Source organism: Artibeus jamaicensis, unplaced genomic scaffold, assembly GCF_021234435.1.
Source record: "Artibeus jamaicensis isolate MK-2021 breed Jamaican fruit bat unplaced genomic scaffold, CSHL_Jam_final contig_1016, whole genome shotgun sequence".
Taxonomy (NCBI): domain Eukaryota; kingdom Metazoa; phylum Chordata; class Mammalia; order Chiroptera; family Phyllostomidae; genus Artibeus; species Artibeus jamaicensis.
Window position 1 is genome coordinate 871,161 of NW_026521195.1, and position 141,407 is coordinate 1,012,567.

The following is a 141,407-nucleotide window of genomic DNA, read 5'->3' on the forward strand; positions in this document are numbered from 1 at the left end:
GTCAGCCAGAGGGAGAAGTCGTGCTGGGTGAGGAGGAACGACGCACACTGCTGATACGTCTCTGGGCTGGCACGTCGCCTCCGGGGGGTGCCGAAACGCAAAGGCAGCGACAGGCTGGTGCCCCCCAGAACCTGTCAGCCCACAGGTTTTGCTGGGAGGGTGCAGCACGATTGCCGCAGGGTGTCCCCATAAACCCATGGAACCGAACGGAGATCCAAACTCGGACTCCACGACCAACAGAACTTTCAAAACCTCTGACAATTGTTTTAACAAGGATGCTGGAAAAGCCAGGGTTCTCTGTAATGACACAGTGACCTTTCATTTGGGATAAACCATAAAATTACCTTGAACTCACAAAACTAAACACAGAGGCTAAAACTATAAAGCATCAGCAAGAAAGTGTGGAAAAAACTGTTCTCACCTTGGAGTTAGTACAGATGCCTTAGAAAGTACATACAAAAAAGAGCACTCATGGATAAAACAGAAATTTATTAAGTTGGAATTTATGAAAAACATAAAATTACTGCTTTTCAAGAGACTGTTTAAAAATGAAAATATGGACTTAGAAATCTTTGTTTTCATCTCATTGTTAAAAATTTAAAAAACAAGCTTTTGAAATTTTTTGAAAAGAATGAAAATGGGAGAAAATAGTCACAATTCCTATATGGAAAGAATTCTAGGAAAAAAAAGGGTATAAACTCCAGAAACAACAAGAAAAGATAAACAACCAATTAAAAAAGGGTAATTGAAAACAGACTCCCAAACATAAGGTAGACCAAAGGCCAAAAGCACACGAAAACAGGCCCAACCTTGTCAAGTTAGGAGGGCGAACGCAGATTAAACCCACACTGAGCTCCACTTCACAGCTGCTAGGGTGGCTGAAATTGAAAAAACAAAATGACGATCCCATTCGTGTTGACAAGGACACAGGACGGCAGGAAGTTCACACATCGCCAGTAGAAGGGAAAACATTTACAACCATTTTGGAAAGTGATGTCTTATGAAGTTATATGGGCACTTACCATAGACTCAGAAATGCTACTTCTCGAAACCACACAAACCAATATCCACAAAAAGCCTTGTATATATAGAAATGCTCTGATCAGCTTTCATTCTGAGAGCCAGAAACAGCCCCATGAATGAAGTCACATGATGGAGCCCTACTCCGCCGGTCAGAATGAGCGGCTTCCAGGGTGCAGAGTGCAGGTGGGCATCTCAGAAACAGCGCTGTGCAGCAGGGCTTGGACACTAAGGGTCCCGGGCAGGGCGTGAAGAAGCCAAGTGCCGAAAGCCCTAAACCAGTGGGAGAAAAAAGCTTCCAGGGACCGTGTGTGAGGGGCAGTGTGGCAGGCAGGTGAGGAATCCACCAGAAGAGTGGATTAGGAACTTTCTGAAACAGAACAACGTGTGTACCTTGACCTATGTGTTGGTGACACATGCATAGACGTTTGTCAAGATTCATCAAAGTCTATAAAATCTGTGCAATCTATTGTCAGTAAAGTAAAGTTGGTTAGGATTGACACAAGCGTGCTCCAGACCCTCGGATGACCACCATGGGGGACCACAGAGCGACTGCGTTTCCTCTGGCTGATGTTGGTCAGCGGGATGCGGACCCCACCCCTAGCACCAGGTCAACCCTCACAGACCTGATAGGAAATGACAGTGAGTCTTCATGAATAAATGCCGCGGCTATGTCGGGAGGGAGCCAAGCTGAGGAATCATAGAAGTGCTTGAAACAAAGTACCGGCGAATCCAGATGCCACCAGACACAAATCTTATCCTGATGGGGAGCTCGCGCCCCGGAGTACAGACCCGGGCCTCCCAGGCCGCGAGCTGCACGGTCTCCTGAAAGTCACAGGGTTAACTCCAGTGCCATCGGTTTTGTGGTTTCTCTTTTATCTGATCTGTAAATGTCTTTTATAGTTGTCTGAAAGTATTTATGCTGTGTCATGTTTGCGCACATTTAAATAAAAGTCCAATAAAAAGGATTTAAGTAAACATCGTGGGTCTGCGAGGCGGTTTCCTTCTTTCACAGGGATCAGTGCGCACGCAGGGCGGGGCGGGGCTGAGTGTTTCTAAATGGTGCGACAGCTGGAAGGGGCCCAGAAGTCTGGACTGGGTGCTGGGGCTGCCAGAAGCACGTAGCTGAGCTGGCAGCGGAGGCTCTTCCCACAATGCAGGAGCGGTTCTGCCTCCGGGCGCCCGGGCGGATTTGCTGGGGCGGCATGAAAGGAATTCTTGTGCAGAGAAGGCAGTGGCTTCAGTCCCCAGTGAGGGAGTACTCCGGAGGACAGTGACTGTGAGACAAAAGCCACTTACAGTCTGACCATTATGGCGCGGTTGTGGTGTCTGCAGATATATTCGGGGCCACCGCTGGAACTGTGACGTCACTGGAGTCCATCAATGAATTGTTTTGTTTGTCAGGGCTTTTGAATCTGCAAGTAACAGAAATCTCCCATTCAAATCAGCTTGACCAAAAGCGGCTATAAAGATCCAGGTTTGCTCTGGCGACTGAAGACACCATTGAGAGCCTTCTTGGATGCTGCCACCGTGTTTTCTGGAGTTTGTCCTCATTTCTTGCTTGTGTTTTCATCTGTGCTGTTGCCACAGCAGGTAGAATCTGCAGATCTCGATGCCCCTGGTAGGTCCAGCCTTCATACGCTTACACCACACAAACCCAAAGGAGAAAACTCTTGTTCTCAGGTGGTTCACGCAGAAGCCCTAGGTCTGACTCACTGTGCCGCACGATCCCTCGAGAGTCCCTGACCCTCCGCTGCGGCCAAGCAACTGTGGTGCTGGCTGGGCTGGGCACACTGACTCTCTCCACTCTGCCCGGGGAGCAGGTGGCTGAGAACGGACCAGGATTTGGTTCTCTGGTTAGTGTCTGTTAGCCGAAGAAAGAGAATGGATATTGGGTGGCAAGCCTTTATGTATAGCCAGAGCTATCTACACGCAGTACCTGCACCAACCCCCACTGAAATCAGGACGGCCGCCTAAGATCCGTGGGAGATTGCTTCCAGAACACCACTGAGCCCGCAAACACCGCACGTGTGGGTGCACAGGTCCCTCGCACAGAAGAATGCAGTGTGTGCAGACAGTTCACACCCTCCTGCGTACTTCAGGTATCCCGAGATTCCTATAATACCTGAGACAGTGTCGACTCCATGTCAGTAGTTGTCACATCACATCGTTTAGAGAATCATGACAAGAAGAAATGTCTGCACCTGCACCGTTGTGAACATGCTAGGCCGAATTCCAAAGCACAGAGCAGCAGCAATGTCAACATTCTTTCTGAATGTTTTCCATCCGGGTTTGGTGGACTCCATGTGGATGCAGACCCCTTGGGTATGGAGGGCCAACTGTACACATGTAAATGAGAAAAACCTTGAATGGATGAAGAGAAACAACATCTTTGGGGCAGAAGGAAGAAACGTGACCTGAATGCAAATCTAGAAGGCGGCCTTGGTAGGTTTGAAGAACGCCCTGATGGCTTCAACCTGGGTCACAGAGCACTGTGTGCCGCGACAGGTTCCACTTGGCCGTGGAACCTGGATGCTGTTTGTTCCATCGTTAAATCTCTAGATAAAACAAACTTTGGCTGGCAGTTTAATTTACACTGGAAAGTGCAATGAAGATAACCCAAAAAAGGGCCAAATTGAATAGCTGGATGTAAAGAATAAAATAAAGGCTGTTACAAGGTAGCTGAGACCAGCTCTGCAGGTTCCGGTGGGGAGGCCTCACCCACAGCCACACTCTGTGGGCCGAGTCACGGATTCTCTGACAGCCCTGGGGGCCTGATGCTGAGTCCCTCAGTGGAACCTTGCGAGGGTATTTTTCTGGGAGATGGCAGGAGAGTGGGGGTGACTTGGATGTAGCAGGCACAGGCAGAGCAATAGAACAGGAATTGTTCTGGGCCCATGACAACATAGAAATTCCAGGATGCCTTATACCTGGTGCTGAAGAAAGGAGTTTCTCATTTGCTGGAGAGAACTAAGTGTGCATGTTCTTGGGTGAGAGGAGGAAGAGTAAGCACCTGGGAGACCCTGGAGAGGGGCAGAGGGAGAGAGAGAGAGCTCAGTGCCTTTGCAGGATCTCCCTCTGAGATGAGCAGGCCTGGAGGTGGGGAGGGAAGGGAGATGGCCACAGAGGCAGGAGCGGAGAAAGCACGCTGTGCCCTGCGGCTTGTGTTTCTTCTTTGCATCATCTGATAAGCACTGGCTGTGGCCTGGCTGCAGGCTAGGAGGGCACGGGAGCCACAGGCTGTGTATAGAAGTGACTTTAGGAAGGGGGTTGGGGCACAGAAGACCAGAGAGACTTAAACAAGTGCAGCGCTGTCTTACAAATTCTCCGGCGTATGGGTTCCTGAGGAGGGGTACCAGGGGAAGAAGCCGTTGCAGGCTCCTCAGGCAGTTTGCTGGTGCCCACCAGTAGCCTCATGTGGAGCAGAGCCTTACCTGGTGAGAGCCAGGCCTGCTCCGTGTGCATCCACAAACCGCCACCCAAGCACTGAAGGAGACTTCTTCACTTGTTAGGTTGAGCTATTGATCCACCTTCTGCATGAACCACCAAAGTCCTTCTGAGCCTTGATTTCAGGTGGAAATGGCTTTGACTTCCTTGACCCCCAAAAGATGAAGCTTTCACAGCTCTTCTTTTTCCATGGACCGAGTTCAGAATTCAAGTCGAAGGTGGCTTTCCCAGAGGGAGGAACTAAGTGAAAGCAATGCCCATGGGTCTGCAGGGTGCAGAGAGAGGCTCTGCGTTTTCTGCCGGCACCGCTGCAGACAGCACCTGGGACACAGGACCCTGGAAGTCTCCCTTCCCCAGCGGCTCCTCGCCCATCCATCGCCTATTCAGGCAGCCCCACCCCCAGCCCAGTCCTCCAAGTCCGCAGGCAGAAAAGGCACAGGGTGCTGGTTGCCTCCACACATCTGCTTTCCAGGCTCCACGAGGCCCCATTTCTCGTTTTAGTCACCCTAACCTCATTCTGCAGCTTATTTCCGTCTCCTTTCTACTCATGCTCAAGCCACAGACTCACCCTCTGCCAACAGCCTGGTGTCACTCTTCCAGCAGCAGATCCACGGGTCCCTTCTGCTCCCTCCAACCTGATCCTCCCAGGTGCCTCCCGCCCCAGTGTGTCTTGTCTTACTTAGGTCTCCCTCCAAGGAGAACCTGCCCCTCCTCCTCCTTCCAGGTCTGGGGCACCTTCCATCTGGGGACCCTCCCTCCTTCACACAAGTGTGCACGTGTCCTCCATCCCCTGTCATAGGTTGTGCTGGTACAGGCACGTGGACACCATGAAGTCCCAGGAACCGACCTGCAGGGTGCACAGCCTGCCTGTCCAGTCACCTTGAGCCCCCGCTGCTTCGTGTCCTCAGGAGTGAAGTCATGTGGGGTCTGGAGAACGGGGAAGCTGGGGAGACGTAGGTTAAACACAGTAGGGTAAGCGGGCCTGTCTCTTGCCTTGGGGTGACAGGAAGAAAGAGCAAGGACTGGAAGGCAGAGGGACACAAATGGAATAGAAACCCTGCACCCAGCTCTGGTGTCCTCTCTCCCTCTCTCTCTCTGTCTCCTGTTTATTTGATGCATGGGCGGGGGGGGGGGGGGGTAGCGCAGCTTCTCCCCCAGGCTCCCTGTGGCCTCCCTGTCCTTTCTAGCACCTTCCTGAAATCTGGTTTACTCATTATGAGGTGGGTGGGGGAGAGGAATTTGTCTCAACACACCCCCACAATGTGGTGGCCTGAACATGTGCCATAAGATCTCCTAGTTTTCATGCATCTTAGCATTTCCAGTGATTCCAAGATGACAGCAGTAGGAACCAGGGACCCAGGGACAGATATCTCCATCAAAATTCCACATTAGGGGTTAACTCGAACTGTTACTTTTCCCCCCTTTATCCAAGAAAAGGAGCATATTTCCTGACCAAGATCAAAGAGTGACCAAATCTGAACACACAGGCCTCTGCTTAAGGTCCGGCATCTGAACAAAGTTACTCATTAACGCTTCCGTTGGCGGCAGAAAGGACGGTGAGCAGCAGGGGAGGCTGAAGGAGGCAGGAAAGCTGCACAGATTTCCAGAAAGGACGCTGTGGGGATTTTTTTATGAGTTTCTTACTCTTACACGTCCATCCCTCTGGGTTTGTGAAGGTAAAGAAGAGGAAGCTCCCCACAGTCTGCTTGGATGGCCCGGCCTTCGAATTCCAAATCGAGCTCACTGTGGTTCAGTTTCCCAGCAGTGGCAAAACCAGGATGTCCACAGGGTGGAGAGCCAGAGGGGCCCAATTAAAAAGGAAGAAATTAGAGAAAAATAAATAAATAAATAAATAAAAGAAAGGCGGGGGGGGGGCATGAAAGGTCCAGCGGAAAGTGAATGAGTGACAAGGAAGGAACGCAAATGGCAGCCTTAGTCAGGCTGGTGGCTGGCCGCGGAGTGGGGGACGCTGCTGCGCGCGAGCGTGACAGGTAGGTTGTGCCTCCAGGAAGGGGAGCAAGTGGGCGGGAAGTCCCCCGAAACCCAGGCAGCGCGACCTCAGTTGCGGAGGGAGCGGGGCGCGCGCCGGGCGGGAGGCGGCTGCGGCAGGCGAGACGGACGCGCAGTCTCCCAGGCCGGCCTCGGAGCCACTCTCCCGCCGCGCTCCGGGCATCTCCTCTGCCACGGACGCGCCGCCGCTGCCCGGCGTCCCCGCTGCCTGGTCTCGAGAGCCCCCCGCGCCTGCCGGAGGGGAGTAGCGAGGTCAAGCTGAGGCTGTCCCAGGGCGCGCTTCGTCGCGGAGACGCAGGGACCAGACCCGGGGATGAGCCGCGGAGGGCGGCGCGGGCTCTGACGCTGGTTGGGCAGCCACTGCTGGCCGCTGGCAGCGCGATGAACAAGCCGGCGGAGACGCCCTAGTCCGGTGCACGCGCCGGGCGGAGCGCGCAGGTGGGGCTGCGCTCTCCGTGGAGCACCCCGCGCGGGTCCCCAGCTTCGGGGAGGATGGGTGCCAGCGCCCCGGGGCCGCGCGCTCCACTGCTCCCTCCGCGTCCTCCGCGAACCCGGAGTCCGGCCGGCGCCCTGCGATCATGTACGTAGGCTGGGCGCCCAGCCCCAGGGGTGAGGGTGCACGCTGGGTGTCCGCTCCCGGGGCTCCGTTCGGGCTGCGTACAGCAGCTCCGGGCAAGCTTCTCCCTCCTCAAGTTAGTAAATATGGGTGATTCTCCCGGGGCTGAGGTCCACCGGGCCTGGCCTGGGAACGAGCAGGGGACACAGATGACCGGAACCGTACTGGAGACCCGGTGAGGGGGAGGGAGACACCGGAGCTCGCTGAATTTGGGGGGGGGGGTTGGAAGGGGAGGTTCAGAGTGGCTGGGTTGCCTGCACCCTGAGGCATCTTGGGACCCTTGGGCTGCAGAAACTTTGGGGTCTGGGGAGGCTTTGGGGACAGGGATAGTGAGTGGGGCTCGTCCCTGCCCTGCACCCCCATCCCCAGCCTCCCCCACCGCAAACTTTAGCGCCCCGACCCCCTCTCCTAGGTACAAAGCAATTAGGAGACAGAGCCTGCCGCCCTCGAGGAGCCTCTCCTCCCACCCCAGTGCCTGGGCAGCCTGCGGGCTGCTGCGGCCAGTGGGGAACCAAGTCTTAAATCCCCAACGCCCTCCTGGAAAGGGACCTGGGAGGAGGGCGGGAAGCACTTAGAAAGTTGTTGGAAATGACTCAGGGGGTCCTAGCAGCTTTGTTTGACCCCCTCCTCCAGTCCCTGAGGTGGAGTGGGGGTCCTGCTTAGCTCCCAGCATGGTGGTGCGTGTCCAGCTCCACGGTGGCATTCTCCACTTGGTAACTTTTGGGGATTGTGTCCAGAACCTAGGGAGGGGCACCCTGGGCGCCTGAGTTCTGTGATTCTACCCAAGATCGGTGGGTGGGGGCGAGCGGGGGGATGCGGCCGGGCTCGCGGCTTCCCCCCCAACTCCGCCACGCGTCCTAGGCCGTCTTCACAGCTCCTCACCACTACGGGAGAAACACAGCGGCGGGCGTTTTCCTGGAACTTCGCTTCCATGCCCGTCTCCACGAGTCGGGGACGTCTAAGAAAGGCCGGCTGGGCCCGGACGCCGGGCTTGCTTCCCTGCTGGGCTTGCGGCCCGGGCCCGCGCGGTCCCGCTCCTTCCTTAGGGCGCTGCGGGAGACGGGCGGCGCGGGCCGAGACGGGGCCGGGGCGCGCGCGGGCCCCGGGGCTCAGCTGTGCTGTTATTCTCTCGACAGGGACAGCGGCTCCCAACTGGCGGCGGCGCGCCCCCGGGCTGTGAATGCGACTCGCCCCTCGGCCGCGCTCCCCGCCCGCCCGCCCGCCGGGACGTGGTAGGGACGCCCGGCTCCACTGCGATGGCAGTTGGCGCGCTGTCCAGTTCCCTCCTGGTCACCTGCTGCCTGATGGTGGCTCTGTGCAGTCCGAGCATCCCGCTGGAGAAGCTGGCCCAGGCGCCGGAGCGGCCGGGCCAGGAGAAGCGCGAGCTCGGGCGCCCAGCGAGGGACGAGGGCGGCGGCAGCCGGGACTGGAAGAGCAAGGGCGGCCGCGGGCTCTCCAGCCGGGAGGCGTGGAGCAAGCAGAAGCAGGCCTGGGCCGCCCAGGGCGCGGGCTCCAAGGCCGGGGACCTGCAGGTCCGGCCCCGCGGGGACACCCCGCAGGAGGAGCCGCCGGCCTCAGCGGCCGCCGCCCAGGACGCGGTGGGCCCGGACCCCGCTCCCGCCACGGAGCCGCCGGAGGAGTACGCCTACCCGGACTACCGCGGCAAGGGCTGCGTGGACGAGAGCGGCTTCGTGTACGCCATCGGGGAGAAGTTCGCGCCCGGCCCGTCTGCCTGCCCGTGCCTGTGCACCGAGGAGGGGCCGCTGTGCGCGCAGCCCGAGTGCCCGCGGCTGCACCCGCGCTGCATCCACGTCGACACCAGCCAGTGCTGCCCGCAGTGCAAGGAGAGGAAGAACTACTGCGAGTTCCGAGGCAAGACCTACCAGACTCTGGAGGAGTTCGTGGTAAGAGGCGAGAGCCTGGGGCGACTGGGTACATCCGGGGGTCGCGGGGGGTGGTGGCGAGGCCGCCCGGAGCGCTATGCACCCTCACGGTGGAGAAGAGGCGCTCTCGGCCCCCCAAGGGATGGGCAGCGCTGTGCCCTGTCCTCCCGACACCGCCTCTCTTTTTCGGGCAGAGGCGATCTTCTAAAGCAACGCGGCCACTCGCCTTTATTCCTTCTGCCTTCTTGTAAAAGGGTTTCCTCAGAGGCCAGCCCAGCCGGCTCTGAAGGGGCAGGCCCGACCGCCTCTAAGCTGCACTTGCAACAGGAGTAGTGAACCGCTCCCCGTTCGGAAGTGTTGCCTTTGAAATGCCCGACCTGTCTTCAAACACGGGGTGACCGGCCATGCAGTCCGGGACATATTCTTAAGTCAATAGCCACTCAAAGGAGATGATTCACACAAATAAGCCATTTCCCTAGATTATATGTTGGGGTATCGTGCAAATATTCTACAAATTAGAAGAAAATGCTTGCTCGTTGGATGCCAAAACATAGTGGTCAGCAGAAACAAGAAGCCAGTTCATGGGTAAAAAGACGCTTTATTCTCTATGAGCAAAAATACTACCAGCAGCGGCCAGCTCCTGAACGCCTACTGCGTGTCAGGCTCCAAGCTGTTATTCGAACCTACGCTGACTTCCTTAAACCTCAAAGCATGCTATAGATTTTTATCTAGTATCTCCACTTCGTGGAGAAGAGGCAACTGAGACACAGAATACTTAAGTAGTGTGCTGAAGGCAATACAGCGATTCCGAAGTAGATTCGTGCGTCCCGCGCCGTGGTTCTACTCTAGGGCGCATGCGTTTTACCCCCTACGCTCTGCCGGAGCCCAAAGCCCAGACCCCAGCGCAGGGGCTGGGGTGGTGATGCAGCCCAACACGCAGGCGCTGGCCTGTGGGAACTCAGAGAGGCCTGACTCTCCACCCATGGGCCTGGGAGACACTGGAGTGCTGTCCATCCATTCCAATTGCCCGAGGCGGGTTCACCCACGGTGTGCCTGAACTTGGCCTTGGCCCAGTGACTTGGAATGCCAGAGATTTTCTGGGCTGCAGAAGGCATCCTGGGATCTAGAGCCCTGGGGAGGATCCCGCTGGAGTCCCCTAGGACACAGCCGCTGAGCAGTGGGGACTCAGGGTGTCCCCAGGATGAGAGTGCCTGCATGGAGTTTTAGAATTAGAGTCCCAAGGGCTCTGGAAACAGACAGCCAGGAAGGTGCAGCAATAGGTAATGCCCGAAGTGCAGGAAGAACTCCAGGAGTTAGAGTCAGGAAACGTGAGTCTCCATTCTGGCGTTGCCACTAGAGAGCTGTGCCCCCTCTGGGGTTCCTTTTCCCACCGGTAAGCTAAGGGGAGCCGATGCCATCGGTACCTGTTTACCCTCACGGTTCGTGGCTTTGGTCCTTGGAGAAACCAAGAAAACTCTGATGAGAAACTCGTGGGAACCAGGCCCTGGCCGTGAGTACGCCAGGACCCTGGCAATGCTGCCTGACTCCTGGGGAGTAGGGCAGGCGCCTCCCAGGTGTGTCGGGTGCTGGCTGGAAGCACAGAGGCAGGGGCGGCTGTGGGTGCCGGTGAAGCCCAGAGGAGGGACTTCCGGGGTGGCCTGGGACAGGGCTGTAGGCTCGGACCCAACAGAACAGTTCTCTTGAGACTGAGGTTCATAAGAAAATCGAAGTGTTTTAAGATCAAAGACAAGTGGTTGGTTTTAATTATTCACATGGATTGTTGCACTGTACAGAGCTGCAAGTGAGGGAGGCAGAGATGTTATCAGCATTTTGGTCTCAAACGTACAAACACATGGCAGAGCAGGTCCTGTCTCCCTGAGATCCCAGCGAGAAGGAACATCTCAAACTGCTATTTAGTAATTCGCTGCCAGGCGTGAGATGCCACGAGGCTGCCTTTGGGTGTGGGGAGGGGGCCTGTTTCCAAACCCTGGTCAACAAAGAGGGTGGGAATGCCCACCTGGAGATGGGAGACAACAGCAGCAAGAGAGGTTGGGAAGGTCACAGTCTTGGGAAGAAATAAAGTACCCACAAACCGATGGCTAGAGTATTACCTGCATCTTTCATCTTCAAGTGACTCTTCATTCTCAATGTCCATGCAGTCCTCATCAGGCACCAGGACACCCTCGGGCAGGGTGTCGGGCAGCAGGTACACCTTCCTAATTCTGCGGCTCCTCCTGCAGTTCACATGACTACGTGGTGATTCCATTTCTGTTTTGTATCGGGAGAACATCCATGCGTTTCCCTACCTTAATGCGGCTTTGGGTCAGTCCGTAAGTGTTGGTATTTTCCTTTTCTTCCATGTCAAGAGAGGATGCTTTCTTCGGGGCGTCAGAAGGACGGCGGTAGGAAGGGTGGGCACAGGTGGGCACAGGGGTGTCCAATCTGTGCCCCGAGGGCCGCATGCAGGCCAGGCTGGCTGTGACTGCCACCTGCCACAAAGTCGTAAATTTACTCGAAACTTGACGAGATTTTCTTGTGATGACATGTTGCAATGGATTTAATGTGTGGCCCAAGACGATTCTTTTTCTTTCAGTATGGCCCAGAGACTCCAAAAGGTTGGACACCCTGGTAAAGTCAGCTGGAAGCCCAGGGGTCTGTGGGATGCAAATATCCCACAGGGCGTGACCTGGGTGTGACCACTGTTCACACACCTGCTCCGGATCCTGGGCTTTGGAGGGAGGAATGGTAGCCTGTGTTTGCAGAGTGCATGGAAAATAGAGAGGGAACACATTTCCGGCCTGAAACACCAGCTGGGTTACAGTCAGGTCAAGCTGGGCTGTGGTACCCCCTGGCAGGGAAGGGGAGGAGAGGGAGGCACACAGGTGCTTGCACAGACAGTCTGTTCTCTGCTCCATGGGGCAGAAGCCCTGATGGATGTGGGGTGCTCACTGGGGGTCTGCAGGGAGAAGCAGACAGAACCCCGGGTCCTGCCCTGTGCCTGGGAGGCGCGCTTGGTCTCTGCCTTCCTGAGCTTCTCTGTCCTTGGGCAGGTGTCTGCTGCTGCCCTTTCTGTCCATTTTCTTCTGTGCTTCACACCTGTCTTCCCCTGTCTCTCGCCATCCCTCGCCCCACTGAAACTCATTTCTTATGTCTGGTTGAGCTCAGCCAGATGTGAGCAAGAGGACCTCACTCATTGCTTCAACAAAACATTATTCAGCTGCTAATAATAATTACAATAACATCCTCATTCATCCAGGATGTTTGCAATTTAGCTTGTTTATCTGAACAAGAACATAGTGACTAGTAGAATTTACTTCACTGCCTCTCAGATTAGACCAAGTGTCCTGTTCTTCAGCTCCTACCTGCAGGCACCCAACTGGGAATAGGTGAGTCTGTCTATTGTTTCTGTTGCATGTAAATGAAACGAGTCCATTTCGAGCAACAGAGGAAGTTGTTTCTCTCTCGGGCATCCTGACACCCTGGGGGGATGGCGATCGCGGACTTGGGGCCTGCAAGCTTGTCCTGCTGTCCTGTAGAACCTCACGGCGTTCACCATTCACGTGACTCCCTGACATGAGACGGCTCAGGAGAACTGAAACCGCACGCTGCTGCTGTGGGCTGGCTGGCGCTTGTTCAGCCCGTGTATCCACACTGGCTATCACGGCTGGTCAAGAGCTCTGACCAGCAACTGTTCAAGTCTTTGAAGAAGAAGGAAGAAGATGAATTGCAAGTAAGTGCTGCTCGCAAGACAGAGCTCCAGCGCTGTTGGCCGGGCTTGGCGAAAAGCGGCAGTGGCAGGTGGGATGCTTTGGGGCCACCGAGCCCAGCAACCCTCCGTGAGGGCTTCTGCGTCGGACTTCTCACTAACCCTGTTGCAAAAATTGCATTTCTAGAAGTTTAATAATGAAAAAAACTTATGTGAAATTTGGACTCGAAAGGTCCATCTAAACAGATCTCTACTGCAATTACGGTGCAGTGCCTCTGAAGAGGAAGATGCGATTCTGCGTGTTCTCAAAAAGTGATGAGTTCATACTCTGTTGGCTGACAGCTCTTCACATAGAGCAGCACCGTGATGACCGAGCTTTGCCGTGTCAAACGAATCCAGCTGTAAGAAGCTGACGTTCGTCTAGCGCAAGTGCCACTGTGGCTGCCCACGGGCTAGCTCATTCCCAGTGAGAGTCGGAAAGTTCCGGACTTCTTGGGCGGTTTCTCTGGAGCTTTCCCATGAGTCCCCCACTTGGTGAGGGGGACACAGCTCGCCTGACTGGTCGTGGGCATGCTCCGTGCAGCAGATATGGTGGAATCAACCCCATAAAAGTTTGATCATTCATAATGGGAGGAAGGAAACCAATGTCTACTCAGCGTCTGTATGCTTTCCACATCTTTTTGGTGATTTACACAACAGACTGAGGAGCTGGTGTTTTCTTTATTTTAAAGGAGAAAAAACTAAGGTTCAAATCAGTGAAGCAGTTGGACCGAAGTCGCCGAGCTAGTCAACAGTGGAGCCGAGATGGGAGTCCTGGCCTGTTGGACCCAGAAATCGTGCACTCCCAGCCACGATGCCTTATCTTTATGACCACACTGCAACAAAGTGGCATTCTGTGCGTGGCAAAGAGAATGTGTGGTTTACGGAGAAGGGGAAGCTCACTCAGGCTGGGAGCACTTGACCGCTTACACATCCAGGAAACACTGGATGAGTTTGGTGAAGCGTCAGTTTATAAAGCATCCAGGGTGAAACGAATACCCATGCTCTGCAAAGTGTGAAATCCTGAGTTGCAGTGAGAACAGAAGCTTTCGGTTCCAGGAGCTCCCTGGGGGCGCAGGGAGCACCTCCCATGGGCTGTGGACCCAAATACTCTATCTCCAGGCCTGGCCAGGACCTTGGAGATTAGCAGGCCTGTGGGAGGAAGGGGGACAGACTGGTGGACCGAGAGGCAGCTGCAGCCCAAGGAAGGGCTCCGCTTGGCTCCCCGCACAGAATGCAGCTGTTTGGCGAGTGAGTACAGGTGTTTGACAAATGCAGGGCTCGCACACACCCCAGATGGCCCGACTGTCGGGAGACTGAGATGATTCCCAAGTAGCTGGGCTCTGCCAGAGCTGAGCCAGGCTGCCCCATCAGAGAGGCATCTGCCCTCCAGCTGACCACACGCCTGTTTGGCACGGTTTACCTGTGGTCCTTCAGCCACACGGCTCTGTCGTGTCTCTCTTTCCACAGGTTGAGAGATGTCACCTTAAGAAACCGATGCTTTATTCAAAATCAGGCAGCCAGTTGGTGTCAGAGGAGGCCTGGGGCCCCAGGGCCCAGGCTGTCAAGCCCCACCCCTCCGGTCTGGGTGGAGAGCCTGCCACGAGAACTCCAAGGACATAGTGTCTGCCATCCAAAGCCATCGATCAGTGGGAAGCCCGGTTCCGTTTCATCCCCATGCCCGGGTGATTCTGAGCCTCCGTACTGCTTGGTGGCAAAACTTGGAGCGTACCCTGCTTATCTGTCACACCCTGAGGAGCAGGTGACACACATATAAAAGCCTGCAGAGCTCTGAGTGCACCTGCGGCCGGGCCAGCGTGCGGGGCGTTGCAGGTGCGTGTGCAGGTTGTGCCCCCGGCGTGGTTCCGGCCTCTGGGAAGACCGCCTTGTGCCGTCACTAGTGAGGGGCTCACGGGGGCCGTGTTCTCCTGTCACTATTTCCTTCTCAGGTGACATCTCTGAATCTGGGAAATTCCAAATGAAAAAAAAATCCTTGCATTTGTTTACTCGAAATATTGTTTGGATATTTACTTGCCCGGCACTGGCCTGGATGCTGGAGGTACGGTGTCAACCCATCTGGTGACTTACAGTGTGTGACATGTTCAGGGGGTGTCTGAGGGCCTCGGCAGGGACACAGTGGAAGCCAGGCATCCAGCCTCCCTGTGGTACTGTTAAGCAGCACAGGGACCCCGGGCAGATTTCTGGGGAGGAGACAGGTGTCCATCTCCAATGGCGCGAGCAGGCAATGGAGAGAAGGCCGACACCGCCATCTTTCAGGGCCCGGCCCTGGCCGTGTCGCTGGGAACCCTTGCTGCTGCCTGTCTTTTCCCGGGCTGACACGCTGCCAGCTGGACTTCACTGGGCATTCTATTTCTGTCGGGCACTGGGGTGCAGCCAGGACACACAGTGCCTTTCGAATCTGCAGGAAAGGATGGTGTCTGCGTCTGCCCCGGCCCCATGGCTCTCTCCAAAGCCTTTGGCCGGCCTGCAGACGGGCCGGGCGATGGGAAATCCAGGCGCCGGGCAGCTCTTCAGGTTTCCTCCTGCAGCCAAAATGACTGCTGTAAATGTGATGGGACCCCCCACCCCCCTTGCCTGGGAAGATGAAGTACAGAGTAATAGCCTAAAATTCTACCAAGTACGAAACTTAGGAAATCCTGAATATCATATACAACTCTTCTTTTTAAAAGCTAAAATGGCCAAAACAGTAAGAGAAATTCATCCCTAGAGGCGGAAGTCAGAATCCGGAGAAGAAACTCAGTCTTGCCGCGGCAGCTGTCTGGGAGCTTCTGCTGACACCCGGGGCCCGGACCCTCGGTATCCACGGCCGGGCTGGAGCCCATGGCCAGTCCAGGGCCCCACGCAGAGAGTCGATAGCTGGGTCAGACCAGAAGGGGTCTCACCAAGAGCCCTTCCTGCCATGGGGCGGGGCAGACACCCGCCCCCGACCGGGCCTGAGCCCTGTGCAGAGCTGGAGGGCTTTCCTTGACCAGTTGCCATCTGGAGTATGCATGCCCTCCCGTGGGTGTGAAGCCCAAATTCCTGCTTCTCTGAGTGGTTCAAACACCCATGTGGGATATTTCTGTTTAAAGGGGTCCCAGGCTGGTGCCTGACAAAGCACACACCCATGGTCATAAAGAATCCCCACAGATAGTGTTCCAAGAATGTGGTGTCCAAATAAATCACACATGAGAAGAAAGGGCTTCGTAAACAAGAGTCGGCTGAGACAAGCAGTCGAAATAGACCCAGATGCTGGGCATAGATGGGAATACTTAATATGCATAAGAAACCCATGCCAAAATAAAATGGATGGGTAAACAACCCAAGTGCATCCAAAGCCCTAGTCAACTTGGGTGGGAAAGGGAAGCAGACAGAACTTGTGTAAACAAACGAGACAAAAATCAGGTTCATATTCAGTGGGAGGGTTTGACAGTGTGTTAGGTGCAGATCATGAAGAATTTAGCGAACCTGCAGGTGTGTGAAGAAGAGGCCCAAACGAAACATGGGCACGTGGACGGGGGTGCGAGAGGTCTCAGTACATGGAGGAGAGCAGAGACCTGGGTGCGGTCAGACCGGAGTCTGAGAGAGGGGGCGGGGGCGTGGGAGACGTGGAGAGACAGTGTCCCCGACTCGGACAGGCCCCGAGTTTCTGATTCATAGTTACATGATCCAAGCATGGTGACGCAAACACATATCCCCATGCCACACCGTGTCACAGAGACACGGGATTGCACAAAGGCAAGAGCAGGGCGTTAACAGCAACTAGAGAGAAAAGGCTTTATCTACAAAACAATCATCAGCAGGTTGTCAGCTGACACCTCATCAACAGGAGAAAACCCCAAACCATAGAAGATCTTTAAGGAGTAAAGAGAGAAGAAGAGTTAATTCAATTTTTGTGTCCAGCAAAACTTCCTCTCAGGGCTGAGCCTGAACACAAATATCTGTCCAAACACGAGAGCATCCCACCAAAACCCCTTTACTCACAGAACTTAAACCTGTAACCGAAGGGTGAAACTGGGATGAGGGACAAGGTCCTGGAGGCGCAGTCCCGGAGCCAGGCAGGCACGGAACACAGCCTGTTGTTCAACAAACTGCAGAGCTGTGGCTCTCAGCCGTGCCCCGTTGGCCCGGCACGGGCTTTTGGTGAAGTGGGCAGGTGCCGATGCTTTTCGTCTTCGTTACTGGGGTGGGGGTGCTACTGACACCTGGTGGGTAGAGGCTGGACATGCTGCCGACATCCTGCAGGGCAAAGAGCGGCCCCCTGTGGCCGGTGTCAGGAGTGCAGGTATGGAAAGCCGACGTGGACCCAACGCAGGGGGCGGCCATGGTGGTGATGGCTGGCTGGAGGTGGACCTCACGCCTCTGTGCTGCCCATGGGCTGGTGTGTGTTGCACTGAATTTCGAGTTGGGAACTTAATCTTTAAACAAACAGGAACTACTATTACCTACGGCTTTTAAATGCTCTTGGGGGAAAAGTTATTCCTGAGGCCAGCTCCTCGTTAGGTTGATCATGGAACAGGAGAATGCCCTGGAGACCCCTCCTGGCATCCGGGCCGAGGTCACGGAAGCCTCCAAGCTCCTGTTGGCCCTGGGCAACGGCTCCAGTGCTGCCGGGGACAAAATGCAGAGCCCTCCACGGCGACATAACATGACAGCCTCCTCGCGCTCGCTTCTCGGCCCCCCTTGGTTTGCCAGGCAGCTCGGGGGGAACAGCAATGCCAGCTCCCCCGGGGGGCCGGTCCTTTTGAATGGCCCCCTCTAGGGCCTGCCCCCTCCCTGATACACTCCCCTTGCCCAGCTCTGAAACAGCTTGGCACTTGTGTTTCACTCTCCAGTTTCACATTCCTTTTGTAAAGGTAACCCGGTGTGTTTGCTCCGGGAGACTTGCAACAAACAACCTGCCAACCCAGTTGCAGGCAGGTCACAGCTCATGTTCACTGATTTCTGTTAAGGTGTCAGGAGCTAGAGCTCTGCTCCCGGTCACACAACTGACAGCTTTGTCTGGGGACACAGAGCCACCCCCAGCACCTTCGCCTCAGCTTGCCACTGGGTTCGTCACATGCACAGAAATGTCAGTGCTGGGCAGGTTGGAGAGGAAATGATTCTGACAAGGCCACTGCCTTTCCCAGGGCCTGTGAAGAGCAGGGGACACGGGGGGCCTGAGGCATAGGCTGTGCTCTGAGGTCAATCTCAGCTCCCTCAGGCCTGAGGTCAGGTCTCTCCAGGAAGCCAAGGAAATAAGCTCATCTTGCCCCTTGGTGACAGTCAGAGCCGATTGACATAGTGCATGGTCAGCTCTTGGGGACCAGGCCGCCTGCCTGTCTCAGTGCAGATGCCCCAGCTTAACGGCCCCTGGAAAGGGACTCCGTGACCTGGGAAAACTGCTGGTGGAGTCCTGTGGCGATTCCAGAAAGCGGGGGAGGAAGCTCAGCTTCCACAGGAAGCCGGGGACGAAGGCAGCAGCCAGCAGTGCGCGCCTCCTCCTCGGCCGAGGTCCAGCACCTGCCGGGTAACTGGCCGACTGTGGGCCCCTGAGAGCATCAACGAGAGGCCAGGCCCTGCCCTCGGCTGGCACCTGACCAGCACCCACGTGGCGGCTGGGTGGCCGGGAGTGTCAGCCCTGCTCCTGGGCCCCAGCCAGCTCTGGGCGAAGGCAGCGGACCCACGCCTTTGTCATCTCCCTGTGGCCTGCTCAGGGTGAGCGCAGTCACTGCTCCTGAGATGTAGAGTGCCTCGGGGTCGTCAGGCTGGTTTCTGCCAGGCGTGTGTGTGGGTTTGTGTCCCAGGAGTAGGCATGCATGCCAATTTCGACATGCCGTTCCCCTCATTCACCCAGGTCCTCACCCTCTCTGACAGTGCTCCCCTCTCCTTTTCCTGTTTGCTGAGTCCCTGGAAGAGTCTGAACTGGTGACCCCCGAGAGTTCCCATCTTCTTGTGACCCCCTCACACCTACCTTTTCAAATCCTGCTCTCGGGGAGGCGTTTCATTTCGATCACTAATATATTCAGTGGAACGCAAGTCTGTGTTCCTGTCTCCCAAATATGGCTTTTCTTTAATCCTCCACTCAAACTCCAGTAAAGCAAGTGGGTTTGGGTCTTCCCGTTGCTTTCACGGGAGCAGTGTGTCTTTTCCCTCCCCCCAAGGCTGCTCTAGATAGAAATGCTCAGTGGACATCCTACCCCTTCGGTTTAGGAATCTACGAATGAGAAAAGTATCCGGTAAAGGAGTCTGCCCCCTTCCCGAATCTCAACATCCCCCAGGTTCCCAAGGCAGAGCAGAGAGGCCCCACCCTGTGTGGGCCCAGGGTCCGTGGAGCCCTGAGTCTGGCTGCCTGTGGCCTGGGGTCCACGGGCCCCTCCCCTCCCTCTGTCCAGCTCTGCTTGCAGCAAGCGTGGGTGTGGAGGTCGGGGGCTGGCCCATCGTGGGCATGCGTCTCATGCTCACAGTTCCGGGGCCTGGAAGTCCAAGACCAAGGTGGCCTCAGTGGGTTCTGCGAAGGAGCCCTCCCCTCTCACTGTGTCTTCATGGGGTGGAAGGACAACAGAGTGGTCCCCAGTGTCTCCCTCTTCCCAGAATGGTCCCTGCAAGGGCCCTGCCACCCTCAGGACCTCATCGGGCTCTGAGCACCTCCCAAGGCCCACTTGTGAACACCATACCATTGGGAGTTGGGGCTCCGGCATGTGGTTCGGGGAAGGCTCGAACATTCAGGGCACAGCAGGAGGCCAGCATGCTGGTGCCGTGTGGGGTCCAAATGTTCTCCGTCCTCTGGGAGGTGGGCCAGCCTGGGTCTCTGACCCAGGACCGTCTTCCTCGCTCTCGTCCCAAACTGTGTGCCCCCTGGGACAGCCCGCCTGCATCCCCACCCCACCCCCCACAGCCCCCCACCAGATGAGCTCCTGCACAACCAACACGAACCTGAGGAAATCACCTCCAAGGGGATCTGTAGGCTTTCAGACACAGGCTCACCTTCATGTGGCCAAACCACGCAGGAGGAAAAGTCACTCTCCAGATAGAGAAGACAGCCTTGCAGGACGGATGTCAGGCTGTTACACGGTCCCCGGTTGTGTGGTGGGAGGACTTGTTTTCTTCCTGAGACTGGAAGCTGACAGCTTCTGGGGACAGTTCTTAATTAAGTCCCTTTGTGTGCAAACCCGTCCTCTGACAGACGATGAAAAGACAAAGAACAACAAAGAAATCTCTCTGAAGGGCCCAGGAGGCAGAGGCTCTGCTGGCAGCTTGGCGAGGGGGGCTGGGAGGTGCCTGCAGCCTGACTGCGTTAGGTGGGCATGTGAGGGGCACACAGGGGCTGGAGGGGGGCCCGGCCTGCCCTCAGGGGGTGGGGAACGTCACACCACACATGGAGCAGGCTGCTGGGCAGGTGTCTCCTGTCCCTGGGGAACTGGCTGCTGCTGTCGGTTTGGAGACAAAATCCTGAGATGCCTGGAGCCAGTTTGATGAGACAGTTTCGGGTCAGGAACTCGGAGCAGGGCTGGGGAAAGACTTGAGTTTGTGGTGGCTGATGGAAGGAAAGCTGTGACCTGCATAGAATCTTCCAGATTTCCTGCAGGTGCTCAGGGGGCATTGGCGAAAGTGGACGTACCCATAAAGACAGTACCTGAACAGCCAGTTGTTGGTCCGGACCACCCTGGGCTCGGGCGGCCGCCCCAGTTGGCTGTGGGGATCCTTGGCGGTCCTCCAGCCCCGCTGGGGGTTTGCTCCATGAAACAGCGGTGCCGAGGGCCTGGCTACCACTTTTCCCTCCAGCTCCCAAATCACACAGCCCCAGGTCATTGGAAGCCAGCGGCGGACACCAAAGGGGCTTGGTGACTTCCCTTCAAGTGCTTTCAGCTCAGCGTGGCACTGGGCACTTTCTGGAAGCCAGGCACAGCAGCTGGAAAGGACGCTTTCGCCATCTGGTGACAAAACCTAGACAATGACTTTGGGAGGCTGCTTGTTTTCCAGGGCCAAGCACGGGGCAGGGGGGGGCGTTTGGTTCAGGGTGTTTGTAGGCGTGGGGTCCCGGGAGCAGCAGCACAGCCGGGTGGAGGGTGCGGGGCCCGCCCCGGAGTGGGTCTCCCCCAGGTGCTACGTGAACCGCCCCCTGAGGGGATGTCATGTCATTCGTCACAACATGCTGTGCAGTTGACGTTTGGCCTCGAGTCTTCCTTGTCTCCCCGGTGCCCTGCTCAGTCCCTGGGACAGGGACAGGGCTCTGGCCCTTGCTGAAAAAGGGTGGAAGTGGGCACCACCATCTGGCCTCTGGACCGTGATGAACAGACAGCACAGAGGGTCTCACTCTCACGCCCCCTTCGGAGGAGCCACGTCCCCTTTACCCAAAGGGGTGCCTGACCCCGGCGCCCTGCGGGCGCCTGGAGGATGGAGCTTTCCCTCGAGCGCCACGTGCCCAGGTTCGATTGGTCCCGAACCTGGATTTGTGACTGGAAAACCACCAGGAATGATACTTCCGTGGTAAGGCGCGCTGTGTAAAAGGCAGGTTGCAATTGGCTGTCGAGAGGTACTGTTATCTTTAGGCTCACCCCCAGGTAATCTTCTTTGGGGGATATGGAAAGTTTGGAGGTGAGAAAAGGCTATTTCCCTGACTCCCTAGACCCTAGTGTGCTTTGGGAGCCCCTGCCACTGTGTCCAAGGACCCCGTGGCACCTGGGTGCGCTCCCCGAAGTGTCCGGAGGCCTTCTGCTCTTGAGCTGGGTGGTGAGGACTCCTCAGTGTGGGGTGTACTCAGACCTGGGGGCTATGGTGGGACCAGCCGTTTGGGATCTAAGCAGGTCATGGGGCAGGACCACCTTCTGCCCCAGCCCTAGCTGTGGGAGCCATCTGCCTGCACCTGGCACCTTGTGGGCGGGGCTCTAGCCATACCTGCGTGGAGGTGAAGGGAGCTGTAAGGAGGGCCCCTGTGACCCAGAATGCCAGACAGCTGCTCTGAGCCCTGTCGTGGCCAGAGCCCATGCCTGGGCCCCCCAGGGCTGCAGTGGCCCCTCTCCTTGGAGGCCCCTCCCATCTTGGGCAGTGAAGGCCCAGCCCTCCTGGGCAGCAGCCACTCCCATTGGCCCCCCACAGCTGCTGCCACACCCAGACCAGGCTCCAGAGCACAGCCCATGGGCGGATGAGGGCTGAGCTGGGGGGACTGGAAGCTGGAGGTGGGGTGGTCTGTGGCAGGGGTTTTCAGTTGAGCCACATGCACGACACCAGGGAGGCTGAGGTAGAAGGCACGTGGTGATTTAATTGAAAGGGAGCGACCAGCTCCCCTGTGCTGACACTGAAGATGACCTCCGGAGGGGGAGAGTTTGCGGTGGGTCTAACAGAGGCGGGAGCCTTCCCCGGAGTGTGTGCTGGGTTCTGCAGGCTGCTTCCCGGTGGAGGGCCGGCCTGGCAGTGATTCAGACCAGGCCCCCAGGGAGACAGCCCAGGAGGGCCCAGGAGAGGCTCTGCAGGTTGGGATTGGCACCACTCGGCAGCCCAGGACTAGAGGCCGGAGAGCCCTGCTCTGAGGCTTGGGCAGGGATCCCGGGACCCTAGTGATCAGATAGGAAGCTGTGACTCGGAACCACCTGCCCCAGTCCTGGCCCCAGCCGGGCTGAGCGTCCAGGGCCCGAGAAACAGGCTGTTACGTGCAAGTCGAACCACTGCTTCAGGAAGTAACCAGGCTGCTCGGGAGGGGCTGCACTTTTCGTTTCCTGGGTGGTGGGGACAGAGGAAGGCCTGTAAGGGCTGTGCATTTTCCTGTTCCAGGGCCGGGGTGTCACGGGCATGGGACCCAGGTCAACCAGGCTACGTACCTGGGAAAACTCAGCTCGACGTGCTCCCCATCTCCCTGTCTTCTCAGGCCTCCATGTCCCATTTCTGCCTCTGATTGCAGGGCCCCCATGTCCCATTTCTGCTTCGTCCTGGGTCAGCCCCCAGGAAGACGTACTCCCAGAGGTTTTCAGAAACAGCGGCCCCGCCCACTGCGTCCTGCCCGGGCTAAGGCAGGAGGGTCTGGCTGGCAGTGTGCTCTCGGCCTTTCCAGGAATGGCCTCGATGCCCGATTGGAATGATCCAGAGGTAGAATCGGGGCTGATGGCTGCCAAGGACGACAAGACGACATGAAGCCAGGGTCTGGAAGAGCAGGTTGCACTGGGCGAGAGAGGGACACGGCCCAGGGGAGGGCTCTGTGCAGGGCACTGCTGCCACCTCGGAGTCCCCCCCCGCCCGTCCTCGTCAACAAACTCAGCCAGAAATGGCCGTGGGTGCCTCCTAGTTGCCCTGATGGTTACCGGAGGCCGTGGTCAGGCAGCTCCTGGCCAGGGGCCGGGCTCGGAGAAGTATCTTGTTTCCCCGACGCTCCCCTCTCCCTGCTTTCCTGGTCCACTGTGTTCCTAAGTCAGGGGTGGCTGGGGGGCACCAGGCAGGTCTGAGAAAAGGGATTTGTCCGCCTGGTGAGTGGTTGGGCAAGAGCCCAGTGGGATGTGTTATTTCCTTACTATTTAAACAAAACCCTCGGTGTGTGAATCACTAAGGCAGCTGCCCACCTGGAGCTGAGAGGGGACTCCATGGCCCATTACCCGAGGGGGCTGCCACTCCCCAGGACCCTGTGTCCACACTTTGAATAGCACTGGGCTGGGTATTTTTTTATGTTCTTAGGACATTGGGACGCCTTCACCACACGGTGGGGGGTGGGGGGACGCGACTTTGCACGGTGAGGACAGGGACACGCTGCCTGACCGCGGGCTTCTGTTCCAGGTGTCCCCCTGCGAGAGGTGCCGCTGCGAGGCCAACGGGGAGGTGCTGTGCTCCGTGTCCGCGTGTCCCCAGACAGAGTGCGTGGACCCCGTGTACGAGCCCGACCAGTGCTGCCCCATCTGCAAAAATGGTACGTGGGACGACAGCCAGGCAGGGTGCGCCTCCCCCTCCCCCAGGACGAGCCCTCCAACTGCTGCGGGCACCTGAAAGATGAGTGGGTGTGTGAGCTGGGCTGTGGGCCTGCACACACCGTTGTGTGTGGGTGTGGCCGCAGGGCGCCCAACGACTGTGAGGCTGGTGTCCTCAGGTTGGTGTTTCTTGGGGAGGAAGTTCTCTGGGGAGAAATTCAGTTTCCACTGTTGAGGACTGTTGCTTATTTCAATTTAACTGTGTTTGTTCTTGCGAAGCAGCTCTTCTCTTTCCAAGACACATCAGCCGTGCGGGTTGGGTTCATTTACTTTTCATTACGAAGCAAATTAAAACTTGAAACGTAATTGAATATTCTTCATAAGCAAATGAGGCAGGAAGAGCGCCTCCTCCCACTTCCAGGGAGAGCCCGGGGTAGATCAAAGCTGCGTCTGCTTTGTGAGCAGGGCTGGCAGGATGTCCTTGACCACGATTTACAAAGGCGAGCCTTTCCACATCTGAATAATGAGAATTGCCCCTTTTATCTGAAGCGCAGAGTGCCTTCTGGGCTTCACACTTTAAGGGGATCTTTGACAAGCTTGGGTTCCCCGGGAGAATGGGCTCAGGAGCAAAGGTTTGGGAGGGCAGTTTGGGAAAGCCCTTGGGTGCACCTTCGGAAAGAGCTGACTTCAGGGACACCGACCAGGTCTTCAAGTAGGTGAGTGTCTTTCCTAGTGAGAGGGACGGGCTGGCTTTGTACGGCCCAGGGCCTGGTGCTGGGACTGGGCAGGAGCCACAGGTTGGCTCAGGGAGATGCAAGCAGTTGTGCAGCCTGAGCCTCTCAGAGACAGGGCAGGCTGACCTGCGGGCTCTGCGGCTCCTCATGGGCGGGGCTGCCAGCCCAGTGTGGGTGGCTCTGTGTTGTGAACTTTGGAAGTGGCAGATGGTCACCCAGGGCTGTTAGGAGTGTCCAAGACAATGCAGACGTTCTGCACTTGAGCCAATTAAACTGGCACAAGTGGTGGGCAGCACAGGTGCCTCTCCCGGGGTAGGGGGGCCAGGCGTCCCCACAGAAGCTGCCCAGAGCTCCTCTGGGGGCTGGCTGCTCCTCTGGGAGTGCCAGGGAGGGTAGGGACACCGGGAGGTGCGGCCCCGGTACGTCAGCATGGACCAGGCCCTTCAAAACAGCCACAGCCCTGGCTCAGCCTGGCCGGCCTCCAGGCACTTTGCACGGGTGTTGGGACGGACTGACGGCAGGAGAAGGACTTGGGTTCGGGAAGGAGATGCGTGCGGCGGCTGGCGGTGTCTCGCTGGGGCTGGGGTGGGCAAGCCCGCTGAGGAGCCCCGAGGTGCTGTGGCCTGTGCACAGCATACAGTGACAGCATATAGTGGGCGGAGCACCCTGCCAGTGCGGGTGGACAGAGGAGCTGTCAGTAAGTCCAAGGGCATTCAGTGAGTGGCTTCGCTACAGGATGATCCCTCGTAGGGCATCTTCAGGGTCCGGTCCACTGTGTGTCCTCCCATCCATCAGGGTGAGAAACTGCGCTTTGGCACTCGACAGGCAGGGAGTCCTCCTTCAGATGTTTACAAAGACCAGGCGACAGGACCTCACTCCCTGGGGGGGCGGTTTCAGCCCGAAATTCTACAGCAGTGTCAGGGCTGCGGAGGAGCTGAAGGAGCTGTTCCATGAACAGCTGAGTGCCCTTCACTGTGCTCGCCTGTGGCTGGCGTCCGCGTCACCTCTTTTGCTCTCTGTCCCCCGTGTCTCCCTGTGTCTCCCCGTCCCCGTCATAACTGGTACCACCTTTGTGCCCACTCATTGTCTCCCACAAATCTCGCCGTCTATGTACACCACCTGCACGACACCCGCCGAGAGAGTCTGAGACTTCTCCACACTCCCGTTTGCTCTTTGGATGGAGTCCTCTTAGGGTCTAGAGTCAGGAAGCTGTGTTCAGAAATTATTGGAATTCTTTCCTTTCCAAGATTTTATTTATTATTTTTAGAGATGGGAAGGGAGGGGAAAAGAGAGAAAGAGAAACATCAATGTGTGGTTGCCTCTCAAGCACCCCCTACTGGGGACCTAGCCCACCACCCAGGCATGTGCCCTGACTGGGAATCGAACCAGCGACCCTTTGGTTCACAGGCCAGTGCTCAATCCACTGAGCCACACCAGTCAAGGGCTGGAATTAATTCCTTATCATACGTGGTTAGGCTAACATTTTGTATGGACTTAAACTCATGTGTTTCCATTTGTGCTCAATTTATGTCATGAAGATGTAATTTTTTGAATAAGCAAAACACGTTGGAAAGTGCCATTTGTATGAATAAGGTCTACTCTGAAACTGGCAGGACTTTTACACCAGACAGTGCTGGTTTGGAGAGGGAGGAAGTAGTTGTTGCCCGGACAGCGAACTTCCAGAGGCTCTCCGGTGGCTGCTGTGCTTTGAAGACAAGCAGGGGGCGAAGGAAAGTAGGGTCGGGCAGCTTGTTGGGAGGATGGGGCCCCGGCGAGTTGGTTCAGTGGACTAAGTGCCAGCCTGAGAAATATAAGGTCGCCACTTCGATTCCCAGTCAGGGCTTGCAGGCCAGGCCCCCCAGTAGGGGGCGTGCGAGAGGTAACCACACGTTGATGTTTCTCTCCCTCTCTTTCTTCCTCCCTTCCTCTCTCTCTAGAAATAAACAAATAAAATTTTAAAGGAGAAGGATGGGTAGTTTGTTTTTTTTTAAACTGGATTCAAGAACTACAGATTACAGAAGGATTTGTATTATAAGGATTTGATCTGATGATATCAAAGTATCAATAACCTCCAATGTTCAGGACTACAACTGGGAACAAACCTCAGTGTGTCTAATCACGTCGGTCCTGTTAAGACTCCTGAGAACGTGCCCAGCAGAGAGCCTTCGGCTCCAGCCGCCTCGAGTTACCGACTATTCTGACCTTGAAGGGGCAAATGGCATTTGGAATTCTCAGTAAAATATCTGCTTGAAAAACAAAAACAGCTTCTGTCAGCATCAAATGCTCTGCAGTAATTGACCAAACAATTTATGGCAGTTCAACCATGCCCCTCACACACACACACACACACATGTTTTCATAAAAAAAATTACATGTTTGATAGATCACAGACTTTAAGACATCCAAAATGGTGGCTAGTATGAAATTAAATGCTCGGGCAGGCTGCACGTGGATGGACTGTGAAGGTTTTTAACTGCTGACCTCAGGGGACTGGCCCTGACCCCCACACTCGGAGCTCCTGACCTGCGGCGTTAAGTAGCCCCTGCTCCCGACAGGAGCAGAATTGCCGCTCGGTTGCAGGCTGCCAAAGTCACTTAGCTCAAAGCAGCCAAAGTTGGAGCCCAAGAATGCCTGGAATATAAATGAATTCACAAACAAAACACAACTTAATATATTCACTTCGTTGACTTGTACAGCTTGATCTCACCCCGATTCTCCTTTGATAAGAAGGATGTTGGGGGGCGCTGCCTTTGTTTTCTGTTATTTTTCTCAATTATAGGAACAGTGGGTATTATACTGACTTGCCAGGTTTCAGGTTCTCTCTGGTAATGGGCACAGCACAGAGGGGAACTTCGCCTCGGCCTCCCCCCCTCGCCCCTGCCCCCGCCCCTTCAGTGCCCTGCGAGCAGGAGAGGGCAAGTCTTCATTCTGCAAGAGTGCACGGTGCCGCTGGCTGTCTGCTTGTGGGGAAGGCGCCGGGGGCGGGGCGCGCTGCGGGACTGGACCTGGGCTGGGCTCAGATCCTCTACGGGGACCAGCAGGAGGAAATCGCTGAGGTTCACAGCGGTCCCCGGGCTCCCTGACGACAAACACTGTGCGTCCCCCTCCAGTACCAGTGCTGCTCAGTGGCCACTAGTCTCGGCTTCATTTCCATGGGAAATGAGCATGGCCGTGTTGTTGGAGGAGAGTGAAAAATATTCTCATGTTTTAGAGAAAAATACTGAGAACCCAAACATTAGAAGTAACTGTGCAGCCAGTGTGTGAGAAGTACCAGACAGGGTTGCTTATTTTTCTTTCAAAAAATAGGATAAGATGATAATTAAATCACAAGCAGTGGACAGAAAGGAGCGGGGCCTGTATATCTGTTTGAGTGTGTGTGTGTGTGCGCGCGCGCGTGCACATGTGTGGATAACACAGAGACCCTGTTCACTAGGGAAGGCCGACTCCTGTGGGGTCTTTCCGAAATCGGAGTTGCTGTTCATCAGGCCACACTGCTGAGCTGGTGCACAGCAGCCCATGTACTCGGATGACCTTCTTTCGGAGCCTGCAGATGAAGGAGGGATTCTGGGGGCCCCACCTGCTGTCAGCTAGAGGCTCAGGACACTTTCCGCTGCCAGCACTTCAACTTGTGATTCTGAAAAGTGATGCCCACTGGCAGGTGTCCTTTTCAGGAAGCCCTGAATTTGTACCACGCACACCACCGAGGTCTGCCCAGCTGTGGTCTGCTGATGGAGGCTGTGGCCACACTTGTCCTCGGGAAGACGACCTATCCATGCTCCTTGGCTGTCACCCGTCTGCTCGTGACAGCATGCAGCAGTGCAGAGGTCTGCAGTCTGGGTCCTGTCCTCAGCCACGGGGAAGGCAGTCATCACACAAAGCAATAGCTGCTCATCCCAGCTCGGGCAGATGTCTTCACCGCGTCCACACTGTGATCCATGGGGCCATTACCCAAGGTGCCTTGAGTTGCATCCAAAACCCTCAGAAAGGATGCCTTCCGGAGAAATGAGCTGTCAGCAGAAGACACCTGAAGAAAGATGCCTGTGCCCTTGACTCCCCCAATCTATCCCAATCCTGGGAGAACCAGCCAATGAATGTTCTTAGCCAGGACTTCCAGTGGCTGTGTCCCAGGAATGGAAAACGCCCTCTCTGCTGGTCTGAAGATGCATTCTGCTCACGGCAAACCCCAGACCTTGTGGTTGCCTTTCAGGAAGATGAACTGCAGGTAAAGAAGAGCCATCACCCCAGGAGGTGTCCACACAGCGCCACTTCTAGAAATTGCACCTCACCTTTTTTAAAAATATTTTATTTATTTATTTATCTTTAGAGGGGAAGGAGAGAGGGAGAGAAAAATCAGTGTATGGTTGCCTTTCATGCGCCCCCTGCTGGGAACTGGCCTGCAGGGAACTGGCCTGCAACCCAGGCATGTGCCCTGACTGGGAATCGAACTGCGATTGTCTGGTTCGCAGGCCTGTGCTCAATCCACTGAGCTACACCAGCCAGGGCTGCACCTCACCTTTTCGAAGAGTGATGTGTGCTGGGTGAGGCACACAGCTAGCTGCACACACCTGCTCAGACGTGCTCAGAGGCTGGGATCCGAGTTCACGAACAGGCACTTCTAGCCTGGACCAGCTGACTTGGAGAGCCATTCGGTGATACAGATCTGTGGCTCTTCGACCCGAAGGCATGGCCGTCTCAGACGGCTTTGCTCAGCGAGCCATTCTGGGTGCCCAGGAGGAGTGGTGTTCTCGTCTCTCGTTAAGTCCTAGGTTTTCCCATTTTCCTCCGTCTTAGTTGTATAAGTCAGTCATTCAGGGTATTGACAAAAGCAGCACTTAAAACAAGGTGGACACATACTCTCTGAGCATGCGCGGAGAGAACACCCATGTCACCTTCCCCTGATGTGGATGAAGAGGCAGAAAATCCAGGCAGGGCACCTGGGAATCCCCAAGCCGTCCTGGAGCTGGGGGCAGGGTGGCTGGCTCTGGTCCTACCCACTGCCCTTCCTACTGGGTCCCCAAGGGGACCAGCAGACACATCGGGGCCTCACTTCCCTCATCGGTAAAAAGGGTAGATGAAATGGAAGAGCATACATATGAGCCTGCCTTTAAAAAGGTGTGTGTGTGTGTGTGTATGTACACATGAAGTCTGTCCGGAAAAGCCCAGCCATTGTTAATTTAACAAGAACAGTTTGCACAGCATCAATGTCACCTGGCAGCCAAGGAGAGTAGACTGGAATACACAGGTGTGAACAATGATGACGTAACTGTACTAGTCAGTGGGGTCAGTAAATGCCCTTGAGTGAGCATGGGTACTGTGTGGTCATCACATTCAAAGTGACTGAGCGAGTAGAACAACAAACCTGCATCCAGTTTTGCGTTAAGCTTGAGCATCCTCCATGGAAACTGTTCAGATGATTCAGCCGGCCTCAGCTACAGGCAGCTGGTGATTGGCAGCTTCACCACAACAACGCACCACGCAAGCATCACATCTTATGCAGAGTGTTTGGTAAATATTAAATCGCTCAGGTGACTCACCTCCCCTACAGCCCAGATTTGGAGCCCTGGGACTTCTGGCTTTTCCCCAAACTCAAATTGCCTTTGAAGGGGAAGAGATTTCAGACCTTCGGTGAGATTCAGGAAAATATGGTGGGGCAGCTAATGGCAACTGGGAAAACTGTGTGAGGTCCCCAAGTGCCTACCTTAAAGGGGACTGAGGCATCATTGTCCTTTGTACAATATTTCTTGTATCTTGCGTCTTCTTCAATAAATGTCTCTATTTTTCATAATACATGGCTACCTTCTGGACAGACCTCATATATTTATTTATTTATCTTAAAGGAAATACCTTAGCAAATAAAAGAAATGTGACTAATATTCACAAAACGTGTCTCACATTTCCCCCTAAAAACTTGAAATTCATTTATCTCCTAAAATTAGGTTTCATGGGCCCCTTTGAAAGGCTCAGCACGCACTGCCTCCCGCCTGTCCCCAGAGTCTTCTGCTCCCCACCCCCAGTCTGTCCCCAGGAGGGCTCCTTGCTGAGCTGTGGTCACACCCTTCCCCTGGGCCCTGGAGGTGCCCTGGAACTCCACCTGTTTTCAGCCAGCGGTGCCAACGTCTGTCTCCTGCTTTATGGGTGAGGTGCTCCTTGCCTTCCTGTTCACGGGACACGCTGTCAGTGCCCCCACCCCTGTGGCCTATGCCCCCCATGTTGTCAACCATGTCGACCTGTTTCTCCAGGGACAGGAGCAGCCCCAAGGGCCGGGGCACAGGGCTTGCCCGTTTCATACCCGCCTCGCCCCTGGCACACCTACATGGGGGCTGTGGGGACTGCGAAGCAAACTAAAATCTTTCCAGAAGTATTTCCGAGGTTGCAATTTTTTCTAAATAAAATGAGCTGAGAGAGACCAAGCTTCCCGTCCTTTCCAGGACACTGCAGCCCAGCCGAGCTCCCCAAATCCCCGCAGGGAAGTCTGCCCTTTCAGCTCCTGTGAGGACCTTTTGACCCTTTGCCCCCCAGGCACCCTACGCTCTGACCCATCTGGAGCACCATCACCCGGGCGCCCATCACCGGAGTGCCCGGCGCTCAGTGTCCGAATTCGGTGTGAGGATAATGAAGATGCTCGGCTGGTTCCCACCGGCCCGGGGAGCGGTGGGAAGCCCGAAGCAAGGGCTCCAGCATTAGGATTTCGTGAGCAACGTGAGGATAAAAGGATATCAGTTTCGGCGAAATCAATTTTTATTCAGTCTAGGCTGACTTTAGAGGAACTTTGCACAGGAAGCAAATTTATCCTTAAAAAATTAAAATGAAATCCGGTGCCTGCCAGGGAGTCTTTTACTTGCTCAGGAAATGTCTCACTATTGATGTTTTGGCCACAATTTCTAATCCAGCTGATGCGAGTGTGGAGTTTGTCTTGTGTCCCGAAGGAGCACACACATGTTCAAACAGCACACACTCCTGTTCAAACGCAGGTGCTGGGAGCAGACAGGAGCACTCACCACACTGAACTCAGCCGTCCCCACCGTCCAGGTTTACCGTACCCCTCGCTCCTAACTCAACTGGCAAACACCTGTCGTTGGAAATTACTGAAAAGAGGAAAATTGACAATCACACTCCAGAGAAGCAGCCCGAGTCTGGGCTGGGACGTGGGGCAGGTCAGGGGTCCCGGGGAAGATCAGGGTGAGGACAGGGGGCCGCCGGCCTGAGCCTGGAGCTGGGTGCGGGGCCTCCCAGACAGGCTCTGAATAAAGATTTCTGTCTTGCAGCTAAACGCTTCATTAGCAATGTCTCCAAAACAAACAGAAAAAGGAATGAAATTAGGAGGAAGGTGAACATTTAGCAAACCTGTAGTATCGATTTTCTGTTTCACGGGGCTACTGATGCTGAACTTGGAATTTGCAGAGACTTTGTCCTGTCGTTGGCGGGGGAGGTGGTGAACAAATGAACTAGAAACACAGGTCTGCTCAAGGACCCTCGGCTTCCAGGCTTTGGGTCAGTCTCACTTTTAAGACTGTCTCGAGACAATGATGGAGCACGGGTGACCGTGGAAGAGGTGCTGGCCTATCCGTCACTCGGAGCCATGAATTCTCAGTGAGAGCCACTTACTCTCAATTAACTTCACTCTTGTTCAACTGCAGGGTTTTTGTGTTTGTACAAAAGTAAGGCAAGAGTCGTGAATTGTTGGCTATAGACGCAGAAGAAAGACATACCGAGAAATTAATGTTGGTTTTATATCAGCTTCTCATGTACTTCAGGTAGGAAATCAATTGAGTTATTTGCCAAAAACAAAGTCGGGTTACTTTTTTTTAAATTCAATGCCTGGAATCAAAACAAAGCTTTTGGAAATTAAGGTCATCAATGGTAGAATATCCATTGCTAGTGCTAATGCTGTTTCAGATGCGTTTTTGAAACTCCAGTGTTGGATGTAGAACTGCTCTATGCCTGAGGCTGTGAGTCAGCTTTGGTCAAAGCGGACCCTCCAACAAAGACACGACCTCACTGGCTTTGGGACACAGTGGAGGAGACATGATTTCAGGTGCATTGTGGGGCACGTAATCACCTCCAAATGAAGGTATCCTAGAAATAAATATCAAAGCAATAGTTGCCAAAAACTTTAAAATATTTTTACAAACATGTCTTTGTGTGAATAAAAAAGACATTTTCAACTTGCCCAGCCTCAGTGGCTCAATGAGTTGGAGCATCATCTTCTACCCCAAAAGGCTGTGGGTTCGATCCCTGGTCAGGGCATGTACAGGAGGCAAGCGATCGATGTTTCTCTCTCACATCAATGTTTTCTCTCACTCTCTCTCTCTCTCTCTCTCTCTACTTTTCACTCTAAAATCAATAAACATGTCCTGGATGAGGATTAAAAAAGTCCTCAGCTTCACAGCAGTGCCCCTTGTCCAGCTGGATTTTCTCCAGAAATGGTCAACACTTGGGAGGACTGGTTGGCATCAGCCTAGGTGCCGAACAAGGTGTTTTGACTCATTTTTTGTGTGTGTGTGAGTGGATTCTCTATATCTTGGCTGCCTGCTTCAAAATCAATGAGAAATCTTTAACACCAGTATTCAACAAATAGAAAAAAAAAAACCCTTCAGCTTTACAAGTTCTAGAAAGTTCCCGTGGTTGAGAGAAAAGTTCCAAACAGAGAGCGCCAAGCCCACACACAACCGGATTCCACAGGTGTTGAAGATTTAATTTCCAAGTTGTATTATTGTGTTTTGGAATGCACCAGTTTTGGAGAGGAAAATTCCGACTGGACTCATACTTGTAATTGGGTCTATAGGTATTCTTTTTGAAAAATAATTTTTATTGTTACTTCTTTAATGAATGACAGAGTTGGGAAGGTCTGTGACTTTTCCAACGTCTGAATTTAGCAAACAGAACTCAGAAACAGGGACCACTCACGTGGTAAACCTCGTCTTACGGTGTGTTCGTCAAGGCAGTTACTGTCCAGTGTCCTGGAGGTAGCAGGACCTCTGACCACCTTTGGCACGTCCACGCACCCAGCGGCTGAAAACAGGAAATGTCTTCCGTGAACAGACTTCCTGAGTGCACCAAATAATTGCATCTTTACAGAGAGGATTTTCTCAATTAAAAATGTACGCTTCAGAGGAGTCAATTTAATGGGCCCACGATTCCACATCGACAGCCCCAAAAACATTTGGATTCTGACTGTGACGGCACGGAGTTTGTGGATCGCCGCCGGGGGAACAGGCGCCTGGCCCAGACGTGGACGTGGCCTGTCCCCGCGAGCTTTTCAGTCGCTTTCCCGCCTCTCAGCGACGTCTCACAACTTCTGTTTCATAGGACCCACACAACTTCTGTCAGCTCAGTTCCTGGTATTATTTTTTGCTAATATTAGGTGGAAATGCTTTGCTCACTTCATTTGTCACTCTTTGTTGCTCCAGCATTGAAACACACTGGGTTTTTGCTGGTTAATCTTGCATCTTCCTAACCCCTGAGTAACCAAATTTATAAGACTTTCCGTCTTCATTTCCTCAATTATTTTCCTGCTTCTTTCGCTCTTTCTTACTCTTCTTGGATTCCTAATACCCGTGTGAAAATTTCTTGTGTTCTCACACACGCCTCTCCTTCATCTTGCTTCTTTCTGTTTATTAGATACTTTGTATTGCTATATGTTCGAGTTTACCGATTCTTTCTTCTGCCCTCTCTAAGCTGATGTTGAGTTCATCTAGTGATGTATTTTAAAATTCCAGTCTTTGGACTTTGCAGCTCCATTCCAATGGAGTGGAATGGAGTAGGAATTCCACTCTGTTTTTTAAGTAATTTTCAGATTCTTCTGTCTCTTATATGCTTGCTCATTCAGTTTCATTAAGACCATATTTTTTAAAAACCTTGATGCACACCTTACCAGCTGCCTTGATAAAGGGGAATCTAGCATCTAGACAGTGAGTTTGTTTCTTTGGTCTTTTTTCTTCAGCTCGGGGCAGGCGCATTATTGGTGTTTCTTTTTGTGGCTACTAATTTGTGTTTAAAGATGATACATTTTAGATACTGTGTTCCTCAAATCGGCATTTGGTTGTTTTTTTAGAGGATGATGGCTTTCTGCCCCAGTGGGCACCCGGCTCACGGGGATTCATGCTGTCAGCACGAACCCCAGGCCCCCACCGCCATGGGGTGCGGCTGCATCACCTGGCTCTTGGTACCTTCAGCTTCTCCGTTTTCAGCCCACACCCCTTGGGGTCTCACTGGGCCCGTGCACTTCACTGGCAGCCATGTGCTTGCACAGGTTATCCTAGAATCCAGGCCCAGCCTCCCTCTCTGTGTCCTTGCTCCCAAGCTCCTCTTCCTTCTTTGCATCCTCTCTGCCCATGGACCTGTGGCATCTGACACCTCCTGCCAGTGAGGCTTCAGCTTCCTCTGGCCCCAGCTGCACCCGTGCTGGGAAATCAGCGTGGTCCACAGAACAGCATCTTCCAAGATGCTGCTTGGTGGGCGCACTCGGGCTTTCACAGATGGACACCTCTCTCCTTCGCCCCAGTGTTTGGCTGGCAGCTGACCCTCCACTGCACAGGGACACAGGTGGGGCTTGTGGCTGGATTTTGTGTCTGGGCCTTTCTTGGCCCTCTCTCTTCAAGGAGTGTCTGCCTAAACTTCCTGGACCCCATCCCTGAGGTGGGAAGACTGACTCTGTCCTGGAGGCTGCAACTGTTCTGGGTTAGGACTCAAAACAGGGGGTTGGGAGCTCCCTTTGGAAAGAGCCACGAAGCCCTGATTTTTACCCTTTGTGGTCGGTGTCTGTTCAGAGTAGATGCTCCCAGGCTTCTGGCCTCTGTTTGTGGTGGTTCTCCATCGCCTTCCAGACATCATCATTTCTGTCTCGTCTTCACTGTGGCTGTCCGCCTGCACCACCACCATTGCCGGAAGTCTTCTACTTGTAGCTTGAAGTATGAAGCCATGATCCCCTTTTTTTTTTTAAATAAGCTCAATTCAATAGTCTTGCAAAATCTTGTAGCCAAAAAAAGAAAATAAATTGTGAAACTTTTGAAAATGGTGTATGTATTATGCGATCAGTGAATTGTCCGTGAGCTTTAAAAGGTGGGGCTCATCATAGCCCAGGATTCAGCAACGTTTGGTCCAACCAGGTGTTGCCGCGAGCACAGGACGTGCGGGCGGAGCAGCCCGGCTGCCATCCAGAGGGAGTGAGCACAGACCAAGCCTCACACGTCCCGGAGGAAAAAGCCTTCTCGGGGTTATTTTTGGCTGGAAGAAGAAATCATACTGAAATTATATGCTGTTTAGATATTAATGGAAATAAATATTACATGCCAGGACCAGTAATAATTATCAATATTTCATGCTTTACAAACCTGTTAGGAAACTGGAGCGGTTCTGCTTGAGAAGTCGTTAGTGCATTTCTAGGCCTCCGGACAGATTTGACGACTTACTGAAAGTCTGAAAAACTTTATAACAAAAGCTGACTTACAGAGCCTGAGACAGATTTGAATGCAAACACATATATGTGCATTTCTAAACAAGTACTACTGCCTGGTGGTAAAGTTAACGTTACATGGATTCTGTATGTTTTCCTAGGTAAAACTTCCATCTTTGTTTGGCGAGTCAGGAAAAATCGGATTATCCACAATTATGTTTATCTTGGTCTTATACACACTGTAGAGAGTATATACATGTCATCCTTTTAACCTTCCCAGGTTTTAATGTAACATTTAATGCATTTTTAAGTATTTTTACTATTTCTTGTTTAGCTTGCTATTTCATGCTCTCATAACGCAATTATGTGTCTCAGATTATGGGGGCGTTTTTCAGCAGGGCTAGCATTTCTGTGTGTTTAGATTTTATGTGCTTTACAATATCCTTGGGATTTTACAGCCCTTGCTGACACTTTGATACTCACGCGGTGGACGGGAGCTCCGTCCATTCCAGAACACTGGCATATGTAATCCGATTTGAAGGGGTTTTTTTATCATTGGCAAAGTTGTTTGACTGACTTTAAATGCACGTTCATTTGTCTCGAGTGCCCCAGGGTCTCCTTTTTCTTTGGAAGAGCCCAGCCCATTTCGGTTCCTCACTAACCCCGAGCTCTGAGTCCCCTCACATCCGGCACTGTCACCAGTGTTTGTTGTCCCGGTGTCGGTGTCCATCACTGCAGGATGGGTGACTTCACGTTTCCTCCCTGCGCGTGAGGAAATCACGGGACTAAATTTGTTTCCTAGGATGTTATCATGTTCAAAAGAAAGTTCCTTTGTTTTCCTGCCATTCTCACCATCATGCTGATGATTAGCAGGCGGCGTCACTCAGGAGGCCTGCCTGGCACGAGGGACAGTTCCGAGCCCTCTCTGTGCCATGGCCTGTGGTCCCCTGCCCTCCCCTTCACGCTGAGAGCCTTTTGCGGTGGGGCATTGTGACATCCGTCTGGACACCCCCTAACACTGTCACCCTTCGGTTTTCCGTGACAGAGTGCAGTCCTTCCCTCATTCTGTTCTCTGAATATGTTTTCACAGTGAGACTTGTTTGCAAAGTTTTCATCAAGCTTTTATTGCAGCATAATTTACATACAATAAAATGCACAGATCCTAATCACTGATTTACATTTTCATAATCACGAACATCCCATCACCCCAGTGTACATCTAACCGTCACCCCAGAAAAATGTCTTTGTGTCCATGATCACTTGATTCCTGCCCCACCCCACTCACCAGAGAAACTCGCTCTCCGATTCCCATCTCTGGAGGGAATTTGTGTGTCCCTAGACTTTATGTAAGTGGAGCTGTACGTGAGATGTTTGCATCCGGCTCCATTCATCCAACACGGTCATTCTGAGATTCAACAAGCCCATGGTGCTGGGCTTGTTGGCATTTGGTTTCCTTTCCTTGCCGAGTGCTCCAGTTTGTACATCCCTCCCTCCCCCTGCTGATGGGCTACGTTTGTGATGAACACAGTGCCATGCACATGTTTGTGCAGTCTGTCTGTGCACACGCACCTCTATGTCTCTTAGCTGAGTAACAGGGAGCAGGTCCAGAGTCACATGTCACGAGAAACTGACCATGACCGTAGAGTGTGCACCGCACCACACTCCCACCGACAACGTATGATGGTAACTCTCCTCACCAGCTCAGGGCAGCCTGGCAGTTCTTCAGCAGTGCTGCCCCTCCCCAAACATCCCCTCCACCCCCACACACTCGGTGAGCCCTGGGAAGGGTGGGTGTCAGGGTACACACTGCCTCCTGGCTGGCGCTCTCTCCAGCCTCACGCATCAGGCTCTCGGACGCACAGACATGAATGCTGGCGAGTGCAGGGCTGCCTCCTGGCCGGTCACTCTGCCAGCCCTGCGTGCATGTCCTCTCTCTCAGGAGGCAAGGCACCTGCTGGCTGTAGCCCACCTGGGCCCTCTGCACCCTTAGCTCTCTGGAGGTTAATGTGTTGCAGGAAGGATGGCACCAATCCCAGCTCTGCTTTTGGAGGCTGTCTGGCTGCTGTTCCAGGTCAGGGGGTGCAACTGCCCCTTGAGATGTCCTGTGCTCCCTGCAGCAGCGCCTGGTCATGCCTGACTCGGAGACCAGCAGCCAGCCCTCGGGCTATTGCTCTTCTGGTTCATCTGCTCTCAGATCTCCATAGCTGCTTGTGGTGGTTTTTACAGCTGTGGGTGGTGTGCACAGATTTCTCTGGTGGCCCCCAGCCACTGAGACTTTGCTCTTCTGACTCCAGACCACAGTCAGCCTTACGAGGGTGGGTGGGTAGGTGGGGATGGCATTGGCAGCAGTGATTTTCTTTTTCTTGTGATGGTTCTGCTCTGCTCTTCCCTCCTCCAGAACCTGCAGGAGGAAATCTGAGGCACTCTCCTGCTCTTTTGTCCTAGTGAGTCGTACAATATATGTATGTACTCTTACAGTTAAAAAGTATCTTCAGTAAGTAGGGTTCTCCGAACAGAAGAGAAGCTGTTTCCTGAGGAGTCACTCGCACGCAGGGCGCTGGTGCCACGTGGTGCTAGAATTCTCCCATGTCCCTGGTTTCTTGACTTCGTCACCTGTGGAATTGACTGGATGTGACTTCGAAATTTGCGCATTTGCCTTTTGTAACTGTCGGGATTCCTGTCCACTTGGCTGATGACACTTTTTCAGGGCTGGTGCGTATCTGGGGTGGCGCTTTCAGAGTGTCTCTCACTTTCTGGAAGGTTCGCCAGTCCCTAAGTGCCCGGGACTCCGCTGCTCATCACGCCTGGTGCAGTGTTGCACGCTGGGCGCTTCCTCCAGGGAGGCCTCTTCCTGCTTTTGCTTCGGAAGCCGCTCTGGCTCCGGGGCGCAGGGCTCCGCTCCGCGCTGTCTGCTCTGCCCGTTGTCCCAGCGGACATGTCTGACATGGGCGGTTTTGAGGTTTTAACCTCGAGTGCTCTTTGTCATTGTGGTCATTTGCCTTGCTGTGGATTTTTTCTTCTGAAGTGGCATGCTTTGTGCTTAGATTGTTGCCGTTTTAAATGATTAATTTTCTCAGTGGAGGTCCCAAAGAGGGCCGATCCATCCTGTCTGGACACTGGGATTTCGGGGGGACAGGACGAATGCAGTGCACGCATTCCTCCTGGAGAGGAGCTGTGCAGGTTTTCAGGGAGGGATGCGATGGTCCAGTGCTTGTTTGAGGCACAGGGTGGGATGGGTTCTGCCTGAGCACCCCCCCCCCAGGGTGGATATGCAGGCGGCAGGTTCATGCTCGGTGCAGGGGGAACTCCTAAAGAAGAGGGCTGCTCCCACAGAAATGGAGGCTGAGGAGGGGGACCCAGCAGGGTGGGAGCCATGCTTCCCCAACAGTGAGATCCATCATACCCACCCCACTCTATCCACGAGATGCTGTGCTGCTGGATAAAAAATCCTGAACAGGAAAGGAAGACTTGTATTCAAAGAGATTTTCACAAGCGGAAAGAGATCATTGCTGGGGGTCGGGGTGGGGCGACATTGTCCCCATGAGGCCTGCGAGCCCCTGCAGTTGGCCAACAGGTCCTGGGACAGAGGCAGGACAAGGCGGAGAGAACTGGGGCTGGACAGAGGGGCAATGGTGGGACAGCAGATCAGAGGACACTTCCCCGGGGCCCAGCCTGTTCCGGCCCGGGCCGAGCTGTGTGCTGCATGGGCTGAGGACGTCCCCGTGGTCAGGGGCCTGGAGAGAAGCCCCCACGCTTCATGTTCGCTTCTTGTTCTGGTTCACCAGGGAGGATGAGAACATCCCACTAAGTACTTACAAGGAGAAAATAGGAGTTGGAGGAGCTGTGTCTGGTCATGGAGGGGCCAGGAGGCATCTGGGAGCCTCTTCTGAGCCCTGCAGGAAAGGACAGTTCTTTGCCATCATTCGCTTTCCAGAACACAAAAGGGAGTGTGGGGAGGAGGTCCTTGACCCCCAGATAAAATTCTATATTGTTAAGATTTGCTCTGGTCTTGCTCGCTGCTGGACAAGGAGCTTCTCAATCATCACAGTTGTTAAGTTCTCCTCAGTCACTGATTGCGTGCCCACCAGATGCTCCGTGGAGCCCCAGGATTAAGCGTGACAGGCCGAGAATGGGGCCAGCCCCAAGGAGGCCACACTCTACGAGTGTTTCACGCAGACCAACATTTCCAGAATTGCGACCGTGGCCCATGCGTGTCTCCAGTGGGAAACGCACCAAGTCCAGGAACCAGGTGGCCGGACCCGGGGTGGCAATCGGAAGTGCAGCACGGTCCGGACAATGAGACCTACGGGCCGGTGGGGTTGGGGCAGGAGCAGTGCGCAGGCCAGTGGCGGGGAGGTCGGCCTGAGCAGCGGGGTGGACGGGCTGGGTGTTTGTTGGGAAGAACGTGGGCAGGTGCCGCGTGGTGGTGGGTGTGAGGAAGGGGTTCGGATATGGATGTGTTATGTTTTACAAACCCACTAGGGGTCCAAGCAACTTTGTCAAGTAGGTGGTGGGAGTTGGGGGTTCAGGAGTGGGCCAGACCAGAGAGGCACCTGTGGAGGTGACTTCTGGGTCATCGAGTTCAGGGGCCAGGTGTAGGCTTGGCACCTTGGGTGCAGTTATTGACTGGTTGGTGGGTAGGATTCAGCAGTGGGGGGGGGGGGCTTGTTATTTTCAGCACCTTCCCCTCTGATCCTTGAGCAGCAGGGTTCTCTCTGCTGAATGACACTTTACTGGCTCTGTGTGCTGTGGGGCGAACGTCCAGGCTGACCCGGCACAGTTGATTGGTGTGTCCCAGGGTCCTCTGTCTGTCCTCTCTCTCCCCAGGGGCCAATTCACTCCTGGGGAGGGGGCGGTCTGTGGGAACAAAACCGTTCAACGACGTGTCGAGTGGGTCTGGGCGGGTCTGGGCAGCACAGTGTTCATCACACACGGAGGACCCCGGGCTGAGACGAGACAGAGCTCCTGTCAGTACGCAGCTGGGCACCAGGGGTGCGAGAAAGCTGAGTATCCCACCGATCTGCAAGCCCTCCTAGGTGTCAGTGTCTGCACTACATACAGACGCGTCCCTAGAGAAGACGATGGGGCCGAGGTTCAGGAAACCCTTCCCACAGCAAATGCAAAATACTGAATAATTATACATAGTTTGTTTCATTTTTGAACACACTAAACAGAGTAAGCAAGTCCCTCGGGTCCTAGAAATGAAGAGAGAGGTCAAAACCAGAGTACTGCAGGACGGTCAGCACTGCAGGCCCTGGGCACCTGGGGCGGGCCACAGGCCCAGAGACCGGCACTGCGACCTCACGTGGGAACAGAAGTTTGGCCGTCAGCATGGGTGTCCGCGGGTCTAGAACACGTCCACCAAATCCAGTGTTTGGTCCAGGCTGTGCATGCTGACGGAGGGTCAGGGTGGGCAGAGACGCTTCAGCCTGTGACTGTGTGGGGTTGGGGTGCAGTTTTCCCACACACACTGTGGGGGTGCAGTGTGAAAAACAGGGTTAGAAATTGTCGGTGAACAGCTGCGCTGGACACTTGACCCAATCGTCCTCTGTTGACCGCTGCCGTGGGAGCTCCCAGTGCAGACGCAGCTGGACTCCGGCTCTGGCCAAGGGGAGGGTGCCTCTAAAGGAAGAAGCATGTGGGGGCCATGGGAGGTGAGCAGTGGGGACAGGAAGGGCACAAGCTACAGGGAAATGGAAAAGGACAGAAGAGTGTCGACGTGCTATCCCAGATGACAGTTTGGCTAGTCGGTTGGAACCAGGCAGCAAGAAGCAGTGTCATGCCTTCCCCAGCAGACTGGGCAGAGCTTCCTGGGGGCAGGCGGGCGGGGACGGGGCCCCTGGCGACAGCCTGGATCCCGGCAGTGGAGGGAGGCCCAGGCCCGTCTCCCACAATGGGGCTCCGGAAGCCCTCGGTGCCCGGTGGGAGGGCGTGCGGCGCAGGAGCACATTCAGTCTGTAGACTTCTGGGGGCAAGGGGCCCGAGCCGCCAGGTGGGGGCATTTCCACATGTCAGGAACCAAGAGCCCCAGAGAACATGACACTGTGGGCCGCCTGTAAGGTTGTAACTAAAAATAATAAAGAAACCCAAGATCGGGCGTGAAACAAGAGGGAAAGGTACAGGAAAGCGATATTTAGAAGAAAAAAAGACCTGAGGGCCAGCTATAATTGTAATCGAAATTCTATAAAACTGAGAAAAATAACACAGTGAATAATTTTGTGCAAGAAACATTGAAACTAAGTGAAATAAACACTTTTTGAGAACTAAAATTTTCCAAAATTGGCTCAAGAAAAAAAGGTAAAAATCTTATTAGATTTTGTTTTTTTTTTTTAATCTGCTCACAAAGAACAGGTCCAGATTGTACTACAGGTGGGTTTTGTTAAATCTCAAGAAGCAGGAGTCCTTCACATTTTTTTTGAATAAAGGATATAACTCTCCCAAGTCCTTATAGGCCAACAAAACAAAACAAAAACAAAAACCTTGCAGAAAGACAGTGTCTGTAACTTAGTGTTACATGCCTAAATACAACAGTTACCACTTAGAATACTGTCAACCAAATCCACGAACATGGACCGCACACACGTCGTGAGGAGACCATCAGTCACACAGACCTGTTAAAGAAGAAAGCGTGTGATTTTTCCCAAATGTTCAAAAGAAATAGCTGACAGTTTCCGTCCCCATTCGTGACTAGAAAGTAGAACAATCATAAATAAGAAGAAATGCAAAGTTTGGGGGCCTCAGTGGGCTATGCAAGCAAACAAAACCCTAAGCAAATCCACTTAAAGGAGAAGCTAAGTATTCTCTGCAAGGAAAAGAAAAGAATAACCATTCTCACCAATTTCTAAATTCAACACTTGATTAAATCTTAATAAATACGAGACACGTAGTTAACAGGAAAGCAATACAAAGTTGAAGATGGAGGAAGCAAGTTTTGTTCACAGGAGGGGGGATGCACAAAACCCAGAGTCTGTAGCGGAACCATCGGAACTCACCGGGGAGCTCACTGAACTGACACAGGACCACAGTCAGCAGGCCCGCAGGCCAGGAACCGCTAATTAGAAAACGGGATACAACAGCTACAACAGGCTTTTCCATTATTTATGGGCAGTGGAGGGATGGAGACAAACGGCTGTGGACTCTCTGTCCTAGAAAGTTATTCATACTTCAGTTCTTCTTTACATATTTACTTTAATTTGCTATAATGACCATTATTTTTTAAACAGAAGGAGCACTAAAAATGAAGCCTTCCCAGTGGCGTCACAACTGAATTTCTTATGCAGAAAACTGATGACAGTGTGAATTGCTTCCCGAAGAACATACAGCTGCCCGCTTATCCGCTCCTGGCTGTTAAGCAGTGGCTTGTCGATGACAGTGACCGGGACCTGGAGGGAGGGGCCGTACTAGGTCACACGTTTTCCTTCCGAGGTTAACCGGGAACGGGGGACACTCTTCCCCCATTGACCCGATATGGCATTACGCCATCAAACTCCACTGGGACAGAATATTTTGTACAGATATCTCAGGAACTGTATTAATATCTATAAAAGCAAAATGGTCAAAAAATTGAAGAAAAATAAATTGAGACATAAATGTGTGGGTTGATGGCTTTCATTAATATTTTGACACAGGTGTTGTTATCTGTGGCTTTTATGCAAACCACAGGGGTGCACAGAAGTTCTGTTACTCAGGGGTGCACAGAAGTTCTGTAAATTATCTGGAGGTCTGGCAAAACCATTCAGAATTTTAAGGCACAGAAGACGTGTGTGTGCACGCACCCTGGAAAGGAAAAGAAACCGTGTGTCCATACGCAGGAAGCGACCTTCTCACACAGAACCCAGGCCACAGGTTCACCCCACCTCAGTTCTGCCCCTTGAACAAAATTTCAAAAGACACGAGAAGGTGGCGTCGTTTGTTGCTAAAGAACATGGTCAATAATGACTTGGAATTTTACTTTTTGGACCCTACGTCTATTGCTTTGTGTGACATTAAAAGTTGGTTTACAGAGAACAGGAGGCAGCTACTGAAGTGAGTTGAGAACCTGAACGAAAGTGACCCACTTTCCAAACGTTTTTATTAAATGTATTCCGCAGAGATGCGAGGGCTTGAAATGAAGAACTGCAGCTGTGGTCTTCAAGGGGTGGGGCGTGGAAATACCCACTGCTCTGCGGGGCTCAGGGGGCCCGGCACACCGCCTTGGGTAATCAAATGTAATTACATGTGAACATTTTTGGATTAATTGCTGGAAATGTGTCTATCTTTTGCAAAAACTGTTATTAATGCCAGGAGACCAATCACAATGAGTAACCTCGCTGCGTTTTCTCTGTGCTGGGAGAGAACATGGTGTCCCCGGGGATGGGTAAAGGGTTTAGGGCCCCTCTTAGCAGCTAAAAATGTAGAATGACCCTTCCCCTGAAGTGCGGGGCATGGGGGTGGACAGTCCCGGATGAAGCTCCAGCTTGGCTGGCGGGGAGCTGGACTCTTGCTCGGGGAAGCCCCTGGCGTTCTGGGGCTGGGTTGGAGATCAAAGTCGACAAGTGTACATGAAAAATGAGTTGTACCAACTGCACCCTATGCCATTTCTGAAAGACTTAACAAGGCTCACGCCAGACAGAGGTGACAAAGACATTTAAAATTTAAATGGGAAGCAAGTTGAGAGGACAGAGAGGAAAAATAAATCCAGTGGCAAGGTTATGACCCTGAAGGTCACATCCGCTTATTAGAGATGAAATGCAAAAATTTTTTTTGCATTTTCTACTAACCAAGGGGAGAAATCTGATCCCTTCCACGATCCATGGTGCTAATAAATGAAGAAAATGCTCCGTAGAAGGAACCTAGTTACTTCCTTTTCTGAGGCCTGAGTGAGATGTTCCCTTCAGCCCTTATGATATAACACAATAAAAACACCTTTTCAGGTTACAAGCACAAAGGTCCTATGAACCCTGATGGGCTACGGCCCCTCACAGTGCGGTGGCATCCAGCCAAGGAGGTGTCAGAGTGCTCCCGTTGCGAAAGCAAGTCCCAGACACCCACGTGCTAAATGCACGGCAGCTACAGGGCGCAGGGCCGGAGACCCCGGGGTGCCCCCAGTCCTCCTACCAGGAGCTGGGAGGCAGGGCCGGAGGCAGGACACGGAGGGCTTCCTTCACCCACGCATTCGCAGCCGGCCAGGCACAGGGCCACGGCCGGCACCCTGCTCTTGGGCCCCCAGCCTCCACCCCCACGAGAAACATGTTTCTGTTGTCCCAGCCTCTCAGGTGGTGGCATTTTGCTCGTGTGAGTCACCCCTGAGGGCAGACACCCTGGCTCCTCTGAGGACGCAGCTTGTCATCTGCAAAGTGTTTTAGGAGAACAGTAGCCAGAAAGGTTGTCCTGGGGTGGAATCCCCTGCTCCCATGCTGCAGGGCTGCCAAGGTGGACACACAGGAAGTGTCCCCAGCCCCATATGTCCCCCCACTGTGTCCCCTGGTCCCCAGCCCCATGTGTCCCCCCCGTGACACCATGGCCACCCCACTGGCAGGTGGGCGCTTTGCAGTGTGGGTTCATGATTTCAGGAATGGCGGGGCCAATAGGCTGGAGACAATGACCATGGAGAAGGTCGCATGTCCTGCTCACCGTTCCTAGGACGAGGGCCCACCGCTGAAGCAGCAGGGTCAGTGGACAGGGAGGTTGGGGAGGACGTGGACAGAGCCACCCGTGGAGCTCCCGTGGGGCTCCCGTGAGGAGGTGTGGGCCGGGCAGGGCGAGCTGCTCCACCCAGCTGGTCAGGACTGCATCGGTGGCTGTCCCTGTCGTGTGGCCACACCGCTCAGGGATTGCATATCCCTGCCGCGGGCACCTCCCCCCAGAGCCTGGTCCAGCACAGCCGCTGGGGCCTGGGCCTCCCCCTGGGGGCCCTCACTGGACCCTCCTGTGTCCTGACTCCCAAGGAGCAGATGGGAGTGTGACCTGGATGGCAGTGCCCCCTGTGGGCAGTGTCCTTGAACTACAGGCTCTGGCTGGAACTGACCTTGGCGGATGACCTGCTGGTGGCCTGGGGGACTCAGGGGCATGTCCAGAGAGGTGGGCATCCCAGTGCGGTGCCAAGTGGACATGCCGGGTCTGCCAGATACCCACCTGAGCTGACAGCGGGCCCCGTTACGTGGACTGCCTTTAGGACGGCATTGGAGCTGAGGAGGGCAGAAGCAAGAGCCAAAGCAAAGCCTCGAAGCTTCCTGCCAACGTTGCACCTTCCCCGGCCTCTGTCCTGCTTTGGCTGCCCCAGCTCACTGCAAACGCCTGGCAGCCCCCCCAGGGCGCCCCCTGGCATCCCGTCAGCTCCCCCTTGTCCTCCGAGTCTCTGAGGGCCGACAGGAGCTTTGCGTTGCCGGCTCTGCTGCGTGGATGATGCCAATATTTATTTTTGCAGGACTTCCTTTGCGTTGTGAAAAATTGTAGAGACTACTTATGAAGTCCTGCTTCCTCACGCACACTGGTCATGTGGAAGTGTCATTGGCTTTGTGTGTTGATGTGATGGGAATGCGAAGTTCAGGTGGAGGGTAGGGATCCATCAGGGACTCCCCCCACCCCTCTTTGAGCTACCAGAGCCTCCAGCCCTGGATTTCCCAGCAGATAAACGAGATCCTGTGATCAGCGAGCCTTCGCCTCCGGCAGCCACTGCAGAGCTGGCGGCCTGCAATAAAGATTCTTTTACTTAGCTCAGGATCCTGTAACCCGCAGGGCTCCCCACGGCCCCACCTCCTTGGGTAGGCTGGCCCAGGTTTCTTAACAGGTGGTCTCTGGGCTCTGAACAGCAGCAGGAGCCCGCAGCCGCTGGCAGGCGCACATTTTCCCAGCCTCTGTCACTCACTGTGGCTCCACCTCCAAAGCCAGTTACAGGTTCAGCTGAGTCAGACCAATGGGAGACCACCTAGGGGTGTGGTTCAGGATGTGTGTGCAGGAACCTGGGGCAACGATCCCTTACCTCCGACATGCAGAACGCACCCCTGCCCCCCAGCTCCCCACAGTTCTCACCCAGCACCGCCCTGGTCCCCAGACCCAGGTGCCCATGACTGTGGGCAGCAACCCGTGGAGCTGTGGGGGACAGCGTCCTCGGGGTCTCAGCAGCCCTTTTGTGCAGCTGAAACTCTGTGAGGCACCCCCGATGCTTTCTTAGTTCTTGATAAAAGACCCTACAGCTGTACCTTGAGTTGACATTCCTTCTCCCTGGGCCATTTCTCCCTGAGGGCTGTCTTCCCATCAATGATGTGTGAAACGTGGAACAGCTTTATTTTTAAACCCAGAAAGTCCAGGCTTCCCAACATGCCTTCCAAAGTCTGCTAACAGGCTAAAGAGTTCCTTCTTTGGCTCATCCCTCTTCCCCCAGTAACACCCGGCCACGCAGCCTGGAGACCGACTCTCAGCCAGACCCTGCCATGAACGGGGCACAGCTTGGTCTTCCCAGTTACTCCAGGTGCCTGGCGTTTCACGGTCGGGCTCCGCTTGTCGCTTGTCCTGCCCAGACCAGCAGGTTCCTCACTCCTGTCCCACCCCCTGCCTGTGCCCAGCCCTGAGGCCCGTCAGGGGGGAAGGAGCAAAGCCCTGTTCTCTCTGAGGACGGAGAGATCCGGAAGCCCATCTGTGTCCCCGTATTGCTAAGAGACTCCTGATGGCCACTGGAAGCAGACACACAGGTGGCCGATGAAGTTTAAGCGGCCACACCCAGCGTTGCCCCCGGTCTGTCAGGCTGTCTCTCCAGTGTCCCGAGTGCACAGGGGAGCCTGTGAGGAGAGCCTTCCATTTTAGCCAACTTCCAGGAAGGGGTTTAGACAGAGTTTGCTCACTCACTATTAACAATCCCCTGGGAGATGATGGCACTGGCCGAAATGTCGCTAAAATAAATATTGAAAGATGAGTCACTCCTAAATGCTGCTGGAAAGAAAGATGTGAGAAAATGAGACAGGCCGTGTTCTCCTTTCACTTTGGGTCTGAATTTGGTACCAGCCTGGACGGCACCTACCGTGGAGCAAAGGAAGGGGGTACGGCGTCAGGCCACAGAGCACGAGGAGCTGCAGGCGCCACCAGGGAGCAGTGCAGCGGGCTCAGGGAACGTGCCCTGCGCTGGCATGTGCCACCCGTTTTCCAAATGAAGGAAGGCAAGGACCACTGAAGACCCTGGGGGAAGGGCCGGGTGCTGTGCCTGAGGGCATGGCAGGCCTGGGCACCTCAGTCTTCGAGTTCTGGACCCTGCGAAGGTGACCGGGGGTCCCAGGACGCACTGTCTGTTCACCAGAGCTGGGGGCAGTGGGGCTGTTACCAAGCGGATTGGGCCACCCACTGCCTGCAGCCACACCAGTTTGATTTTGGCCAAACTACACGAAAAATAAGAAAGAATTAATCCACTGCCTTCCCACCCCTGAACCTCTGCTCCCACACCTGTACAGAGGATGACTTCGGTCTCACACAGTCCTGAAAACAGGGCGACGGACGCCAGTGCTCCTTTAAGGCCGCACACGCCCATCGAAGGACCAGGTAGTTCCCAAGGGCTGTTCGTGGATGTGCTGTTTGAAGAACTCATATTTTATTTGGTGCTTCGGCGAAACCCGTCTTTGGAAAAGCCCTCCAGTGTTCGCCAAAGGCAGCTCCAGAAACAGAGCTGGGGGAAGAAGTTTTTTGTTTTCTGTTTTGTTGTTTTTTTTCATAAGCTTTGACATTTCATCCTATTTTAAGGTGCCCCTTCCTCCTCCCTTTTCTGACAGGCTTATCTGCATTCAGTCGTTACCTGTCAAGACAGTTTCCTTTGGCATGAATAAATACAGCACAATTAGCTTGAAGACGATCCTCTTAATTACAGTTGTGGAGTTGCTTTATTTACTCAGCCTTCACATCCAGGGAGCCCAGCACGACCTGCCAAGTCAACTTCAAACACAAAGTCTGCATTCACTGGCGATGCCTCTGATGTGCTCAGCTCAGGGCGGCTCTGTCTGATTCCTTGTGACAGGTTTGCAGGGTTCAAAGACATTCAGCTGTGTTGACTCCGAGGATGCAGGGATGCTTCAGAGCTTCCTCCTGGAAGGGCGGCTTCTGCAGAATTAGAGGTGGGACCAAAGGAGCTGGGGAGCAGGGGGCCCCACCAGCACCCTGCACGTGGCCAAGGAGACTTCAGACAGAGAGCACCACGGTGTGCTGGAAACCAAGGGGCCTCTCTGGCTCCGAGGCTGCCTTCTAGGGCAGGGTTTCGGTGATCAGAGCCCAGCATCTCAGTGGACAGATCCGCTGCGTGCCTGCCGGGACCATCCTGTTTATGGGATGGCACAGAGAGCCAAGGTGGGGCTGGCTGTCAGTTTTTCCCCAGGAGAGTTACCATGTTTTTGGCATCAGCTGCTTTTATTTAAGCCTTTGTTGTGTTGTGTTGTTATTATTTTGAAATAGATAATGGTTTCCACAGATGCTCCCGTCCTTTCCTCACCCCCTCCCCTGAGCACTGTCCCCATCCGGCTCCTCACCCCCACCTGCCTGAGCCTGTGCTGACGTCTGGGAACATGGCTAAAACACACGCATTGCACCGTTGTGGGGTCCAGTGATCCACAGCATTTAGGGAGGTTTTCCTTTCCTCTTGATTTCTTTTGCATAACTGAGAACATTTTATTTAATGTTTCCTTTCCATCAAAAGAAGACAATGGCACCATCTGGGGGCTCAAGTGTGACAAAGGGGGACGTCCCAGAACGTAGGACCCAGAGCCGAGACAGGTGAGGAAATGAAGAGGTGGCTGCAGGGTTTGCGGCCTGGACAGAGCCCTGGCAATGCACAGGGACACACTTGCAGACGCTTCATGCTGCCCCAAGAGCAGGCACTTTGCCCCTCCAGGTTGCCACACTTGGCTTTGGACTGTAGCCCCTAAACATTTACTGGAAGAAAAATTGTGGTGCAAATAAACTAGCAACTTGATGAACGTGATTCTGAAACATCCTGCTTCAGCATTCAGGAAGCCTGGGCTGGCCTCTGCGGCAGCGATGGCTGGCCCACGCACCACCCCTCAAGGCTCAAGTGTTGGAATACGGGCACCACCTGGCGCAGGCGGTGGCACTGGAACATCCGAGAGACAGATGCCCGCTTCCCAGACAGCTCCTGTCTGGCCCCAGCTGGTCCCTCTGTCTCGATTTCCCACCTGTGTGTTGAGGGAATCTGAACAAAGGTCCCCCCCGAGGTCTAAAATTCTCCAGTTCGAGCACTCCCAGCTTCAGCATCCCCCACTTGCCTCTGCCCCCCATTGCTCTGGATGAACAAAGGCAATGCGGAAATCTGGTGGGGGTAGCAGGAGGGTCTCCTCCCAACACCAGTGGGTCACGTGTCAGTGGCTGATACAGTTGGTAGTTCTGTAATCCAGGTCAGGAAATAACCGAAACCCGAGGTCGACGTCACCAGGACACGTGAGCAGGGTGCTGTTGTCAGGAAGCATTTTGATGATTGGGCGCTTGGCCGTGGAGGTTAGTGAGTGACCTCCCCATTTGGAGAATTGGCCTGTGCTGCCCCCTAGTGTTGCCTCTGGGCTCTGCACTTGCTGGGCAAAGGGGTCTACCGTACTTCCTGCTCATGTTTTACTGCTTCATTTTCCAGCACTGCTCTGTGGGATAGAAATGTCCACAGGTTTTAGTGACCGTGTGTGAGGGGAGACCTCCACGGCGAAGCAGGTCACCGCCACAAAGTTGTCAGGTGCTTTATCAAAGACCTGGCAAGCAGAGGAAGGGTGAGGGAGAATCGGAGCTCTCTGCCCAGGCACCAAGTCGGGCCTGTGTTTCAGCCGCAGTGGGGACAGGTGCTCATGTGTTGGAGGGAAGCTCAAGGGCAGGACCCAGGTTCACACCTGAATCTGGTGTGTGGGCCACAGCGTGAAACCATTTCTACTTGTTGGAGGTCTGTGTGACTCTGGAGTTCTGTCCTTGACCTTGAGCTCAGGTCACGTGTGGGGGTGGCACCGAAGCTCATAGTGGCTGCTGACCTCGGACCCCAGGAGTCCCTGGGGACAGGTGGGAAGACACAGCCCTGGTGGGTGCCAGACAGGGCTCCTCAGAGCCTGGCCCCCTAGAGTGGGGGTGGCAGCCTTGCCTAGGAATTTGTTTCCAGAGCGAACTTTCCAACCGGCAGCCAGAAGCTCTGGGGGAGGGCGGGCACCTGTGCTAGAGGCCCTACAGGGATGGTCCTGAGTCAAAGCCACGCCAGGTGCCGTGGGCAGGACACAGGTCACAAGCTATTTAGAACAGCTGGCTTAACTGCTCACTCTGAAAAGGGCTAGAAGGAATGAGAGTGGCTCTTTGCAGGTCACGGTTGTGTTTCTGATTACTTAGAATTAATTAACTCAAATGGTTGCAGATTTGGCCCGTGGGTAAGGCCCCCAAGTGGGACAATCTTGTGAAAATGGCAGCGTGTCAGGTATCACCAAACTTTAAATACCATTTGTCCTGTTCAGAAACAGTGTGGGGAGCTGCATGTTACTCACACAGTAACTTCCCCACTGCCCTCCGCAAGAGAGTGTGTGTGAACACGGGCCGTCAGGCTGACCACGAATGAAATACATGATACGCGTCCACGCACACACCATGAATCGCATCTCTACCTTGCAGGTCCCAATTGCTTTGCGGAGACAGCTGTGATCCCCGCCGGGAGAGAGGTGAAGACAGACGAGTGCACCATCTGCCACTGCACCTACGAAGAGGGCACGTGGCGCATCGAGAGGCAGGCCACCTGCACGCGGCACGAGTGCCGGCAGATGTAGCCCCGGGCCGTGGGCCGCGCCGGCCTCTGCCGCAGAGGGCACTCCTGTGGCGGACGCGCGGGCTGGCTCTGTGGGCGGCCCCTGGGGCGGAACGGACTGTGGATGGGGAACCGTGGAAAACTGTGGGTACTTTTGCATTTCTTGGTCACAGCCACTGCAGGAGGAGGAAGTGTGTGCATTTCAAAGCACCTCCGGGAACTCAAGGCTCGAGGCCCCTCCCTGAATAAATGTGCATTTTAGCGGTGAGTAGCGCAGTGCGCTGTTGCGCATGCACGGTGTTTGCGTGGTCCCTCTGTCAAAGAGCTCACACAGGGGTGTTCTAGAGATGCCGATTAAAGATCCGTGCTGCCAACCGTCCCCGCCGTGGACCTGGTGTCTTTTCCGGCTCTAACCCCGTCACCGGTGTAGCTGATTCCCTCCCCACCACAGGGCTGTGCGTGCATCGATGGATCCTGAAATAAGAGGGCTGATTTCTCCTGAAATCCTGTTCCCATTCCGTTCCCTTTCACAGCTGGGTCTAGCATCTCTCCTCGGAAGATCCTCTCTAATTCACTGCCCCCTGGACCACTTCCTGCTTTTGTAAACTCCGTGCTCTGTCGTGTGGGCAGTGTGGTTACCAGATAACTTAAGGGGCACTTTTGCCGTCTGTGCAAGGGCCCTACATTGGAGGGACAAAGGTATGTTTCATTTTCACTGGCATTACTGTCCCTCCTCCCCAGGACTTTAGACTGTCCCCTGACTGAGGGCCAGGTGGGCTGGACGGTGTGCGTCATGGTGCCATCAGGCTGGCGTAGTGGTAAAATCGGGGCCCCCTGGCATGTCTGGGGGGAAGTTAAGGCAAACGAGCTCCCCAGCGAGTCTGCACCTCAATCTGAATGTGGGACAGGAGCCTCAGCACTCCCCTCGGGGGGCTCTCATGTCTCCTCAGCATCACTGTCCACCTGTGTGATGGGCACCTGTCAGTCATGCCTCCACAGCAGGGGGACAGGGCAGTTTTTCCATCCAGTGGGCTCGAACAAACAATGCGGAAGGCCACCTGCCCCCTACATCTGTCCCGTCATTGTGGGCCACTCATTCCAAGGCCCACCAGTCTGGGCAGGAGATAAAGGAAGCCACTCCAAGGCCCACCAGTCTGATCCATGCATAGTACAGGCCATTCCTGCCTTTGTCAACCTGCCAGCCCTTGGCACACGGAGGGGAAAGGGGGTGAGAGCCTGCGTAGGTGCAGGGGGAAGGGTGGGACGAAAGCCACTGCGTGAAGCCTGTGCAGGGCAAATACAAGGGTTCCCCCAAATCTAGACTGAGCGCCCACTGAGGGTAAATCACTGCGATGACAAGAAGGGGGGTGAAGCCCTGTTTCCTGCCTGCAGGACTCTGGGCGCTGGACGGAACTCGAATGAGAAATCACCGTGGGTGGGAAATTGCACCGGGGCGGGGGCTCAGCTGGAGCAAAGACACCTTCAGATGGCTTCCTGTGACCGCGCCCAGCACAAACCACAATGGCACCTCTTAGTCCTCTTCTAAAAGTCACGCGATGCTCATTAACCCATGTGACTAGAAATGTGCGGTTCCAGCAGTAAAGCACTGAAGTTCAAATTCTCTTTGCAGGCTCTCGCCCCAGTGCCTTCCACCAGGGCAGAGAGAAAGGCTTCTTTATGAATAAATACAGAACAAAAATTCTCCTCCAAAAGCTGAGACAGCCCCTGTGAAGAGGGGACAGCAGCTTTAAAGGCTGGCTGTTGCCCAAGGAGGACCTTTGCCCAGGTGGCCACTGCCCCTGGGCAGGACACTGACACCATTCTGAAAGGATGCTGTCTGGGCTAGGAATCAGGTCGCCAAAGCAGTGCGGGAACAGCATCCAGAAGAAGACACTCGAGAGGTCCAAGACTTCGGAGGATCTGCCAAGGACGAGAGGTGGCAAAAACCAACAGGGCTGGTCCACGTGGGAAGTGGCTTCCTCTGGGCATGGCTGCGGGGACACCGAGCAGCTCCTGGAGGGGGTTCCCAAGGGACTGACCAATGAGGGGGTGTGGGAACTGGGACAGGAACACAGAGCTGAAGAAGACACAAGAGAAAAGGAGACTGCAAGGAAAAAAAAAAGAACCTCAAGAAAATGCACAGTGAAGGGCTTGCAGAAGCATTTGGAGAATTCAACAAGGACATGTATATTTTCTACTTACACATGTTTATATCTTAAGAAAGGGAATCTAAAGAGAGAAATTTCCAGGACAGTATGAAGTGGATACAAATATAGATACAAGGATAACTAGAAAATGGACAGATCATGAGTTTTGTAAAGTACTCATGTATTTGAAATCTTCAGACTGGTGTTTCGTGTTCCCACACAGCACTGCATGGGAGGGGACGAGGCGGGCGGTCCTGGTGGAAGTGCAGTGGGGCGGGGGTGGTGGGGCCTCTTCCCGGTCCTCTCTCTCCGCCCGGTGACAGTCTGTGCGCTGGTACAGGCATGCACAGCGATCACTCCATCCTGAAGCATCAGTGCTTCCAGGCGGCCACAGGGCACTGCATAAAAGCCCACGGTATTTCTGGGACTGGGCCTGACACTAAAAACAGCAATAATTGGACTGGCGGTCTTTTTAGTTGTGAATTTGAACTGTGAATGGTCAGGAAAAAAGAAATGCAGTGACATAGAGTTAAATCAAAGCACTGAAATAAACTGCATGTGGAAGAACAGGGCGGCCCAAGAAAGAGCCTCTGTGTTGTGCTGAGAACACAGGCTGTTTCTGAAAAACCCCAGAAAATCTCTTGGGCTAAGTCGATACAGTTTTCTGCAATTATTTTTGAAAAGCAACGGCCGAGGAAATGCTTGGGAGGCACATACAGGTCCGGCACTAATGGACACAGGGTACTGGATGCACCATTCATGAAACATTTAGACACACAGTGTTTCAACGAAAACGATGACACCATTTCTTTAGTAAAATCTGATACATTTAATTTTGGCATAATAGTGATTTATTATGTATTAATTTTTCAAAAACACACTCTCATGCTCACGAAACCCGAGGGCTCGCCTCGAGGCTACAGACAGGCCTTTGCCCCGAACGCCAGGCTGCTGTTGCACTGCAGGCAGTGGGTGCCGTCGCTGGGGTTGTAGGAGCCAGGGCTGCAGATCACTGGAACAAAGTGGGGTGTTAGCAGCATCCTCAAACGCAGGCTAACGAAGAAAGTTTCTTTCCCTTGAAAACTATCATTTTGCTTTTAATTGTGGTAAAATGGCACATAACCTAAAATGTACCCTGCTAGCTGTTGTTAGGTTCAGAGTTCAGCAGCGGTAAGAATATTCACACACCCGCCAGAATGTTTTCATTTGGGAGAAACTGCAACCCTGTACCCATCACTCACCCCCACCTCCCTGCCCCGCCCTCTGCGGCCGCCCGTCCCCGACTCGTTTCTGTGCAGTCGGACACCTCTACGCACCTCCTACAAGTGCAGTGTTAGCCTCCCGCTCTGACCCTGGCTTGGACTGAGACAGTGACCCTGGCTTGGACTCCCTGACCAAGTGGGGCTGGGTTGGAAAGGCCGACTGGGTCACCAACAAGTTACAGCAGAGGCTCCAGAGGCCAGGACGTAGGTGAAACAAGTGTGACCACAATATTGCCCATAATTTACATGTGAAACGACAGCCCAAATATGGAAAGGGCACGCAGCTTATTTCTAACAATACCCCTATTCCGAATCGTATTCCTATCACTTGCTAAATGTGTAATTTTGAAAAAATTACTTAGCCTAACTTAACCAAATCTCATCATCCCTGGCATAGAATAATCTATGGCATGACTATGTCACCACAGTTGGCGCCCGGCTTGGGTGACCAGGCCGGCTGCACCATGGGGCCCCGCAGGACACCTACTGCACGAGGCCATGTTGCCAAGGCCAGGGGAGGTAGTAGCACCATCTAACACACAGCTGCAAGTGCAGACACGCAGACGAAATGCCCAAAGAAACAGGTCACGAAGGAATGAATAGGAGAAATATCCAGAAGAGAAACTAAGTGAAATGGAGACAAACTACCAGATACAGAGTTCAAAACAATGGTTCTAAAGATGCTCAAGGAACTTAGTGAGAACTGCAACAGCATTATGAAGGACACAGAAACCATAAATGAGAACCAGTTAGGGAGGAAGGACACACTAACCAAAAAGAAGAGTAATTCACAGGAAATCAACACTACAGCTGGTGAAACTGAAAATCACAGCCATTGTTTGGAACATAAGGAAGCATGAAACACCCAGTTGGAACAGCAAAAAGAACAAAGAAATCCAAAATAAATGAAGACTGTGTAAGGAACCTCAGGGACAACTTCAAAAGCACCACTGTGCTCATCCTGGGGTGCCAGATGGAAAGGAGAAGGAGCAGGGAATTGAAAGCCCATGTGAAAAACAATGACTGAAAACTTCCCTAACCTGGTGAAGAAAAGAGACACAAGTCCGGAAAGCACTGAGTCCCAAACAAAATGGACCCAATGAGGCCCACACCAAGACACAGCATAATTAAAGACAGAGAGAATCTTAAAGGCTGCAAGGGAAAAGCAATTAGTTATCTACCTACAAGGGAGGTCCTATAAAACTTCTAGCTGATTTCTCAACAGAAACTTCGAAGGCCAGAAGGGATTAGCCAGAAAAATTCAAAATATTGAAAAGCAAGGACTAACAACCAAGACTACTCTACCCAGAAAAGCTATTATTTAGAACTGAAGGGCATATAAAGAGCTTCCCAAACAAGAAAAAGCCAAAGGAGTTCATTACCAAGAAGCTAGTATTACATGAAATGTTAAAGTATCTTCTTTAAGAAGAAAAAAAGATAAAACATATGAACAATAACATGGCAAGAGAGATCAACAATTGAATGTAAAAAATTAAAAAAACACACAGGACAGAAAAAATACATGGGCACATAAACCACAGAATAAAAAGTAATAAATTGAACTTCTTTTTTCTTAAAGCAAAAATGCCAACCTCAGTTGGGAAAATATTTTCACAGCACACATACCAGAAAGAAATTTTGTCCATACTGAAATAAATTAGGTTTCAGTAAAAAGAAAGATCTCTGGAAGTTTCCATACTATTTGAAAATTAAACATCACCAATTGCTTAAATAACCGATTGCTTAAAGAAGAAATCAAGAGAGAAGTGAGCATTTCGAAGTGAGTGAAAATGAAAATACAACATGAGAAAACCCGTAGGCTCTACCGAAGCAGTGTCAGGGAGAGAGCTACACCCGGAAGGACACGGTTACCAAAATGTTTCCAAGGGAACAAAATAAATAATGCGAATAGCCGTTTGTATTAAAGAACTTGAATACTGAGCAGAACCACATTCCAACAACAGCAACAACAAATGAAAGGCTTGGGATTCGCCCGGCGGCTGAAAGCGCAGAGAGAACGCCACAGAGAGTGGCGCAGCTAAGCAATAAGGGACTGCCCCTGACTCCAGAAGCTCTTGGCCTGCCCGGACGGGAGAATGCTAGCACGGGGAACTGCACTGCTGAGCGCAGGCCCTGCGGAGGACGGGGTGTGGCTGGGCACACCTTCTGATGGACGGGGGCCATGTGATGCACAAAGCCGGCCGCCGCCAGGTCTGCCCCTCTGGACTAACAGCACCAATTGCCATGACACACACAGGAGACCTGCACAGCTTTTGAGAATGTTTTGCAAAAAGGCTTTTAACCTAATTTAAAACAGTGGAGAAGAGAAAAGAACAGAGAAGACTGAATGACAGTGGCACTAATTCAGTGACATCTGGTACTTCATTAGGGAGCCCGAAGACCCCAAACGGGCTCACCCCACTCCAGAAAAGGGTGCCTCACAGACCTGAAGCCTGCTGCCCCACAGCCCACGCTGGGCTGCACAGTCAGAGAGTGGGGGGCAAGCGGGTCAGGGGGTTCTGACCCTGTGGTGCCGGGGAAACCACTGCTGGTTCACACACTTAACCCGAAGCAGGTACGTGACACCTGCTCCAGACTAGACTCGTGTGAACCCAGCAGCAGTTGGTTCTGGGAGAAGTGTGATCTGACCCTTTGTGGGGTAAAAAACTCCTGCTCATAATTTTGTCTTTCCTCCCAAACGCCTGTCACTCCTAATCCTGCTTCGCTACAATATGGACACTAAGGCTGAAACCAGAACAGCTGCTTCTCCTGCATATTTTCAGAGGCACACAGTCTTCTCAAACACTGATTCAAATAAACTACAGAAATATTTAAATCATGCGGAAAGCAAATGACAGGCGTTCTCTCGGGCACAACAACAAGAAGGGGTGCCCCAAGCAGGAAGCTCGAGACCGTGGCTGCTTACGTACCACAGCACTCTGGACACTTGGGGTGTTTCAGGGTGTTGATCCCATAACCTGGGAAGCAGCGGTTGATCCAGACCATTTGGAGGGTGTCTTCGATGTAGTATATTTCAGGCAACGGCTCTGCACGTCTGCCTAAGACCGTTACTTGTTGATTGAAAAACCGCTCTATGAGATTTTTAGCCTAAAGTAGAAACACGATTTGAAAAAATTATTTTCACAAAGATATGTAATTTTAGAATACATAGGTTGCTTATGTATTTAGAAGCAGGGAAAACCAAGTTCTTGAGGTTCTTTTTTTTTGCATTCCTAGGATATAAATAACACATGTAAAAATCAAAAGATATTGACTTCAAACCTCAGATATTTCCAGATGCACTCCCAGATACAGCATGAAGAACCCACTGGACATGCACCCAAGCTCTGGTCACTTGGCATTTGGAATGAAACATGGATGGGACTGTGACCAAAATCAATAAAGCTTTATGAAATTAAATGTACTCTAACAAATGTACTTAAAGTAATGCACTTTAAGAATCTTTAAGAAGGACATCATTCACTCTTTCCACAAACAAAAATCAGGTTTAAAAACAAAAGAAAACACAGAATAAGGTAAAACCTACAGTTCTGGGTTGTAAAAACTTTAATTTACAAAATAATTAAGGCATCATTGTGATCTATGGTTAATGGCTTTTTTTTGTTGGCAATGATCATTCTGGACAGACTCGTACAAGTCATGAGAGGCGTGTCCTTCTCAGGGACGGGCAGGTTCTGTCAGCTGAAGCATGAGGTGTGGGCGACGGTCCAAACTGTCCACACACCAATCAGCTCTGCTCGACTGTAGCTACTTCCCCTCCGATCTAGTCACAGTGCAAACTCGGGGGCTCGTCCTGGTCAGTCAGTGCCCCCAGCAGGCCCCCGGGCTGACCGGCTCCTTTAAGTGTCTCAAAAACTACACTCTTCACAAAAACTTCTATACATGACTGTAAAAGTGATTTTCAATACACTGTATTCAACACATCTACACAACTCCAGTTCTATCACTCGGTTACTATGTTTTTACAGTTTAAATGATTTTCTGTGCTTTGGATAAATTTGGGTGAATTCATTATTATTTATTCAGTCAAACAATTTTTCCTTAAGAAAGTGCCTAAGAATTAATTAGATGCACACCTTGCATCTAATAAACCGTACTTAATTGCCAAACTACAATGAAAAGTTCCAGGAAACACACTCATAATCTCTTAGCTTCCTAACACTCCATCTGAAAAGAAAATCGATGACACTAGATCTGAGAAAACCTGATGGGAATAAAAATGATCATGTAAATCATATTCCTGCTTCTTTTTAAAAAAATTTTGTATTGTTGTTCAATTACAGTTGTCCCCCTTCTTCCCCCTTTTACTCTCTCCTGCCCTGCCCACCCCCACCTCCCGCATTCAATCCTCCCCACCCTTATTTTCCTTCTGAAAAGAAGAATAAGGACAGTTGCTTTATGTGATGAAAATGGAAAGGAGGAAGACACCGTTTGAACCAGGAACTCAACTCTGCGAGCAAGCTGACGGCTGACATGGGGCTATCTGCGCCAAACACAGGCTGAGCTGAAGAACCACCTGAGGTGGGTAAGGACTCCAGATACACAAAGCAAAACTTCTACACCCATTTGGATGATACAAAGAACCAATTACAATTATGGAAACTTTCCATAAATTAATCATCTGGTTAAAATGCAAGGAATTAATAGGGCTGAATAAACATTAGAGAGTATGGGGCAATAAATGGTGATGGAGACTGGACTTGGGGTGGTGAACACGGTACAACATACAGACAATGTGCTCTAGAATCACTCACATGAAACCTATACAACCTTATTAACCAATGTCACCCCAATAAATCCAGTAAAAATATACTTAAAAATAAATAAATAAATTACTATAAAGAGAAAAACCCACCAGCTTGTTAACTTCAGGACAAAAGTAATGGATACTGACCTCAGAATGTAACACCTCCACCTCCAACAGGAAAAGTTTTACAGTTATCATAATGAAAATAATGTAATATTCCAGATATTTAAAAGTGATTTTATAAAGTGTTCATGGTCATTTAGAATGATCAGAGATAGGAAGATATCATAATAAATTTACTGAATATGAACAACATTTTAAGCACAATGTAGAAGAAAGAACTGAGTGAAATCCTGACAGTTACAGTGTAATTTTCATCCCAATTGCAGGCGCAGCATTCTGGGGGTGGAGCCCTCTGAGAGCAGCCAGTAAACATTATAGAGTAAATCTATTACTTAGTCACTAACAGTGCAAATCACTCTGAAACACTGAACATGGCCAAATAAAAAAGGAATCATCTCAATGCAGTTAAAATCCTGAATTTCAAAGGATTTCATAAAAATATTAGCTTTGTTAAATTCTCATCATTCATCATGTGATGGAGTTTTATTATTCTTACTGAATGCCCCCAGTGTGCGGGTTTTAGAAGCAGCAAGGATGGTCACTTGCACCGCCCACTCGAGGCGTGGCCTGTCTCTGCCCCGCCTCCCAAGACCTACCTTGGACAGCCTTCTGGAGTAGTCACAGCTCTGGTCCTCACACGGCTTGGGTTCTTTTTCAGTGTCCAAGCATGAAACTGAGAAAACACGTTCCTTTTGTAATGGATCTAATGTGCTGTATCATAATACTTAAATTAGCTTTTTAAATACAAAGTATCTCATTTATCAACTATTTCTCCTCCAGCAAAAAATGATGTGATTTTCCTAATGTTAAAGCCCCTTTTCTTAGCTAAAATCCTCAGCAAAATATGTGTTTCACAAGCATCAGGAAAACCTCTCAATTACAGTGAACCTAAAAATTATTCAGCTTTTTTTATAGTTAATGTTTGGCTATTGTGTTAATAAACACAATTGTGTTAATAAAATTTTAACAACAGGATCATTTTAACCATAGAGTGTGTGTCATTTGACTAATTCTTCATCACTCAACAGTGATAACCCACAGTGACAATGCTGTAAGCTGGGTGAGGTGGAGGGTGGCAGTGCCCGCGGTGGCAGAAATCACACACACGTCCCTCCGTGCAGGCTCCCATGGACCCCGCCACTCAACAAATAATTATTGAGAGCTGCTCCGTACCAGGAGTCTAGGACACAAGCACGGTGTGTAGAAAGGTGGTAAGTACGAGGGTTAGAGAAGAAAAGAATGGGAGTGGGGAAGAAGGATTGGAATCCTGAGGTGGTGATGGCATTACGGTTGTAAACTGGTTGACAACCAATGGCATTCAAGTGACCCAGTGGAGGACCGGGCTGCCTCTGAGATGAGAAAGTCCGACTGGTCCACGTGGAAACTCGCACAGGGCACTGGAAGGATGACAAGAAGGAAGTGTGGCCACCGAGCAGAGAAAGCAGAGGGGCTGGAGCAGGACATGTGGCTGTGGGGGTTGGTTTGGTTCTCAGTGTGAGAGAAAAGAAAGCCATTACCAGATTCCCAGGGGGAGGTGTGATGTGGAAGAGCAGCGGGACAAGTGACTAGCTGTGGGCCCTGGTCGCTCACCCTCTGTGCACCCACACCCTTGCCCCAGCCTACATGTGGACCAGGTGCCCCTGAGACTTGGAATTGGGCCTGGGCCTTGCCAGTGGCAATGGGGAGAAGGGAAAGTGCAAGGTCTTGGTCTCAATTGCCCTCAGCCCCCCTCCTAAGCTTTGCTGGTGGCCAGGAGCAGAGCCTCCCATGGGCAGCTGCTGCCCGTGACACTCAGCCACCTGCATGCGGCTCCTAGTGGAGCCTGTCTGCAGTCACATCCACACGGCTGTGGAAACAAGCACTGTTCTGACACTTAATGTGACCTTTTTTTTTACACTTTGTGTTGAAAGAAGAATTTTTAAAAATTCAAAGGCTTCATAGTAATTCAGTTAGTAGCAAAAGAGTGGGTGAGCAGCAGCCACCTGAACTGCCCCGTAAGGCGCAGTGAGAGATTACGGTGCAGACAAGGCAACAAAATGCACCACAGTGGTTCTGCAGAGTCAGACAGAACAGTTGTTCATCTGGAGCAGCCTTCCAAATTAGGCTCTAAATTTGGAGGGAAGGGTTTTTATGGCCTATTTTTACCTTAACTTCTTCTAAAATGAGACCACACTAAATCTAAACCAAAGAAAAGTAAAATCACCTACGTGTCACAAACACGCGATGGAATTATAACGAGCACTGGCCAAATGCAGCAAAGCCCTTCAAGCATCGTCCACTGGTGGTAAAGTGTGGTGACACAGAAGATGGGGAACCACGTGTGCTGCGTGTTGACACCACGCAACCGTGAGATGGGGTCGTTATGGTAACACACAATTGTTTAATTCGAATCTTTACAAAAGTTTAAGTAGATTGTAAGATTCACTGAAATCTATTCATTAAACTAAAGCAAAACCACTGGAACCAGTAACAGAACCAGCAAAGCGACAGGTTTCCAGAATCGGTGCAGGTAATGGTTACCCGAGTTACTGACCCAGGGCCCTGGTTAAGAGAGCACTGGGAGCAATGAGAGGAGAGCCAGCAGGCAGCCTACGCCGCCCGGCCGCTAGGCAAACTGGGCCCCACTGGATCACAGTGTGTGCTCCCCAGGCCTGCGCCTCCGCCTCCTATGGGATGCCCATGGCATCGACGTTGGACGGATGACTGCCCCTGTAGGAAACCACCTGCCTTTTTATCAAGATGAGCTTTCTACAAGATTGGACAACAAGGACACCAGAATGACACCGTGGACGCGGCAGAGGTGGAAACTGCAGGCCATGTCCTGGCTCAGAAATGCCAAAACACGGCCAAAGCTGCCGGAGCCAATTTGTTGGAACAGTGGAAAACAGTTCGTTGTTTCAAACAACCAAGGGAATGCTCGGTTCACGTGAGTTGACTCAAACACAGCATCTAAAAAGATCTGTATCAAATCACCATCTGGCATCGACTCACAGCTGACACATCAGAGACTGCACACGACAAAGAACACAGTTTTATAGAAGCGGTTTACAAAGTCGCTAAACAAAAATCTACACCCACACAAACAACCACAAACACAAAAGAGGCTGATGAGTCTGATTTCAAGAGAGTTATATTAGAATATTCAAAATACGCACTTTTCAAAAAAATTTCCAAGGCGAAGGAAGGAGAATATGGACCATGCACTAAAAAGCAACAGATATTGTCACTGATGCAGCACAGACACTGGACTTACTAGACGTGAACTCTGAACCAACCGTCCTGACCACAGTCCATGCCCCGGCCTGACCATGGCAGCTCAGGCAGCTGGGACGTTGCCCCACAAACCGGAAGGTCACGTGAGCTCAACTCCCGGTCAGGCTGCATGTCTGGGCTGCATGTTCAGCCCCAGTCTGGGCACATGCAGGAGGCAACTGACCAGTTTCTCTCTCACACCAATGCTTCTCTCCCTCTCGTTCTCCCTCCCTCCCCTCTCTCTGGAATCAATAACAGAAAACATTTTTTTATTAAAAAAACTAAAGAAAATAATGGACAAAAACACAGAAAAATGATGTCTCAACAAATAGATAACATCAATAGAGAGAAAGCATTTATGAAAAGGAACCAAAGAGAAACTCTGTAAATGATCGTTACAACAACTCGGTGAGGAATGTGCTGGAAGTTTCCTAGCACACACTTCATCTTGTAATGGAAGGGGCCAGTTGGCGTGAAGAGAGGTCTGCTGGGACCACACTCTGGGGGCGGAAAGAAAGAGGAACCAGGGCAGCCTATGAAGCCTGTGGAGCAGCAGCAAGGACAAAGGAAGGGAAGGACAAAACCGGAGGACTCCCCCTTCCTACTCTGAAACACTACTGTCTTCCAAGAAGTATTGGGTTTCCACTCTGCATTATTAGAAAAAACACCCTAAGCTGTTAGAATGTTCACTCTGTTTAAAACATTAACCAGTCTTACTATAATTAGACACTTGGACAAATAGAATTTTTGTAGCCAAATAATAGACATTTAGTTTACTAAATTCCATTCTAAAGTAAATTATCACAGCAAAGTTTATGCTAGTTGAGTACAAACTTCTCATTAAGTACATAAATCAGTGGAATTTTATTTTGAAGGCTAGAAGAACTAAGTCAAAGTAGAGAACATGAAAATACCAGTTTTATAACATTTATACTTCGAAACTAGTACTGGTAATCCACAGGTCTTTAAAATTAGCTTTGTAGTCTCAATTTATTTTCTTAAAAAAATTGCATATACTTACCTGCAAATTTAAAAAACAATTCATTTTGAAAACCAGCTTTTTGCATTTTAACATGATGGCACTCAGACTTCAGTAATGAAACTTCACATGAAAGGTCATGAACCAGTTTGCTTAAAATCTGTAGAAGTTTATTCTCAAAAGACACATTATAGACACTATTGCAAGGAGCTGCATGGTACCGAGCTGTGAACTGGTAATAGAAACGAGGCTCACGATATGCTGGGGAGACATGGAGCAGAGAATAACACAGCAGTTAGTTAAGCAAGTCAAATAGATTGCAACTGTTCAAGAGAAATCATTATATGAAATAAATGCATTATTTAAATATGTCATCTCACTGCCTTCTGACCTCCATGGTTTTTTATAAGAAATCTGCCTTTAATCTTCTTATAGACTCTTAGTATGTAACAGATTACTTCATTTTTTTTTGCTGCTTTCAAGATTATCTCCTGGTGTTTGATCATAATGTTTCAGTATTGAATTCTGTGCATTTAACCTACCTCAATTCCATTGATGTTCCTGAATATGTAGATTCATACATTTTATCACACTCGGACATTTTTGGACATTATTTTTTGAAGTATTGTTCTAGCCTCTATCTGTTTTTTCTCTCCTGTGACTCCCATTATGCACAGGATAAAAGAGCAAAGAACATGCTATGGGGAAGAACAGTATCTTCTGGACAGCACATGAAAAAAAATGAAACTGGACCACTATCCTACACCACACACAAAAGCCAACTCCAAACAGAGAAGAGACTGGAACATAAGACCTTAAACTGTAACGCTTTGCAGAAAACATACACAGCAAGCTCCTCAACATAGTCTTGGCAGTGCGTTTTTAATCTGACATCAAAGCAAAAGCAACAAAAGCAAAAATAAACAAGCGGGACCACATCAAACTAAAAAGGTTTTGCACAACAAAGGAAACCATCAATAAAATGAAAAGGCAACCTACAAAATGGGAGAAAATATTTGCAAATCATATACCTTCTAAAGGATTAGTATCCAAAATATATAAAGAACTCATATAATTCAATAGTACAAAACCAAACAACCCAATTTTAAAAGTTGGTAGCAAATATGAATAGACAATTTTCCTAAAGAAGACATACACTTGGCCCACAGGTACATGACAAGATGCTTAACACACTTCATCCTCAGGGAAACACAAACCAAAACAATGAGATATCAGCTCACACGTATCAGAATGCGATCCCAATAAGAATAACTAGCATTAAAAAGACAAGAAACAACCAGTGTTAGCACGAGGAGAGGGGGGACCCATGTGCACTGTTGGTAGGAATATATATCGGTGCCGCCACTGTGAAGAACAGTGTAGAGGTTCTCTAAAAAAATGAAAATAGAACTATCGTAGGATCCAGCAATCCCACTCTGGGTATTTATTTGAAGAAAATAAAAACTAAGTGAAAATCACAGACTATCTCACCCCAACTTTGGGTAAATCCAGAGCAGTAAAGAGAAGAAAACAAAAAGGTAAGGGCAAGGTACCTAAAAGAAAATTAATTTATGAAGCAATAGAGAACTTTGTAAAGATTCTAACGAGTACAGACGTGTGCACCCCCATGTTCACTGCAGCACTATTTGCAATAGACAAAATTGGGAGACAAACCAAGTATCCACTGAGAAAGCAATGGCTAAAGAAATTGTGGTGATAGGTATGAAATGGAATCTGAAAAAGAATAACATGCTTCCATGTGCGACAACATGGATGGATCTTGAGGACATTATGCAAAGTGATGTAAGTCAGACAGGGAAAGACAAATACCATGTGTTACCTCATGTAAAATCTAAAAAAAAAAAACCAAAAAAACCCAAGCTTGTAAGCACAGAGAATGTACTGTAGATTGTTGATTGTCAGAGGCAGAGAATGGGGCTGGGGTAAAGAGAGTCAAAGGTTAAAAAAATATTATAATTAAGAAAAGGAGGACTTCTGGCCAAGATAGAGGCATAGGTAGGTACATTTTGCCTCCTCACACAACCAAAAGAAGGACAACGACAAATTTCAAAACAAAAAACAACCAGAACTGCCAGAAAATTGAACTGTATGGAAGTCCAACAACCAAGGAGTTAAAGAAGAAACATTTATCTGGATATGTAGAAGGGGCAGAGATGAGCAGTTGGAGCAGAGAGGACTCATGGCAAGGTGGTGGCTGGAGGGCCGGGGTGAGCAAGGCAGTGCCTGGCAGAGTAGGTGGTCACACACTGGTGTGCACATAAACCAGGAGGAACAACTGGGGTGTGAGACAGACCACACAACTCAGGGTTCCAGCAGGGGAAATAAAGACCCAAAGCCTCTGACTGAAAGCACCTGTAGGGGTTGCAGCGGCAGGAGAAACTCCCAGCCTCACAGGAGAGTTTGTTGGAGAGACCCACATGGTTCTAGAACGTACACAAACCCATCAGCACCAGATGGGCCCTCTTTGCTTGTGGGAAGTAGGGGAAGTGACTGAAAACTGGCAGAGAGCAGAGTAAGTGGCACTGTTCCCTCTCAGACCCCTCCCCTGTGATGTGGGTTGCCCACCTTGGTGAACACCTAAGGCTCCACCCCTTACTACTTAATATGCATGACAAGTCAAAAAAAAAAAAAGGCCCAAATAAAAGAACAGATCAAAGTTCCAGAAAAAATAGAACTAAGTGACAACCTATCAGAAGCACAGTTCAAATCACTGGTAATCAGGATGCTCACAGAAATGGTTGAGTATAGTAACAAAATAGAGGAAAGAGTGAAGGTTATGAAAAGTGAAATAGAGGAAAATATACAGGGGACCAACAGTGAAGAGAAAGAAACTGGAACTCAAATCAATGGTTTGGACTAGAAGGAAGAAATAAACCTTCAACCAGAACAGAATGAAGAAAGAATTTTAGAAAGTGAAGAGAGGTTTAGGAACCTCTAGGACAACTTGAAACGTTCCAATATCCAAATCATAGGGGTGCCAGAAGGAGAAGAGAAAGAGTAAGAAACTGAAAACTTATTTGAAAACACAATGAAGGAGAACTTCCCCAAACTGGCAGAGGAAATAGACTTCCAGGAAGTCCAGGAAGCTCAGAGAGTCCCAAAGAAGTTGGACCCAAGGAAGCATACACTAAGGCACATCATAATTACATTACCCAAGATTAAAATAAGGAGAGAATCTTAAAAGCAGCAAGAGATAAGGAGACAGTTACCTATAAAGGAGTTCCCAACAGACTGTCAGCTAATTTCTCAAAGGAGACCTTGTAGGCAAGAAGGGGCTACAAAGAAGTATTCCAAGTCATGAAAGGCAAGGACCTACATCCAAGATTGCTCTATCCAGCAAAGCTTTCACTTACAATGAAAGGGCAGATGAAGTACTTCCCAGAGCAGTTCAAGTTAAAGGAGTTCATCATCACCACGTCCTTATTATAAGAAATGTTAAAGGACTTATATAAGAAATAGAAGATCAAAAATATGAACAGTAAAATGAAAACAAACTCACAACTATTAACAATCAAACCTACAAAAACAAAAACAATGCAAACAATCAGACCAAAAACAGAATCACAGAAGTGAAGATCACATGGAGGTTATCAGTAGGTAAGTGGAGGGGAGAATGGAGGAAATGGTATAGAGAATAAGTAGCATAAATGGTAGGTAGGAAATAGACAGGGGGAGGTTAAGAACAGTATAGGAAATGGAAAAGCCAAAGAACTTATATTTATGACCTGTGGGCATGAACTAAGTGGGTGGGGGAGTTTGTGGGTGGGAGGCGGGTGCAGGGCTGAGGGGAACAAAGGGGAGGGGAATGAGACAGCTATAATAGCATAATCAGCAAAATATATTTTAAAAAGAAAGTGTTCTGGATATGCTCCCTTTTGGGAGAAAGATCCCATTAAGATACTGAACGGACAAGATACAGCCTAAAAGAAATATTTGAAAATAACAATCAGTAAAAGAACAGTATCTAGAAACACAGTTTTAAAGAAATTCTGAAAAACTCAACAGTAATGTATCAAACAATCCGTTAGAAAACAGGAAAAGATATCAGAAGACGTTTTGCCAGAGAGGACGAGCCCATGGCAGATACGCTCAAAAAACGTGTTGGAGACTTTCAGACACGAGGCGCATGTGAGTGAAAACTGAAACGTTTGCGCGTTCCAAAAGGGCTGAAATCGGAGACGATGACACCACGGCAGCAGGCCAGGATCCGGAGACCCGCCTGGCCCACTGCTGGGGGTGTGAAGTGGCGCAGCACTGCTGCAAACCCCCATCCCCAAAACCCGCCCACGGCACGCAGAGCCCCGCACAGTGTCGGCACCTGGCGCCTGCACAACCCTGACTCTCAGCAGTGGAGACGACCGACGCACTCGAGCGTCCGGCACAGCTGCGGGACCAGGGCGCAGGCACTCGACCTGGGGAGCTGCGGGGCACTCGGCTGGCAGGTAGCGGGCGGTGAGACTGCGCACCACACCTGCGTCCCTGTTGTTCGCCGACTTCGTGGCCTCCACGCCCCTGCAAACCACACCCCTCCGAAGGAGGGAGCCCGGCCTTCCCCAGGGCCACCTTCCGAAGCGCTCCTTGAGAGGGCTGCCGGCAGTGACCTCTTTTGGACTGTGAGAGCGCAGAAACAACAAGGCGCGCTCCAAGAGAGCTGTCAAACAGGCCGGAGTTGGAGAAGATGGGAAGCGACAGGGCGGCCCAGAGGCGTGTCTCACCATAGATGATGAACTTGAGCTGGAGGTTCTTGACCACCTCCTCCACCGTGGGCTTGTACTCCAGGAAGCACGTGTAGACCCCAGTCATGCCCTCCTCGAAGTCCTGGAACACCAGGCTGCCCGTGGACGTGATGTGCGTGGTGCTGTTTTCTGGGGAGCAACAGGGGCGGGGCTCAGTCTCTTCCACCGCAGGAGGCGGAGGGAAGACAACTGGAAGACAACTGATTTCTGCGTGGAGGGAAACCACACGATTTACCTGCAGACTCATTCGCGGGAGTCGGGGGCATGCGGGTGCCTGGGGTTTGCTGACCAGGGCCGCTGACCTTAGCCGTGTCTCCTAACCCCAGCTCCGCACCTGCTGCACTGCCTGCACCGCCGCACCCGGAGCAATCTCAAAAGTGCCCTTTGCACTGAGCTGGGCACTCATGATGTGCACTCGCATTTGCACACACACAGCTGCTTCCCACACATGAATGGAGAATATGGCCGTGCTTACCACACAGGGCTGCTGCCAAATGTAATCATCAGTGTGTGGAACTGCTTAGAACTAAATCGGACACATGACAAATATGGTATGCACTGGTTCTTTTGATCAAATTCAAAATACTAAAAATACTCTTGCAAAATGCATATGTACTTATACATACGTGTATTTGTACGTGTGCCTTCACATACATGGTAAATGCGTATAGAAAACTCAGAAATGATATTGTAAAAGTTGAGGATGATGTTTACTTGGTAGAAGGGCTGGATGGGAACTTTGTAAACTGCTTGCTGAAAGGGCTCCCAGCCCTGGTGATGGCACACCTGGGCTTGCAGAGCCTGTCCATGCATGGATGTTTATCAGCTTCAGTGCTTGCACACCTCTTACCTGCATTTGCACACATCGGGCCTTCAAATCAGCCGAGATCAGTCAACTGTGAGACATTAAAATGTACAAGAAAACAAGTGTTTCCCTAATGTTTCTTCAGCAAGCTTTTGCACAAGCACATTTCTTCCTTCATCCAAGATGACAAACCTGTGGGTTGTCATCCGCAAGTGCTCTCCCAGTGTGTCAATAAGGGTTAAGAAAGAAATGAGGACACGTGGTGAACAGAACAGTATAGAAAAACACCCTCAAAAGGTGTGCAAAGATGATTAGATGCTTCACTGAACAGACCTTCAAGATGAAAATTCATTCATCTGAACTCTTGGCAAGGCCGAACTAATCTTCATGTTTTGAACTATACTGCAAAAACAAATCAGCATTTAGCAAATGAAAATTAGAATAAAAATGAGATATGCATTTCAAAATGGCCAAACAAGAAGCTGAATGGAGAAAATGCCGAGCAAGTGAGCCACAACAAGAGTGGCTGCGTGTGGAGAAGGTGCCTCTGTGAGAACGGGGCCTGGTTTCCTCGGCAATTTGGGGAACTGAGCCCACTGCTGGGAGCGGTCTGGGTCCCCCTTCGCTTCTGGACCAACGGCTGGGCATCCAGCACCCCTCGCACCAGTGCAGCCTCAGGGATGCGGCAACACACAGCTGCAGTCTCACCACACTGCATGTTTAAAAGCATGGTTTTGATGTGGAAATATTCCACATGCAGTTTAGTCCTTATTTTTCAAAGTTGATAATAATATTTAGGTTAAATTCAAATACCCACATTGTCAGGATTTTGGTTGGATGGAAACATAAAATAGAAGGTAGGAAACTATAACTACTAGTGAAGTCTCAAACTGCCCCTGTGGGGGGCTGCACAGAACAAACACAGCCATGTCTACAGGGCTGCGGCTCAGAGTACCCCTGTGTTTTTAACAAAAGCCCAGATTGAGACAGCTCCTTCACACATGCGTCACTAATGGGAGTCTGACGAAGGCAATCACAATGACATCCTGAATTTCAAACAAATGTGACACACAGGTGTGGCATGAAGGTGGCCAGAGAACTCCCCAGTTGGTGTCGCGCCTCATCAGTCTCGGCTCAGCAGGAGTTCTGTGGGAACCGGCCACAGCTCCGAAAAGCAGCCCCAGAACCAGGAGTGCGGGGTGAGACCAGCGCACAGGCAACACAGCCACTCCTCCTCTCCTCCACAGGGCTGGGTGACACCGACCTAGCCGATGCAGCGCCTACCTGAAATGACTTTCCCCTTGGGCCCGTGCCACTGGAACAGCGGGTCGATCAGCTCCGAGTTCCGCAGCCGCTGGGTCACGCACAGCACGTGGGGGCTCCTCTGGTGGAGCATGACGTACACCTTCACTGAAACACAAGGTCAGCGTGTGCCCGAGGCACCATCAGTGTACATTTCCAACGTCAGTATCAAAATTGTCATTCGGCATTTAGGATAATTAAGGTAGGTATCTAAAGTTACAATAGCCACACAAAATGAACTGGGTATGTTTCTTTTATAAATTTTCTCTAAAATAATATACAGTGTTTTTTGTCCCAGAAAAAGTCTAAAACTTGGTGCTCTTTTGTTTTACTTAGCTAGGAGAAGTAGAAAAACAAACTTTTAATTACCAATCAGGAAAATTTAATTATTAATCTACTAAGTAATGGAGTCAAGTCTGTCTTAGAAATGTGTATTTTGAGTTTATTTAGTATAACATTATTCAGAATATTAAGTTACTATTTTTAAATTTTACTACCTTTATGTATTTATAATATATATTTTACTTTCATCATTCTCTCATGAAACATTTACCAAGTTTGTCCACTAACTTGGACAGCCAAAGACAGCCATTTCACCCACTTTTCTTCCCTGATCTCCTCCATTAATCTCTTCTGTTACTTCTTTACTGTCTACCTTAAACTGCCCCTTTCTTCCCTAACTTCTTTCACAAACGCTGACTGCACAAAACCGCCACTCCTGCGGCTCCTCAGCCTGACGCCCCTCCGCCCACCACTGCAGCTCACTCTGTAACCTCTGCCGCCTGCGTGGCCAGCTCCGGGGGCCTCCCTAGGGCAGCACACGTGACTCTACTGCATGGCTCTGCTCGCATCAGTCACTAAGGCCCTCTCATCTTCGGAAGCGCAGCAGCACAAATAACTGCTTAAATATTAACAATTTCTGTTCATTTCTATACAACACAGGCAAAGTTAACATCAGGGATGGAGAGCAAGAGCAACGGGACACCTGAAGTTACTTGCAACAAAGGAAACCACTCATGGAGTCACAACTGAAACATAACGATATGAAAAGATCTTTGAAACAGCAAGAAAAACGGTGTTGCAGAGGCAGCAGCAATTTCAGCTGAGCAGATGGGAAAAACGTGGGTGACATTTCAAGCTGGCGAGGATGTGGGTGAGTGCCACGGGGGAGGTCTGCTGACATAGCCGTTCCGAAGAGCGACGTCAGTGAGACCCAGACCGCCCAGGCCCTAGGATGGTGAGCTTCCACTCCCAGGCACGAGGCACCCGGGACACTTTGGGACAGGCACCGAAAGAAATTCACAACACGGCATTCATCCATCACACACATCTCCCCCCAATGGAGCGAATTAAAAATGCAACAAGGATGTGAATAAATGACTACCGAATCAATGGATATATGAGTGAATAAAAATAAAAGGCCAACTGAAGAGAAAAGAATGAGTGATGCGTGACTAATTTAAAGAGAAGATAATGGAACAGAGGAGACAGGTGCTGGGGCCTCGGATGGCAGAAGCAACTGGAGAAATTCTAGGCACTAAAAAAACCAGGCAGTCAGGATTCCATGGAGGCAAACTAGTAAAATATCATATAATAATATACTTTGTGATATAAAAAATACATGAATACATGATGAACTGAAATGTTAATCCATTTTCATGAATAAGTAATATCCAATATAAAAGCATTGAAACAGGAAATTAGTTTTACATAAGTGTTTTATAATTCAGGTTTAAGGTTATAGTTTTAAAACAAAAGCTGTAATAAAAGTTGTGATATCAGTGAAAACGATGAAACAAAAAACTCCAAAAATTATCTTTTAAAGGTAATGAGAAGAGTGGTAGAAATTGCTAGAACTCAACATTTTCATTACTGTGGAAGTTAATCAGACTTGCAAGAACCCAGTAAAAACATATTCAAGAAAAACAAGTGTATCTTGGTGTAATGGGTGGGATTATGCCATATACCATGACTTTGAGTGTATCTGCAAAGTCATATGGTGAAGTCCTAATCCCCAGTCCCTTAGAGAGCAAGCTTGTTTGAAGACAGACTCTTTACAGTAGTGATCAAGTTCAAGTGGGGTTGTGAGGGCGGACCCAGGTCCAACGTGATGGGGTCCTGATACAGGGGAAGGTGCAGACAGACAGATGCAGAGGGAAGCCCCATGAAGAGATGCTGGGAGAGGACGCTGCGTGCAGCAGAGGAGGAGGACTGGACCAGACCCTCCCTCTACCCTCCACAAGAGCCCCTGCTGCCCCCCTAACCCCCCCCCCCCCCACCCAGGGACTGCCAGCTCCAGAACTTTGGGACAGCCCATGACTGCTATTCACTCCCTCCCTCCCGGGGAACTTTGTCACGGTGGGCCTGGAAGACCAAGGCCTGGGCAGGACAGAGAGCGCATGGCTCTCTCACTCTCAGCATCCCCACCCTCCTCAGCTCTGCAGGAAGCCACAACACCACAGTCACAAGGACAATGGCTGCCAGGAGAGAGGCGGGCAATTTCAAGGGTCTCCAAGGCCTCCTTCCTGGACAGCTGTTGTTTTTTTTTGACATTTCTGGCAGTTTCCTAAAAGATACTGCTCACGAGGATGATTTCACTTAACCTAATCTGGAGTGTACTTGCTGTACAAAGCTCTCTTCCAAGGCTGTTTGTCACTGACACCCAGAGGCTGTCCTTTGGATGTAACTGCCTGATGCACTGAGTAACAGCCCAAGGGAGCCAAGGAGAAGTGCATGCCCATGAGAACTCTATGCTACACCCCTGGGAAAACAGGGGGTCCCATGCATGGACAGGTGGGATGTGTGACAGAGACTGGCATGCTCACTGAAGACCAAGAGACCTCCAGTTCTCACCTCTGGCTGAAGCTGAGGCTCTGCACCACAGAGAGGGAAGAGTAAGATCGAGCTGTCAGTGGCCAGCTAAATGTTCCAGGGATGCCATAAGGAGCACTCAAGGGCCCTCAGCAGGGACTGGGAGACAGGCCAGCTGGGAGACAGGCCAGCTCTGGGTGGCTGATGGGTCTCTGGCAGTTAGCTTTACCGAGTGAGCTGAGCACAGAGAAGTTGCTGACAAACACTCACAGCAAGGAGCAACAACACCGACACCGGAGCAGGGGGAATCTCCAGAGTTGCTACATTATGTGACTTAAAAAGTCCAGTTTTCAACCAAAAATATGAAGCATGCAAAACCAAGAAAGTGGAGTCACAAACAGGAAGAAAAGAAAGTAACCAAGATAAACTATCTCTGAGGAAGCCCAGAGTTTGAACTTCCTGCACAAAGAAGTTTAAATCAATTATTTTAAATATGATCAAAGAACATCATTCCTAATTTGTTGAAGAAAAGTATGAAAATGATGGCTCTTCAAGTAGAGACTACCAATAAAGAGACAGAAATTATTTAAAAGAGTCAAAAGAAATGCTGAACTACAAGGCATAACTGAATTGGCAAATTCATTACAAAGAATCAACACCAGATCTGAGCAGGTGAAACAAAAAATAAACTTGAAGGTAAGTCAATTTGGGATCATCCAATCTAACAGTGGAAAAAAAGAATTACTATAAACTAACAGTTCCCCTGCGGGGAACCACTGAGCATGTCAGTGCACACATAACGCAAGTCCCATTAAAAACTGGAAAAAGGGGGGGACAGAAAAATATTTGAGAAATGATGGCAAATCTTCCCAAAATTGATTTGATAAAACCATGAATCTACCCTTCCAAGATGCTAATAAACTCAAACTCCAATAAATTCAGAGACCCACACCCAGACACATCATAATTAGCAGTCAGCATCCAAAAACAAAGGCAGAATTTTCAAGACAGCAAGAGGGAAGCAATGCATTACACACATGTGATCCTCAGTGCAATCAGTAGCTTACTTCTCACCTGGGACTGTAATGCAATAGGAAGTCCGAATAGACCTAAAACAGGCACATTGTTTGTATGAGTGATTAGAAAACTTCCCAAAAAGCAAGTCCACCCCAGATGAATTCACTGGTGAGTTTTTCCAAACAAGTAAAGCAGAATTAATCCACAATAGCTCTCACACACTTCCCGAAAAATACAACAGGAGGGAACACACCTCACCTCATTCTACAGAGCCACTGTTACCCTGAGACCAGCATCTGACAGGTGCAACACAAGAACATGACAGATAAATCTCCCTCATGAACAGAGACATAAAGATCCTTCAGTTGTTAGCAGCCAAGCCCAGGAGCATGAAAAAGGACTATACATCAAAATCAATGGCTATTTATCCCAGGAATGCAAGGCTAGTTCAAAGTACAAAAATCACTCCATGTAATACCATATCACATCACTAGAATAAAGGACAAAGCCCCAGGGCCATCTCAATTTATGCAGAAAGAGTATTTGACAAAGCCCAGCCCCCTTTCACAATAATGACTCAGGCAGTTAACAAACTAGGTACAGAAGGGCACCTCTTCAACCTGATAAAGGGCTTCTACAAAAAGCTCCCAGCTACCATTATACTTACTGGTAAAAGGCGGAAACCTTTCCCTCCCTCTAAGATCAGGGATAAGATTAAGGTGTCTCCTACCATCAACATTAAACTGGAGGAGTTTCTAGCTGGAGCAACTGGCAACAGAAAAAAATATACAGACTGGACAGAAAGAAATAAAACTACCTGTATTTGCAAATGACATGATGTCACATATGGAAAACCCTAAAGATTCATTCCTCCTCCCCTTACACACACACATGAGCTAATAAAAGGTTCAGCAAGGTAGCAAGGTGGCAGGACACAATATTAGTTTGCAGAATTCAGTCGTATTCCTAGATAATAGGAGTGATCAGTCCAAAATCTAGATAAAGAAAACCACTGCATTTACAATAACATCAAAATATTTAGGAATAAACTTAACAAAAGAAGTGTAAGGCTTATACACTGACAACCACAAAACATCACTGAGGGAAACTAAACACTTAAATTAAATAGGTGTTTAGTCTTCCAATTAATGAGTTGGAAGACTTAGTAGTGTTAAGGTGGTAATATCCCAAAGTCAATCTGCATATTTAAGGTAATCCATATTAAAATCCCAATGGACTTTTGCATAAAATGACAAGTTAATGATAGAGTTAACATGGAATTTCAAGGGACCCAGAATAGTCAGAGCAATCTTTAAAGTGGCAAATTTCAACAAACCATCCTTAACAATTTCAAAATTTAGTATAGAACAGCTGTAATGAAGACAGTGTAGCACTGGCCCCAGGGCAGACATATAAGTCAATGGAAAAGAATTTAGAATCCAGAAAAAAAAAAAGACATCTATGGGGAACTGCTTTTCAGCAAGAGCACCAAGACAATTCCTCGTCTTGAGAACGAAAATGCTCTTTAACAAGTGGCTTTGGAACAACAGATATCCTCGTGCAAAAAAAAAAAAAGTATGATCTCCTACCTCACACTGTATTCAAAACTAATTTAAAATGGTTAAAAACCTAACATAAGAGCTAAATTATAACAGTCATCTAAAAACACAGGATTAAAACTTTGCAAGTGCCGATTATGCAATTGTTTCGAAGGCACAACACTCAAAGTGCCAGCACCAAACTGAAAAAGGAAGTCAGACTTCATCAAAGTTTCAAACGTGTGCTTTAAGAAACACAATTTAAAAAATGAAAGCACAGTCCACAGAATGGAAACAGTATTTTTAAGTCAAATCTCTGGTAAGAGTCCACTACCCAGAATGTATTTTAAAAAACTCTTCCAACTCAATAATAAAAACACCAATCCAATTTAAAAATGGGTAAGGACCTTAAATAGGAATTTCTATATGAAGGTATGCAAATGGCTCACAACACCAGAGAAGAGGTTCAACATCATTACTCATTAGGGAAATGCAAATGAAAACCACAATGAGAGTCCACTGCACACAGACTAAGCAGATCGGAAGTGTGTGAGCACAGAGACACTCGGCCAGCAACACTCACAACAGCGTTGTTTAAAATAGCCAGTAAGTGGGAGCTGCCCAAACACCTGCCAACTGATGGGTGGCACACCACACAATGGAATATCAGTCAGCTACAAGAAGAACTGAAGTACTGACACATTCCGTAATATGAATGGACCTGGAAAACACTGTGCTAAGTGAAAGAAGCCAGACACAAAATGCCACACACGTGTCATTCCCCTTATATTAAGTGTCCAGAATAAGCAAATTCATAGAAACAGGAAACAGATTAGTGGTTTCCAGGAGCTACGATATGATAGCTGAATAGATATGGCATTTCTTCATGGAATGATGAAATATAAAATTACATAGTGTGGGTGATTGTGCAAACTTATTCATATACTAAAAACTACTAGATTATATGTTTTAAAGGATAAATTTTAAGACACGTTAATTTACCTGATTAAGAAAATATTCAAAAAATATTACTTGCTATGCCTCATGACTACTGCAAAATCTTATGAATCCAAAGTCTTTATAATATATAGATCTCACTTGAAAAAACTTTTAATATATTTGAACTGTATATATTTAATAATATGGTAATTATTATATAATAACAAGAAAACACTATAGGCAACTCTAATTACATAACATTTAGAAATAACTATTTCTGCACACTTAACACAGTTACCTGTGGAGATTAGGTTTGAATTCATCTAACTACATGGAAACAACTTTAATCCAATGTCATAGAAGGAAGAGGCCACAGGAGATGATAACAGCTGAGGAACAGTAGACTTTTGGACAAGGCTGATAAAACTTAAATCAACGCTAATCGTTTTCTGAAAATTATAGGAAATCTATTGATACCTGGAGAGTTTGATGATCCCACTATTTTCGGCACATCTTTGGACAAGTGAAAACCTCTTGGTAATCGAATAAAATGCCCAACTATGAAAAACACAAAAAGGAAATGAGCAACAATCTGCCTTGTGAGAAATTCCAAGACATTCAAATCGCACAGCATTATAGTACACTTGATCTTGGTTGAGGGGGTGAACCATTTGTCTGTGCCCCCTGACAATGGTGTCCTTGTTCCAGCCATACTGCCCTTATCATGCAATAAAATTAATCTCTCCCCTGCTTCCCCCATTATCTCTTCCCTCCAGCTTTTTCTATGTTCACTTAGAATTTTTTCTTCATTTCTAAGTCAAAATTCAGCCTCCTTCAAGATGCAGATCATGTGATGTCCCCTCCTCCTTTAAACCATCTGTTTGCCAATCTCATTTCTGACCTTTTCCAGTCTGTCACCAGCACTTCTCTTGTAATGCCCACTCTACACTGTATTAGGGTTCTTTGTGCACATATACAATTGTCCTTATTAGATTAAAAGCTCCATTTATAATAGGATCAGTGTTTGTGCCAACTAATCAAGAATGAGCATCAAGCACTGTATCTTGCACATAGTAAATATCACATAATGATTGTTAAATATGATATACTCTGCTATTCTCCAGTCACTGTTGAATAGGAAAGTGTGATGGGTATACTAGTGTGCATGGAACTAATGGGAGGAACAATATTAAAAAATGCTATAAAGAATTACCCAAGACCTTGAATAGAGAGGGAAGAAAGCAAAAAGAGTATGGTGTTCAAAGTCAAAAGACCTCAGTTTAAACCCTTCAGTTTTCTCATCTGCAAAATGAGACTAAATTTCAGATTTACAGAGTTGTTGGAGGAATTGAATGGAGTATTTTATAAACTTTAAAATGTGTTAACAAGTCTTTATTCTTCACTTTTGTACCGCTTATTGTACTTTTTATACCCTTAAGTCTGATTTTCTTATTGGACCAGAAGGCATGCACACCCTACCGTTATCTAGTATAGGACCCTGGGCCAAGCTCAAGAAGCACCCATTCCCTAGAGGGTAATGAAAGGTTACTGCTACTTCCTGCTTCTACCACAAGATTGACCTTTACAGTCCCGATGCCTAGGTTTGTTTTCTCCTATGAGCTTCACTCCATGCCTTTCCTTTCTCTTCCTTTTCCCGTGCCCATCGCCACAGCCCTTCTACGTTTATATTCTTGGGAGGACTTCTTTATACATTCTCCCCTATTTGAACAATTTTTAGCATTTTAAACAAATCACTTTCTTGTTTATTATTATTCAAGTCTCGGAGATACTTTATTTTTATAAAAGCCTAAAATATGAACACAAAAAACGCAGCCAAACCCTGTCTAGTTACATAACAACAGTCCAAGTTAACTCTCACTTTCGTGTTTGTTCATCAGCATCTTAGCGGAGGAAACAAACGGGCAGCAAAATATCAAAACTGAAAACCCAGAGTTCCCTGCATTTACTGCTAGAACCAACAGATGGCGCTCCGGCACCGCGGACACCCACAAATCGGGGCCGCCGGCTCCATTGCGAGCTACTCGGAGCACCACCGGGGCGCAGGTGGCGCTGGCGAAGCCGCACCGACCACTCAGGGCGTTTTATAAGAGCGGACCCAACTAGAAAACGTGACTGTGCACACGGTAATAACGTCCCCGTCCTGCGCTCCCTTATCACGCAGGTTCCTCCCTAGGACTCCTGTCTGGAGCCGGCCGGGAAGGCGCTTCAGGAGGTCCGCGCTGCTTGTGACACAAAAGCCCCCGTCCGGAGCCACGCCCAGGCCGACCGGCGGCCGCGGAGGCCTCACCTGCCGGGGGCGCCTGCACTACGAAGGCAGAAAGCAGGACGACCGCGGCCCGGAAGAGCGAGAAGCCCGCAGACCGGGCCTGCCGCCTGCCCCGCCGCGCCCGGCCGGGGGCCGAGGCCTCCATCCATACGCCGCCACCCGCCACCTGCCGACCGTCAGCGCCACCCGTCGTTACCCAGCGCGCGCCCACCCCCGCACCGGAAGTTGGCGGGCGGCGGACGGGAATGGCGGCCGGAAGAATGAACTTATTTCCGCCAGAGGGCGGGGCCGGGCCAATATGGCCGCCGGGACGAGGCCCGTTGAGCTTCCTGAAGAACAGCAGTGTCAATCTGCCATGACCTACGCACCTGGGCCTTCGGGACCACGCTGCCGCTCTGGGAATCTTAGGAGCACGAGCAACCTGTCAAAGGTTCTGGAACCTAGAAAGCAGCCACAGGCCCAGCAGCCTGTGCCTTTGCCTTTCCTTGTGCCCAGAGACGGCGCTTTCATTAGCTGGTGGGAGACTGAGGCTCAACCTGGGGGCCAGCCCTGAACTATACAGTCAGTGAGCACTGAGAGAGTCAGTGGACCGGCAGCCCTCAGAGCATTGCCTCCATCTCCCAACGGCATCCATTAGGTCCTTGCGGATGTGTGTGACTTCCAGAGGGTAAACCCACACCGCTGGGATCGCCAGGAAGGTCTTTAGCCCCAGGAAGAAGCTGAGTGAGAAGAACAGAGGGAGCCACTTTACATACAGTTGATCTTCATGCCACACGCAGCCTGGAAGTTGGTCTTTTATCACCTAAGTTCAGAAAAATAGATAAAACCATCTATCAGCCTATGAGGGTATATATCACCCGAACGCATTAAAGAGCATTGTGTCTCTGCTTTTCTGCAGCTGGGAGGATTTGCTTAATGGGAGCAGAACTGCGAGAGAAACGCATCTTATCCCGTTGGTGGAAATACGTTGAAGAATGAAGTTTCCGGCAACTATGATGACACAATGTCTAATGACAGTGTGCATTGTCACCTTTAATAGGAAGAAATGAGTGCTCCAATGTGTTACAGTTCTAGCTGTTACTAAGCAGCAAAGGTTCTGTTTTGTTTTGTTTTTCTGTCCTGGTCTGTTACTGCCCTGTGTGGATTTTGGTTAAGAAAAAAATTCTCACCTTTAAAACAGAAAGGAAACCCTACTGTGTAAATATTTAAAAAGCCAAGTCAATAATATTATGATAGGTTAACCAGTTCTCAACTATTGGAAGTATATGTTTTGTGGTTACGGAGAAAGGAGTCATCAGAAACTATTTATAGTCATCCAAAATTCTACAAGAGAGAAAGGCCATGGATATGTACTCACAGCACACCCCTGGGAAGATAAGTATCTCTGAACAGCCCATTCTTTCCAGAATAAACCCTGTGGAGAATATAGATTACCCACATTACTGGAACCTCTTAAGAAAAATGAACATGCCTTTTGTGAAAGGAGTTGAGGACAGACATGACTTTGGCAGAATGGAAAAGAAATGCAACCCCAGCTTCCTTAAATTTCACCCTTATCCTGCTTCAGGAGTGCCAGATTATCACTTACACTACCCTTACCCCCCACCACATGGGCCAGACTATCCATTATTTCCACTTCGTGATGATGTGCCCTTAGGTGACCCCTGTTCAGGGTTTTTGAGTCCTGGGGCTGATGCTGATTTAAAACCTGACATTGGCAGAACCATACCAAGCCTGGTGGACTTCAGTGATGTGAAACCTCAACAACGAGTTCCCAGGCCAGACACTGGATTGCAGACGACACTGAAAAGGCAAACACTTTTCTTAGACGAATTGAAGCAAGACAGGAAATGGAACTCTAGGGCAACACCAGACATTTCCATCAGAGCAAGACTTGGAGGTAAATAAAGTGACGTAGGGTTTATAATTTTTAAACATTGAGACAAGAGAGAAGAGCATGGATATAAGATTCACTATTTAGTATTTGATTTAACATAAAGTTGTAAAGAACAGAATAAGAAAATCTTATTTTTGAATTATAGACTGTAAGGGAACAGTAGTAAACATGATAAGCTTTTTAAAAAAGTATCCTATTTGTAAAATAAGATTTGGCTTTTCAAAGTGCATTTATTAGTATAATTGACCAACACAAAGTATATGTTAGATAATTTATTCTAGACATGTAGATAACCTAATTTCACCACAAGGCAAATTATATTTGACATTGATAAATATGTAGCATGTGTCCTCTCCTTATCTCTTTTTTGAAGGAATAATCTGATGGTTATGCAAGGGTTTCCAGGGACTGAAATGGAATGGGAAAGTAATTGGAAGTAAATCTGGGGGTCTGGTAAGAACAGGAGTGGAGCAGAAGCAGCCCCTGCAGAAATAGCTGGAGGCGCAGTGGATGAGCCCTGCCAACAGCTGTTCCCTGCGCCTCCCCGGGAGGTGCTCCCAGACAGCATCCCGGGCCTGGCCCAGAAGTCCTAAGATGCACCTCCACACAAAGCCCCAGGGAACGACCTTGGATGGATGTGTGTCTGGAAGACAGGGAGCACGAGCAGGTTGACATCTTTGAGCACATGGAAAGGAAACAGCAAGTGCTGCATCTGGAGTTGCTGAGCTACCTCTGGCGTCAGAGGCTGTACCAGCCTCATGCTGCTCCTGTTCAGCACCCAGCCATGGCCCAGAGGCCCACACAGACCACGTGGGGTGGGACAGTGACACCAGCGAGTAGTGGAGCAGTGTGGGCAGTCACGGGTCCTGCCACTGCGTGGAGAGAGCCACAGGCAGGTGAGGTCAGAAAAGGGTAAGAAGACAGGTATAGGTACCTTTCACAGCCCCACCCTCCAGGTGCCCACTTTTGAACCAGAAAGAGCAATTTGCAGAAACACAAGCATAGGATGAGAATTACGCTTTTTGTGCACTCTGGTTGTGGACTTGGCAGGGGGCTTAGGAAAAGTTCTCAGTTTGGAATTTTTCTGTGAAGCATATAAAGAAAGTTTAACAGCCCATGTTTAAAAAATCATTGTTTTACAATCCATTGGAAATACCATGTAGGGAAAGATAGCACTACTAAGAATAAAATGCACTTTTGTTTACAAATGATAAACACTAACTAAGGTGTGAAAGGTGTAAGTATCTGCACTGAGGGGATGCTAGTGAGTTCCGGTCCATCTCACACAACACATCTCACTGACTTTGAACTGGTGCCTGCTGTTCTAATCTGTCAGCAAAGGTGTTGAGCTCAGGCATTTGCTCGTATTCCACTTTGTAACAGTATTCATTGTCAAGGGTACTTTCTGAGAGGAACTGAATTCGTTTTGCATAGTCGTCCTCTGTAAGGCAACCATGCCACTCTACTAAAACCCGGCCCAACACTGGGCTGTTTTTGTAAGTTTTTCTAAGAACTATATCCCAACAAATTACAAGTTGAAGAAATAGCTTATTAAAGCTAATTTCTGACTAAAATAAGGTTATCAGCGGTTGTGCCCACAATTCGGAGCCAAGTAGAGAGCTGATCTAGCCTCCACATTGCACTACCTGGGTCTGCACAGCAGAATGCAGAAGAGAGGCCCTAGGGTCAGACTGTCCCAGCTTAAATCCAGGCAGAAAGCTGACTTTTACTCTGACCTTGGAGTAATCGCTGATCTTTTTATACCTGTGTGTCTTTGTTTGTAAAATAAGTTCACATGCTCATAATACTTCATGAGATTAGAGTGATGGCCATTAAGTGTAATTCATGTAAAAGTGTCTAACATGAAGGAATACGCCAGTAAATGTTGGATATTATAAAGCTGGGTAAAGTCTACACTTTTTGTCCCTTTTTTACTTAAATTGGCAATAATACTACTTCTTACAACTTTCTTGTAAAGTTGTAAGAAGTAATGAATTAAAATATCAAATAGCAAATTTTCTGGAACATGTTAAAGCATGCAATTAATAGTACTTGTTATTATTAGCTATTAACATTTTCAAAGAGTAATACCAGGAATTTGGTGCATGGTCTCAATATAATCTGTCCTAGGCTTTCAAGGACTTTGTAGATCCTGGAAAGAGTCATTAATTATAAATAAGTACTAAGTTTTTAGCAAACCTAAATACTTAGATTGCCAATATATTCTGATAAGGAAGTACATCTTCTGAGAATTAATTGTATCACAGCCCAGCATGCATTCATAGATACCAAAGCCAAATCACAACAACTTGGATTGCTGACTTGCCCAATTCTGACCTTGTCTAGACATTTAACTGGGTGCAGTATTTCCTTTTTTGTTGAGAGTTGGATGTCTTCCTCCTGCACCCATCAAACGTTCCAAACTCATTCTAATTATATGCAAATCCTTCATTGCTTGGTCTCTTTGCCTCCTGTTGCAGCAGATGACGCAGTTGTCCTTGTCAATGAAAAAGAAGAGGTTGCCTACTGCATCCTCCCTGATTTCCCTGCCTGCAGCCTCCTAATATCAATATTTATAGCTCTATCGTATGCCTTCCCACCTTTTTAAAGTCACTGTTGTGGCTGGAGCTGCTGTCACAGTGTACCAGAGCCTGGGTGGCTCAAACAACAGACCTCTGTTTCTCACAGCTCTGAAGGCTGAGAAGTCCAAGGCCAAGGTGCCAGCTGATGTAGGCCCTGTTGAGGACCCTCTTTCTGGCTTGCAGAAGGTTATCCATGTGCTCTGTCCTCACTTGGGAGACAGCGCTCTGGGCTCCCTTCCTCTTCTCAGAAAGACACCCATCCTGTGTTGGGGCCCTCCCCTCATGTTGTAAATACATTCCAAAGGCCCAGCCTCCAAATACTATCACGTCTTGGGGGAGACGTCAACATGTGGATTTGGGGATGCAGAAACAGTCACTCTGTAACAACCACCTTAACCATTTTCAGTGTGTGGTGCAGCATTGGGCAACCCCTACACAATCCAGCTCCATAGCTGTCTTCATCTTGCAAAACTGAAACTTGGTACCAAATAAACCCTAACTGCCTAGTTCTCCCCTCCTCCAGCCCCTAGAGGCCAGTTTTGCTTTCTTCTCGGTGAATTTGACCACTTAGACACTTCATGTAAGTAAAATCATGTAGTATTTGTTTCTCTGTGACCACTGTATTTCACTACAATGTCCATGTCTTAGCATGTGTCAGAATTTCATTTCTTTTTAAAGCTGAATAAGTTTCCACATCAGGTATACACTACATTTTTAAATTGTCTATCCATCAGTGGACACTTGGGTCTCTTCACTTGGGTTGTTGGCTGTCGTGACTAATGCTATGAGCATACATGTACCAATATCTCTTCAAGACCCTGCTTTCAATTCTTTAAATGTGCACCCAGAAGTGGGAGCACTCAACCCCATGGTGACTCTGTGTTTGACTTTGTGAGGGGCTACCCCTCCAACTCTCACAGCAGGTGCACGTTATACAGTCCTGCGTCATTGCGCAGCTCTGATTTTCGAGCTTGAGAGTGAAGCCCACTTGGCCAGGGCGGGTAGTCCTTCAGGTGTGCTCCAAACCGCCGTTCCCCAGTGTTCTGAAGAGGAGTTGTGCACTGGTGTTTCTTAGGGGTCAAGTCCGGCTTTTGTGTCAGTGTGATGTTGGCTGCATAGTGAGTAGACCTGGGAGTGTTCTCTCCTCGTTAAGTTTTTAAGAAGAGAGCAAGGAGGATTGGTGTCAGTTTTTAAATGTTTTGCAGAATTCACCAGTGAAGCCACTGATCTAGAGCATTTTTGTCTAGGTAGGTTTTTGATTACTGATTCAAATCCCTTTGTGTTTATAGGTCTGCTCATGTTTTCTGTTCCTTAATGATTCGGTCTGGGTGGTTGTGTGATTCTAGTAGTTTGTCCATTTCATCTGGGTTATATAATTTGTTGGTGTACAATTATTCATAGGAATCTCTTATAGTTATTTTAGTTTTATAAAATCAATGTAATGTTTTCACTCATTTGTTATTTTATTTATTTGAGTCTTCTTTTTCTTTGAGTCAGTCTAGCTAATTGTCAATTTTGTTGATCTTTTCTAAGAACCAACTCTTGCTTTCATTGATTTTCCCTCTTTTTCTATTTTGTATCTCTGCTGTAAGCTTTATTATTTCCTTTCTTCTGCTAGCTTTGGGTTTAGTTCGTTCTTTTTTAGCTCTATCGGGTACAAATTTAGGTTGTTGATTTGAGCTCTCTCTTCTTTAATGTAAGGATTCATGTCTATAACATTTTCCCTTAGCACTGCCTTTGCTGAATCCATAACTTTTATTGTGTTTTCATTTTAATTTGTCTCAAGGTAATTTCTAAATTCTCGGCGAGTAATAAATACTAACTCTGCATTATTGGAATAACCCTAACGCATGAATTTCAGAGCTACTCTGTTCTCAATGATGAGAAAAATTGCTAGATAACCTGCTGAGAAAAATCAGTCAAGAACACACACGTTGTACCATTCTAATAGGCAGTATTTTGGGTGGAAGAAGAAATATGTATTGCAGTTTGGTGGAAGCACGCATATGTCTGTTTTCAGGTTGGACGAGCCCACTGAAAGTCCCGCCTCCACCGCATCGTCATGAAGGGTGCTCAATAAATCACACATATACATTTGATGAGGAAGCTACGTGCACGGTAAGATTTCCTCGTCGGGTGGTACAGTACAACATGTGTGATTGTTTATTTTACAGTCTGTGCCTTTGATATTTTGAGCCTTGTCAGACAGCTGTAATTTATAAAACGTGTCTGATGTGCCAGGCCCTGTGTGGACCTTCGAGATCACTGTGTATTTTAATTGCCTTGCTTCAGGCAAGCCCTTCAACTATGCCCTTCAACTATGCTTCAGGGGGAGACTGAGTGGGAGAGGCTGGCAGTGCCCAGCCCAGACCCCATTTCTGCAAGTGCACCCCTCCAGCAGCAGGAGGGGCAGCCAGTGTGGCTGACAGCCACCACCCTGGCCAGAGCTCGGGACTCTCAGACCAGAGGAGTATGATGAGTCCCAAAACAGATGAGCAAAGCTGTACACTGCCTTGAACAAGTCACCCTGAAGCTGCAGGGAGACCTATGCGCAGAGGGTAGGGGTGGAGGACACAGAATGCCTGCGGACTATTCCTCTCAGTGCGGCCCGCAGTCGGTGTGGCCACACCGCCCACGCTCCGGGAGCTCATAACCACGAAACTAGACTTCTGAACACAACTAGGACACAGGTCAAATGTAGGATGAGTGAAAAAATGGAAGTAGCAGAAATGTACATCCTTGAAAGAATTACTGAAAATTAAACTTTAGTGAAAACCAGATAGAGCCAAGAACCAAGGGGAAAAAAAACAAGGAGAATACAGGGGGAAAAAGTGGGCAAAGGACTGGTAAAATGTGGTGGGAAATCTAAATAAATAGTAACCATCAGAGATGGCAATAAAAATGCTTATAATAATATTTAATTAAATTATTTTTATTAAAATGAGTTGAAAGGAAGAAGGTAATATCTCAAAGCTAGTGTCTTTGTATTATTTAATAAGACAAAAAATAAATATTATAATTCCATGGAACTAAACACTATCTGCCAAAATTTAAAATTCAAAAGTTTTCTCATAAAAATCTGACTTTCCATTGACTTTAATATATGTATTGTGAATTTTAACTTAACCATTAGGATAATATGCACAAAATGTAAACTCCCAAGACAATAGGGGAAAGTGGGCCAGCACACGTTTGTTGATCCAGAAGGTGCTATAGAAGAAGAAAATGAGGAGGAAGAAGAAGGCCTGGTGAATAGATAACATCACCAATTCCCATGCGTGTCTGATCTCTCTTATTCTTTATGACTTCTAGGATGATGGCGAACCACTTTCACAACCAAACAAGAAATACAATGCAAAGGACTGCTTTTATAAGTCCTCTACACAAAAGTAAGAATTTTTCCAAATAGAATTTTGATTTAAAAATGTGATTCTTTTACCTTTAATGATATGTCCCCTTTATATGTACGTTATCCCAAACTTTATGAGAAATTGAGGGGACATAGATACAGCTACGTAGTCACTTCTGTCTGTCACTGATGTAAACAGAAGGAGGTCAGCAGGAACCCTCTGTTTTGTGGAAGAGTAGACCCCAAAAGGGAGACCCCAGGGAGAGAGAGGGGGTGAGTGCAGCCTCAGAAAACAGGAGCAGAGAGAGCTTAAGGGAGGTTCGTTTACTCCGTCAAAAAACGTAGTGAACCCACTACGTGCCTATGCCCTAGACTGTGAGATTCATCAGTGAATAAAGCAAAGATCTTAGTCCCTCAAAGAGCTCTAATTCTAAAAGGAGGCGGACACCAAGCAACAAACACAGGTAATAGCTCACCTCTGAGAAGGAGATAAGACTGTAAAACACTGGAGACGTGCTACCGTGTAGGTCAGAGATGGCCATGGCTGAGGGTAGGAGGTAGGACTCGGCAGGCAGCACTTGGCTTCTGGGTGTGTTTTGGAAGCAGGGCCCACACAATTCCCAGCTTGGAGGTTATGAGCCTGAAGCAGGGAAGTCAGGTGTGGGCTGTGCAGCTGGACATAGTGAGCTTGTACCCTTAGTACCGTGAAGGCAGGTGTGGCAGGGTCAGAGGGAAGGGTCAGCAGTTGGTTTGAGATGTGCAGAGCGTGGAGATGGCCGGTGGACATCCAGTGGCCCCTGTCAGGCATTGCTCTGTAGTTAGGGAGAGGGGTCTGTGCTAGATGAATGCTTCTGGGTGCCATGGCCTGTAGATGGGTGCCTAAGGCCGGACCACTGGCTGAGGGCCCCAAAGTAAGTGTTCCGGTGTCTTGACATAATAAACTTTTTCTGTAACCTGGACAATGCACACATGTACATGCCTTAGTTCCCCATCGCTGTGTGGCCGATGACCACCAATTAGTGGCTTTAAGCCACGCCCGCTCATTACCTCCTGGTTCTGAGGCTCACAAGTCCAGGCTCACCCGATGGGGCTTGGGGTCAGGGTTTCTCGGGCTGAGGAGGCTTCCAAGGTCATGACAGCTGCTGGTAGAGTCCCACCCACCGCAGCTGTGGGGTGCTCAGGACTGGCTCAGGGACAGCTGAGGAGTGTCCACTGCGGTCACCAGCTCAGATAGGACCCCTTAGAATGATCTGCTTATTGATAAACTTGGATTCAGTTGACTAGGGACCTTGGTTACATGGGCATAGTCCCTTCTTTCCTGCGAAGTTGCCACACAAAGTCTCATAGGAGTGACAGCCTCTTGAGGCTACTTGCTGAGCCCACGCCTGAGGAGAGGCCACCATCTAGGGCCTGTGTGGCCAGGGCAGGAACCCTGGGGGGATGCCTTCAAGATCTGCGGGCCACAGTGCATGGTATAGGGTGAGCTATCCTAACTGAATATGTATTTTTTATAAACTGTCATCCTTTAATAATTACGTAGAGCTTACGAAGTTGTTCCCTGGGACAAGATGCTGCCACCAAAACTCGGTCCAGAAGAAACGACAGTGGAGAAAGCCACCGACCCCGTCACACAGTGTTTCACACTGAAAAGATACGAGAGGGCACCTGCCCTCACGCAGGTCAGAGAACCCCGAGGCAGCAGTGAGTGGACTGCTGAATGCGATCCAAACAATGGGCGGCAGTGAGATTTGGTTTAGTGGTGGCATCCTGGGAAAAACGTGTGTGTGTGTGTGTGTGTGTGTGTGTGTGTGATTGAAAGTACGTTCCATAAAGGTCATCAGTGACCTCAGATTTTTAACATCTGTGCAAATATTTTAGAAACTTAACACTACCTCTTTCTCAAGAGTCATTTGCATTGACTATGTCCATTTTAAAAACTGGAAACGAAGGCACAAACAGTGAAGACTTGGAGAAGTGATTACCGTTGCACCAGAGAGCCTGTGCCGGGGACACTTTCTGAAACTGAACCTAGAACTGACCTCCGGGCCTTTCTGGGAGGAATGGGGAAGTCTGTTCATGAAGCCCAAGCTGTTCCAGTCTAGGAGACAGGGCGTGCCAGAGTCCGCGGAGGTGGCTGTCCATGGAGGTGGCCGCGTGTTCCCTTCCTGGGCAGCAGGGACCCATCGCAGGGATGGTTCTGTCCACACTGCAGCCAGGGCCGCCTCCTGCACCAGGGCCCCTTTCCAATGCTCCACCAAGTCCGAGCCCACACTCTGTGTAACGTGGACCCATCCCCCTGCCCGGGCGCATGCCCACAACCCTGCCGCAGCGCCACCTCTGCTCCCCCCTCCCTCCAGCCCCATGCCTGCCAGCCCGCCCACCACCCTCTACTCCTGCCACGCACGACAGCACTGCCAAGCTAACCCTCGGGAACTCTCCAGGCCTTGGAGCGAGGAGTCAGCCCTCACTCCCCACTCCGGACACCTGCTGTGCTGTGCGGGCAGGTCTTCTGGGGCACCCGTATCCCTCCCACCACCCGCTCTGCTTAGAGGCCCCACAGGACCTCGGGTGGCGCCCTTTCCTTCAGTGAAGCATGTAGGGATGGAATGGCGCTCCCCACAGTGAAACGGTCCTCAGCAGCAACCCTGTGGGGGGAGGGCATTCCAGAACCGCGTATTAAGAAGCCCACCTAATCTTGAAACTTTTTTTCAGCTTTTACAGAGAAAAATGATATTAAGAGAGGCAAAACAGCTTTAATATAGTCTCGTGGGATTTTCACATGGAAATTAAAACCAGTTAAAGGACAAGAGCAAAGGTGTCCAAGTTATACATTTTAAGGCTCTCTCAACCATATGAGAGTATTAATGACACCTTACAAAGATGGGTTGTTTTACTACACATCATCTGTTGTTAAGTTATACTGGTATCTGAGCCCCTTCTCTGCAAGACGAGGTTCCAGGCTCAGAGGCAGGAACAGGGAGACCTGGCTGGGTCTGCAGGGAGTGGAGGGCTAAGGGAGACCTGAGAGAGCACAGTCTCTGGTGTGAAAACCAAAGCGAGACCGCCACTCGGGCTCCCCCAAGGGAGGTAGGGGTGAGGCAGACCCAGCACAAGGATGCAACAGAGATGCAGGGTCCGAGACCAGAGTCGCTCAGAGCCAATGTCCAGGGCACACTTGGGGCTGTTCTGGGCTGCTCTGGGCGTGTTGTCCATGGGGAGCCTGGGGCTTACATGGAGGCATAGAGCACAGTTACGGCCACTGGACCTCATGGACTAGAAGTGAGTTCATGGACTAGAGGTTCCAGTGACTCACCCAGTAAATTTGTGTCATTTGTTCTGATGGTTTCAGATGGTTGGTGGACTCTGGGACAGATTTCAGACAAGATCTTTCTCGGTGCCAGTCAAACCAGTGAATTTGTAAGTTTTGTCTCCTAATGCTCTTACCACCAGGTTCCTCAATGGTGCCCACTCGTCGCCCAGAGAGCCGGCGCTGTTCCGTGTCTGGGGAGCCTCCAGAGGCCACAGCTTCTGCGCGTTGTCTCTCAGCCCCCCTCAGAATCTAGGCTGCTCAGCACACCCCAACGATTTAAAAATCAGGGGTGATTTAGAGAGACATGAAGCATTCTAATGCGGCAAAATGGGTGAGCTTTGAGAGACTATAAATTCCTTTATCAGCCCCTGTGTCATATAGTTCTTTAGGGCTCCATGAACGCTAAAAATTGTGACTTTAGTAGAAATTCTTCCACGTATGTACCTTTTTCATTTAGTGTGAAAAACAGCATTTCTGCCTTTGAAAGTCTCCTTATTTTCGTCCTCACCACGACCAGCTGCCCTGTCTGACCTCTGAGGAAGCAGGCAGCCAACAAATGATCAGAGATGCCCAGGGGGAGAGCTTGGTGCCAGACTCAGCTCATGAGCGTCCATGAAGACCCGTGTCCCCAAGAGCTCAGGGACACTTTGTTCTGCTTGGTGTCCAGTAGACACTACGCCTCACGTTATTGCTCTTTCAAATTATCAGTTTGGGAGGCCATTTCCTATGAGAGGGCTCTGAAGGCCTTGTTTTTATTTCAATGAGAGAAATACTGCAATAATTTGATGTTTGTTAAGTAAATGTCAGTAACTCCACTGCCCGTATTTTCTCTTTTTCCAAGTGTGAGTCCAAGTTCTAGAAGCAAATACATCCCTCTCTACACGTGAGTAAAGTTTCTTAATGCTCTAAGGCCTCTGGATTTCCATCTGGACGGTTTGCACTCACTTTTTATGACAGCTCCTGCTTTCTAACACATCTCTACCTGTTCTCGGCTCAGTGTGCACTTGGTGTCACACTTCCATCAAGGGTTGTGACAGATTATTTTTAAAGGATTTTATTTACTTTTAGGGAGCAAGGAAGGGGGGGAGAAAGAGAGGGAGGGACATATCAACCTGTAGTTGCCTCTTGCATGCCCCCTACCGGGGATCTGGCCTGCAACCCAGGCCTGTGTCCTCACTGGGAATCCAACCAGAGACCCTTTGGTTCACAACCCAGCACTCAATCTACTGAGCCACACTAGCCAGGGCAGATTTGTTTCAGGTTTTAATAAAGAAAGGGGGTGTGGCATTTTTATGCTTTGCCAAATTGGCTATTTTGGGAATGAAATATCTTGGACAGTCCTAACCCAGGCGAGGGTGATCGGGAAGATGACTTCACCTGAAGTGGAAGGTGCGACATGTCACTGCCAGTGCTGCTGCACGTGCAGCCTCGTTCTCGTCTGAACCTGCACCTGGCCCTGCGCGGGGTGTGCATACCCATCTGCGCCTTCTCTGCCTCAGATGGACGCAGGGTGTTGGCTTTCCTTTCAGTGTGTTTGGGCGGCTGTAACCAAACATGCCAACTGGGTGGCTTCCAAACACCAATACTCCTCACCATTTTGGAATCTGGGCGCCAGTGTGCTCGGGTGATGGTCCTCTCCCAGGTCCCAGATTTCTCGCTGGGTCCCTGCGTGGTGGCAGCAGTGAGGGAGCTCTTGAGGTCACATCCTTAAGACCATGAGTCCTGTTAGAAGTGCTCCACCCTCCCAATCGCAGCACCATCTCCTCCTGCTACCATGACCTTTGACACAGGAGCTCTGGGTAGGGCGGGGGGATAAGAGCATTAAGGTCTTAGCACCTTGGAGCAAAGTAAATGCAAAAAAATGGAGGGGTGGGGGCCGTGAACCGTCATCCCTCCCCAGTCTCTGTGGCCTCTTGGGCTCTCCAGCTGAGTCGACTGGCCTTCCTAGCAGCAGCCCTGCAGCTCCTCAAGGACCCCTGACCCATTGGGACTCAGCCTCCTCTCAGGCCCCCGAGGCACGTGGCTGGTCGCCCAGGTGCCCAGGCCCCAGTGCATTTCTGTCTGCCCAGGAGCTCTGGCAGATGCTGGTCTCCCCCTCGCCCCTGGGCCCCAGGCCACCTGCTGAGTCCCACGCCAGCTGTCCCCAGGTTGCAGGGACAGCTGCCTCTGCTCACAGACACTCACTGGCCACCACGCTCCCTCCGGCCCACACTCAGCTCAGGGGACCTTGAGGACTCCTGTTCAAGAGAGGAAAAACCTCCTTTGTTTCTTTTTAGGCACCATCACGTGTGGGTTTTCCTTTTATTTTCAATTTTGGTATATTTTGGCAAATGGGGTTTTTTGGAGGTCAGAGCACTGTCTGTCCATTTCTTCTGTGTTTCCTGTGAAGAAGCCCACACCCTCTGTCCTTCTCACCTGACAGTGGCCATGTGCAGTCCACCAACACCGACGATGTGGACAACCCCTGTGGGGACAGCAAGTCTCTGGCCAAGCCACGGCACTCCCAAATCCTCTGCACAAACACAAGTTGGTGAGTTCCACTCACTGTTATCCCCCCGCTTTGTTGTTAAGGGTGGGGCATGGTGACGGGTTTTACCGGAAATGAAGGAATGAAATATGGCCTGCCACTGTGCATCGCTGAAGGGGACAGACGGCTTTTCCTCAGTGAACTGCAGTTTGTCACAAGGAGACGACAGTCTTGGGCTCAGACTCACTGAGACACCTTGATACACATGTTTATTGGCTTTGCCAGTGGGAGTGCTGAGTACTGAGTATTGAGTGAGTGCTGAGTACTATGCCAGTGGGAGTACTGAGTACTGATTGAGTGCTGAGTACTGGGTACTGAGTACTGTATCCGTGGTAGTACTGAGTACTGAGTGGGTACTGAGTACTGTGCCGGTGGGAGTGCTGAGTACTAAGTGAGTACTGAGGACTGTGCCAGTGGGAGTACTGAGGCCCAGAAATGACCTCCGTGCGACTCCTAGGACGCTTGGTGTCAGCCAAAGTCTTGGGCTCTCTCCATGCCACCAAGCTGGTGAGTGCCATGGTGGTGCTCACTGGGCTCTGGGTGGCAAAGAGACCTGCAGTGACTCCGTGCAAAGCTGTGGTGTGACCTGCGGCTGTATTGTAAATATTGTTGCTTTTTATTTTTTAAAAGTATGAGATGTGTCCATGAGGAACAAGTTACATTTTGCATTTGCTGCTCCGCATTCGCATTCGTTTAACTTGTGGTTAAATGTAATATCCTGCAATAATCCTGAATTTTTCTGTCTTCTGTCCTGACTATTAAATTCTTTTGACCACTTGGCCAAACTGTAAAACATGTTCTAAAACTACACTTGGTTTTAAAATACAGTTATGTAACTTACCTCAGTTAAATGTCTGTCCAATCCAACCAAAAGGTAAAACGAGTCACACAGAGAGTGTGTTAAGAGCCATGGTGACATGAGGATGAAGAAGGCGAAGGCTTTGCCCTCCCACCCCCGGGGACTCTGCGGGGCTGACAAGCTCATGCACAGTGGTTACAACGTAAAGCGGGTGAGCCGAGTCCCCGGAAAGGCCAGCTGACTGCTCCCAAACCCTCCCATGCACCAAGGGACCACTGCCACCTGGGGACTTGGAGTCTCAGTCTCCCCCGTGTGATGTTCAGCTGAGTCCTGAGGAAGGGTCAGCGGGTGTGAGTCTTCGATCAATTCTGAAAAGAAATTATTGCTGTTAAATGTAGCCATTCTAGAAATGTTAAAGCAAGGATGCAGGATAAACCAATTTTAAAATATTCGACAGGCATGAAAATGTAATAATGTTTCTGCTTTGAAATGGCCAGGCAAATGTTGAGTAGTTCTGTGAGACATTCTCTGGGGTCCCTCTCAGAGAGTGAAGAGCAGGCCACAGCATTTTCCACGTGACATTCACCACTTAACTTGAATAGATTTGGGGGAGTGCTTTCCACCTCATTTTGCCATTCACTCCGTCGTTTTAAGTTTTGTTATTATGTATTGGTGTCAAGCATACGACTTAGTGGTTGGACAATAGTGCGCTTTAGAGGGGGTTCCCCTCGACCCCTCCGGTGCCCACCCGGCCCCATACATGTCACTGAGATATAATTGACTGCGCTTTCTGTGCTGTGCTTACTTCTCCCAGACTATTTCATAACCACCCATTTGTGCTTCTTAGTCCCCTCACCTCTCCCACCCAGCCCCCAACCCCTCCCCTCCTGCAGCCATCAGTCTGTTCTCTGTGTCTACAAGTCTGTTTCTGTTTTGTTTGTGCATTTGTAGTGCCCTTTAGATTCCACGTCTACGTGCAGTCACGGTGTCTGTCCCTCTCTCGCCGACTTATTTCACTATATTGTTACGCCCTCTGTCCAGGTCCATCCCTGCCGTCCCAAAGGGTAAGGTCTCCTTCTCTTTCACAGTGAAGCAGCATTCCACTGGGCAAGCGCACCACAGCTTTTTCCATGCTGGGCACTTGGGTTGCTTTCATAGCATGGCAATTGTACGTAGCGCTGCTGTGAATGTGGGGTGCTCATGTTCTTTCAACTTAGTGTTTTGGGTTTCTTTAGATAAATCTCACCTGCAATCACTGGGTCACAGGCAGATCCATCTTTAATTTACTGAGGAAACTCCACACTGTCTCCCACAGCAGCTGCAGCAGTCTGCATTCCCACCAACAGTGCACTGGGGTTCCCTTTTCTCCACATCCTCTCCAACACTTGTTGTTTGTGGATTTGTTGACAACAGCCATTCTGACAGGTGTGCGGTGATATCTCCCTGTGGTTTTAATTTGCGTCTCTCTGATGATTGGTGACATGGAGCATCTTTTCATATGTCTGTTGGCCAACTGTATATCCTCTTTGGAGACCTCTATTGAGGTCCTCTGCTCACTTTTTAATTGGATTCTTTGGGCTTTTTCTGGTGTTTAGTAGAGTGAGTTTTTTATAAATTTTGGATTTCAACCCCTTCTCAGATGTATCATTGGCCAACATGGTCTCCCATTTTAGTAGCTTGTCTTTTCAGGTTTTGTGGGGGTTTTGTTTTTATGGTTTAGATACACTGACTCCAGACTGACGACTACTGGACTGACAATCAGAAACACCGTTTAGAATCAGTGTCCCCACGTCACAGGATCGGCACCCACAGCAGCGCCTTCCTGCCGTGTCTGTAGCTGCCCCCTGGGTCTCAGGGACACCCCTCGCCCCTGCCTCCCCACCAGAACCCATCTGGGCTCTTGTGTAGCTGCGTGCTTGCTGCCTCTTGCTCTGCGCTGCCGAGGTCAGGCGGGAGCGCGGTGACGCACCGCCCCCACATAAAGCTGTGCATGTTGCCAGCGTGTTTCAGGGGGACAGCACCCTCCCAGTGGGGCTGTTGTGCCAGTTTTCTCGCCGAAAGTACTTGGTGATTTGGTAGGTGTTTGCAGTTATTGAAGAACATGTAAAGTTAAGGAACTCAGAATGTCACTGCAGTTCCCAGGGAAGCTCCTGACTGCTAACTTCAGACTGGTGAGGGGTCAGTGGGACCCACAACACCCTTTGGGCTCAACAGGATTCTCCAAGCTCCGGACAAACGTCTATTTTGTCCCCTCGGGACACGTGTGCTATTTATCAAACCAGGGTCCTGTTCGGGAGTTCAAGAAGAAATGCAAAGTCCTGCCCAGTGACAGTCTTCCCAGTGACACTGGGAAGGTGAGGCTGACGAGGGCCCGCCCATCTGCACCAGGCTGAGCTGTCCCCCTTCTCTGGCTGGCGGGGCACGCCGAGGGAAGCTCCTCATCTCCCAGCAGTGGGCTTGCAGGTCGATGCGTTTCAACGCAGTTTCCACAGCTGATGCCTCCATGGGCCCTGGGCACAGAGCACCTACTTCATTGGAATGGTGTGTGAGGAGACCTGTGCAAAGTCAGGTCCAAAAGTGTGTAGCCTCCCCCCTGCCCCAAGGTGGGGGCGGCCGCTGGGCCATGCAAGCTTGCGTGGACTAATTGCTGGAGCCACCTGGGGTGGGAGGAGCGCGCGTCTCCCTCGGTCCGGCCTGCTTTACCAACAAGGAAACAGGCTCAGAGGACAGACGCGCACCAGGGGACAGGGCAGGCCCACACCTCACGCTCTCCAGGTGCCAGGGACTGCTGAGTGCCATGTGCCACCCCCACCAGGCCGTGGCCTGATATTTTCAGACTTCACACAGCCTCACGCTCACCATGCCTTTCCCATGGTCGCCTCTTGCTGGAGCATTTGCCGGGACAGGCACTGTCCTGGTGGATGGCGAGAAGATGCTGCCCAAGGTCTGGGCTGGAGAAGGGAGACTCCTGGTGGTCTGATGTGCTGCACCTTTGAAAGAACAGCTTCCCACAGCCCTGGGGGAGGAATAAGGCTCAGAGTGGACGTGCCTTCTGCTGGACGAGTCTGCCGTCTCAGAGAGCACCCCTCGTCCCATTGGTTTTCAGCTGCAGTATTGGGGTCAGAGGTGGGAGGGGCTGGAGCACAGCCTGCAGTCCCCCTGTGCTATGCCAGGATGGCCCCGCTGCTGGGGAGGGGCTCCTGCCCACCACCTTCCCCTAGCATGGGGTCTGCGCCCTGCTGAAGGAGGGGGTGCAGCGTCTTGGGACCGAGCAGAACACAGTCCCTGGGGAGGGCGGTGATGGCGGGGAGACTCCAGTGCCTGGGCATGCCTGGAGGCCGCAGCGCCCATCGCATCAGAGAAGCGCAGTCCAGTGGCTTGAGTGGCGCTGTCTTCGTCTCATGGAGCGAAGGAAGCACATGGCCCTCTCCATTCCCTCTGCTGCCTGCTCAGGTCCCACCAGGCCTTCCTGACGACCCAGCCTTGACCTCCTGAGCATCCCCACCCCAGGGCCTGCACCCTGCTGGCTCTGCAGCTAGACACCATCACGCCTGCCCCAGGCAGACCACCGGCAGAGTGGGGCTCAGAGCTTCAGTTCCCTGTCCAAGGCCACGTGCTGGCAGGCGCAGCTCTGGGGTTCAATGCCATCTGCTCTCATCTTGGCCCCTGCACTCCTTTCTGCGTTTCTCTCACACCCTTTGCGTCAGTGGTCTTTGCCCCCCTGGGGTTCTTTAAGCCTCTAGATGTGCATTTGAAAATTTTATTCACTGGTGTGGAAGCTTTCAGGACCCAGCTGGACTTCTGCCCAGTTTTGCACCTGACATAGAACCGCTCCCCATGAAAACCCAGTGACATGGCTTGGACTCACACCTGCACCCGGCAGAACTGCTGTCCCAGCACCTAGCAGAGTGCTCCTGGCTCAGTTGGGAGTCCTGGCTGGGAGTGCACAGCGCGGTGTCCCTGCAAGGTAGACGTTTCCCATCCAGGCCTCTGGCCTGGGGTCAGTTCTTCCACTTGCCCACTGGGGTAGCTCTGGGCGCATCACCGAGACACTCTCTGAAGCCTCGGCTCCCACGTCTGCAGATGGGTGGGCAGGACGCCAGGACCTGGATGACACCGAGGACTGTGAGCACCAGATAGTCAGCTCATGAGCTGCCGGCAGTGTCAGGTGCAGCGCGCCCTCCTGCCGAGGGCTCACCTGGTCTGCAGCATGCGGACAGCGCGTGCACACTGGAGAACGTGCGTGTGAGCACCGCCTGCCTTCCACTCGCAGCGTGGGCTCCTTTGTCTTCTTTAAGGGCCGCTCAGCTTTCTGTTACACACCACCTGTGCTCTCTTTTATGAACAACTAGACATCCTCAGATACTGAAGCCATGTGACTTTCTTTTCCCTGTGCTTTGTTGAACAAGTCCAGTTTGGGGTAAACTCAGGCAGTAATTGATTCAGATTTGCCCAGCGGTGAAAAATCCAGGCAGACTTGGGGAACTAGGGTACAAAAGGGGTTCAAAGGGTTAGAAACTATGGTGCAGAGACAAGAAATGAAGACTTTAAAAGTTTTTTAGATGGTTCCTGCTTCTCTCTGCTTTCCTTAAATGGGGGGGGGGGGTGCTCTGAACGTGTAACTCACCTGCAAGTCCGTTGGAAAGGCTGCACATTCCAGCACCTTTCAGCAGTCTGCCTCTCCCACCTGAAAAACGAGGGCGCCTGTGAGCTGTCTGGGGACTGTGGCAGAGACTCCCCTCCTGCTGATAGGAGGTCGGCACGACGTCCCCATGTACTGTCTCTCAGCAGGTTTCAGTGATTACATTCAGAGTCAGTGTGGGTGAGGACTTCAGTTCTCAAGCAGTTGAACTCCCTTCCCCAGTCTGCACAGGTCATCTGCGGCCCAGTCCCCTAGGTCCCATTTGCTGGTGTTGGACGTGGTACCCTGTGATGTGCTGCCACCGTCTGAGTGCGGTGGTAACAGCATTTCCCACCAGCGGCCTGTGCTGGTGCTCCACCCCCAGCCCTTCCTGAGACAGACGAGCAGCTTGCTGCCCCACCCCCCCACTCCCTGCCCCAGGTGCCTCCTCTGCTGGCCCCCAGTGGACCCGAGCAGCCGGGCTGGGAGTCCAGCATCAGCAGCTGCAGCAGTGTTGGGGAGCCAGTGTCTTGGCATCTGGCCAGCGGCCTGTGCTGGATGCCTCTTCTTTCTCTATCCACCCAGATTCCTTCCTGCATGTGAGCCACTGATCTGTTTACACTCTCACGTCTCTGCTGAAGGTAGTCAAGCACCTAAGTGCAAAGCTTTGCTAGGTGGATCTCCTTCATTGGGTCCCTTTTACCCCAGGGTGCTCCCAAGAGCTTAGGGCTGTCTCCCCACTGCCAGCGGCTGCGAGTCCCAGGGGCTCCCCACTAGGGAGGGGCCTCACTGTGACACCGGGCATTGAGTTGAGCATGGGTGGCGCCTGGCTGCCAGTGTGGTGGCCCCTGCCTCTCAGCTCCCTGCTTCCTGGTCTTTCAAGACCCATCGACTTGTCCTGTTCATTCTGCTCTTGCCCTGGATTGGTCCCCCTCACTCTTAGCACCAGGTGTCCCAGCCGTATCCCGGCAAGCCAGTGCGTCCTCACGTACGGAGTCTGAACACCACTGGGGAGAGACGCACATGGTTGATTAGCTACACGTGCTTTTCTCTCATATTCTGAGCCCAGCACATGACCGAGGTCGTGAAGGATGCCAAGGGTGCGTGGTACGAGCCACTACCTTTCTCTCACTAGGGGAGTGTCACCATGTTTGTGAGGTTGGGCAGCTCAGTTAGGGTCATTGAGAGCCGCACCTGCGACGTCCTGCTCTCAAAGACAGGGCTCAGGAATGGGGATCCCAGCCACTGAGTGACTGACCGCAGTGGCAAGTGGACCCTGCCCCAGCCCCATCCTTTGCTCCGGGGGTGTGAATGCTGCTGATGTTTGTCCATCCACAGCTGGCCCCAGAGGCGGCGGCCTAGCACAGAGAGGACGCTGGGCACTGAATACCAGGAAGGTGATGGGTCACTGCGGTGAGCCTTGTGACCTGCCTGCAGTGTGTCCTTGGAATACAGTGCCCAGCTCCTGGAGTCAAGGCCACCCCCCGGAAGCAGACTCAGGACACAGTCTGCCCAGGGTCTGGTCCTATGGTTCCGGCCCACCACCCACTCAGGACACAGGCCGCGAAGGGTGTGTGCTCAAGTGTGGGAGACATGCAGCTCCCCTGGTGTGTGTTAGACTGTTTCTCCTGAATGTGGGTTTGGCTTTAGACTCAGGGACTTCCCACACACATGGGAACACATATGTACATGTTGTGTTTCTCTGGTCTCTCCCTGGCTGTCGGGACATGGGTGTGGAAGCAGAGAAGTAAGGGGATTGCAGTTTAGTCCCAGGAAGTCATCTGAAACCGGACACAGGGTGCAAAAATGGTGACGGGAAGGAAGCATCATTTGGAAACACAGTGTGGCCCACTCATGTTGGCGCCAGGGGCAGAGCTCCGTGTGGGACCCGGGTCTCTGTTCTGTGCCCCGTCCTGAGGGGCCGCACGTGTGAACCACGTAGAAACTCAGATGACATGGAGACAGGGCCTGGATCAGCTCCTCAGTCCGGGCGGAGAGTGGTCACCCTCACCTGCACGCTCCCTGCTCCCGCCTTCCCAGCAGGTGGCGGGTCCCAGAGCCTGAAGGGCAGACCTGTTCCACTGCATCTGCTGTCCTGGTTCCCTGTGCAGGGGCTGGTGACCGTGACCATTTCACGAGTCATCATCTCCATCTTCTGTCCCCCTCCCACACCTCTTTCCTCCAGCTCTGCAAATATCCCAGGGTACACCGGGAAGGTTCACGTAACTGCCACCCACCCAGCCAACTCAGAGGTCCCAGCAGCTGCCCCCTCGCAGGATGCCGCAGTGCACCGGTAAGCACCAGTGCTGCCCCAGGTTGCTCCGACACACGGGGTGCGCTAGTCACGGCTCTCCCATGAAAGAGAAGGGAAGTGCCCACAGGCAACTCACTCGCTTTAACAAGTGGGGCATCAAGTCCAAAGGGACCGGAGAGTTACTGTGCAGGAAATTCAGGGATGGCACAGGGCACCTCCAAGTGTTGGGGCACCCCTGAATATCCAGGCCCTGCTGAAGGCTCCCCTTCCTGCTCAGGGCCCGTGCCGTCCAGTCCCCGTGTGGCCAGATTCACCTCTCTGTGCCTGGAGCTTGCCTCCTCCCCCAGGTCCCTCTCAAAAGAAGGGCCCTGTGTTTGTACCCGCAAAGGGCGAGGAGCGGCCAGGCTGAGCCAGAGGACCCTCTGCTTTGCCCTCCCCCACATCCCAGTCCCTGCTTCTGCTGCTTCTGCTCCTTCCACCGCAGGGAGGCACGTTGTGCTTTGCTCTTCTGGAGGCTCCATCCCCCCCTCCTGCACTGGATCCCCTGACCTGCTCCCACCCCGCGGGTGGGTCTCCTGGGCAGAGGTCCCGCCAGCAGCCCTGCTGCCGGCGCCCACACATCCCTCCGAGCAGCTGTCTTTCTCCTCTCCCTCATTCCTTCTGCCTCTGAACTTTTTGTTTTGGTATTTTGCTTTTCTCCCTTCGCCTGCCCCCCCTGCCACCCCTTCCCACCCTGTGCACTCTTCTGCTGACCACTTCTGGATGTTTGGGACACTCACACCCCACCCCCGCCCACTGCCTCCTGTGCTCCCAGCCTGCTCCCCCCTCGCCCACTCTGGTCTGAACTCCGTACTGCTGTGCACAAGGAGTGCTGGCCTGCCAGGTGGGAGGCAGGCGAAGGGAGCAGGGGCAGGGGCTGGCAACACCCCCACACCCAGGGCAGGCCTCACACTCACTATGGACACCAGTGGCTGGCTGGCCGCCCTGAGGGCCGGGCCATAGCTGCTTAGGCGGTGAAGGCACTGCCGAGCAGCCGAGGGCTGTGCGGTCCCCAAGCACATTTCAAGGCAGGCGCAGAGCCACACCTCAGCAGTGATGTCAGGGTGCAGAGCAGCAAGGACAGTGGTTGCTGGATGAGGCTGTAATTGAGGAGATGGGGTGCAGGCAGTGGGTTGGACCGGGCACTGAGAGTCCCACACCTTGAGAGTTAGGGGGTGCACCTGCAGGGGCTCTGGACCCCCGTCCCCACAGCGGCCCAGCTGCCTGGAGTGGCATTTCCTCATACCCACCACACCCTCTGCCTGCACTCGAGCTCTCACTTCAGTGGCTGCGGCCCGTGACAGAACACAGTAGTTGCTCTGTGACAATCACAGCATAAGCCAAAACCACTTCGGGGCTCGCTGCTGTGTGCTCTGTAAGTCCGGACACACAGGAGCACACCGTGCTGTGTACGTGATTCAAACAGCAGCAGAGTTGCAGCCAGCCTGCCACGGCGGCGCCGCTGCTGAAGAGGGTCTCACGGCGCAGGTCCACGCTGAGACCGAGCAGCCCCGGGCAAAGAGGTGATTGTGCCTCTGTCCCCACACCCCTGGCCTGGCCCACGAAGACTCTCTGTGGTGACCCTTGGGGTCTGCAGCTGCCTTTCCTGTTTGTTTTTTTAAATTATTATTTTTAAATGTATTCATCCCAGAGGGACAGAAGAAGGAAGAGAGATGGTGACCTGCAGCCCCCCTTATTGGTGTACTCACTGGCTGCTGCTTGTCTGCACCCTGACCGGGCTGAACTTGTGTCCTTGCTGGCTCGGGGTGATGCTCTAACCCACTGAACCACCCGGCCAGGGCCTCCTGTTCTGTGCCCTTGGAAACAGCTGTGACTCTAGACCCAGGCTCTCAGCCAGCAAAATGGAGGGTGGCACGGTGCCTGCAACAGAGCAGGCGCAAGTGAAGGCGGCAGACAAGCGGGCGGAGCAGCCACACGATGGCCAGTGGTCCCCAGTTTCTCTCTCTCACTCACGCTCTCTGGCACAGGTGCATGACTGGTTGTGGAGTAGACGTGTTTTTATGTTCATCCGATGCATAGACCTTTCTCCCCCCACTGTGTTTCAGCGTCCTACAGGAAGAATTGGCAGGTGGCCTCTTCCATCGTCGGGCACCGCTGTCCAGATTAGTCACGCCTGTGAGACCCTGCAACCCCTTCAACAGGAAGGGGAAGGAGAAGGCCAGCTACTGAGGGGCCGCGGCCCAGCGGGGCACCCACACCTCGGGCCCCGGAGGCCTGTGCGCTGTCAACAGGGAATAAAAGACGGGAGTGTGTCCCGTGCTTCTGTGCCAGTGGAGTGAGGTGGGACGCTCTTTTCTGACTGCAGGGGCAGCTTAGACCCAGCCTGTGCCACGCAGTGGCCCTGGCCCCAGAATGCCACTGTTCTGTGACAGCAACCAAGGTTTTCTGGAGGCCACCAGCAGCAAGGGTTCCTTTTGAGAAGATTCCTGGCCAGAGCCGGAGCACCTAGAGCTCTCATATCCTGACCAAGTTAATGCAGACGTTTTGAAGGCAGAGTGCCGACCATCGCTTTTTATGATCACAGATTGTCCACTCAAAACTTTACATGTTATCCCCGAGGCCCCTGGTGACTGAGAGAGACTGCCACTTGTCCCCGAGGGCACCATATCAGCTGGGTGGAAAGGGCAGACCCTCCCTCCCCGGCCCCAGGACCTCCATGGGGAGCACACCCCCAGGACTCTGAGCAGACATGGGCTCCTCAGGGTCCTTCCTGCTCACCCCACCTGGAGGCGCAGCCTGCTCTCTTTGTTCTGGGGGCATGGACTGGGCTGCTGACCCTCCGATGCTTCGTGTTCCAGCTTGACGCAGGGACAGACAGGAAGCGGGCAGCCACCCCTCCCGCTGCATGGACTCTCCTCTGGAGCAGAATCAGCTCCACCTGCACATGACCGTGCCCTCCAATCCTTTCAGAAAGAGCAATTCTGTAAAAAAAAAAAAATTAGACCAAAATGAAAATCTCCATCTCTGGAGATTCTGGCCCAAACCCCACACCATGGGGAGGACCAGCAACGCCATGTGTGGTGAAGGTCACTGAGGCCACTTGGTCAGGGAACACCACCACTTAGGACCCAAGGTACCTGCTGCCATTCAGCACCTTTCTGGGGTTGGGTGCTGGCAATGTCCGACCTCAGCACTGCTTCTGCCCCAGACTGCCCTGGTCACCAGACGCCTGTGCAAATCCGGTACCTGCAAAGCTCCTTCTAAGGGTGTTCTGCTGGGGCCAGCACAGTGCCCCCGGGTGGCAGCATGGCCACCTGCCCTCTGACAGGTGGCATTTGCCCTTTGGTGGTTTGTCATGAGATGCTGCCTGAAAAGTGTCACCCTCGGAAAGCCTAAGAGACTGTGTGGGACTGGTAGGCACCTAAAGCCCTGCTGCATGGCAGCAGCTGAGTAGGAGCCCTTCTGTGAGATTCAGGCCTCCAGCCGCAGCTGTTCTATGGGGACCCTCTCCCGAGGAAAACCCTGCCCCACTTTGCTCCTGAAACAAGGGTCCGCAGCTTGCACTTTGGGCTCTTGGTTCTTGAGGCCTTGCTTCAAGGTTCTTGAGGCCTTGCTTGCTGAAAGGTCATGTTTCCCCGGCCGCCCAGTAAAGGTCACAGAAACATTAATGTCCTTTTAAAGCGAGGGGAGCAAAGACACAGCCTGCAGTGCGAGTCGCAGTGTGGTGGTGCAGATCGCGGAGTCAGTGGCCTGTGTCTCCCCGAGAATTATCATGTAATGAATTTGCCCGTTATGAAACCAAAGGGCCTGGGGAGTCAGCCCTGCACATGAGAGCACTGTGCACTTGCAAACAGGCTCTCTGAGCACAGCAGGGGTGGGAAGGATCCGGGCCTCGCCCAGGGTGCTGGAGGAACAGAGCATGTGTGGAGGGAGACCTGGGGGGATGGGGGTGCCCTCCCACTCTGCTCCTGCAGGGCTGTCTGACGGAAATACCCACAATGCAGGTTCCTTGCAGCACAAACAGATGGGCTGCATGTCACCTGGGGAGGGCGGCTCCTGCCGATCTTTGTTACTCTCGGCTCTGCTCTTGGCTGCACCGAACTAAGGAGGTGCCTCCCATCCCTCAGGCTTGGAGCCAGGCTTGTGCAGGGGTCGACCTAGGTGCAGCCGCCCTCCACCAGCCCCTGGTGGGCACCGGGCTGGCCCCACAGAGCCTCCCGGGGCTCAGGCGGAGCTCAGAGTTCAGGGACCTCTGTAGACCTGACCCTCTTCTGCCAGGAAGGTGAAGGCAGCCTGGGCAGGGAGCCACACTATTTTCATTGGCTGTGGCTTCACCGATTTCCTTTGGTCCATCCTCCAGGAGCCTCACCTGCTTACCTAAGAAAGCTGAAGCCATGACCGCACTCCCCCCACCCAGCGAGGGGCAGAGAGGGGGCCCCCCATCCAAGCATTTCCTGGGATGAGCTGCTGTGCTTGGTCACCTGGTGCAGTTCCTGCCCGAGGAGAAAGTGGGGGCACAGGGCCCGCAGACAGACAGGGCTTCTGGGGGCAAGGGCGACAAACTGTTCAGGGTGTGGAGGACCCCCGTTTTCCACTGAGCCCCTGCTGGGGCCTGGCCCCTGAATGAGGGGCCAGGGTTTTCGCTCACTCCTGGTGTCAATTTTTACATTCCTCATTTTCTAACTTTGTAAATTACCCTGAGTATCCCTGGCAGCCACCTTGCCTGGCCCACATCAGAGCCAGCGTCTCTCAGAGCAGGCCCTGGCTGGCGCCTGGATTTGCGGTGAAGGACTTCTCTGCAGGCCTCGCACTTCTCATCAGGAAGAGGGCACTAAAGGACAGAACACCTGTGGTACCGGGCACATTGGAAATACCAGCTGCAGCAGCTGTCGCTACATCAGAGTTAACAGGCCTCTGAAGCAGGCCCCGGCTCCCCTGGGCTGCAGGGCTGTCCGTGTGGCCAACAGCCCTGCCCAGCCCCGCCTGGGGCTGCCACCCGAACATGCCCTGCAGCTTCACCCCGACCACCTGGGCAGCCGTCCTGATGGGCAGGGACCCGGCAGCCAGAGCGAGTCGCAGGAGCCACCCTACCTCCACCATGGAGCCTGCTTTCCCTCTCAGCATGGCGCTCACCTCAGTCCCCTGACCCTGGAGCATCTGGCACTGCCTTACCAGGTCTCCTGTGTGATGTGCAGTCACCCGGTGGTGATGAGGCTGCAGCCACCTGTGAGTCACCGTGGGCTCGGCCTGGTCCCGGGCACGTGCCAATGTCCCCGGCACTAAGCGGGTGCTGGGGAGGAGGGCTCCCCACAGGCGGTGGGCAGTGGGCGGCGGGCTTCCTCAAGACGAGCCCTTGCATGCTCCGCCTCTGCTGCCACCCGCCGGCTCAGGCCGTGGGTGCCGGCTGCAGGCCATCAGGAAGTCTGTGTTGTTTAGCGCTCTTATTTTGAAAACGCTCAGACTCTACCTAAGTCAGATAAGAAAACAGCGCCACGCTCTCCGAGGTTGTTCCACTTCCTAAGGAGGGACTGTCCCCGCCTGCATCCGTGGTCATGAGCACTGTGGGCCTGGCTTTACCAACACCCTCTGCCTTCCTTTTAGCTCCCAGGCATGTCCTCAGCTTCTGCCAGGCCCAAGGACACCCTGCCGTCTGGTCCTGGGACTCAGCCAACCTGCACCACAGCAGGGGTTGCTCCAGCAGGGCTGGGCCCTCTTGGGGTGCAGGGGTCACTGGGGCAGAGACAGACTGGGAAAGTGAGGCCAGGTCCACGGAGTCGGGGGCAGGCATCACCAACACGCTTGGAGAGGAACGGAGGCACTGCCAGGGCTGGAGAGTCCTGTAGGGAGATAGGAGGGGGCCAGGAGGGGACAGGGCGGCAGCCGCTCTGGGGCCCCGAACGCCAAGGTCTACCGTTGTTACGCTGCCCTCGGGTTCCATGGTGATTGTGCTTTTTCTGTAGCCTTAGAGTTAATTAGTCTAACATGCCAGCAGAGAGAGCTGGGCAGTTACATCCCCGACTGCAGTCACATGTGGCTGGGTTTAACGCCAGTGGATAGACCCCATGGCTAGCCACGGTGCGGTCAGCTGGAGTCCAGCTCGGAACCGAAGGCTCTCTCCATCCCAAGGAGCTTCTAAGGACCTAGACCAGACATGGGGAGGACCTGACACAGGGACACCAGGGGGCCAGTGGGCTCCCACAGACCCTGGTCAGAGCAGCCCCACGTGGCCCCAAAGGGGGGGCTGAGGCCAAGACGATGCACCAGGGGACCCCAAGCATCACCGTGTCTGTCGAATGTCCCGGGAAAGAAGCCCGCCAACTTTGCAGGTTACTGCCCAGGCACTCCTGTTAGAAACGCGTTTCATGTGTAATGAATTGCTTCTCCTCGGCGGAAAATCGTTTTTCACCGTTATCTGTGTGATCGGTGACTTCTGCCAGTCCATAATGGCCTCGCCTGATTATGCGGGGAGTCATTAAAAGCTCGGCCCCGCACAATGGCGTCCTGCGTCGGGTGATCCATGGGGCTTTGCAGCAGCTTACCAGCCGCAGCCGTAATTTTACTCATTCGTCTTAATTTTTTGTAATCATTTTTTGTAAAGAGGGTATAATGTCAGGCTTGCTTCCCTGCCTCTGACAGATCCAATCTAGCAGATAATTACCATAAGGAAATTGATGCTTTAGTGTGCGGGAGAGAATTTAATTTACTCAGACATCCTACAGAACAATGCATTCCAGAAGATATGAGGATTTAAGTTTTTAAGAAATTAAATTTTACTATTTAACATGATTACTTATGTTGAACATCATTAACTAGCTTTTTTAAGTGTTTGAAATAATTACCAGCGCACTGGCTGCGTCTAAAATCCAGAATCTGCTTTAAATAGGGGTTAAGGATCCATGAAATGAGGAGAAAATCCCGAAGCCTTCTTTCCGCCCAGGCTTCCCAAATCCGCTCCGTGAAGCCCGCAGCGCGGCTGAGCTGCTGCTCCCCCCCCACCCCCCCAAGGACGAGCAGTCTTTCCTGCATGGTGCCGAAACACACGCTCCCTAAGGCTCCCCGAGCCTGGCCCCTGCTTTTTCACCTCACGTGGCTGAGGTTCTGGGGTGAGGCTGAGAGGAAGCGGGGAGGTCTTCGGGCCCGGGGACTGGACGGAGCAGCCCTGTGTTTGTGGCACAGTGGGCAGAGCTGAAGGCGTGTACCCAGAGCCACACTGCTGCCCACGTTTCCTATCTGTCTTTCCTTCTTTCTTTTAAGACCTGGAGATAAAGAAAGACAATGCCAAGTGCAAATTCAAGACCAGCAGAAAGTGGAGACACAAGGCACAGGCAGAGAGCCTCCACCTCTCAGACCTGGGGCCCCTCCCCACCCACAGCATGAAGCCCAGTGTCCCCAGGCCTGGGGACAGGCCAGCTGCAGAGCCCCTTTCCGCCGAGCCACGCCCCCTGTGAGTTGGATTCCCAGGAGTTCCTCAATCCTTTCCTAAACGTGAAGTGAAACACCCGACAGGAAATTTCTGGACAAAGCCAGCCCAGAAGTTCCCTTATCCAGCCCCTCTGCCGGTCACATTTCCTCTCAGGAGACGCAGCGACGCCCTCTGGCCCGCGTCCGCGGCAGGCCCTGTGACCGTTTAGGTAGCAGCCGGGGATTGCCCAAGGGTCCCAGCTGAAAATCCCCCCATCCCTCAGCTGAGGAAGCTGTGTTTGAGCTGTCCTCTGTGGTGGTCCTGCCCGAGGGGGCTCATGGAAGGTACCCCCCAGCCGCCTGCCTCGTCCTACCCCATGCCTTCAGGTTCCGACTGCACCAGTTCCTGGCGAAAATACGACATTTCACTGGAAATGCTGAGGTCTCTTAGAGCCATTCCGTGCACAGGGAAAAGAAATGCCAAGACTTTAAAAGCCATGGTTATCGGACCTGAGGACAGCGCCCTCTGTCCTCACAGAGAAATCACCTCTCAGGTCCCTGCTCAGTCACTTGGGACCTGAAATACAACCGTGTCTGACAACAGACTCCTATCTGTTTATTTTCTGCAAGGCACAGAAAAGGAAGCAGAAATGCAGGAGACACAAAATTGCAGCCAGGTGGTCGGGGTCGGCAGCGGCCCAGCGCCAGGACCCAAAGGAGGTAGTGTGTCCCACCTGCAGCCGCAGCCCCTATGGCTGCTCTGGGAGGCGGCTACGGTTCCACCTGCTTCGCTTGCAGCACAAGCCCGACTCCAGTGATTTTGGTGTGTCCCTTCTGCTCCCGCGACAGGAGCAGCTCAGACCACGAGGCCCCCACACTGCAGCAGGGACGCCGAGGAGTGTTGCTCACTTGCTGACTCCCGACACACACGCACACACCCACACACTCTCACCCATGCACACACAGGCACCCCACAGGCTCAGGGCACGATTACACTGACACCACTCCAGGACGTAAACGCAGAGCCAGCGCGGCCAGCAGGCTCGGTGCCCTGTACTGGCAGTTGGGAGACCCATGGAGAGAGTTTGGTGGCACTGCCCGGTGCCTGGGACAGCAAGTGGCTGAGTCAGGACTGGGAACCAGGACGGCTGGTACCCGTGTCCACACTCTCAAACCCCGAGCTGCCAAAGGGAGGCCAAGGCCACCTCCCCAAGCCTGGCTCCTTCTCCGCCATACCTGGGCACAGTAGCACCTGGCGTGGCTTCCTTTGGCTGCTCTCTTGGTCAAGACTTGCCGGTGCACTGGGGGAGTGGGACACTGGCTGCATCCCAGATGCCTCGCGAGGCCCCGAGGATGCTGGGGTCATGAGGGGCGGGGATGAAAGCTTACCCCCCACATCCGCAGTGACACATGGGACACACAAACCTGCATTCCAACCTTGAGGCTCAAAAATCTCTTCAATTTTTGTTGAAAATATGGCTGAATCCCACACATCCCAGTGGCTCCTTTCCCAGCCCCCCTCCCCCACTTTGCCCCCCCACCCTGACCACACAAGCACAAGCCAGAGCTTCCTCTTTCCACCGGGCAGGCTCTTCCCAGGCTGTGGGCTCCTCACTTCTGCCCCATGGAAAGGCAGCCCGGGGCAGTCCGGGTTAACCATGTCATGGCCAGACTTCTCCTGGGGCTGGTCAGGTGAGGTCCAGGTCCCTGCCTGTCTGGGGTGCTCAGCTCAATGCTGTCAAGCAGCGGGGGTCCTTCCTGAGTCCACCTGCAGCAGGAGGGCCCAGGCTGGGGGCGCACCACTGAGGCCTGCCCTGCCCCGCACCTTCTGAGATGTCCCCCAGTGAAACAAACGGGCCAACCGAAGTGGCCTGGGAGATGTCACACAGTGACACCATCTCTAAGTCCGGAATTGCTGGTGATTTTTTTTTTTAGGAATTTAGGAGCAAAAAAGAGGCCGGGAAGCTCCCAGCAGTGTATTGATAAGCAGGGGCCACTCCTGGCTGGACATGACGGCGTTGTCTTCTCTGCTGGGGCTCGTTTCCTCACAGCACTGTCCCACGTTTAGTCCCAGGAGGCCACATGCCCTGCCCGAAGCATCACGGCGGTGCTGGCCCCTGCACAGGTCCTGGCAGGTGGCCGTAGGTGCTGGGAAAGTGGGGGCTGGAGGGGTGAGTGCAGGAAAGAAGGAATGGCGGTGGAAAGATGATTGCTTTGGGATTTCCCACTGACCGGTTTTCAATCCTCGTCACTCAGGCTGCATTTGGGAACACGGACTGCTGAATCGGAAGCCAAGGAGGTCTGCAACAACTGGATTTGCCGAAATTTCTGGGGAAACCTGCACTCACAGACTTCAGTGGCTTTGCCCAAATACCCCGCTAACAGTTGTCAGGCTGGCCCAGGGTCACTCACCCCAGGGAGCTGTGTGTGTGCTGCCCCAGACACTCAGCCTGACGGCCAGATCTCACTGATTCCCTCGGGCCTCAGGCCCCTGGACCCTGGGTGTGGACACTCAGTGGGTGCTGCCTCCCGGTGAGATGGCACCCTGGTCCCTGGGGGAGCTGTGACACACATCCCAGAGACACTGAGAACTTCTGCCATAAATGGACCTCCTTCCAAATTGGGGCGTGTTCACTCCTGAAGTGAGCTTGTGTTTTACAGTCAGAAACAACCTCCATGTGCTGAGCATCTCAACCTTTTTCACTTGTCCAAATGTAGACTGTTGGTCTTGCTATCAGGTCACCGCCCCTTTTCTGGAGGGGAGGCTAGTGTGTTGTCTGGGAGGATGCTGGCCACCTGCACCAATTTGTCCATCAGGTGCACCCCTCGGGGGCCCTGGGCACTTCCTGTAGACAAGTGGTGTGCCTGTCCTGGCAGCCTGTGGCACTGTGGGTGTGTGCTCCCCCTCAGAGTCAGGGAGACCAGAGCCACGGCCCATTCCCTGAGTCTCCTGTCCTCACCTCCGGCCACCTCCGGCCTTGCCACTGCTCTGGCCGGCCCCCTGGAGGAGGATTCTGACCCTTGCTATCTCTGAGGCCTGTGAAGGACACCCTCACAGTCTTGTTTCTGGCTCACGCCGGCCAGTGCGCATGGCTAGTGGGGCAGCACAGGACCCAGGGTCCCAGCCCCCCACGCAGACACTGGGCGTTCTCACAAAGGACTGGGTTCCGCCACTGACGGGCCTTGCGAGAGCGCTCTCTCCACTTCTCACCCCCCTCACCTGGCCTGTTTTGGGAGCCGCAGGGCTGGCCCCACACCCACCGCCCTCCTCTCAGCAGCCCACCGAGCTGCTCGGAGAGCTCGCACACCCACACATGCGCTCGCCCCACGGTGGGGGTCTCCACCTGTCCAAGGGCCCCTCCATGAGCAGGATGAAACCTCCAGCTTCGCACGGCCACAGGCCTCCGTGACCCAACCCGGATCGCCACTTCCCCTTCTGTCCCTCCCTGATTGCCGCACCCTCACCAGGAAGTTCACTTGAGTAACTCTGCAGGAGGTTCCCAAAACGCCTAATGACCTTGACCCCCAGGCATCAGAGTATGCTTTCTTCAGCAGGGAATTTTCATCTCTTCTTGTCTGCTTGGCCCATTCTTACTCAAGCTTTAAGATTCCAGCCAAATGCTGCCTCTGCCATGCAGCCTTTGGTGGTCTTCCCTTTGCACTGATGGCCTGTCCTCCAGCCACATGAGGGACACGGGGTGACGCTCCTGCTATGCAGTCAGACTGCGGAGATGCACACTCCGACCCTTTCCTCTGGTGGCCAGAGCGTCTCAAGGAAGTCACTCTACTTCTCTAGACCTCGGTTTCCCCAGTCAGAAGGTGGAAGAATCACAGGATTTACTCCACCGGGCCCACGGTGAGGACTGATGGGACCGTCCATGTTTGCCAGCACCTAACACACACACAGTGCTCGGCAAAGACCAAGTGCGGCGATTGTGGGGATGGTCTCGCACGACTGGGCCGCTCACGCCTGTGCATCTGCACTGGACTCAGGGCCCCACCCCTCCAGGCGCCGGGCCTTCCCGTGCACTGGCACCCTGGCTAGTCGACCCTGGAGGCTCTGAAAGCCTTTCCCGCCTCCGTGGGCCAAGGTGAGAAGACCAAGGGGCAGCATTTCAGGCACCCCCTCTGCAGGCTCTGCTGTAAGCAGAGGCCGTAACGGGCCCGGTCGAGGAAAGAGGGCCCCAACACGCTCTTCCCAGAAACGCCTGGGAACGCTGGCCCTGCAGTGGACAGCAGGGTGCAGCCCAGCACGTCTCAGCACGGGTGGCCGTGAGGAAGTGCCTTGTGGAGCCAGTTCAGGGAACTGGTCACAGTGGTGGGCTTCAGGCTCCTCGGGTCGGGGGGTGCCAAGGCCAAGGGAAGTGAGAGGGGCCGTGGTTGTGTGGCAGAGACAACCCAGCCACATGCTCCTTTCTCTTCTCAAAAGCGCCAGCATCAGGCCCTGTGACCAGAAACAGAAGTGACCCACTGTCCCCGGGGTCCCTCCCGGTGCCCAGGGGTGTGAGTGTCCAGGGCACGGGCCACCACATCAGGTGAAACTCTAGATCTGCCACCTTGCCGGTGCCTCCTGGGAACCTGGGGACCAAACGCCTCCCAGCCTCAGGGTCCTGGCAGATAAAAGGGAGAGAGAGCAGCCCCTGCATGGGGCTGCAGGGAGGGCCAGTGCTCTGCTGCATCTGGAGGGTTCTGGGGGCCCTGCCCTGAACCAGAAACTCAACAGAGGCTGCTGCTCCAGGTGGAGGTGTGTTCTGAGACACTTCCTGTAGCACAGGTTCCCGATCCAGCAGGAATCCCGGAGAGGCCGGGGGATGCAAAATCAGTGAGACTTTCCGGGACCGGCTGTGAAATTACAGTCCACTTAAGAAATGGAAGCTATTCATTGACCACTGACTGTGCTTCAGGCCCAAGGCTAGGCAGGCACTTGCCTTGGCATCTCATTCATTCCCCCGAATCCCAGGGTCCCATGCCAGAGAATTGAGAAGGCCCGGTCTCCCTCCAGGGTTCCTCCAACACACAGGCTGTGCCTCTCGACTAGCTGGCCAAGCAGCTCTATTTGAAGTTTGCTGGGCGTCGATCAGTGAGAGCGGGGTTAATGATGCTCTCACTCCGAGGCTCAATTATGTCTCAACATTAACGCCCATTAAGATGAATGACAATGCATCATAAGTAATGTTTCCACTCGAAACTGAAATTGTATCAATTAGCCTTTAAACTAGCCTAACTAAATTCCGTTTGGTAGCTCAAAAATTATTCAAATGCCACGATTTTCAAATGGGAGCTTTAAAAACAGGTTTTTTTGGTTTCCTTCTAAAGATTCCTACTAATAAGACTCACAATCGCACCTACAATCTCTCGTTCTAAGAGGCCAGAGGCCAGGGGCTCTCGTTGGTGAGTCCCTGCAGTCGAACACCGATGGCTTCCTGAAGGGGGAGAGGAACAAGAGGGACGGGGGGGCTCCACTGTGGGGCTTGGGTGCCTAATGTTTGTGGGGGAGCTGTCTAAACATTGAAGGGTCTGTCAGCCCAGAGACTGTCCAAAACTCTCGGGCCCCCATCAGAGAGGGCCCTCCCCCCAGCGCCCCTGTGCCAGGCTGCAGACGGAGGTGAGCAGGGTGTTCCGGGTCTCGGTTCCCACCTGCTTGTCTGGCCACACCGCACTCCCTGACATGGGTGTGCATGCCCGCTGTCGCACAGGTGTCAGCACCACGGACAAAGCGAGCTCTCATTTCTTTGGACCACAGAACAACTTGTTGTGGGTGCCAGCTTTCCACCCGAGGAAGCAGAGCAGGGGTGGTCCACTCTGCACAGCGCGGGCGGACACTGCCTCCACGCCCTGGGGTGGACACTGGCGTGGTCTGGACGTCCAGGAAACAGGGGCACAGGCAGCTCCACCTGCTTTGCGATGCCTTCAACACCACACCATGCGGTCAAGGTACAAAGCGAAAACAAAGAAGGGCTCTGAGTATCTCTTCCTGGGGGAGACCTCTCTGGCCAAGACCTCCCTCCCCACACCCCCTGGCCGCTGTTTCACGGTGCACTGCTCACCTGACTTTTCCAAGGGCCCCCGACAGGGGGCAGCGCCTGCAGGAGCCCCTGCCTGGGTGTGAGACACAGGGAGCCAAGGGATAGAAGAGCCCTGGGACCGTGGGCCCCGGTTTCCTCCAGGTGAGAGGCGGTCCACAAGCACCAGCCCACGGACCCTCGGGAGGGCCGGATGGACGCATCTTAGAAACCGTGAAGCCCTATACAGGTGATCGCAGGGGTGGGTCTGACCTGGGAAACATGCAGGAACCTTGCTGCTGTGAGCTTCCCACAGTCAGGAGGAAGCTGCCACCCTGCAGGAGAACATTCCCTAGTTGAGTGCGAGTCCCCCGAGGGGTGACAGTTCAGCTCTGACTCTTCCTTGTCCCCCTCTTCCTGCTCACCCTCCTCAGAGGCACGGGGCACAGTCCTGGCCCTGTCGGGGCGGGGGGGGGGAGCCGCAGGAGGTGCCTCCTGCCCCAGGGGACCAAGCCAGGGGACAGCCAGCCAGGGGACAGACGCCCTGGTCTATAGGCCCTGTGGGAAATTCGGAGGTGCTGCCATGGCCCCCCCACAGGCCCAGAGGGACTTTCCTCCCTCCCCGCTGGCTGTTCCCCATTCCTGGTCCTGGACCACTTCCTGCCCTCCAGCCCTTGCGCCCCTGCCTGCCTCCTGGGCTCTGCGGGCTTTCCGAGTCGGGGGCTGTCCACGGACACGGTCCGGCAGCCCCCGTCCACAGCACAGCCCGAGCTCAGCAAAGTTAGGGCCCCATGGAGCTTCCCAACGCCTCTCTGAGAAGACAGGTTCAAAAGGCCCAGAGTGTGGCTGAGATGGTGTCCTTCCTCTGTCCACCTTGGAGGCAGAGGTCTCGGGGGAACTTCAGGGTGCAGCCATCAGAAGCTGTGGGCTTCACCCCACCCCATCCGTGAGGGCTGGGCGGATCCAGGGAGGTTGCCTGAGCTCCCAGACCTCATGGTCCCACCTGGGCAACAGGAATACTGACACCGTCACTGCCCACACAGCACTAGTGACCGGGGTGACGGGGGCAGGGCTGATCCTGGCAGACGGTGGTGAGGAGGAGAAGGAGGGTGAATATTAGGGATTTGGTGCGGTGTGCCCTCCAAGTTCGCTTTCTCTGTCTACCAATGGGAGCCTTATTTCTGCACACTCCTCCTCCCTGGATGGTTTAATAAAAAAAATTCTGGCTCCTTTTAACATTCTTTCTGATTCTGTCTCCTCTCCTCTCTTCCCCGGAGCCCTAATTGACCCTTTATTATTCTCTCGGTCCCTCGTTTCCCATCTGCAGTGCAGTTCCGGGCGGGTAACTCGAGAGCTGCTGCGTGAACCTGTCTGACCATAAATGCGATTTGACAAACTATTTCCAAGCGGCCAGGAGCGCGGGGAGGGAGGCAGCCACCGCGTCGCGTCTCATTGAGCCCCGCGCGTCCTTTCCCAGCAAACAGCCGCGCCCGGCAAGGTGATATTATTTTGCTTCGATTTCAGACAATGAAAACCACAATCCTCAACCTGGGGCCCGATTTTCAGACTGGCCTCTTCTCTCCAGGGACAGGGCACAGACTTCCAGGAGGAACGGAGCGGGCTCGGGACAAAGGGCCTGGGAGCCGGGTCTCGTTTATTCGGCGCCGCAAGGCTGTGTGCCCAGGGACTCCTGGAGACCTCAACTTGATTTCTCGATGCCAGGCCACCACGTTAAACCTGGCGGGGGCTCCCCCAGGGGGAGGGCAGGCAGGCAGGACTTGCTGGGCATCTCCGTGGGCTGGGGCAATCTCTTCACCCCACCCAGAGGGTGTAAAGACCCCGGCTTTCCAGTCCCCTTTTTGCAGCCCCTCGGCATGATGGTCCCTTAGCTGTGCCTTGGGGAGTGCCGCCACTTGGACAGACTTGACTAAAAGACTCTGTTTTTATGTGTCTGCCATGACCTCTTTTATTCACTAGGGTACAAATTGAGTTATTTCTTTTTCTCATTATCTGCAAGGTGGTTCCGGTTTCCCCACTGAGAATGACCGGCCCCAGGGCCCCCTCCTGCTTGAGGTCCAGGCAGGAGGACGGAGAATGGACCCCGGCCCGTCCCCACACCTATGGTCACACACCGGTCCTGCCCCGTCTGAGCACTGCGGGCTGCCCGGCAGCATTCCTGGCTGCCCTGGCATGGGGCACGAGGCACCCCACGTGCCCCCCTCTTCCCCTCACCCCAAGTGCAGCCACCACGCCCAGGACGGCCCCTGCGCCCTGGCACAAGGCAGCCGGCCAGCTATCAGGCCCTCTGGGCCCCCTGCCTGCCCGCTGAGTGGGCTCCGGGCTTAGTGCAGCCGACTCACATGCCCAGTTAGATGCCTGGGCTCCTCATCCCTTCCCTTCCAAGGGCCATGGGCTCTCTACCTCCGTCAGTCCCTGCCCCTCCTCCAGGCCTAGGAGACCCTAGGGTGGGACCAGGTTTCAAGTTAAATGCATAAGAGGTGGGCCCGGGAGAGTAACAGATGTTGGGTGTAGCAGCCAGGGTCCCCAGGAGAACAGAACCGGCAGGGTGTGCATGTGCACACAGAGAACTCACGTTAGGGGTTTGGCTCGTGCCGATGTGGGGCTGGCACAGCTGGAGCCCGCGGGGCGGCCAGCAGGCAGGTGGGCAGTGAGGGGCCGACGCTGCAGCGCAAGTGCGGAATCCCTTCCTCCTCAGGGGAATCTCAGTGTTCGGTCTTAAGTCCTTCCACAGCTTAGGTGAGGCCCACCCCATGCAGAGGGAGCTCTGCCCTACTCAAAGGCCAGTGGCATAAAAGGCTATCACACACACACACACACTCACACTCACACACTCACAGCCACAGCATGTCCAGAACCCACAGTGGTGCCTGGCCAATATCTCCCACAGCAGCATCACTAGCTGACACATGAAACCCACCATTGGGCCCAGTGGAGACTCTGTCTTCACTGGGGTTCTGGGCAGCCTGTGAGGGGCAACACCAGTCTGCTGAGGACATACCACTAACATTCACCAAATGTGGGCTCCATTCTGAGCCCAGGCCGCCTCCAGCATCCCGGGACGGCCTCGTCCTTCCCACGGTGGTCTTCGGCTGCACACACCCAGCGCTCTGCTCGCAGGTGCCCCTGCGCGTCTGGTTCACGTCGGTCCCCATGGCACGTGCCTGAGCTCACATGTTATATGAATAGGCCTTGGACTTAAGACATCTCGACTTCCGATCTAGCACACATTTCCTCTAGAACTGCTCAGAAACAGTGAGAATACAAGTGTAACCTGACCGCCCCCAAGTTTCCCCACCTTCTCCACCATCTCTGAGCAAGCGCCGGAAGGGCCCGGTCTGCGGGGGGGAGCCTTCGCTTCCTTCCAGCCGTCCCGACAGGCTGGTCGGCTCTGGTCTGCCCCGAGGTTCCCCGAAGTCTCCAGCCTACTTTCAGTGCAGTCGCCCTCCAGGCTCACCCCGTTCAGCCTCGCAGCTCGGCTGGGCTGTAGGCTGTCATTCCTGGCGACTGTTCTCAGGCTCCGGGCTGGCGTATGAAGAGTACAGGGTGGAAAGGAAACTCCCAGCAGGACTCAGCTCCCTTGCCCCTGGCATCGGCAGGCCACACCGCCCGCCAGTCTGTCCCTGGTCCCACAGGGGTGCTCCATGGCTGGTCCCACTCCTTCCTCCTCAGGACATGCCAGCTCCATCCCACCCTTGCCCCCTTCTGCAGCGCAGAATAGGGGAACAGGCGACTTCCTGCCATCATCACTGTCACCTGGAACCTTCTAAGACCATGGATTTTGCTGTTCCTGAATGCTCTGCCACAGAAATGAAAAGCTGATCACAGTGTGTTGCCCCAAGGAAAGAGAGGGAACACACCCCCAATGACTGGCATTGGCCTCCAGGAGCCGACCCCCCCTCAGAAACGGTTCATTTGCCCCCTTACCCAGTGAGGGGACCGGGCCTGTGTGTCATGCTTTGTGAGCACAAGCGAAGCAAAGGGTTAGTGACAGGAAGCTTGTGTCCCTGGAGGGGGTCCCAGGGAGGCCCCCCTGGCCAGGCCGGAGGTGAGTCACACTGGCAAGCTGTCCCCAGGTGGTGACGCGGCCAGAACTGCTCTGAGTCACCGCTGCCCTCCGTGGGCCCGGGTCTCACGCTCTGCTGGGTGGGAGGAGGGAGAGGAGCCGTGACTCAGAGGGGCCGCCACCAGCCTTGGGACCTCGTTTCCCAGAGAAAAGAAATGTTTTGATTCTCACTTGTTTTTTTCACTCAGAATGCTGCTGGATATGGAAATTATGTTTGAGAACTTCACATGTAATTTCCAAATGTCTGAGATCAAGTTTGAATCTCAGAATGAGAAAACAGGAGGCTGGTGACTGGTGCCCTGATGACGGAGAGCATCCCACGGGCAGCTGCGAGCATTTTCACTCTTTATTTTTCCAGAGGAACAGAATCGGATTAGTTTACCCTGAAACACGGTGCTTCATGATTAAAACTAATTCTAAGGGGCGAAAAACACGCTGAAATTTTACTTCTCAATCTTCCACTTTCCCTGAGTCCCCATGAGCAAATGTAGCTCAATTTTCCCCCCAGTAAAACTACGTTCGTGGGGCCCAGTTTTCAGGCTAAAGGGTCCATCTGTTTGCTCCAGCCGGCTGGCTGCCCTGCCGCTGTCCACACGAGGTATCAGGTGAAAAGACAGCGGTCTTGACTTTGATTCCTCTTTGCTCAACCGTCTCTCCTAGGAGGGCAGGGACCCACCAGATCTGCGGGCACGGCCAGCACGTGAGGAGCTCATGCCACACAGGAGTGAGCGATGGCTGATGCGCAGCGGGCGCCTGGGACAATGCAGACGGGCCCGATGCAGGGAGGTTCCAGCTCAGAGTTCTCGACTCACCCTGGTGGGACAGTGGTAGGTAGAGTGCCACGCCGGCTGCACCTTTGGGACTGATGGCTGCACCTTCCCCGGAGCCTCACCGGAAGACGGCGGCATCAACACCGCGGTCCCGATGGCACCACACCATCCCCAGGTAGTGGCGGTCCAACTCGCAGCATTGCTCAGGCAGCGTGCGCGCAGTGTGCGCACTGATGGTGAGCCCACATGCAGACATGCTGTGCTCACTCCCAGCCTAGTACCCAGGGAGGTGTTCCGCAGGAGAGGCGACCTTTGACCGGGAAGTGGGCTCTGTGGTGGACGATGGTGCCCAGCTGGAAGCGAACGGGAGCGTGGTCAAGGTTGGCCAGGGGGAGCTGTGGATTCCGGTAGATGAGGTATATTTGGTGCCTTTTCAACCCAGACTCTTTCCTGCTGGAGACAGTGTGTCACGGTGGGACCCCATCTCGAGTCCCCGTGCACCTGCATGTGGTTTCTCGTTCTCTCCGATACACGTGGGAACACGGGAGCCGATTTCTTAAAGAAGGCCAGGGTGTCCGCACCCCCTTCACCCCAGTCCTGCAGGAACCCCATTTTCCCCAGGGGCCCCTTCTCACTTCTGAGCAGCCCACTTTGGCTCTGCTCCATCAGACATGCCTTCCTGCCCTCAGTCTCAAATCGTAACCATCCAAATGTTTTATTAAATTTCTTTCCTTTCTTCTATTTTACCACTGACACCGTTGTGGGTGTCCCTACTCCCCGCCTTGCAGAATCATCTTCTGAATCCGACCCATGTCCTGTCCCCGTAGGTCTGCATGCCCTGTGTACCTTCCCCATCGGGCTCAGGACCCAAGTGCTCCTGATCCACTGAACCCCGGGTGGGCTCTGGGCCCCACTAGCCAGGACTGGCCTCGTCCGGGAGGGCAGGGCAGGTGGTCTGCTTGAGGGGAGAGAGTGACCTGCAGGAAAGAGGTCTGGGCCTCGTGCTGGGGGGCCTGAGACCCAGGAAGGACGACGGCTTCTCCAACTGGTCTTCTAGAAGTGGCCTCGAAAGGCCAGTCAGGTGAGGGTGTGAGGGCAGCATGAGGACAGGGAAGGACACAGGCTGTATGGGCTTGTCCAGGAGTGGAGAGGACAGGTCTGGTGGCAGGTGGCGGTGCTCAGAGCAGCCAGAGGGACTCATGGGACACCGGACGGGGTTGGAGGCCCTGTTCTCTGTTTGATGAAGGAACTCACACTTTCTCCTCCTGTACAAAGAGCTCAGATCCCCTTCAAGAGGGGAACTGTTTCCGACACTTCTGAAACAGAGAGGGGCAATGAAAAAAAGTATCGTTTTTCAAATGAGACGTGTTTCAGTTTGTTGGCCTGACTGTTTACCAGCCAGCGGGTGTTGGGTAAATTAACTCACCTGCTTTGACTCAAGGTCTTCTGCAGTGAGATGGAAACAGTGACGCCCACCTCACAGGACAGCGTACCCAGGGCGTGGGAGGACATGCAAGAGCCAGCGGAGTGCCCTGCCAGCCTGTGTCCCCAGCCCCCAGTGGCCCATGTCACCTGCCTGACAGCAGACTGCATGGCAGGGAAAAGTGCCAGGTTCAGCCCAGATAAGCCAGCGGGGAGGCCAGATGTCATTTCTGAGGTTTTGTAACTGAGTGGAACTTCTTAGGCAGGAAAACAAGGTAAAAATTTCCCAAGGGGTTTCTGTGAGATTTCCAGCCCTTCCTAAATTAGCCCTGACCAGTAAAACCACGAGAGAAGACTTCCTGGCAGAGCCTGGCACTTCCACTTCCAGGCCCAACTGAAAGCAGGAAGCGCGGAGACAAGTCATAATTCAAATCTTCGGTTGGCTTCCAAAATTATCCACGTGCATGTCCCCTGGCATTTGCACTGAAGCTCAGGAGTTATTCTGGTCTGGTCTGCCCCAGATTATCGATCCATTTTCGGCCGCGCCCACTGCAGACTCACCACCGGCTGGTGGAAGCACTCTCTGTCTGCCTGGTCACCCCAACGTGGGCGGCGCACGGCCCCGAGGGGAGCAGTCTCCTTCCATCAGCAGGAACCCGTGATCACGAGCTCACCCCCTTCGTTGACCTGGGGTGAAGGTGACAGAAAGCTTGTGCTTTGGACCCAGACCCCCGCATTCAACACCTGGGCCTGCCCCTGAGTAGCAGGTGCCCTTGAGCAAGCTGTTTGGATTTGCTGAGTCTTGGTTTGCTGGTCTGTCCAACCAAGAAGCTCCTTGGCCATTAAATTGACTCATATTTTAAAAAGAACAACAAACAGACCAAAAAAAGCGCTGGCAAGGATGCAGAGAAATGAGAAGCCTTCCCCCACAGGTGGGAATGTAAATGGGGCAGCACCAAGGGAGGGCAGTCTGGCAGCTTCTCCAGTGAAACACGGAATGGAATGATCCCATGGCCAAGGAGTGCCAGGTCTCCACTGTGTGGGCCAGAGTCGGAAGCAGAGTCTCAAAGAGATACTTTGTATACCGGGGTGCACCGCAGCCTAATTCACAGTAACCGGAAGGCAGAAAGGGCTGAGTGCTCGTCATGGAGAACAAATGGAGGAGCACACGCAATCCACACGTGGGAAGGGGACTCACACAGGCCACATGGCAGAGGAGCCTCGAGGACATGAGGCTGAGGCTGAGTGAGATGCACCCGCCACAGATGGACGGGCACCGTGTGATGCCATTGCAGGAAGTGACGAGAATGGAAACCTGGACAGCAGCACGGAGAAGGCAGTGGGGACAGACAGAGTTTCATTTCGGGCAAGTCAATGGGCCGGGGGTCGGACATCTGTGTGAACGAACGCACTGCATGCCACTGGACTGGACACTTCAGAACGGGTTAAGTGGAACGTCTGCGCCCTAGGTATTCGAGCACCATTGGGTGTTTTTAAATACGGAAGCTCCCCTTTTGCATGAGCAGTGTTGAACCCTTGCTGCTCTTCTCACCAGAAATCTGTTTACAATCCATCTGAGATTCTAGGCAAAGCGCCCACTCCCACGCCAGTCGGCCACAGGACATGCCACCTACTCACCCCCTTGGCAGATTTCAGGGTGCAGAACATGCCGGCTCTGTCTTTAGGGGGCCGACCCTCTCTGGCAGGTGCCCCCCTGTAGTGACCCAGTGCCGAGTAGTCAGGTCGGCCTCCAGACTCCTGGGCGGGCGCAGTCTGCTGGTCTCTGTGGGAAGGACCCTCAGGCTGGGCACCCAGGGCCCCTCGAGTGCTAAGCGCCCCACACGAGCTGTGGGCCCACAGTCTGATCGATCCACGTGCCGTGACACTCGCCTACGGGTCCCCCAAGGCCATTTTCTTTGTGCTATTCTTGCTGTCTTCATTTTTCTGCTCTTCATGGTTGTTCTTGGCCCATTGTGTCTCTTGCAGCTTTGATCAAAGACTAGCAACTAGACAGGCGACGTTTCCATGTGCATCGAGTACATTTACTCGCCATGGCAGGAGAGGGGAGGACAGAGCTGTGCTCTGTCCACCGTCCCATGGGGCCCTGGGTGGACGGTGGGAGCAGAATGGCCGCACGATCACGCCGTGCTGACCGAGGGAAGGGCAGTCCCAGGAGCAGGGACACCCTGAGAGTAAGACTTGCGACCACAGACTTGCTGGACCATTGATGCCAAATTGAGCGATGACCCCATTTTCCTTCAGGAAATGTGGAATCCTTTCAATCGCCGTGGACGTGCAGAAAAGCGTGGACATCTCCCATCGCAGCAGCCGGGGGCCAGGACGAGGTCAAGCGACATGTTCTTTTCTCGAATCCTCAGACCCTTCCCTCGAGTGTCCAGGCCCTGCAGACGAAGGTGCTGGTTACGCAGCCTTTGCATGGTCACCGCGCAGCGCCACGGTGGGGCCCCTCACCGGCTGGGAGCAAAGGGGAGCGGGCTCCCGAGATGTGTTTTGCAACATCGTTGCCCATCTTGGCCTCCCAGGAAGGAACTGTGGCAATGCTGCCAGTGCCCCCTCAAGGGACCCCAGTGACTCTGTCCTCCCCCATCCTTGTGTCGTCCCCCACCCGGACTGCACCCCCCACGGTGGCAGGAGTGGTGGCCGTGATTGCCAGGCATGGTGTGGCCTTTGCAGACTAACTTATAAGATGTGCCCCTCCCTCCTCCTGCCTCCTTCCTTTTTTCCACCCAGAAAAGCCAACTCCGTGGCAGGGCGGCCCCACGATAGAGACCCACTCACCTTCCAGGAGCGAGGTCCTCGCTGGGTGGCCGGGGGGAGAAGGCGAAAGAGGCCGAGAGCAAGAGTCCGGGGGTCTCTGGGGCCGGCACTGGGGCCACCCCGCGTCCACTTCTCTGATTCTCAGCTCCAGTCAATGCCGGTCTCCGGTTATCAGTCCCAGGGTGGGCGACGGGCACCGCATCTCCGTGGAAGACGGAACTGCGCTGCGGGGGACGCCCACACCACCACGGAGGGCCTCCGCGCCTCAGACACGCCGTCAGCCTCACTCTGAATTCTGTCCGCTCGGCCACGGCAGCGGCCCTTTGGAACAGGGCTCCGGCATCTGCGTCCCCCTCAGAAGAGCTGCCATGTCCTCTTGGGAGAAACGTGAGGCCCATCCGAGTTTCATTTTCTGGATCTGAAATGTTTCCCGTGCCTCCGCGTTTAGGGAGGGCCACTGTCCCCGCACCTGTGTCCTCCCCGATGCCCACGTCGTGCCTGGTCTTCAGGAGCTGCGACAGGATGTGCAGGGCCCTCGCTCCTCGGGGCCCAGACCGCTGTGGTGGGCGTCAGAGAGGAAGAACGCACAGTCGGTGTTTTCTGGGCTGTGGTCATCAGGAGGGGACGTGGATGGGGGTCCCAGGCGGTGCGAGTCTGTGGGCTGGGCTGGCGTGTTTCCACCACACTGGTAAAAATGTCCGCAGGCTCACCCGAGGGAGACCCAGTACCACCGACCACCTGGAGCTGAGCCGGACGGGCCACCCTGCCTGTCCCCACCTGGCTGCTTTGACCTGGGTGCCCGAGGCTGTGGGGAGGGGACCAGGTTTCTAGGGGCAGGGTCTGTCTGGGCTGGGGTGTGGGCGTAGGAGAGTCACGGGGAGAAACACGGCCCCCCACCTCCCGCCCTGAAGGAACACTTCTCCCCCTGAAACTGGGGAGCGGCTAGGGATTGGCAGGACCTGAAAGGGAGGGCGGCTCACAGGTGCTCAGCCTGCACACTGGGTAAACAGCCAGCAGATGGCAGTAGCGACTGGGCCCAGGCACGTACACTCCCATACACCGCCCAGCTAGGAGAGAGGGAGGAAACTGAGGCTCGGCACCGTCCAGGACGTGCTCCTGGCTCCCAGTGGGTGCTGTCGCAGTGCTCTTGGGGTGCCCAGCTCGTCGCCAGGAGCAGTTCCTGCTCCTGTGGTGGCATGTGTGTCTGAGGCTGCCATGTGCCTGGAGTACAGCCAGCCTGGCGGATCTCAGGTGCTGCCCTCAGCACCCCACCCTGGAGCTGGCAGCCAGTCTGGCACTGCCCACATGCAGGCCCTACCAGTTGACAGGGCACCCTCCTGCCCTGGGGTTGGGGCAGGAAGAGGGGCAGGGACCACTCAAAGAGGGGGTGACATTTGGGTTGTGTTCGAAGTCCCCTGTGACTCACACTCGCCTGCCAGGGAGAAAGGTGAGGTTATTCCAGGCAGGGGAGCAGCCCATTCCGGAAGCCGCCCAGGTGCGAGGTGTGCAGAGGGTGGGGCTGCCTCCCCAACGGGGAGGTGGGGGGAGAGGCGACCGGCCCCGCACGAAGGCAGGACCACAGCTTCCCGTCTGTCCTTACTCCAGTCACCAGGTCTGGGACGTGTCTCCTGAGAGGGACAGATGTTAGGATCCAGACAGAGGGGCCTGAGGCTCACCCCGCCCCCAAGCCAGAGACCCCCTAGCCTCCCTCCACCCTGTCTGCCCCGCACCTGGTCTGCCCCTGGACTACGTGGGCCGCCTTGGGCAGCTGCACCAGCTTTTGCATCTGTTGGTGTCACCCCTTCTGTCTCAAGGCCCAACCTGCAGGGCTTGGTCACAGTCCGAGCCTGGGGGAGGAGGGGCACGGCGGGGGGTAGTTGAGTGCTCTGAGTGGTCAGTGGCCATGGTGTCACCTACTTGGCCTCGTCTGAGGACAAGCCGTGGGAAGGATGCCCCTGGGTACGAGGAGCATGTCCCAAAGCCCAGGGCTGCTGGCTGGAAGCAGAGTTGAAAAGTGGACCGTTCAGTCCTGTGCTTCAACTCAGGCCCTCACATGAAAGGCGCGGCCGCTCTGAGCACTGGGGGACCCCTGGGAACTTGAATCAACCCCCACGGGGAGCCCTGGGGCCACCCTTGCAGAGATGGAGTGAACTCTGTGCTCTCTTTCCAAAGACCCTGAAGACGGCGTGGTGGGCTGTTCAGTGTGGCCCGGAGTCGCCTCTTTAAGGGGGTGCCGTCAAGGAAGCCCCTCAAGACAGGAGCCCCCATTCCCAACAGCAGGAACAGCAGTGAGGAGGCTCAAAGGCTGGACCGGCCCGCTCGCAGGAGGAGGCAGGGCCCGGAGGGAGGCAAGGGAGAGAACTGGGCTGGGGCTTCTGGGTCAGGAGTGGTACGGGATCAACTCCAGAAAGGATGGAGTCTGGGAGGGTTTCAGTGGGTCCTGACTTAACCCAGAGGTGCAGACTCTGGTCCTGGGAAGACTGGAGAACAAAGTGAGGGTGAGGCTGCAGGCGTGTTCCAGGGACAGGGACCGGGACCGGAGTTTGCTGTTGGGGTGGGGACGATAGTGTTTGATGAGAAGGTGACACTGTGAAGCCCTGGGAACTTCCCGAGGGATCAGATGTGTCGGGGTCGGGGTGGGGCAGTGAAAGGGGAACTGGGAGGAAATGCCATTGAAAGATCAATTGGGCGAAATGGGAGTGACATAAACTGTGGAGGGTCCTATGATGTCACCAAAGACCTTTGAAAGCTCAGGCTGAGGTTTCTGGCAAAAGCCACATTCGGTTGATGGAGGGTAACTGCCAGATGCCCCCTCACTGGCCCGTCCACCAGGTCCTGGCCACAGACGGAGCTGCCCCTCGGCTCAGGCCCCTCTGCCCTGAGATGTCTTCCTGCTTCCAAGTCGGCAGCGTCCTTCCTTAGCCTTTTCTTCCAGGTCTGGGGCGCTGTCGGAGCCTCCCTCTGCCAGCCGACACGTCCTCGAGGTCCTTTCTGACGGCAGCAGGCAGAGCGAGACCACAGCTGAAACAAGAGGACCGTCCTGTTTGGTCGGAAACTGTCCTCTGTGTTCACGGAGGAGAGACCCTCCCTCTGTGAGTGGCACCTCACTTCCCACAGGGCGCCCCCACCCATGGGGGGGGCACCGTCATAACTGGGCTTGTTGTTTGATTTCCCTGAAGAAACTGCCTCCTAAAGCACTGGCTTCTCTTCCTCAGGAACAAAGTATTTTTCTAACGTTTTCACAGAATCTTAGCGAAGCTTTAGGACAGAAATTTACGGTGGTTTCCTGCCAAAGGGGGAAAAGCAAATATGCAAAGCCAATCTTTCTTTGGTCACAGGGATATCTCTGAAAACAATGCTTTATGGATTGTTACGTTTTTAGGTATCACTCCTAATTTGGTCATTACTGAATGGCAGGCAGGCCATGTGCAGGCGAGGAGACTTCGGGGCTTATCTGAGAGCCCACGGCTGACGAGGGGCAGGTTTCAGGCTGGAGCAGGGGCTGTCCCCACCACGAGTGATGGCTGCCAGTGCCGTGGTGCCCGGACAGCGGTGCCCAGACAGCGTGGGACAGCCAAACAGGGTGCACGCGCACGAGCCCCTGAGGGACAGGACATTGTGTTTTCCCTCAGGATGCAGATGGTGAAGTCCCCACTGCAGAGGCCGAGAGAGGCCACAGTGTCTTCTCATGAGGGGGCTGCGGGGCTGGGGGGCAACGCAGCCTGAACACTAAACAGAAAAGGGGCTCATGGGGACGTATGGGTGCTGGGAGGCTGCCTGGGGCTCACAGTTCAGAGGGCCCCCCGGTGCTCCTGTCCCCTGGTCTCCTGTCTCCTTCAGCCCCCGACTCTGTCCCTGCTCCTGAAACTTCTCCTTCCGTGTTCCCGTGAGCACGGCCCTGATGTGTCCACATGACTGTGGACAGACCCTCAGGGAAGGTCAAGGTGGGGAGACCGCAAACACGACTTGCACAACCCCATCCTTTGTCGGATGCAGAAACGAGGCAGGAAGTGAGGCGGAGGGCTGCCGGGCCCCACGCCTGCTGTCCTCCCGTCCACGGGAGGTGTCACCAGAACACTGACGACATCAGGCACTCGAGGCGTGGGAGAAGCAAGTGTATAAACCAGTGCTCAGGAGAGGGCAGGAGGTCGGGGCGGAGGCCTGGCCTCCCTGCGGTGTTTCCCCCACACCCCCGCACCCCAGCGGTGCAGGAGGAGGTGCCCACCCTCTGAACTCACGGGGCTCTTAGCTTTGAAGTCAGTGCTCTGGGGGCGACAATTTTCCGTATGTGGAAACCGCCCCTCGGAGAGGGGAGTGGCATGCCCAGCGGCACACAGAGCACGCGGAGCCGGCGTGGGGCCCCTGTGCCCGACGCCTTCCCAAGTGTTGTCCGTCCTGCGGATCAAAACGCAGCTTCCCCTGGACGTCCCCAAGAGCTGCACCTGGCCCTCCACCGCTAAGGGGCAGCAGCCGGACTGAGAAGTGGCTTTCACCGAACCTTCCTTCAGCGACTGAGTTCACTGACCCGAGAGTGGGGTTGAACTGGAATGTGCGCCAACCAACTGGGCGCTTCACAAATCTCCCTTATCTGTGCCGCATCCGCTGTGCAACACCACGTCCCCCGTGAGAGCCTGGCAGAGCCCTCGAGGGCTTGGCCAAGCGCCTTGTGCAATAGCCCGCCGCATCCAGAGCCCTCTTACCCAAGAGCACTTGCAGCCTCCTGGCCCGAGCGCTGGGGGCACGCCTGGCATGGCCTCAGCTCCCTGGTGGGAGAGGCCCTGGGCCGGAGGAGCTCTCCTTCCCTGTCCTACTCGCCCCACCTACGCCGGGAACGTTGTTGCACCCTCGTGCCTCAGTTTCCCCTCCTAAAAATGTCACAATAAATACTTGCCCGCCCATCCTCATAAGCTGGTGTTAAATGAGGTGACATTCCTCAACAAACACAAAGGGACAGAAGTGCGCTCTCCCATGCCGCCTCCAGGCTCCTCGGCCACCACTCTGGCAGGCAGACAGCAGGGCGCCGCTGGGGCTGGTGAGAGGCACCTACTGCCCAGGGGTCGCAGTGGAGGCTGCGGGCTAACTCTTCCTCTTCCACTTCCATGTGCAGTTTCTCACCTGCCCCGAGGCCATCTGCGACCTCAGACTTTGTGTCGGTAAAGTTTTTGTGGAGACGTGATGTCAGCAAGCACAGCTCTGAGCCCCTTCCACATGGGGATGGGCGGCGACCCATGAGCCACCTGCAGCTCTGTGCGGCACAAAGATGTCAAGTCGGTCTGAGCTGAGTAGCTGAGGGAGTGTCACAGCTCTCCACTGGCTGGGCTTACTCCTCAGGGAGGGGAAAGCTGAGACCAGGGACAGGGGGAGAGTTCACTGTCACTGGGGTAGATTCCCGGGGCCTGCCCCCCCACCGTCCTGTGTCTCAGTTCCTCCACCTCCAAGTGGCCTCCCTGCCCAGACCTGCTCTCCTGAGGTCCTGCCCAGGCCCGGCGTGGGCAGCAGCCCTCTCCAGGCCGCGGTCCCGTCGGCTCGTCAAGGGTTTTCACAGGGTTTCTGTCCCACTGAGGATGCACCAGGGAAGGACAGACAGTCCCACCACCCAGAGGTGCCTTCCTGACCTGGCTCCTGTCTCCCAGAGCCTAGCAGAGGAGAGGCTGGCAGCCCCTGACCCTGCAGGCAGTCCTGAGAGATGTCCCTGAGGTCACAAGGTTAAGGATGGACAGCTGTGTCTGAGAGGTAACAGGGGCCCGTGACTGCCCGTGACTCGAGAGACCAATGGTGGAGTGCCCAGGGGTGGCCTGAGGACGGATCTGCGGCGATGGTGACGTGTGGCCAAACTTGGGAGGAGCCCAGCTCAGAGGGACGAGGAGGCAGGTGGGAGCTCATGGCTGAGGGGCTCAGGGTTGAGACCCGGCCACAGGCAAGGCAAGGGTGCGGGTCTACAGGACCACGTCAGGCCCAGGACATGGAAGTGACAGGTGGGACAGAAGCCTGACCTGGGGGTGGAATTCTTCCATGACCATCACAATAACCTCTGATAACCACAGCCAGCACCTCCTCAGTGGGCGGGAGGGCAGGAAAGTGCGCCGTCATAGGACAGATTCAGGACACTGGGGCTTGGCTGGGCACATCCCAGGCAGCAGCAGGACGAGTGGGGGGTGGAGTGGGAGGGCCAGGGAGACGAGGGGACTCCAGGCAGGGGACACTCAGGGAGACAGCCAGGGGCTGGTGCGGGGAACGGGATCTACACTGGGCACCTTTCCCTGCCCCCGCCCCCACCCTGTTCCAGGCCAGTGCTTATCTCCACATCGAGCCTGACCAGGCCAGGATGCATATCTTCGGGGGCCTCCAGAGAGTTGGAAACCACATCCGTGCCTCGGCTTCCACCCGGCAGGAACTGCCGGTGCTGGAGGAGGCTGGCCTTCAGCAGCTGCCTCCGCTTCCTGCCAGCAGCGCCTGCAGAGCACCGGGGCCTTGGACCCCATTCTGGGATTGTCCCCGGGTCCCCAGCCCTCCTCACCCCCATTTGTCTGTGTTTCAGTGCACACACATTATTAGCATGCCTGCCGGCAGGCACAGCCAACAACTGCGGTGGCCAGCCCTTGTGTCCACATAGAGAGGTAGCAGTCTCAGTGCTGGGCATTGGCAGACCTCCCCTGGGCATCTCTCCGCACCAGCACTGGGGACAGCACTGGGTCCTGTCTCATTCACTGCACTGTACCCCACCTCCAAGCACGTCACATGTGCATCCAGCACGGACGCAGAAAGACATTAGAGCTAAGAAGTGTGACCTCGGGCCCTGAGGCTGGGGAAGAATCCCACCTCCCAGGATACTGCTCCCTGGGAGGTGGCCTCAGTGTGCCCATCTGTAAAATGGGTAGCAGTACCAGGTTAGGTAGGTGAAATAAGGAAATGATCACTTTCCCTAACTTGGGCCCTCTGCTCCCACGCTGGGCAAGGGCAGGGTGCCGGGGAGGGAGCTGCTGACCCACCTCTGTGCCCCCAGCACCATCCTCTCTGCAGGAGGCCCCGAGGCCTGATGGAGACCCTGGAGAGGGCGTTGGAAGGTGTGAACGCCAGGAAGACCACGACGTCCAGAAAGGCAGGTGCTCAGCTACCAGAACTGAGTCAGAGAAGAAAGACACTCATCTCTGGAAAGAGCAAAGGGGCCTGTCCATGTTCTCCAGGCCCTTCCAGGCTCATGCATGTGCGTCTCTGGGAAGGTGCTCCTGGGTCGGGGGGGCCGGGGGGGTCAGCAGGGGGGTCAGCAGTCACCTCTGCGTTCTCTGCAGTTTCCTAAGCCAGTCTTAGCACAGATGGGAGCTTTGGAGATGTGGCAGTACAGTTGAGGACCCCTTGGAATGGCTCCCACATGTGGCTTGCAAGTGTTAGTGAGTTCTCCAGGCCTCACATGCGCCCTCGAAGATGGAAGACACTGCCGTCCCAGAGCTGCGCTGCTTCCCCGGCATCTCAGAGCTCCAACTCCCACCTTTGTGATGGCCTGGCCATGGCGGGGAGGCGTGGCCATGGCGGGGAGGGCTCCCCGAAGGTTCATCTCTGCAGCATAGAGGGGTAGAACTCTGGAGGGTCTGCCCCTGGATGCTGGGCTCTGCCAGGCCCATCCCAGTTCCCCAACGTGCCTCTTCCCCATGTTTATTTCCCCCAGGGCCTATATGCTCCCGATATCAGGAGTCGCAGAATTCCCCCTGCTCCCCCCTGTGGTTCCCCAATTTTCCCATCTGTCCATCTGAGATCATCTGTAACAGGCGCAGTGCAGAGGCTGGCATGGAGCCCTGACCCAACAGCAGTTAGTGGAGGTTATGACACGCCCACTGGAGGGTGTGGGCAGCCAGGTCCTGGGGCTGTGGAGGGATTTAGACGCATGGGCACTGGGGAGCCATGGGAGGGTTCAGCCAATGGTGGACAAGGTTGGGTTTGCCCTTTAGAAAGATCGCTGAGCCCAAAGGAGAAGGGATTAGGAAGGAGGGTGGAGGGGGCAAGGAGAGCGGCCAGGAGTCACGTCAACACCCAGGTGCAGAGGCAGAGAGCGAGGCCAAGGCAGGTGTTGCAAGTGGGTTTTCCGGCTGCTAGGAGAGAAAGGCAGACTCTGGGGTCCCCAGTTCACATGGGCTGCCAGTCCCCTTGGCTTCAGGGGTCCTCAACTTTTAAGCCCATGCTCCAGGTTGAGTCTGCAGCTATCCTGAAACAAAGGGCAGCCTGCACAGAAGGGGGCCCTCTTCCCGACACCCACACACCCCACACTGTCTTGCCCAACTCTCCACTGCAAGGACGGGTCACCCCAGCTGTTAATGCGGGGACAGCATTGGGGCAGCAGCGGTGGGGTGGCCGGAATCTCCCTTGACAGGGTCTGGAATGAACAGGCAGACCCGAGCCAGGAGGCGGCTGCATCCCCACTTCTGTCCTGCAGGCCCTGCGCCCTGTCACTGAGGGGAGAAGACAGAAGCACGGGGTCCTGAAGTCCCTGGAGTTGGTCAGGCTGCCCCATTGGCAGGAAGGACCCAGCTCCCCAAATACAACAGGGGCTCCATGTCTGTAGGGTTCTCATGTAATTCTCTCTGTTCTGCTTCCTGGACCCTCCGGGACAACCTCCTGTTGTCCCATTTTCCAGGGATGTCCCTCCCAACCCCTGCCTGCCACCACAGGTGAAACTCGGAGGGTCGACACATCCATGCTGGCCATCAGTTTGGAGTTGGGGTCGCAAGAGTCTCAGGGTGGCTGGACCTATGGGAGTCTATCCCTGCAGTGAAGGGCACAAGCGTGTAAGAGAGAGCGAGAGAGAGAGACAGTGCTGAAGATGCTTCCTACAGGTTCAGAGAGATGCCTCTGTGTTCCGTAATACACTGTCCTGTCTCCCGGGCCTGCAAGGGCTGCCCTCGGGTCCTGGGCATCAGCCTGTGCCAGCAAATACCCCACCCAGCTGCCTGCCTTCGCCCAGAGTCCCATCCTTGCTATCTTTGATGGCATCATGGGCTCAAAGCGCAGGCTCAGCGTCCAGAACCCCTGGGTCCCCCCAGCTCGTCCAGCATGCTCTGAGTGACACTGAGCAAACTACTTCCACCTGGGCCCCAACGCCCCCTTCTACACAGGAAGGAAGGTGAGGACCCATCTGGGCCTGCAACAGCCCTTCGCCCCTCAGCTCCATCCTAATGAGCTGGGCCCGGGGCCAAGCCCAAGCCCAAGCCTGTGGGGATTTTGTTGATGGGGGGGGGGGGCTGCGATCCTTCTGTTCCATCAGGCTGCGCAGACCCTGTCCCCTCGGCAGGTGCCTGGTGGGTGGGGCCGCCCACACTTATTCCAGGCACCGCCGCCAGGCCAGCCACCGGGCTGTGTGCATGCGATTCCACATGGCGTGGGTCCCATAGACCACTCTAGTACCACAGCCCGGGCCTTGCGCCCCTCTGCTGTCTCCCCCGTGGGCACCACGCATTACAGCAGCTCCAACAGCTGAGGGAGCACGGGGGAGATTGTGTTGTCAGGGTCGGGAGCCTGCGTCCCAACCTGGTCTCTGACTTGTTGGATCTCGGGGTCCCCCTCACTGAGACCCGTGTCCTGAGCCACAGAGGAAGGAGGCCCCCCCGGGCCCCACACCAGTGACCACTCCGGACAGAGGCCGAGTGAGAACATGGCAGTGTGTTCTGAGGGGCTTTGGGGTCCGGTTGTCTGACACGTTGGGAACCACCCGTTTGGCCTCACGCCCACCAAGGACCCTACCAACTGCCAACAGCCTGGCCCATCCAGGGTGCCAACCGGGGAGTGTGGCTAAAAACACCATCACCCATCCGAGGGGGCCAAGCTGGACTCCCACATCAGAAAAGCATTTCACAAGGGCCTCTCTGGACATGACGTCCCAGGACCCACAGGCCATTGGAATGCTGCGTTGCGGAGGCGCAGAGGCTCGAAGTCCGCTCTGACCCCTCGAGGTGCATGTGGTCTCAGAGGGCATTGCAGGGCCGCTTCCCAGATGCCTCACTGGCATCAGCCTCCAGTGCTAACGACAGCTCTAGGCACATTTCTCTGACTGACATGCGGGATGGAGCCCGTATGTGCTCATTTCCCCCACTGACATTCGAGATGGAGCCCAAGGGCCCAAGAGAAGAGCATCTCAGGAGATGGATGGGGGACTATGATGCAAGACCCCTTATCGAGGTGACTCCGTGCAGGGTGGCGATTTCATTATCTTCACTTCCTACCTCTAATGTAATGGCCGGCCTTTTCCTGTTACCCAAGGGGAGCAATTTCCACTTTAGACAACACATTTCTTACATATCCTTTGTAATCACGGACAACCTGGTGATTTCCCCTCACTCTCTACACAAGAGCATTCCCCTTCCTTTCAGAAATGCCAGCCCCTGATCTCTCCCCTGCGGGCAGGAAACCCGTGACCCACGTTCTGCTCAACAGCCTGGGTCGCACATCTCACGTGGAAATAGACTTGGAGTGGTCTTTAAATGTTGGAAGGGAATCACCTCTCAGGTTTCCCCCTGGCCACTCGGCCTTTGGAAAATGCAGGCCGAAACCCACTGCTCACAGGGACAGATAAACACACTCCCCGAATACAGGCCAACCCCATTCAGTTCGGAAGCCAGACTTTCTCACTCTCTCCTGACAGCAGCCTTGTGGGGATGGATGGATGACGTCAAAAAGGTGAGGTACCTTTCCACAGTGTCCGCATGTGGTGAAGGTCCCAGCCAGGTGCACTAGGAACTCCCAGGCTCAGGAAGGACCCGGGTGTCGGGAGCTGTGCCTCGGGGGCCACAGAGAGGGCGTCTGCCTGGGGAGAACAGGAGCTTGTTGGTGCCTGAGCAGGCTGAACAACCCCAGGGAGAGCTGTCCCATGTCCCGCTGGTGGGGTCATCCAGGTACAGGGACCAGATTCTGGCAGGGGGAGAGGCTAGAGGGGCTCAAAGAGAAGGGCCAGATAAGAAGGGAAGGGTTCTAGGTGACAGACACTATCCACGGCACAGACCTTCGTGAGCTCCATCCTCACAGCAGCCTGGGAAGTGGAGAGTATTCCCACTCCATAGACACAAAGCTGAGGCTTTCAGAGGGGAAGGGGTTCGACCAGATTAAGGAAGCTGACAGTGGAGGAAACTGACTCACCGCTGGGGACAGTGAGTCTCCAAAGCCCATGAGTTTACCGCTAGAGGCCTGTCTTCAAGATCCACAGCCAAACGACACCTGTACCACCTGGGAGCTTGGCAGAGATGAGGACTACTGCATTTCTTACACCTCAGACCCGAGACATAGACTCCCACGTGGTGAGGCCGCCTTCCTGAGAACCATCCCTGAGCACTTCAGGGTCAGGTCTTAGCATCGAAGGCCAGTGTGGATGTTCTGGGCTGGTAAGGGACTGGGGACTCTCTGGAGGGAAGCCCCGTGAGCCCAACAAGCAATGATACCCCAAGAAATTAGGGTTCTAACGAGACCGCAAGACACAGAGGGACAGTGAAGATTCATGAAAGACACAAGGATCAGACAAGGCATCTGTGACTATCATCGAGCTTATGAGCTTTCTGTCCACCTGTCCATCCAGCCATCCATCAAAGTGACTGAGGATGGAAACTCTTGGAAAGATGCTGGTTGTGTCTGCCTACTATCTCATTTTACCTGCTTGTTCAACATCAAGGGGCTAGAGTAACAGACCCTCAGAGTGAAGCCAACCTTCCAAGTTTAAACGATCGAACCCCCCACCTAATGGAGATGACCATTCTGCAGTAGTTGAGAGGGGAAACAAGAGCAAGCAAGGTTGCAAAGAAGTTAAATGAAGGAACATCCGTCCAATCAATGGCAGGAACCTACTGCAGAGAGGACCCGGCACATACACAGATTAGGGTTCAGAAACAGGAGGAGGGCCGTCGTGCAGACAGGTGCCTGTCAGCTGTGCCCCGTGAAGGGTGGGGACAGACATGGTGTTCAAGTGGCAGGAACAGCACCGGAAACTGCTCCGGGGCTTTTTCCAGGTCCTCACAGGTCAGCCACTGTCCCGATGGCTATGGATCTGGAAGTGGGACCATGGCTAGGACACGTGGGTTTCACCAGGGTAGAATCCTTCTCATTGGAAGTCAACAAGAGAACTCTTTGGGGGTCGTAATCTAGTGTCTCTCGGGTTGGGAAATCATGACTCTGTCTCTGGTAATGGGTCACTTTGTGATGTACGGACAAAATTGATCCACTCCTGCCTAAAAATTCTCCATCTCTGACCTGGAAACAAATGACGGAGTGATTGAGCCTGGTGATTGGTGGGCCTCCTTCGATCGATGATCAATGCTGAAACCTCACCCCACTTTACCCTTCCCAACTACCTCCTCTGAGTTCAGTGAGATAGTCACCTGCCCCCAAGTGCCCACTCCCTGTCCCATCTTGGCTCCTGAATCAGTGCTGACTGAGACATCAAGTTCTGCAACCACCTCTTCTCCCCAGGTAGACTTAAACATCATCCCCCTCACTAAGCCCAACGGGGAGCCCCTGGTCGTGGCCCCAGTCCCTGGCTCTCCCAGACCTGTGAGGGCTCCAGGCTGCAGATGATGAGGTTGGGTCCCTTCTCAATCCTCTATACAGTCCTCCAGACCCTTCGCCCATGTCACAGCTCACCCCCTGGGGCGTGACCCTGGTCTTTGAACACCGCACAAGGTGCCTGGGGCCTCATCTCAGGAAACTAAGGATCCAGATGTTTCCACTCCACCTCACATCACTTACTTGATGTGCCCACGGTCTCTGCTGCACCTGCTGCCGGGAGCCTGTCACTGCCTGCCCATCCCTGTCCCACTCTTAGAGCAACAGTTTTTCTTGAGTCCTAGCTGAGCTGTGCCCCTTGGACATGCTTGTCCAGCCTCCCCTACCTCAGACAGCATCTCAGTCAGCCCTGCGGGTCCCCCCAGCCCCTGCTCACTTGTCCCAGGGGTGCAGCCTAAGCACACATGGGCCCACCTCTCTACTTCCCCCCGGGGCCGAAGATACCGATCCTCCCGTATTCTCCACCCCATTTCAAGCAGAGGAGCCCAGAGAGGGAGGGATGTACATGAATGACAATTTCACATAGGAGAAGTTTGAGGCACATCATGAAGATGAATTAGGGAAGGAGAGGAAGGGTAGCTCCAAATAAAGGAAGTGGGGAAACCCTAAGCAGGGACTAGGCAATTGTCACTCTTTGCTGCTGTGCAGGAAATGGAAAGGTTAGTGTGTGGGGAAGGGGGAGGGTGTGGCTGTGGGGCAGGGAGACTCCCCTCCCCTCCGTGAGTGGGAGGAGTGGGTGAGGCTCTCCGGTTCTGCTCCAGAGTCCCAGCGAGGATGGGCGCTCACCGCAGCTTGTGAGAAGAACTGAATACTCAGGGTCATGCAGTCAGAGCTCAAATCTATGCCAGAACTACTGTGAAAAAGGGAAATAAACAACCTAAGATGAGAGATCAAGTTCCATGGACTATTTCACTTTTTAACCCAGTAAAGCAGTTTCACCTGCAGACGTCAGCCACCCACAGCCTCTCTGTGAACCATCGCAGAATTCTCACTACTTGTTCAAGTGCAGAATCACACTTTATCGTGTACACAGATTGCATGCACACATGTCTATGCACACACACACACACTCTGCTGGGAAGACACTGAGTAGGGCCGCATGATGGGCAGCACCAGCATTTTCTTCTCACTCACCAATGCCAGGGAATGGAGTGATCAGAAAAGGAATCCCAACATTTACTGGATCTGACATCAGCCAGACAAGGAGACAGGCTCATGTTGTTTTTAACAGACTTCTCATAGATTATTCTTTAAATAGAGAGAAACAAAGGGTTGGAAAAAGTGCATCCAAAGTTGCCATCTGCCCTTGACACCAGGATTACAGCAGGTCTCCACAGCCACAAAACTTCAGTTCTAGTCTCTTCAGCTCATTCAAAAGTTAATTTATAAGGGGGATGAATGGATTAGGGAAGCTTTGAGTATAAGTGTAAAAGATAACCATACAATATAGTGTGCCCTTTCCTACTTCTTCTGCACTTTCTTGTCCTTTGAAGACATTTCTCTGTTGGTTGGGAGCCTTGGTCACTTCCTATCTGCCCCTGCTCTTTGCTTCCCGTGAATTCTGAAATCCCCACTGCCACCAGAAAAAGAAAACAAACCCACACCTTTTAAGACTATGGATGCAAAATCCTTCAAAAAGTACTAGAAAACCAAATCTAGCGACATACTGAATGGATTAAAATCATGTATATATACAGGAAATATACATTTGGTATAAATAATGAATAATGGAATGCAAGGATGGTTTAACATCTGAAAATCAACTAATGCTATACAACATAGCAATAAAATAAGGACAAAAACATATAATTATCTAAGTAATACAGAAAAATCATCTGACAAAAACTGAACTCCCTCTATGACTAAAAGAACACATGCAAAAGTAACTAAATTAATGGTTTTTCAGTCTGCTAGGGCTGTTATGACAAAATATCATGGGGGGCTTGCACAATAAAAATTTACTGTCTCAGTTTTTGAAGGCTGGAAGTCTCAGGTTGAGTTGCCATCCTAGTTGGTTCCTGATGAGGCCTCTGTTTCTTGCTGGGTCTGCACATGACCTTTCCTTTGTGTCAGGAGAGCAAGAGGGAGGGAGGGAGAGGGAAAGAGAGAGAGAGTCCTAACATCTCTTCCTCTTCTCCTAAGAACAGCAGTCCTATCAGATGATGACCTCACCCTTCTAACTTCATGTAACCTTCATTAACTCCTTAAAGGCACCATCTCCAAATGCAGTACCATTGGGGGTTAGGGCTTCAACATAGGAATTTGGGATGGGCACAGTTAAGTTTATATAACCAATGGGAAACTTGAACCTGAGAAAAGGCATCTATAAAAAGCTATACTAACATCTTACTTAATAGCAAAAGATTGAATGCTTTCTGGAACAGAATAAAGGTATCCACTCTTAGCACTTCTATTCAACACTATACTAGAGCAGTTAGGTAAGAAAGAAAATAAAAGGTATTCATATGGGAAAGAAAGAAAAAAACTATAAAAAGTTCTTTCCAGAAAAAGGCCAGCCACTGTCAATGTAATGAGACAGGTTTGCGCAACATCGATGTCATCTGGCAGCCAAGAAGAGTGGGCTGGAATGCACCTGTGTGAATAATGATGACTTCACTGTACTAGTCAGTGCGGGTGGTGGACAATGTTGAGTGATCATGGGTACTATGTGGTCATCACATTAAAAATGATTGAGCAAATAGAGCAATGAACCTGCATCAAATTTTGCATTAAGCTTGAAGATTCCTCCACAAAAACTATTCAGATGATTCAGATGGCCACAGCTATGGGCAGCTGGTGATTGGCAGCTTCACCACAACAATGTGCTGGCTGATGCATCACATCTCATGCAGAGTTTTTGGCAAAATATAAAACCACCCAAGTGACTCAGTCCCTCTACAGCCCAGATGTGGTGCTCTGTACTCTGGCTTTTCCTAAATCTAAAACCACCTTTGACAGGGAAGAGATTACAGACCGTTGATGAGATTCAGAAATATATGCAGGACAGCTGATGGTGATTGGGAGAACTGTGTGAAGTCCCAAGGTGCCTACCTTGAAGGGGACCGAGGCATCATTGTCCTGTGGACAGTGTTCTTTTTATCTTGTATCTTCTTCAATAAATGTCTCTGCTTCTCATATTACATGGCTGGATACTTTATGGACAGACCTCGTATTTGCAGATGACATGATCTTGTACATAGGACATCTTAAAGAATCCACAAAAGACAACTATTAGAATTAATAAATGAGTTTAGCAAATTTGCAGTAGCTTTCTATTTTTGCAGAAATGGGAACATTGATTCCAAATTTCCTAGAGAATTACAAAAGATCTCAAATACTAGAACAACCTTGAAAGGGAAGAACAAATTTGGAGTGTTGACATTTTCCATTTTCAAGGATTACTACAAATCTTCAGTGTGGTACTGGCATACGACAGACATATAGGTCGATGTGATATTGGAGAGCGGAGAGTCCCGTAAACCCATCCATCTGTGCTTAATCAAGCTCCATGAGGGCACCAAAGTTATTCAACGGGTAAAGAACTGCCTTCTACAAATGGTAGTGACACCACTGGGTAATCATATTCAAAAGAATAAAAATGAACCCTTACTTCACAAAATATACAGATATTAACCCAAAATGTATCAGCAGCCTAATACAAGAGCTAAAATAATAAAACTCTTAGAAAAAAACATAGGAGTAAATACTCGTGACCATGGATTCAGCAGATCTCTAGATATGACATCAAAAGCACAAGCAACAAAAGGACAAATAGATACACTGGATTTCACCAAGATTAAAAGCTTTTGTACATCAAAGGATACTACCAAGAGGAGCAAAAATCAACTCAAAATGGGAGAAAACATTTGAAAACTATGTATTTGACAAAGGCCAATGATTTACATTATATAAAGAACTCTTACAACTTAACAAAAAGACAAACAACCCAAGTAAGAATGGGGACAGGATTTAAATAAATATTTTCCCAGAGGTGATATGCCAATGGCCAGCAGCATGTGAAAAGATGCTCAGCGTTGTTAGTCACTAGGGAAACTCAAGTTGAAACCCCAGTGAGACAGTGTTTCCTACCCACTGGAAAGGCTGTAACCGAAAGGGTGGAAAACCTCAGCATGAAGGAGCCTAGGGAGAGTCTGGCAGCCTCAGACCCTGCTGATCTGAATACAAACTTGTGAAAAACAAGGGGGCTGTCTCTCGAGAACTTGAACATGAAATGACCATGTGATCCAGCAATTCCACTGCTATGTATGTGAATCCAAAGGGTTTCAAAACAGGTAGACAAAACTCACACACACACACACACACACACACACACACACACATTTGTAGTGACATCATTCCCAACAGCCAGAAGACAGAAACAACCCAAATGTCCACCAATTGATGATTGGGTGGATGAAATCCGGCCCACGTGGCGGCCTTGGGGAGTGGCCACCTGCCAAGCAGAGGTCTCCATCTGGGGCAAGGAAACTGCTCTGAGCTACACGGCACTGATGGTGGCCAACACTTCACATGCCACACTTCTTAGAAGGTATGATGACTAACATTTGTGTTGCACATGTCTGAAAATTTTATTTCAGAACAAATATTTTGGAAATTGGGGATGAAGTATCATGGCTGCTTTATAAAATGGAAAGACAAGAGCACAATGTTTTACTTAGGACCTAAACCCACACTTGACATTTAGTAGAAACTTAAAAGATGAGTAAGTGAGTGAACGAGTGATAAAGCAGAGGAGGAAAGCTTTACTGACCAAGCTTACAGAACCAGGGAAGGACAGCTGACTGCAAGCTGACTTACTCGGAGTCAAGCCAACAGTTAAGCACAGGCCCTCAGTCTCTGCCTGTCACATCCATCCCACGGTGTCACGCTGTCTGCCAGAAATGTATTCCCTACATTATTTTTTCTGTACTTTAAGGGTCTGTAAATAATTTAGAAAGACAAGTGATGCACATCCATCATTCTCCATTAGCGTGGGCAGGATAAGACAAGACCACTGCACCCAGAAAGAAGCCAGAGTGTTCACAGGGCTAAAAGGCAAGGCTTTCCTGAGCGGAGCCATAACAAATGAGCAAGGAGATAATTTCCTCAAAGCCTCTGGAACACAATCCTACACCAGCAGGCTATGAACATCAGGGTTTGGTGACATCCGGGGGCTTGGCACAAATGCTCCCAGGCACACGGTGGCCTCTGGTGTCTTTCCGACATCCCATATGCTAGAGCGGTAAGAGTTATAATAAGGGACTCAGTTGCTTGTCACTTTGGTGCATGCGTTGTGACATTTAACATTAGCTGGAGACAGTTTCCAGGAGTCCCCAACATCCACCGAAAAATAAAAAGATTTGTCTCATGGTCAAAAATCTTTGATACTTGGCACAAAATATGAACATGTGTATGACTTGTTACATTACAAATCTCGTGTAATCTGAATCTCAAAGCACATATGTACATATTTACATATAGACCCGGCATTAAACATTTAGATAAGCAAATAAATCATTTCGAATCCAACACTAGGGGAGCAGGAGAGTGTCCCAGCCAAGGGCTCCGCATCCAAGGTCAGCCATCCTGGGGGGACTCTGTGTCACTGGGGCCAGTCCTCCTAGTCCTTCATGTTCTTTAGCTGCTGA

General features: G+C 52.5%; 3 protein-coding genes and 1 long non-coding RNA gene across 7 annotated transcripts; 2 read left to right on the forward strand and 2 right to left on the reverse strand.

Moving 5' to 3' along the window:
• The first annotated feature begins 8,342 nt into the window (after positions 1-8,342).
• Positions 8,343-59,317, forward strand: VWC2 (von Willebrand factor C domain containing 2). 2 transcript variants are annotated; one of them, XR_005084059.2, is made up of 4 exons: positions 8,343-8,997; positions 23,462-23,591; positions 51,316-51,709; positions 59,256-59,317. XR_005084059.2 is itself a non-coding variant. In XM_037156040.2 (3 exons), exons 1-3 carry the CDS (start codon positions 8,350-8,352, stop codon positions 51,465-51,467), a joined length of 930 nt encoding a protein of 309 aa, XP_037011935.2. In that variant the 5' UTR covers positions 8,343-8,349; the 3' UTR covers positions 51,468-51,824. The 2 variants fall into 2 exon arrangements, 1 of the variants encoding a protein (XP_037011935.2); XM_037156040.2 differs by lacking the exon at positions 59,256-59,317 and having other exon boundaries at positions 51,316-51,824.
• Positions 54,419-79,577, reverse strand: ZPBP (zona pellucida binding protein). The gene is made up of 8 exons (XM_037156041.2): positions 79,454-79,577; positions 77,623-77,703; positions 70,823-70,948; positions 68,713-68,862; positions 64,019-64,237; positions 60,342-60,418; positions 57,785-57,962; positions 54,419-54,604 (listed from the first exon to the last, which is right to left on the reverse strand). The coding sequence occupies exons 1-8, from the start codon at positions 79,575-79,577 to the stop codon at positions 54,510-54,512; spliced, it is 1,050 nt and encodes a 349-aa protein (XP_037011936.2). The 3' UTR covers positions 54,419-54,509.
• Positions 79,578-79,690: 113 nt separating this feature from the next.
• On the forward strand, positions 79,691-103,338 carry SPATA48 (spermatogenesis associated 48). 3 transcript variants are annotated; one of them, XM_037156037.2, is made up of 9 exons: positions 79,691-81,332; positions 85,932-86,029; positions 87,224-87,300; positions 88,801-88,939; positions 90,610-90,677; positions 91,412-91,453; positions 92,993-93,100; positions 100,703-100,810; positions 102,877-103,338. In XM_037156037.2, exons 1-9 carry the CDS (start codon positions 80,774-80,776, stop codon positions 102,998-103,000), a joined length of 1,323 nt encoding a protein of 440 aa, XP_037011932.2. In that variant the 5' UTR covers positions 79,691-80,773; the 3' UTR covers positions 103,001-103,338. The 3 variants fall into 3 exon arrangements, with proteins under 3 accessions (XP_037011932.2, XP_037011933.2, XP_053517402.1); XM_037156038.2 differs by lacking the exon at positions 100,703-100,810; XM_053661427.1 differs by lacking the exons at positions 100,703-100,810; positions 102,877-103,338 and adding an exon at positions 93,972-95,229.
• On the reverse strand, positions 103,327-106,269 carry LOC119057327 (uncharacterized). The gene is made up of 3 exons (XR_005084060.2): positions 105,944-106,269; positions 105,468-105,602; positions 103,327-103,752 (listed from the first exon to the last, which is right to left on the reverse strand). It is a non-coding gene; the product is annotated as an uncharacterized LOC119057327 (long non-coding RNA).
• Between the last annotated feature and the right edge of the window lie 35,138 nt (positions 106,270-141,407).

Bases quoted from the DNA above. Each gene is read 5' to 3' on its own strand.
- ZPBP (XM_037156041.2), bottom strand. From the start codon at position 79,577: ATGGAGGCCTCGGCCCCCGGCCGGGCGCGGCGGGGCAGGCGGCAGGCC. The intron at 60,419-64,018 runs GTAAGTATATGC...GTGTTTTCTCAG, and splicing joins ATTGTTTTTTAAATTTGCAG to TTTCATGCTTGGACACTGAA. The intron at 54,605-57,784 runs GTACGTAAGCAG...ACTTTGTTCCAG, and splicing joins CAAGTGTCCAGAGTGCTGTG to TGATCTGCAGCCCTGGCTCC.
- VWC2 (XM_037156040.2), top strand. From the start codon at position 8,350: ATGGCAGTTGGCGCGCTGTCCAGTTCCCTCCTGGTCACCTGCTGCCTG. The intron at 8,998-23,461 runs GTAAGAGGCGAG...CTTCTGTTCCAG, and splicing joins AGACTCTGGAGGAGTTCGTG to GTGTCCCCCTGCGAGAGGTG. The intron at 23,592-51,315 runs GTACGTGGGACG...TCTACCTTGCAG, and splicing joins CTGCCCCATCTGCAAAAATG to GTCCCAATTGCTTTGCGGAG.
- SPATA48 (XM_037156037.2), top strand. From the start codon at position 80,774: ATGGATATGTACTCACAGCACACCCCTGGGAAGATAAGTATCTCTGAA. The intron at 86,030-87,223 runs GTAAGATTTCCT...TATGACTTCTAG, and splicing joins ATGAGGAAGCTACGTGCACG to GATGATGGCGAACCACTTTC. The intron at 90,678-91,411 runs GTAAGTTTTGTC...TCTTTTTCCAAG, and splicing joins CCAGTCAAACCAGTGAATTT to TGTGAGTCCAAGTTCTAGAA.